Genomic DNA, 144,179 nt, shown 5'->3' with positions numbered 1-144,179 from the left:
TACTTAGCAGAAGCACCTTTGGCAGCAATTACAGCTGTGATTGATCTGTTGGGATGGGGCTCTACCAACTTTGCACACCCAGATTTGACAATATTTGACTATTATTCTTTACAAAACTGTTCAAGCTCTGTCAAGTTCCTTGGGGAGCGTTGATGGACAGCAATCTTCAAGTTATGTCACAAATTTTTGATTGGATTTACGTCGGGGCTCTGACTGGGCCTCTCAAGGACATTTACCTTTATGTTCCTTAGCCATTCCAGTTTAGCTTTGACTGTGTGCTTTGGGTTGTTGTCATGCTGAAAGGTGAAGTTCCATCCCAGTTTCAGCTTTCTTGCAGAGGACAGCAGGTTTTCCTCAAGGACTTCTCTGTACTTTGCTCCATTCATTTTCCTTTCTATCCTGACAAGTGCCCCAGTCCCTGCCGATGAGAAATATCCCTATAACATGATGCTGCCACCACCATGCTTCACAGTAGGGATGGTGTTCTTTGGGTGATGTGCTGTGTTGGGTTTGCGCCAAACATAACGCTTTGTATTTAGGCCAAAAAGTTCCATTTTAGTTTCGTCAGACCACAAAACTTTTCCACCTGAGTAAAGAATCTCCTGAGTTTTTTTTTTTTTTTTTTTTTCCCATATTTCAAACAGGATTCAAGGTGGGCTTTCTTGAGTAATGGTTTCCTTCTTGCCACCCTACCATACAGGCCAGATTTGTGGAGTGCTTGGGATATTGTTGTTACATGCACACTTTGACCAGTCTTGGCCATAAAAGCCTGTAGCTCTTGCAAAGTTGGTAGCCTCTCTGATCAGACTTCTTCTTGCTTGGTCATCCAATTTGGAGGGAGGGTCTGATCTAGGCAGGGTCTTGGTGGTGCCATACACCTTCCACTTCTTAATAATCATCTTGACTGTGCTCCAAGGGATATGCAATGCCTTTGATATTTTTTTTTATACCCATCCCCTGATCTGTGCCTTTCAACAACTTTGTCCTGGAATTCTTTTGAAAGCACCTTGGTGCTCATCGTTGAACTGCTTAATTTATCCTGAAATCATGTGAATCACTACAATGTAACACAGGTGGAGGCCACTTAACTTAGTGTGTAATTTTGAAGGTGATTGGTTAAACCTGAGCTAATTTAGGATTGCTATTACGAGGGGTGTGGACACTTATCCAACCAAGCTGCTTCTGTTTTTATTTTAATTTTTGACAAATTTCTAGAATATTTTTTTCACTTGGAAGTTGTGGGGTAGGATGTGTAGATCAATGAAAAAAAAAAGTTTTAATGCATTTTAATTTCAGGCTATAAGGCAACAAAAGGAGAAAATTTTGAAAGTGGGTGTAGACTTTATATAGGCACTGTATGTGTTTGTGCGTTGCTTTGAGCTCCCTATGAGATATTCGGATACAAATAAGCTCTGTATGAAGCTAATTTGATACAAATCCTCTCACTATATATGCTGATATACACACATATATATATATATATATATATATATATATATATATATATATATATATATATATATATATATATATATATATACATACACACATACACACACACATATACACACACACACTGTGTGCATCAGCAAAACTCTTGGAGCAGTATAGAGACTCACAGTAGTTTCAATCAAGGTTTTCTAACTTGTACGAGGAACTACTGTTCCTCTCAATATATGCGAAGAATAAAGATTTTACTACTTGCCAATGATGTCCTATTATTTGAGCCCCATTGTTCTCCCCAGGTTAGAATGTTCCTTTAGAAACAGCCATGGAGAACTGAAAGTTATCTTCCCACCAACATGACAATCACTTCTTTACAATCAGGAGTTCAGCTATGGCTGTAGACACCTGGACAGCAGAGATCTGCTCTTCAGGTGTCTGCTGGAGCTCCCCTCGTGCTTGACAAGTGTGAGAAGCAGTTGTACTGTCCTCCCTAAGGAAATACTACTGGCCCAATATCTATAACAAAGTCAGCAAGAGTGACAGACAACAAAAGCAGGGACATCAGAGGTGTCAATTTCACGAACAAACGGGTTATTATTGCAAACTATAATGTAATAAATTAAATATAAGGACAATAACTTATTGCAGAGAACATTTAGTGGAAGGTACAGGCGACTAAAAGTAACATGAACTAAACAAACATCCAAACTAACACTAAAGCAAAATGAATGTGGTGTCCAGTGGACCTCCAATAAACCCCCCCACACACACACACAAACACCACATCAATACAAAAAACAACACACTGACGGGCCAAAAAGATAAAGGTGAATGAATAAGTATACGGGGAAAACAATCACAAAGACAGTCTTGATGGCAATGGATGATAAATGAAATTTAGGCCTAACAAGTCCAATGAAGCAATGCACATGTAATCCAAAGTAACAAAAGAACAAAAAAAAATTACAGGAACCAAAGTATCAAAGTAAAGTAGAAAAAAAGCAGCAAACAGAAAAGGAATAATCTCACCAACAAATAATGAAATCCCAAACAGAGTCTTATACTGATGATGATGGATGAAGATTGATGAAAAAATAACGATCGTAGAAAACGGTGAGTCTGTTGAGTAGTACCGGGTTGAGTGGTGAACAGCCGTTTGGAAAATATCAGGAGAATCAGGAACAAAATGGAGACTGAACACGCTAACAAAAACAAACCCTAAACTGACCATGAACAGCAACTAAACTTAAACACGTAACAGTGTAAACAAAAAAGAAAGGTTTAGACAAAGTACAAGATTATCAAAAGAGCAAATAGATGCACCTGTATTTATCTAAAATAAAGTTAAAGTTACACTGTAATTAAGTAATATGCTGTTTGTAAAATGGATTCCTAAAGAGAAAAGGGAGTTTTCTCCTTGCCTAGCCAGCCAGCTTTAATACCAGTGATGGCTTCCAAGGAGCTCTGCGATTGGAGGAGTGGATATCTGAATGAGCCAATGGGAGAGGAGGATGAACAGAGGATGATAGAAAGGAACTATGGGAATTTGAGTTTTAACCTGGCCAGGCTACTGACCCTAATTAAAGGGACAGGTGGGTGAAACTTACACCCACTTTATGGAGCAAGTGAATTGCTACAAGATGAAGCAGTTTCTTGAAGATTGTTCCTCCCGAACCCGTAGGAGCCCCAGCACCAATGCAATGCTCCCTGCAGGATAGCATGCGCCCAACTACACATAACAGGGTTGTCATTTACCAGGTGAACCATTCAGGGATCCACACCATTAAAAACACCAGCCACAATGTATCCAGGTAATTGTTTATTTGAGTTGGATAATCCTGATGGGATCTTTTTCTGTTTGAAAGGCTTGGTTATTGCTCCTTTATGGTCTTGCACGCTCTCAGTAATGCCATCTATGGTGCCATCTAGCACAAGCTTCTGCTTTTTTCTTTGGCATGAATGCCATGTTTTGTTCTTACCACCACCAACTGCATAGAGGTCTCATACTGTAGGCTTTTGTTTTTATTCCTGAGACACCTTTTCCCTTTGTTTTTTTATAAAGATTGTTATTTTGTTCTTTTCACTGTTATTTGTTTTCTATATCCCTATCTGTTTAAAAACACAATGAATTAAATACAACGAATAATGATCAAAAGTGAAATCAGAGTTAGTGTTCCCTTTTTCTTGGATGTTGCTGTCAATTCTGTTTTCCTCTAGGTGGTGCTGTTGAGCTATCGGCATGAGTACAGGGCTCTCCGACCAAGCCATTTGCAGGCATTCATCGTTCATAAACTTAAGGGAACAGCAATAGTAAGATAAATCAATAAAAAGGGTCAATATTTATCCTCCCCTTTACATTAATAAACCCAAGAGCTTTTCCCAAAATATCAAATGATTTTCCCCTATTTAAAGACTGTTCTAGTAACCCGTCTATGTTAAACTAGGTTCTGAATCAGCTTGATCACCCTTATTAGTACAGGGATTTCTGGCTATTCTATATAGCTATAATATCTATAGCTTCAGGTTACTTTCTAGTGTACTTGGAGACAACAGTCTCAACTTTGTTTCAGATTTTATCCACTCGGTAGACTGTTTTTAACTTTCTAATACTTATTAATAATAATACATAATAAAAAAAACAAACTTGAACTGTAATTCAAAACAAAACAACCCTCACCATTGTGCATTTTATTACTAAAAATGGTCCCGATGTTGATTTTAAAAAACTAGAGTTAACTCCCATTAGGGTATTGAAGTCTACTATGCTTTAACAGATCCAGCCCTTAGAAAAAAAGTGAATAGTACATTTATTTCATTTTAGAATCTAAAATGATGAATAGATTAGTTTTTAGTTGTAAAAAGAAAAAAAAAGTGCTGTGTTCTTCTAGCGTAGTCTAGAAACCAATTTGTTTTGGATATACTTAAGAGTAAAACTCTGGAGTGGGTGGGCACTTTTAAGTACTCTGGGCATCTGGCTTTAGAGGTTGGGGATAAATGCAGTGTGTCCCGAGCATGAACGATGAAAGATATAATCCAGTTTTTATTAAAAGGAGTGGGGGATATCCTGTTCTGAGTGCAAAAGGTAGAGAAAGCTGCCCAACCTGTTGCATAAGAGGGGTGAGTGGATGGGGAGAGGGCTGCTAACATGTAGGATCTTGTTGATAGAAGGAGGTTGGCAATGGATGAGTTTAATTGAAGATGAGCTGCTGGAACGGTGGGACTTGAATAATGAAATTATGGGAAACTGCTATTTCTGGGAAATTATGGGAAACTGACTTTAAAAGCATCTGAAATATCTGCTTTTGTAAGCCAGGTGCCATGGCCTGCTGCTTTAATGAATTTAATAGTGTCGGAAACCTTAATGTAATGAAGGAAGAATTGGTCGTGGGGAATTAGGGCATTGAGGCTGGAAGTGGAACTACCTCTCAGGGCTGAGAGATATTTTGCGTGTCACTATTCCGAAGGGGCTGATCCTCCATCTCAGCTTGAATTAGAGACAGTGATCGGAGGAAGCAGAGCGAAGATATTTGCATATGAATGGGGCAGAGGGGAGATTAGAAAGGCCGGTGGAAAAGTCAAACCATAGGCCATCGATCAGATAAACCACAAATTGCTACTTGGGTGGTGTTGTAGTGTGTTGGCTAAGGATGGGAAATTGATGGGGGTATAAACTGAAAAAATGCTGATTGTCATTTAACTGGGCAGATGGCTTTGGAATGACTGTCCCTGCAAAATCTACAAACATGCAAAAACCTGCAGAATGAGGTGGAACATACTGAATTGCTGAAATTATTGCATACTTGTCTGGTTACAGAAAATTTTATAGGACAACCGTATTTATCTTTAGTTACGGATTGATAGGGGGGAAGGAAGACAGGAATTGGAGCTGAGATGTGATTGCTGACTCTGGGGGGGTTGCAGTTAATATGGATGGAGTTGCCATTGCCATTTTTGGGCACAGGTCGGATGAGTGCGCGGTTGATACGTATATCCTGCATGCGTTCGCCCTGACCCCGCTGAAAATGTGATTAAATAAATCTATATCAAGGGCTGACCAATCAACAATAGGATTATTGTTTGCTATAAGGTTTTGTGATATTCATAGAACATGGTGCTCCCGTATCTCACCGATAATTCTACAATGTAAAACATATATTGATCCATCTCTTGGCGGCGATGGGGGCATGCAGCACACAGGATGTCTCCATAGATAGAAAATGCAAAAATGCAACAGATTTTTAAAACAACAGGGGTCACAGGATTTCAGCATGATTGCTAAATCTCTGCAATTGACGACTTGATGATCAATAAATTCAGATGGAGTAGTAAGAATAGAAACCAGGTTAAAGTCTTTACCTTCTATTATTTGCTTTCGGGTCAACCGGGAAAGGGTGTGGTGCCAAATGGCGGCTGCTGATTGGGAGCCTGAAGCAGATGCTGTAACCAGGTTGTACTCTGGAGTGCTGATAGATGGTGGTGGAACCGGAGCTCCCTGGGCTGGGGCTAGCAATAGAGCCACTCAAACAAAAGATGTAATGAAGAAGGGGGCGAAGATTGGAACATGATGCTGAAGGAGGAACTGCAATGGTGCTGGAGCTATTGTCTGTGCCATCTAAACAAGTGTTTATTGGTGACAAGGTGTTTGCAAATAACTGCATAAAGTGGTTCAAGCCATCTATGATTTTTTAGTGCAACTCTGCCATAGTATCTTCAGAGGAAGGGGGCTATTGGTCTTCTGTTATACTTGCAGATGGCTCTGGGATGGTGACGTATGCTGTTGAAGCTAGTGTTGCTGAACGAGCGGGCGGAGGTTTGAGTGGAGAAAATTGGCTCTGGTGAAATGGACTTGCACAGAAGTTGGAATAATACGGTCCGATCTCTTCCGGATGGAATTTGGATCCCTTTGTTGAATAAGGATTTTAATAGCCTGGCAACTGGAGAGTCCTTGAAGAATAGCTGGGCAGGAGAGAAATCCTGCCTGCATTTCCTTTTGGAACGGCGTGGTTGGAATAGCTCTGGGTCCCGGGCTGCAGCAATGGAGGGAGATGCCACTGGATGTTCTGTGGATTTTCAGGATCGGAAGAAGAGGTACGAAAATCCATGTTCAGTGTCAGGTCCGGTCTTGGTATGATAATATATGGGGTAGCCATTCTGCAAGCTCAAAGCCAAATCGAGAAGTCATGGGAAAAAGGATCAAAGCCGGATCAGGTAGTCAAAAGTTCAAAGTGGAATCGGGGAGTCAGGCCGGCAAAGTTTCATTCAAGATAATCAATTTAATATCTCTCTTTTTCTTTCTCTTTCTCTATATGGGCAAAAAGCTAAACGCAAGAGAAAGAGTTAAGATGTGACTGGGTTTACATAGGGAGTTAACCCTTAGCGGTCCATTTATTCAACGCTTGTCAGGCAGGTCAGGTCCAATTTATTTTCACACGCACTGTTTATTTTACACGCGCTGTTTCAATTTTTTTTTTCAGAGTAAAACATAGAGTTAATGTAATTATTATGTTCCTGCTACTATTTGTTTGAAGTTTATTTAATTTTTTTTTTAACTATGTACGGTTAATATGTGTTTCATACGGTTATCCCTCGTCAGCAATGTCAGCATCAATAGCTTCACTGTAACTTATATGAATAAAACCTTGGTCACATTTTTACAGATTTAACCCTTAGCGGTCCAATTTATTTTCACACGCACTGTTTATTTTATATGCGCTGATTAAAAGTAATTTTTTTTCACAGTAAAACAGGTTTAAAAGGCACTGCAGAGCAAAAGGACATGCAGTACTGCATCTCCAGCCAAGCCCCAATTGCCTCAGATGTGTTGTAATGCATTATATCCAGTACAGATGTCTGGAATTCATTAAAAAAACATGTTATTTTTAAATGTATACAACACTGAATCACATACTTTATTCTCCATAAGTAGTTTTGTGTTAAGTGTACCGGTACCTTACAGTATATCCACTTCAGTGAAATGCTTTTAGAGTGTTTTCTTAGGTTTCCCATTGGGATATATATGCTTTCTTGCTGTTGTTTCAGGAGCACTCAGTTTAAAAGGGTGCTTAAAGGAAATTCCTCAAGTTGTTGAATGTAAATGGGCCCAGACGCTGTAGCAACATGAAGTTCTCAAGAAGCGTTCACCTGGGGAAAGGGGCAGACTGAGTGCAGATGTATAGAAGAAATATTGTTGTGCATGAACTCACACAGCCTTATTGTCACAGCTGCTGTATTTAGATTGTGGAAGCAAAAGACCTGTGCAATCTGACTGTAACATACAAAACCCAACTGTTAGTTTATTTATTGTAAACACATAAGCAAGTTACCAAAGGAGGTTAATATTGTAGACATTAAAACAACACATATCCTTGGGTAGATTCAAGTTAATATAAAATCAACAGCATTTTTAGTCAATATTCTTTATAACAGATTAAAACACTATCAGGATTTTGCTCATATTAAAACTTATACTGCTTGACAACTTGTTTCTTATGTATAGACTGTAGGCAAAAACCTGTAAACTTTTCAAAGGATTGCACCCTTTGTATATATCGATACATGGGTAGCGTGTCATCTTTTCAGAATACAACATAAATGATTTAAAAGAATGAACTGACATGGTTGTTTTAATTCCATATATATATTTAGTAATTCTGATTTTATGGAATGCATACCACTTGAAATTGCAGAATACTGTAATCATATATGAAATCTCATTGTTAAGAATACACTTTGAAGATGTTAAAACATGCATGCTTGCTGCAGAACTCCTAAATCAATCTTCTACAGTTGTCTAAGCAGACTTAAACTTAGCAGTGTACCTTGTAATTCCTTGATCCTGGTGTGGGTTCTGCTACTGTATGTTGAACAAAAAGAAAAGTTACTAAACCTGTCTTTACTGGTAGCATACGCCTGAGATTTCATACATGGCTGGTTCTCTTTCAGCACCCGTTTAGGAAACGTAATAGTCTTTGAATTTAGTGCCTGATAGGCTTTTAAAAAAACATTTGTAACTTCTTAATTTTACTACCAATGCATGTGGAAAAATTGTTCATTGGGGTTGGTATTTTGAAGAACAAAAATGTATTGCACTCTGATAAGGACTACAGAATAATGACCGCAGGTGCTGTGAGTTCTGGTTTAAAAGTATGTGCCCTGCTAAGCTAAATAAATAAGGTTAATGGGAAGCTGATTATTATAGCATTAGCTCCTTTGAGACAATATGTACTAAAGCTACTCTAGACCTGACAGTGCTTTAAACATACAATCATAAGATTTGAGTACTAAGAAGCAACGCATTATTGGGTTAGACAAACATTTAAAGGAGAGATCTTTACCAATGTCTTTGTCTGTTTTATGACAATGCCAATCCATGATGGAAAGGGTGTGCTTATTTGTAACATTTTCCCTTTGGTTTATGCAGTGTGCTAAGTTCAGTGTATTTTTCGTCTTTTGTTCCTTCATACTACCGCCTGGCAATGTTAAGTCAGAGTCTGCTGAGAATACAGATTGTATTAGTTTCTTTCATTTAGTAACAGTTTTTAAAGAAAATACGTACATTGTACAGTGTATTTGCACATTCTGTTGATGTTTAGCACATTTTCCTTAAATACAGTACTCGGATATTGTAATCTTATACAATAATGCGTATTTATCTGTATCGCAGTACAATGCAAATACAACTAAGAACATAAGAAAATAAGAACATAAGAAAGTTTACAAACAAGAGGAGGCCATTCGGCCCATCTTGCTCATTTGGTTGTTAGTAACTTATTGTCAGCTTCAAACAACATTACTGGGGAGTTGGTTCCAGACTCCCACAATTCTCTGTGTAAAAAAGTGCCTCCTATTTTCTGTTCTGAATGCCCCTTTAACTAATCTCCATTTGTGGCCCCTGTTCCTTTTTTCTTTTTTTCAGGTCAAAAAAGTCCCTTGGGTCGACATTGTCAATACCTTTTAGAATTTTAAATGTTTGAATCAGATTGCTTTGATCAAAACTGAATCAATTCAATTATTTTAGCCTGTCTGAATATGACATACTGTGACAGAAATATAATGAGTTCTGGTTGGAAATCTCCCTCCTGACCTGTGAGGGCACTGAGTAGCGAAAGGGGAAGTCTTTGGACTGGCTGACCTGACAGTTCATTTCCTGGGTCGGGAAGTCGGTCAGCCTGGAAGAAGGCGACACTCCGTTGCAGGAACGTATTGACCCGGAAGGTAAACAAAGTAGCAGCTGCAGGCAATAGAGTCAGCTGCAATTGCTTACCAAGGGGTCATGCGTGATAGCATAAAGGGGCTGGAGAATCGTAAATCTTTTCCTTTGCTTGGTTTATGTTGAGAAACTGGAAGGACCGTGTGAAACGCAGAGAAACCATTGTAAAAAATTTTAAGTGCTTGTTTGTTTTTCGTGTTGTTAGTAATTGTCTTGTTTCTTAAAGCACCAGACAGCTAAACACAAATCAGGATCTGTCGCCACGGGGCAGCACAAGACTAGATCAACACTGCTCTACAGTCATGGTTAACATTGTTTTCGCCACTTGTTCACAAATATAGCATGTATTATATTGTACTTCACCACAAGCACTGAGAGCGCTCAATTTGGACTTGTGTGTATAACTGTGTGTTTTTAGTACTGTGCTTATTGTTTACAGGACTGCAACCCTTTGTATTGCCAGCTCATTATTATTTGCTGGCTGGTCATCAGACCATTGGATTAATAACCATTAAACAAATGATTTCACCTGTACCACACTGCTATACACCTGCTACTAATTGCCACTTTGCCACACATGCCTTTTAAACCTTCAACATAGCTGATTTGGGTCAATTTACACATACCTAAATGACAGTTCTTTAAAAGCATGAATGTGCATGTGTTACTGTTCATCGTATAAAGTGTCAGTATGAATACAGATTGTGAATTACTTTACTGCCTTTTTTAAAATTGAGCTATAGTGCATAACTGTCAGCAAGTGACACTATGCTCATCTTCTCGAAAGAAAAGCAGTGTAAAATAAATCAATCCTTACACATACATCTTTATCATCAGTTTGTCAATTAATACATTCTCAAAAAACTGCATGGTGATGTCAAGCTGGTTGAAAGTAATGGCAATAAAGTGAACTAAACATGATTACATTTTGTAATCGGAACATTATTTAACACAAGTTACAACAGTAATGCAATGTAATATTTTACCAATGGGCTGATTGACAAACATGTCAAATGCAAATGAACACAGCAAGAGACTGTGACAGGATGACGTGTGGTGACGTCAGGCCAAATGCAAAACACACGCAAGTTACTGCAGGGCAAAAAGACGCGGTGTGCACCATTTATTAAAGACAAAAATAAATAAAAGGTTCAAACAAAAACACTGCTCACAGAGCAAATGAAACAGGTAAACAAAAACACTGCTCACAGAACAACACAAAACAATAAATATCATCCAGGTCAGGCTGGGCACATTGCCTTCACCTTCACCTAGATTACCTTGTATTTTAAATTTCTCTCTCACTCCTCGCTCGCTCTTGTTCCTCCTCTGAACACCATACCCAGAGCAGGGAGAATTGCAGGTTTATATACTGTGGCCGAGGGGTTTAACTAGCTCGTAATTATTCTATTACCCCTCGGCCACAATCTGCACTAGTTTATTAATTACACTGGCAGAGGACAAGCTGTCAATACACACACACAAATGGCTCTTGCTGTCTTTTAAATAAATACAATACAATAAATCATAATAAACAGACACAAAATAATTAAATAACTGTACAGGGCTCCTCGCTGTTACAGAGACATGTAACAAAAAACTGCAATCAATCATTTAACAGAGGAGCCAAAGTAAATTCTTCTAGTTTTTAATGTGCTCTCCTTACAAACCTTGATGTCTCCGCTATTTATGCAGATATGGTACATTTCTGAACTTTTCTAATGAATCATGAATGGTGTGGAGTAAGTGTGTTGTAACTTGAATTCCTGGGTGAGGCAGGTAAGAAGTGAGAGAACTGAGAAAACTAACGATTAGCTAGTGCTGATAGACACAGTCTCTGAAAGACTGCCCTGCTCTTTGTAAGCAAAGCTAGGGGGAGGAATCCTTTGCCTGAGGTCAAGACAGCACACGGATAAAATAACACTTGCTGTGTATCTGAGGGTAAACTGACAGCTAAAGTAGCAGCTATAAAGGACTGGAGGTTCCACAACATGAATGGAGAGTTTTTCTGCTGCTAACATAATTATTTTTGATTTAGTTGGGATTCATTTTTCTTTCGCTGATGTAGAGGATTGCTGATCAGGATGGTATGAAATAAAATAATTCCTTTGCTGTCAAATTAAAATGTGTATGACTTTTAGACTTCTATCTCTCTATCAACAATTGTCAACAAATACAGATTTGGACATGCACATTGTTAATAAGGAAAGCGTGTTTGTTTTTCGAAACTTCAGAAAAAAACAACTAATTATGCTGCCAAAGCATCATTAAAGGTTACCACAGGGTTGTCACCATGGTTACTAATTTACACATTCACTATCAGCTATCTGATAGTGAATGTCTAAATAGGACCTCCAAAAAGTTGTGCTTCATACTATAACCTGTAACGAAAAAATTACTCTGGCCCTTATACAACCCAGAGAGATAAAATGCACCGATCTATGCAGGCAAAGCGCTAGGTAACCCTGTCTGTGACGAAAGAAGTGGCATCAACACTTTGGTGGCAACTTGATAGAACTTGTATGCATAATGTGACATGCACAAAAAAAAAATAAACATCTATAATGAATAAACATACATAATGCAACAATGAAGTCGCCACTGTTTATTTAGACAAATTATAAATTACGATGTGCCTACTATACAGGATGATATAAAAAATAAAAATAAATGAGAAAAATGTGATCACAGTCTTTTACTGGAACACCTGTTTTATTTCATCCCTTTTGTTATTATATTCTCTTGTAGTTCTAGTTGTCTTAAATGTTTAACGTTATAAGCAATTCATCATCTAAAATTGTATTCAGACTGAGTAGAATTAAAAACAAAGCAAAAAGATTGTTCTAAAGTTTTCTAACAGAGCAGTATCGATATATATCATATGAGTTGGTCTTAATATAACCATATATATATATATATATATACGATATATATATATATATATATATATATTGGAATATATATATACTAATTTTTTGTGCAAGAAATGATTACTACTGAATAAAACTATGTTTTAAACTCAACAAAATACATTAAAACCCAGAGCTCACATTTCTAATTTGGACTGTTTTTTTAGCCGGGATTAATTAACTGATCATGGGCACCTGGATCAGTGGTTCACTAGCCCAACCTAAAGTGACAGAATACTAACAAAACACACATTCCTTACATATCTGGCAATATGGTTAACATACTTGTCACTGTAGAATAATTCAATGCATATGAAACACAATGCTGCCATTTCAAAACTAAAATGCTCTCTGCAGTCAAACAAAATGTTTCGCCTTCAAACTTAGAATAACCAGACTAAAGTGTTATTGTTCTGCATTAAACCCTATGTGGAGTATAAAAAGAACAGTCTTTACGACCCACTTGCCATTTCCTGCTTGTGATATTATGTTATGTAGCCAGTCCAACCAAATGGCACTGGAGATTACTATCTAAAGTTCACTGTCTTGGAAGAGGAGGAAAAAAAATATTCATATCACTGGAGATTCGAGGCCGTATGCATTTTAGAAGCAACTTAACATTCTGTACAAACTCATGTATCACCCTTTACAAATTATTATACTACAATGGAAAGATAAGCCTCAGGGCCCCATTACCCAAACAGTTCATAATACCTGGTAATGTCCCCTGTCAGTGTCAGGTCTTATTGTTTATGTATTCAATTGTATTATTATTATTATACAGAAATTACCAGTACTGTGTGTGTGTATATATATATATAAACTGTTTGTTTGTGGGTGCGTGCATTCACTGCTGAGTGATAGGCAGGAGATCAAGATAGAGGTTGAAGTTGACACGCTCTGAAGGCAAACAATATTTTTTTACACAAAAGCAAAAGTAAATAAAGGTGGTCATGTGACATCACAAGCCATGGTAACGCACAGAGGACTAATAGAGTAAGCTGTACAAAAACGCAAAATAAAACACTGTACAAAAACAATAAAATAAAAGGTGCCGTAAAAACGACGTGTGCTACTCCCTAATGCATCGCTATACTTTATGGGGATCTACCATCCCCGAACTAGTCTTTATGTATCAGTAAACTCCATCTGTCGGCAGTTTTGGTAGCTTCTTTTGGCTCCAATCCTGGTTCACTATCATGGCGTTTGGAAGAGTTCAGCAACATATTTCGGTCTCTGTGCTTGGGTAGTGTGGACAATCTTCAGCCTGTTGTACTAGACCCATTGCGAAACTATCATCATTTATGGTTGCTAAGGAATAATTTTTTTTTAAATTAAACATGTCTACTGACACCAGAATTTAATGTTGCTGGCACTATAAGAGGTACCCTTGCACTAGAATCTAGCACCATAGCGCCACATTTGCACCCCTGATACTGAATAAAGATAATACTAAATGCCTTTTTGAAATATGTCTAAGCCCAGTCTTGGGTAGTTCAATCTTTCTGATATCTAATCCTTGGCCTTCTCTAAAAAACAACCCCACCTAAAAAAGTTTTCCATGAAACCAATTGTAATGGTATTTGTTTGTGATGTGGACCTGTGTACTAGGAAATAAACTGAGACTACCAGACCTAATTTCATGAAGACCACCACATGAAGTTAAAGTAGTTTTATAGACTAGATTCAATCCACGGAACAGGAGCAAGGGCTATGAGGAGTAAGCCCTGGGACTGGAAATAGGAATTATGTGCTTGTGATTTAAGAAGATGACATGTTTTCCCCTTCGCTCACAGAGAGCCTCCATCACAGAACTGATCAGCTTGGGGAGCAAGCTTTGCTTTCCCCAAGAGGAAAATGAGGGATACATTTGAGAAGAGTAGAAGTCGCCCTGACTAACAAGGAACACTTACACTTCGAGAGATTGGCATGGCCAGATCTCTGAAACAGAGCCATGTGGGGCAACAGGAATTCTGAAAGAGAGAAGGAAATGAACATGCAAAGAGGCCAGAGAGGAACACTGGCATAGGTGAAAGCAAGTTGTTAGTAAAGAATATTGGGTTTCCCTTTGGCTCGAGGAGAACCGCCCTCTCAGAGGTGAAACAGAACAGATCAGCCTCCAAAGCTGGGGAGCATTGTTAAGATAAATTTGTCAGGTGTCCCCTCTGGCCCATGGAGAACCTTTCTCTCGGAGATTGAGGCCAGTTCGGCTAGGCCTAAGATTGGAAAGTGAACGTCACTTGCCCGAAAAAGAGGACCCCTGGCTCCCTGCATCCAGGTCACCAATGCAAAGCAGAAGGTTAATTAGAAAATATAGGTTCATTATTGACAATCAACATATTTAACATTTTATATAAGGACTAATCTCACCCACTCAGCAGAGAGGGAAAAAACCCTTTGATTGGGAGGAAACCTCCGGCGGTCCCAGAGGAGCGATGGCCCCACTAGCAATTTTCTGTTGGGCTGAATAAATATCAGGAAGTGAGGAACGAATGTATGATTCCACACTGGTGGAAGTCCAGCTCCCCATTTTTTTTATAACGAACTGGTTAACATTAATTTTAGATTTAGAGATTGCTGCACCAATACCAAAAGGAATGAGGGGAATAGAATTGAGGGGGAAGGCCAGCTTTAGAAATGAGAGAGTAAAGATGAATAGAAAACCAGTTTTGTGTCATGGTTAGTATTGATGAAGAGAGGCTCAGAAGGGTTAGAGGGGTTGAGGCAGGAAACATAGAGGGATAGGAAGGAATAAGGACAAAAAGGAGAGTTCAGTTTACAGAGGATCATTAATTGACCCTGGCAGAACTGGTCTGTTTTGGAAATACAAAGAAAGAGGAGAGTTTGAATTGGGACTAAAGAGAGGTTGCAGGAATGAAAACCCAGGGAAGGAAACTGAAAGGACAGGGGACAGCAAATTTTGAACAGTGGAGAAAACCAAAGAAGGCAGAAAGACAAAGAGATTCCATGACTATATCATCTAAAGGAGAAAAACAGCCTCAGATTGCTGAATGGAGGAACAGACAAGGGGAACGGAGGAGCCGAGTGAACCAGATGTCTGAAGATGGCATACCTGGAAGATGGCAGGCTTGCAAGACAATATTACTGGTAGCTGAAATCCAGACAGGGCAGTGCAGGAGTTGTATAATGAGGTGGAAAGAACGGCCTATATTAATGATGTCTACGGTAGATTGATTATTGATTTTTTTCCGCCATAGTGGGCCCCAAAGATAGGTTGTAATGATTATTGGGAATAGTTCGAGGAGGGCTGTGGATTTATTCTGAGGAGATAGAGATTAGATTTCTGGAAACCAAGCACTGGAGATCCATGGATTAAGAAAAACGCAGCCGAAACCGATAGAGGAAGCATCCCTGTGAAGCGAGAGTTTGTGGAGGGCAGAAATCGTCATTAAAGATGGAAAAGCCGTTCCAAGGGAGGACCACATCCTGATGTCTTTCCAAGCCTCTGATGATATTGTGAGTGTTAAGATTTTGTTTTGTCGTGGAGAGAGCAAGGAGACGAGATTATGAAGGTCCTGTCTTGAGGAATGATGCGTATGTTGAAATTAAAATGTCCCAAGAGTGAAAAAAGGTCCCGTTTTGAAATAGTGTGGTTGATTTGGAAGGATTCAGTGAGTGTGCAAAAACATTCCAGTTTGTCGGGGGGAAGACAGGCTTCCAAATTGAATGAATTGGTACAGGTCAGCGACGTGTCAGAAGGTAGAAATACAAAAAGACAGACGAATTTCTTTAAAAACTTTTTTCCTAGATTTTTTTATGAGGAATGACAAGTGGCAGGAGATATGCAGTCACTGCTGGAATCTGAAAAAAGAGAAAACTGCAGTGGGTGAGTATCCATTTTAAGCTTTAAATTGAAACTTTATATATAAACAATTCAGTATGAGTCTGCAGCGCTGCGTAGTAAATGCAAATGCAAAAAAAAGATGGAGAATGAATGTTTGATCCTGGGCTTAAAATAGGAGGTTAATTAATAGATTGACTTGTTAAATTAGGGAGGAGCCCCTGCACCTGCTCCCCGAACAACACCCAGTGGTTACAATACAATTAGCCTGCCAGAACCCAAGTTAGCTGTCTTTGAAATAATTTAGTGTATGGATGTAACTGACAATAATGATCGTCCTATAAATTCCATAGCAGTTTTTTTTTAGTTATTGCATTGTTACATAGGGTTGCTACAAGTTTCTTGGTTTGTGGGAATGGCGAATAACACAGAATGACACAGAAGTTACAGTGAAAGTAAAATGTATGTGGTACAGTAGGGCACAAAATTATGAACCTACCTGCCAGTAGGATTGCCACCTGTCTTGGAATTGGTGTTTGTGTCAGGGTGGCAGGAATTAACAAGCGCGGATGCCCTAATGTCCGATTTTACATGAAATGCATAAGAAACACCAACCTTCCTTTCAACAAATTGTCTGTCAAGGGGAGAGCGAGAATTTAAACCAAAGTCAAAAAGCAAACTTTTTCACAGTTTCATGATTTGAATGGAAAAAGTGACTAGATTCCAACACAGATTTATAAATAAAAAATAACTATTGTTTATTTACATGTCAAACAGATTCATTGTGGTAAAGCAAAGATTTACATAGACTCTGGAAGAAATTTAACAGGATGCATTATAGACTTTTGCTGTGTTTCCGTGTACCTTTCCAAATGTTCCGCTTTTAAATAGTACAGACCCGTGTAACGTATTTCCAAACAGGCATGGTAGACATGTGGTTGCAGTCTTGTTTTTAAAGACAACAATGTTTCCAAAGACTTTTGGCACCCAGAATGGAACATTCTTTTTCAAAAATGTTGACATCATCATACTTTCATCATACTATTTGTGACAAGGTGGAAGCCCTGTCGGTGAAAATCGGTTTAAGTTTGACAGGGATGGGGTTAAATCTGCCCCTGCCAACAATCACAGGTGTGGCCATTCCCTCATTAGACAATTGCATGCTAATTGGGGAATGGCCACATATATAAAAAGGGAGAGAAAAACCCTATGTTCGAAGGAGTTTGGGATGATTGTTTGACCTGTGTTTTTGACAACTTGTAGTGAAGGTGGAGGTGGAGGTGGATGTAAAGGTAAAGGTGGAGGTGGAGGTGGAGGTGGAGGTGGAGGTAAAGGTGGAGGTGGAGGTGGAGGTAAAGGTAAAGGTGGAGGTGGAGGTGGAGGTGGATGTAAAGGTAAAGGTAGAGGTGGAGGTGGATGTAAAGGTAAAGGTAAAGGTGGAGGTGGAGGTGGAGGTGGAGGTAAAGGTGATACTATTCTTTTGTAGAATTTGGAAATTCAAGTGTGATACGTCTGGAAGGGGGAGGACAGTGCCAATGTGGTACGATTAACATCATTCCATGGGTCAAAATGTATCAAATTCAATGGACAATGAAGCATCATTATCTTACTGAGACAGAAAAACACTTCCTTATCTCCTGTAATCCCATTGCAAGTCTTCTGTTAAGTAGTGCTTATTGCACAACTTCAAAACAAGTAACGCAGAGCCAATGAAACCAGGGAAAGGATACAGGGCTACATCAGTACTTCCCCAAGCACATTATTAGGAATTTTACAACAGACTTCTCTGAGTAATCTCAAAACAGTAATCTTTTTTTGCTGTGAATTCTTTATAAATTACAAATACAGTATAGTGGAGATATACACACCACCAGACTGTGACTTATAAAAAACCCCTGAAATGTCGCCACCAAGTAGAAGCTGTCAGTCAGTGAATCCTTAACTTGCAGTCCTGATGGTCATAGCATTACATCTCACTGTTAGAAAGTATCTTAATACAAAGGTACTATAATCTCTTTTACTAAAATAATAGTAGTTTTTTTTCCTTCATTTTAATTTTTTTTAAATTTAGTAATCACCAATTTTATTATTTCCTCCCAGTTTGGCATATCCAATTATTTTTAGGCTCAGCTCACCACTACCACCCCCACGCTGACTCGGGAGCTGCGAAGACGAACACACGCCGTCCCCCGAAATGTGTGCTGTCAGCTGACTGCTTCTTTTTACACTGCAGACTCACTGTGCAACCACCTCAGACCTACAGTGTCACAGAACAAAGAAGCTCTGGGCTGCTTACAGACAAGCTTGCAGGCGCCCGGCCTGTCTACAGGGGTCGCTGGTACGCGGTGAGCCGAGGACACCCTGGATGACCTAAGCCACCCCCCATCCCCTCATTCGGATGCGCTCGGCTAATTGTGCACCACCCCCTGGGAGCTGTCGTCTACGGTCATCAATAGAATAGTCTGGACTCGAACCAACCTTTCAATGGCCGAGTGAGACCGATAGGAGCCAAGAGAAGCTGAAAAAAAGGGGGCGTACATGAGCCCTTGCACCACAGAGAGAACACGGACATAAACAAAGATAGCTGCTTCCTCAACCAGTGCTTAAAGAATATCACTGACATATGCAGAACTTTTTGAGATGTTATAGTAATAAAATAATGACTTGGATCGCATTATTGAGGAGTTTAGTGATAAAACGAGTGACCAGAAGAGGATTTATCAGTAATCACGACTATGAAGAGGTATGTGAAAAATACAGTGAACAAGGGGTGGGGCTTGGCTGGAGATGCAGTACTGAGTATCCTTTTGATATGCAGTGCCTTTTAAACCTGTTTTACTGTGAAAAAAATTACTTTTAATCAGCACACATAAAATAAACAGTGCGTGTGAAAATAATTTGGACCGCTAAGGGTTAAATCTGTAAAAGTGTGACCAAGATTTTATTCATATAAGTTACAGTGATACTGACATGGCTGACGAGGGATAACCGTATGAAACACATATTAACAGTACATAGTTGAAAAAAATAATAATAATAAACTTAAAATAAATAGTAGCAGGAACATAATAATTACATTTAAACAGACAAATAGAACAATCCATTTACAGTCCATTTAAGTACAATGAGAGCATTTCAGTAGTATCATTTTAACATCTAACACAGCTGTTCTAAATACCCTTTTCAATACAATACTGTTTAATTAGTGTTACGATTGACACCAGTATAGCCCCGCCTTAATTACCGTAGAATGACGCCTGCTGGTGTGGTACTTAAAAGTTTGTTCTAAACCCATGTCATGGTAAAAAGGACTGGGTCAAGTGGATTTTTTTTTCCAGGAATAATAGCAATAGCGTGCTACCTCTATTTTCATTGTAAATGTAGTCAATGTTTACATGTTTTACATAATTTAGTAATCACACTTTGTAATATTTCCTGAAAAAGAACCACACAACTATATACATTTTGTGCAAGTCTGGTGTGGAAAGATGCAAGAGAATTTCAGGTTTTGCAAGTTTATTAACGGATGACCAATATTACTGCAGGATTACAGTGGTTTATTATTTGTCAGTGTACTAGAGCCTCACTTTGTGCTGGTTTTGGTTCAGTTTTGTTTACAGGGCACAGAACTGAACCAACAGAACCATAGAATACAATAAGTATCCCCAGCTAGTGTACAGTGGCTCTCAAAAGTATTCACCCCCCTTGGACTTTTCCACATTTTACAACATGGAATCAAAATGGATTTAATTGGGAGTTTTTGCCACTGATCAACACAAAAAAATCCATAATGTCAAAGTGAAAAATAAAATCTACAAATTGTTCTAAATTAATTACAAATATAAAACAGAAAATAATTGATTGCATAAGTATTCATCCCCTTTGGTATGACACATGTAAATAAGCTATGGTGCAAACAATTGTCTTTAGAAGTCACATAATTAGTTGAATGGAGTCCACCTGTGTGCAATTAAGGTGTTTCACATGATTTCAGGTTAAATACATCTGTCTCTGGGAGGTCCCACAGTTGGTTAGTACATTCCTAACAAAAACCACATCATGAAGACGAAGGAACATTCAAGGTAAATCCGGAATAAGCTTCTTCAAAAGCACGAATCAGGGGTAAGATATAAGAACATTTCCAAGGCATTGAATATCCCCCAAAGTACAGTAAGTCCATTATTAAGAAGTGGAGAGAATATGGCACAAATGTGAATCTGTCTAGAACAGGCCGTCCTCAAAAACTGAGTATCCGGGCGAGAAGGGCACTAGTCTCCAAGAAGCCTATGGCAAATCTAAAGGAGTTACAGTCTTCCATGGCTGAGCTGGGAGACACAATAGCCAAGGTGCTTCACAAAACTGGCCTTTATGGGAGAGTGGCAAAAAGAAAGACATTGTTGAAAAAAACTCACATCAGATCTTGGCTAGAGTTTGCCAGAAGACATGTGGGAGACTCTGAGACCAAGTGGAAGAAGATTCTATGGTCTGATGAGACCAAAATAGAGCTTTTTGGCCTCAACGCTAAGCACCATGTTTGCGCAAGCCTAACACCGCACATCATCCTGAGAACACCATCCCTACTGTGAAGCATGGTGGTGGCAACATCATGCTGTGGGGATGAATACTTTTGAGAGCCACTGTATAATGACATAAACCAATAGTTTTACTGCATTAGCTTTTTAGACAGTTATATTTAACTTGTGTGGCAAAGTATAAGCCTTGCACAATGAAATATGTAGTTTATTGTATGTTTTTGTGTTAATTGTTAATATTGATTTAATTGTTTAGCTGGGGATGATTACCCGTCTGTGTGGAGCAGCAGTTGAAAGCAATCGGCTGTTCCAGCAGGCGGGTGGGCGTGTCTCAACGGAGCGTCAGTATAAAACCATGGCGATCGCTGTGATCGGGGCTGCTGCAAGGCCTGCCGTTTTCACGGCACCTTTTGAGTTATAGTTTGGGGTATTGTGTTTTATTTTGCACTTTTTGTACAGTTTGCTGCATTTGTCCTCTGTGCGTTACCATCGCTGGTAACGTCACATGACCGCCTTTATTTTACTTTCGTTTTATGTTTTTGTTAATAAATCCTGCGCGCCTGTGCCGGCGTTTCAACACCACCTCTGTCTCTCTGTATGCTTGAACAGCGGCTACCCACACGCGTGACTTGAGGAAGACCCTGCCACACTTGCTTATTATTAGTATTATGAATTTAACTTCTACACAAATATTTGCTCTTTAAAATGTACTAGTTATGTATAAAATGTATATTAAAACTTTTAGAATTGCTCTCCAAGGAGTGTGTTGTGATAGTAGAGGAAAAACAGGCCTAATTCTTTATGCCAAAGAATACACGTTACAAAGGCTTTACAATATAACCAGCTCAAGCAGGCATTCTGTTATAGCACAGTACAATAATACAACCAGACTTCTGTGCAGCTTGCAGATGACATTCATTTTGTTTCATGCAGCAATTTATCTTTTATGATGCATGTGTCACAGGTAACTGCAGGAAATTTTCCTTAGTTACCAATAACAAACCATTCCATTGTTAAAGGCCTTAATTAATGGCTAAAAGGTTATGACTGGTTGAGTGTGCTTAGTAGTTTAAATAAACAGCAAGGGAAATTATCTTGAGGTGCTGAAAATAATTATTTTCTTATTGCTGTCTCCATTTTTCTTTGTCTGTTGACTTGTTGAAAGGCTTGTGCTGTTATGAATACCCCATAGCGCTATTAACCATTAGAAACTGTATGCCGACTACCCGCAGGTTGAGAAGGGCATGTGTGTGTTTTTAAGAACACTGGTTTTTAACTCTTTCAACACTGCATAGTCTAGGAGCCAGTTTCAAAAAGAGCCTTAGTTTCTGAGTTGGTTGCACCCCAATTACAGAAAAGGTTTATCAGCTGTCTTTGAAACTATGATGGGTGATGATCATTTTTAGCTTGGGTGTCACACTGTATTTAATATAATTGCCAAATGTTATTTTTAAGCAGGGGAACTTGTACATTTTTATAAATCAGCTGCTGTGACTTTCTTCAGCCGTTCATAAAAAATAAACAATTTGTGATGCCATCTTTATTTTTTTACTGTTATAATACTCACCTTGGAAAATCTAATGTACCTTTCACTTTGATTTCGTTATTAAGTGCATTTCTAGCACATTCAGAACTTCCACAGCAAACACTTGAAACTAAGTGTAATCTTATCACTTTCTAGTTGTTATTAAGAAATGCTCAGTATACTGTAGACAACATTGTCAGTAACACATTTTATCTGTTTATTTTAGTCCATCTTGTTTATTTAAAGTCCATCCTACTAAAGGTTTACATCATCTGTTTATTAAGAAAAAAATGCAATTGTTTCAGAGTAACATATGAATGATCTTTCAACTTCTATTGAAAGTTTGTTTTAGAATCTTTACCACCATCTGATGCTAAATAAATATGAATGGAAATACTATTTTATATATAGAAACCTTAATTTAGCTCAGCTATTCATTTGTAAATTGTCAAAGTATACCTTGAACTTATTTGACATGACATAGAAACATAATTAAAAATAAATATCTATAAATATAATTGTTACGGTGTGGCAGGCTGGTGTGTGTGGTGACATCACAGACCTGGAAGAAGACAGACACAGACAGCACTGTGGTATGAAATGCGCTGATGCGCGCATTTATTAAATAAAATAAAAGGTTTCAACACAAAACAAACGGCACATTGGCCAAATTAAATAGACAAACAAAACACTGACCCCAAATAAGTACTGTAGCTGGCTGGTGTAGACCCAGCACGCGTAGCAATTGTTATTGAGTATAATTATTGTTCTCCTCACTTTCCTCTGCCTCTTCACTGTACACCCAACACAGTGACTTATATATACAACTGTGATGAGATTCAATTACTTATTAATCATAAACTTGAATCCCAGCACGTGAACTAATTGTGCAATCCCTGTGCCCACATACAAATACACACCTTACTCTGCACATGAAGTGATTGTGCCATCCTTGTGTCTAAATACAAACATAAATTTTAACTCACTCATGCTGCATAACCCCATATTATTTCCCCTGCACCAATATATCCACATATAACAGACAACATAAAACACAAAATACGCACAGGGGTGGGTGCCCCCGCCACATATGGTTTATGATGTAATAAACAAGGATTGCAGATGTGTTGAAAGAAAAATGGATAATGTGTTGATAGTAAGTAAACTGTGCCAATTTAACCAACATTTCCCATAAGTCTTTGTTGCTGTAAACCATATTGAAAGGACAGCTGACCTCAATTGAACATTGTAAATTATAATTAGGCGTGCAATCAGGTCTGAACATTAACTTGGTGGTATTAATACAGTGGATCTATTAAAAGAGTAATTCATTTCAAATGTAATGTTCCTAGACTTTTTTTTTTTTTTTTTTTTACTGTCCTTTTACTTTATTGCCTGTCATATACCTGTGGCAAAGTGGTTTGTAGTGCACAGCAGTGGTGATGCAGTTCTCAGGAATGATAGATACAAGTTCAGGGTGAAAAGGCAGCTCTTTATTTGCTGACAAATAATATTACCTGGCTCTACACAATGATGTGTATCGCTCAGGCAAACCACGGGGTTCAGTCCCGAAATAATAATACACAAAACAAGACACACGCAAACACAACACGTCACAAGTCTAGAGTGCGTGCTTTTAGTGAAAGTGGTGGTTTACAGGTTTATTCGTGTACAATAGTGAAGTGTAGTCCGGGTTTAATTGCTGGTGGTCTAGCTACAGCTCACTGAGGTTAGCCTTTTATAATGACAAGCACAGACAATTAGCAACAAACAAAACACTCACGGTAATTAATTACTTATATTTCCGGGTCCTTTCAGTAACCACATCAAAGGATCAGATTACATCGTCACACTCCCTGTTATACCCTTAGTCACGCCCCCTATGATAGCTAGATCAATCACGTCTCCTCCAATCTATGACATCGCATGCTGCATAAGGACGATGACTTTGGGCATTGTGACCTCGCCCCCTTCCTGCACGTCTGACTTACGACTGACCCTGGAATGAACTGCTAGATCATCCAGTACGAGAAACACTGTTCCTGTTATACAGTGGCCTCACAGGTCGGGAGGGAGATTGTTGTCTAGGATTCATATGCTCTCTGTCACAATACCCCATACACTTGCTATTTTTTTAAACACCTCTAAATCTGTTTAGATCTTAGAATGTCTATTATTGGTAGTGTAAATGCAGTTCTCCAACCTTGTGTCATCCAGCAGTTTTTTTGTCCTGTCTGTTAGTTTCACTCAGGCACAGGATCCTGAACAATTATCTTGATGCTTTGGTGCTTTTTGTATGAAAGGCTCTTTATAATAAATCAAATTTGATTTTAATTTGATTTGAGAATTGCTAGTGAGGGGCTAAAAGTACTACTATGAAAACAGAGCACATTATGAAAAGAGGGTATTTAGGCATAAATCTGTTTCCAGTTTATGGAAAGCGGTCTTGCATTGTAGCACATTTCTTAACGTTCTGCTGAACAGCACTGTAGGTAATCTGTCAAGTGCTAAGTAACTGCATGTAACAGTTTGTAATTTGATGCAGCTGCCTGCATGCCCTGGCAAATGATCTGTTGCATCCCAAAGGGCTATTTCTTTGGAATTAAGAGACGTGAAGCTGTCATGCTCTAAATGTTCACTTCTAAAAGAATTGAAAAAAAAAAAAAAATCACCCAGCTGTAGTAAACTATTTGAAAATGACACTGCAACAGTTGGGTGGTCTCAGAAATGCAGCTCAAATGTTGATACAACACATTGCCTTATCTTTAACGGCCCTTATTCTATTTTCCTATATCTGTATGTATGAACAGAAATACCTATGCTCAGCCTGTGGCAGTCTAAAGACTACAGCTAGAATACGTACATACATTTTATCTTTATACCAGTTCAAGAAGAAAAAATAGCAAACAACACTAAATTATTAGACATTGATTTTTCATTCCTACTGGCAGTAAGAAGTGTGTTTATAATCTAGATTATGGCTACTGCATTGTCTGTACTGAATATTACAGAAGATGCTGACATGTGGCATAATTATCTTGTTAACTTTATATAATAGTAGCTTCAAATTAAATGTATTTATTTATTTATTTATTTATTTTTCTGTTCCCTTACATTGATTTTTGTAATCAGTATGAGGTTCTTGTGATATTTTTGTTTTTATTGCCAGCTTGTTTTGATGCTTTTACTTTTGCTATGCTTTCCCTTTTATAATGATTGTATCAGTTATTATAATCTAGAACACAGATGATGCAAAGTAGCACTTCAGTAGATTTTTTCCTCAAATCTGAGTTTGCAAAAGTCAAACAATATGTTTTCCGCAAATCACAGCGTGGACAAATCTGTTTCATGTGTTTGACTTTACTTACCTAATTCACAAACAAGCTAAAATACTATTTAAATACTATTTACTACCATCAAGAGGAAGCTTAGAGTTCACTAAGCTTTGTTTAAACCAAAAAATAAATAAAATATGTCTGCAGCTCTACCTGTCCCAACAGAGGATTTGGATGTTTCAGGTAAGTTCTCAGTTTCAGATCCTGGTACAGTAATAACAGATGTTGTTGGCACTGCTGGTTTAGCTGTGCTCAGGAATTGTTTGGGACACCCTTTCTCTGTTAAAGTGATCAACTTTGAGGCAGGTCCTCCACCATTGGATCTCACAGATTTCTTAATCTGAAAAGTATTTCTTTAACTGACACAAATGTACATGACTATATATATATATATATATAAAATATTATATCTATATATTATATATATATATATATATATATATATATATATATATATATATATATATATATATATTCAATCAATCGACTCTTGGAGACTGAATTCATTTTTCGTCCCTGCAATGGTAGTCTCTGTATTGTCACAGCCACGGTCTGTTAAATTTCTGTTTCAAGGTGAGTTATAGATTCATTAAAATCTGCCTTTTCCAAGTGCAAATTAACTCCTCATAAATTATGACAATTAACACAGATTTGCTTTTAAATTCAGAATCCCACCAACTGCATACAATGTCAGTCCCCTTTTTGTAGGTCTCAACACGATCTTCTGTTGAAATTTTTTGATTTGTCAGTTGTCTGAATTTTTAATGTTAATAATACACATGGCAGTGTATGAGGAATTCACCAATCATGAAGCCTATTTGTTTGACCTTATCGCCTTAGTAACCAAATGCACGGCATTGACGCCGAACCACGTGCAGCTACTGTAGCGCTGCTTCTACTTGGAAAAAAGTATCAAATGAACACGGGAGGTGAAGAGTAATGTAAAATACTCTAAGGAAAATAAAATGCATACTTTTCGCGATAGGCAGTCAAATACACAAATTCTGTGAAATTTGTGATATCATGAATTTTCCGGTGTACTATATGTAAAGAAGATATGATCTCTGTGCTCAATCTGTATCAAGTTATTACCTCCTCCTCACACAGCCCTAGTAATGTCTGCCTGGTCTGAAATACTCTCTCCCTGACCCTTCTTCTCGCTCTCCTGTGCAGCTCTTCTGGTTCTGTGACACCGCCTGGTTTCATTAAGTGGTACTTTTAACACACGCTGAGGCACCTAGTAAAGTGAGCACCCTTAAGGTTTGCTATCATATACCTCCCTTGCGGTATTTTGTGACATAAGTTGCATATATTCCCACATTAACGTCATTCACTATATTTAAATGACTCGAACGCTGTACTTTTTCAACGCTCTAGGTTGCCTGCCACTAGTTAGTGAATACAGCAGCTGTACAAAGCACGCAGTAAAGAGGCTTACATCGTGCAAAACATGTTACCGCTGTTTAGTGAATGAGGCATTGTATTTCCTTAACGTTTAGGCTGTTTCCTTCAGAAAAAACTTCTCTGCTTCTCTTAAAAGCACTTGTAGTAACCAAATGTGCAACAGGAACATGCTATAGAAAGTCAAATTCCTTTTTAAAATACACTGGAAGAATCTGAGTTGTTTACATTCTTTTTTTGACAAAACCCATGAGAGTCAATGTACTGTAACATGGGGATATGAAAAGATTGTATTTGGATCACGAGACGTTGCTTTGCAGTATGTGTATTAAATGCTACAGTCTATGAGATGTTACCACTCTCTATGTTGTCTTAGTCTTTTAATGGAGACATCTAAGAAGGCTTGATAAATGAGATTGCACATGCCCTGTAAAACAAGAAATACTGAAGAAACACTTGTCTTTCCATACAACATTCAAAAGTCCTATCTGGAAATCACAAACACCTGGGATTGGTTATATATAAAAATGGTCAATCCCATGGTAGATGGTGGCTTTCATATTTTTAAGACCTAGAGGGAAAAGAAAAAATGTGGTTTCAGATTTCTTGCTACATGTAAAAGAACAAGAACAAGAATATAAAAGAATATAAGAACATTTATATAACTATGTTTTTTCTGGTATGCTTTTAGATAATAATTTCTTTATTACAATGGGTGTGTATGTATATATGTGTTTATGTATTTCAATGAAATGATCACCCAAAGCTGGGGATTTCAGTCTGAAGCCCAAGTCAGTTAAAAGTCTGAAATGTGTATAACAAGGTGTTAGAACACTGGCCTAAGTATAAAAGTGTATTTGTTAGACATTCTCTGAGTTAACTAAAGCATGTTATCTAATTAACCTTTTCTCACCAATTATTGTTAACAGGTGAGGGTCCATGATTACTATAAATATAGGTAGCATAGGCACAAGTTTGTCATTCCTGAATGTAAGGGAGCAGAAAATGACAAAATACGCTCAGTTAAGCAAAGAAAAAAGACAGTTTGTAATTAGTTTAAGAAATGTAGGTCAATGTTTAAGACAAATCGCAAGAACTTTGCAAGTGTCTGTCACTACTGTGGCCAAGACCATCAATTTGAAGAAACTGGCACTCATGAGGACCGAACAAGGTCAGGCAAGCCAAGGGTGACCTCAGAATCGGAGAACAAATTCATTCGAGTCACAAGTCTGCGAAACTGGTGATTAACTGCCCCTGAAATACAAGCTCAACTAAATGCTACTAGAAGTACAGATGTTTCAACATCAACTGTTCAGAGGAGATTGCGTGAAGCTTGCCAAACTGGAAGAATTGCTGCAAAGAAACCATTGTTAAGAGTGCAGAATAAGAGGAAGAGACTTGCCTGGGCCAAAAAACACAGAAACTGGACGTTTGAGGAGTGGAAGTCGGTCTTATGAACCGAGGAGTCAAAATTTGACATATTTGAGTATTTGTAAGATGCAGAGAGGGTGAGTGCATGAGTTCTGCATGTGTGGTTCCCACTGTCAAGCATGGAGGAGACAGTGTCATGGTCTGGGGTTGCTTTACCAAGTCCATGGCAAGCTCAACCAGCATGGCTATCATAGCATACTTCAGAGGCATGCCATTTCATCAGGATTACAGCTAGTTGGGCAGTCCTTCATTCTTCTGCAATATAATGACCTGAAACACACCCCAAAGTTGTGCAAGAACTATCTGGAGAAGGAAAGTGAAGGACAACTCAATGTAATGACCTGGCCTGCCCAGTGTCCAGACCTCTATCCCATAGAACTTGTATGGGATGAACTGGACAGAAGAGTCAAAGCAAAGCTACCCACAAGTGCCCTACATCTCTGGGAATTGCTGCAGAAGAGCTGGGAAGACATGTTGGGTGATTTCCTGCTGAAACTTCTTAACCGAATGCCTCGTGTTTGTGAGGCTGTTATTAAGGCAAAGGGTGGCTATTTTGAGAAATCCAAGATTTAGAGACAATTTTCAATTTTCTTGAACATTGTTTTCATACGGCTTATGTTTTGTTTTGCATATTGTAACATGTGTTTTCATTTTCAAGTATTTACAGAAACATATACAACATAAAACATTGCCAACTATGAAAAAAAAAACTAGTTTCCAGCAAGTGTACTCAAACTTTTGACTGGTACTGAGTGTGTGTATGTATATATATATATATATATATATATATATATATATATATATATATATATATATATACACACACACACACACACACACACATACATAACAGTATAAACCACAATGGGACACGTGGTTCCATGAAATATATGACCAGGATGGGCCAAGTGCTTTATACCAGTTAAAAAATAGCTATTTCAAAATTAACACTTAAAAAAAAAAAAAAAAAAAAGAAACTAGGAACCTTTATTGTGTAAACATCTGCAGTGTTATATAGTCCCTAAGTACTTTAATTTGTAGAATTCAAGAATTTGTTTTAAGTTTTGCTTGTTAAAAATAAACTGCACATTTCCATTTATTATGACGTTCTTCAATGGAAGTCAAAAGTAGAGGGCAGAGCACAAGCGAATCTTGTGGATCGGCTAGGTGGAGTTGCAAGTAAAACTGAGGAAGGAGGTGGAACAGCACCTCCTCACTGGGCAAAAGGGGTAGCCTGGCCTGGCAGACATGAAATCCCATAGGCTTTCACTGGCAAGATCAGCCATTTAAAAAAAAAAAAAAAAGTCAGTTTTCTCGTTATATGCTAGGCACAAGTATTCAAGTCCATTTTCATCCTTTTGGATCTCAAAAGATGTGCTTGTCAGCTGTCGGACACCCTCGCACCCATGTCGTGCCTGGAGAGGTTACACTGAAGTTCAAACCTGACCTTGCATACAAATCCGACGTGGTGTCTGGTGAAAATTCTTCAGATTCTCACAAATGATTCAAATCCAGGCTGGAGGCTGAATTATACTGGTCTCCAGTTGAACTTCTTGCACTGCTATAAAATTCCCCCAGAATGCTGTTGAGGTTTTCTGGACTTATTTCCTTCTAATTAATATGCATATTTTTTCTTTAAGTCAGTCTTTAAATAAATTAACAACCCATGTTGTAGTTTATTTAGTGTTTTTTCACCTTTATTTTCTTCTATTTCATTTAGCTGTGCCTCATTTACTCTTTTTGTGTCTACTGTTGACAGTTGCTGTAAAAGAGGGGTGGGGATCCTAAGGCCCGTGGGCCGGATCCGGAGAATTTTACAAACTCTATGTCAAATTAACCATGCCCATTTTTACAAAACATGTTTTCACTATTTCAAAAATAGTTAAAACTTTTTTTTTTTTTTTTTTTAATTTGATTTCATAATGTTTTTGTTCGTTTTTGCTCCTTGATTTTCTGCCTTGACATACTCCTGCTGCCATGTGAAGTACTATACATTTTGTTTTCAGAGCAATCTCTGAAGCTAGCTATTTTGGAAACATGTGTGCTCTGATTATTTTTTTTTTTTTGTTGCAATTTCAGATTTTGTTTGTAAAACCTCACTCTTCCCTCCTGTAATCTAACTCTCCTTAATTGTGGAGAATAACAAATCAGTCTGGCCTCACTCCTAATTTTACAGCAGTGGCTCCTAGGTGCATGTTATCCAATAGGTGGTTAAGCCTTCCTGTTTACCAAAGCAGCAGTGCAGCTGAACAGCGACAGGGTCCTTCCTGCCACAATCCCCTACTGAATCAATTTCAGAAATATCTGAGTTTAGTTTAAAATGTAAATGAATGACTAAACATTTAGTACTACTAAACTAAACTTAAGCGTGTAGCAGGCTGACACACATTGATGGCAGAATTACAGATTAATCACTATTACAAATACATCATGTCTGTGTGAATCAGATGAGTGTATAAAATGGGGAAACACAGTTATCACTGATTTCAGTCTCTGATTTTACATCACTGGATTCAGTTTGTTAAACCATGCTTTCTTGCATTAGCCATAATCCACTCACTGGTTTGAGGGCCATTTGACCAAAAAAGTCAAAAGTTATGTTCCACTGTAGCTTTTCTGAAAATATCTTGTTTCCCACAGTCATTTCCTTTACAGTCATAAACAGCCGAACTTTGTGAGATTATGATTATATGTCGACAACTCCTGTCTTTAAGGAACAGCCTATTGTGTACGATAAACTTGGGTGGTGATGAAGTCTGAATGTTTGATGGTCTGCAATCATTAAGTAAGAACACGTGCTGTCTCCCAGGACTTAACATTCAACCAACTACACTTTACAGTGGGTGATGAATTTAAACTTAATCTACACCTTGATTCTGTTATTAAAAGGCTTGGGGAATTGGCTACCCTACAAAGGTTAAAAGTCGAAAGACCAATGATAAATTGAAGGAAATAAATAGCTTGTTATGCTCCCTCCTGGATTAATGGCATGAATTGTATACATTTGCAGACCTCTTGGTCATGGACAAGGTCAACTCACTGCAAAAAAGGGTCGGCCATGTCAACATGTGATATAAAGTAAATGTTGGGTTCCTTATTGAGAGAAATAAGTTGAGACTATACAGTTAAGACTAATTTGAATCCTTATGTCATCAGAAGCAAGATGAAGCAATGATGAAGACCATTTGTGAATTTCCATAAGACATCTGACAAGTTCTTAAGTGTCTGTTCATAGAAAAGAATATTGAGCATTGTATTGTGGTTTGTTTAGATTCACACCCCGGCTAGTTTTGGGTGGCTCAAATGAAGAAGTCCAGTAGTTCCCACATTTGAGTTTATGAATAGACTAGGACCAGTTAGTCCCAATTGTACTTTCACCATTACACTATATAACATTTTTATATGGCTGAATCTTTTTTCAACTTGGTTCTCTTTGTACACCCCTTACAGTTGGTGCTATAGTAGATCTGATCCCAGTCCCTAATACTGTAATACCCAGTAATAACTTCCTCTAAGCCATCAGAGAACCAACAAGATGGCTGTTATTTGCTTCAGAAGGAATATAATCAGGTGCAGAAAAAATATATGTATAATTAGTTTTCTACATAAAGGCCACTATATCTAAATTGCTACCAGAAACCAAAACAAAAAAAACACATTCAAGTGGCATTGAAGGCACAGACTGGAACTTTGCCACGGCACACGAGAAAACAAAAACTGAAAAGGTTAATGTGGAACTTGGGTGGATTGATCTTAACCAGCTCTGTACCTAAATAAGAACCAAGGAAGGCTGGGTCTTTTCTCTTACTGCTGTTGCTATGGTGCGTTCACAGCTGTTCACAACAAAAGCTGCCATTAATTAGCAATTGTTTAAAATAGTGTTATTTCCTGTTTATAATAGAAGTAATCCTTCTAAATAGGTCCTTTCCTGGTCATTAATGACTTTGTCTTGTGGAACGATGCTACACTGTAAAAGGAAATCCCAGAGTCACGGGCACCAACAAGAATTAAAAAAAAAAAAGGGGGGGATCACAAGGCCTTTCTTTCTTTTTTTCTTGCCTGCCTTTAGTGTTACAGAAAAAATAATGCGTAAACTCCACCTCAATTTAAGGTTTGGGATTGTCAGTTCCTCTATTATTTATAATATGATTTTAGTATGTGAAAGAAAACCTCAATAATTCTGATTATATAAGCCTTGGTTAGTAGTTCCATCAGGTTTGAAAAGCAAGCATCAAAACTTAATTTTTCAAAAGCCATTTATTAGAAACATAAGGTCATGCTTTTTTCAGTTGAAATCCAACATGCCAGAATAATTACCAAATACAGTGTTACAATAAACAATGCCCAAGTGATGTTGATATTGCATAGCTAACTTAGTATGCTAGTGGCTAACACATGTTTGACCTGACTACAACTGCTGTTCCCATGAAACTCTTAAGCACGAATGATTGTTCATTTGAATGTGGTAATACATTGGGGAAAGCATGTAAATGTTTTGTAACACAGCAACACCAGTACCTCATAGTTATATATTAGGACCACAGACTATTGTATTAATGTATTATGCCTGTATTTAATGTATTTGCATTGATTTACTGTTTGTATTTAATGTATTATGCCCTGTATTTCACTGTATTTAATGTATTATGCATTGTTACTCATTATCTTGTAAAGTGCTTTGTGATGGTGGTCCACTGTTAAAGGCACTATATAAAATAAGTATTGATTGACTGATTCATCTATTACATAAAATTACAAAAGTGCCAAATTACATACGGATGAATTAGGTGTGATTCATATATAAGATTTTAATATTGGTATATGTTGAGGTTAAGCGGTTGGACTACAGTGATAACAACATTAGGTTTGAACCCCATCTTAGTCTCTGTCTAGAGAACACCACTCGGGAAGCAAGCAAAGTGTTCTTTTAGCCGAATTGTTCTCAAGGTGGAGTTGACCACGGACACAATATGCCAATGCTAATCACAATATGAATTCATCCATTAATGATTTGAGTTTGGTGACGATGAGTTATCAGGTTACAAAACAGTATTGTATTCATTTTGAATCGGCAACTAAATCACTATTGGTGGCTGTCAGGATGTGAGTGAATGCCCAAACAAGAAGTACATCAGTTGAAGAAGACCCCCCCAAATAATAATTACTCTACAATTGCATGGAAATGTGAAGTCGAGTCGGCCCATTGCTGTGAAGGTGTACCACCAACCTTACTTAGCGCCCTTCCTGGTCAGGAGGGAGATTTACAGCTCAGATTCTTTCTCTCCCGTTCACAGTGCCAAAAAGGTTTTCTTTTAAGCTAAGTTCCTGTTCCTTTTGGTAGAGTATTTACAATGGGAAAATTCTGTTTCACTACAAGGTTCATTCCTAAGCCGAAGTGCTCTCTTAGGAGGTGTTCCTAAACTCGGAGACGACTGTACCCGTTTGTCACCATCATTTCAAAAAATGTTTACAGTACATCACTCACACAAGAGCAAAGCTCACGTTAGTTATTTTTTCTAAAATGAAAAAAAAAGTCATGAAACTTTAAATTCAAGACTCTGTGTTTATTTATAAGCTCATAATAGCATTTAGGATGTGTGCCTGTATGAGGCCGATGATGACTATGGTTTACTGCCAGCAAATTTAAATGAGTGATGTTTTATAATAGAAGAGATAGTCATCAATTTTATTTTTTTGTGGTCTATTCAACTGAAATACATTAAGTACTGGTATATTGCTGTTTTGTTAAAATATGTTCCTTTGAGTAAAACTATGTTCCTTTGTGCATGTGAGATTCTCTAGAAGAATGTAATAATTTCTGCAACCAAAACAAATTAGTTGAATGTGAGTAAGGAGCATAGCATGGAAAATTAACTACACAAGTTGTTCATCCCTGTGGGCTAACTGGGTGAAGATACAGTATGATTTTGTAAACTTTAAATTATGTGGAAAAGTGCATCTTATTACATAAATAATTCAAACAAAATAAATGATTGGAAAAATGGGCATTCAAATGTGTTTATATTCCCTTTTGGAACACTTTGGAACCAATATGACAGAATCCACGGTGATCAAAGATTAATCATTTTAATTAAAGATCACCAAATAAACTTCAAATTAAATACTTTTCAAATACAAGCCAGCTGTTTAAAAACGACTGCAGTAATAATGGCTATTATAATAATTACCATTTATTTCCATAATTACCATAATGTACCATATCATTTACATTTAGATGCTCAATTTACATCAGTTAGATAAACCAGAGCAGATTGCTTATTCTATAATCAGAGGAGTCCTCGGCTCAAGTAAACGATTTAAAAGGTAATTCAATATGGGCTTGGAATTTAGACAATTGATATCAGTGGGTTGAAACCAGAAAATCATGGCATTACAACCAGGGATTAAATCTTTATTCCAACTTCTCAGCAATTACTTTGTTTAACTCTGACAAGTGTGCTCTGTGAATAAGTTACAGAAGGAGTTCATATTTCATACTTGTAGTAGGAGTGTAAAAGTAATGCAAACAAAACCAAGAAGGGACCCACCCCCCCTCGTCCAATATCTGACATTCAGTTCATCCACACTAGGAGTGCCTCTTCCAGGACATGAAAAAACCCAGAAAGAATCTTACAGTTTAAAGATGATGTGCTTTTTTCTATCTTTGTATTCCCCTTGCATTTTTAATTTGTGTGTGTATATATTTATATTATATGTATTATATATATTATATGTGTTAGTCCTTGCACAGTGCAGTGATTAAGAGCAGGTTTCTTCTCCTTCCCTACTGTAAAAATGACATCATAGAGTGGCAGAGTACACCTGTACATTTACAATCTATATCCAAAAACTGGCAACGACCACGGACCTATTTCAAGAAAAAAAACTAACAAAAAATAAACAAACAAAAAAATAACTTGATGAAGTTAAACTTTTTTGTCATTCGTTTTAGAGCCCCTGCAGTTTTAAAAGTTTAAAATGGTGGCTTGTCCCATAGGGAAGAATGGCTCACTGAAAGACATTGGCTCCCTACTAGTAAACCATTTGAAATCTGACGTGGGGCTTGACAGCGGCCGAGTTCATGAGAAGGGAACTAAATTAGACGAACAAGTTGGGTTGGTCACATTTCAAATATCCACACAGGTTTTAGGAACAAAATAAAAACGTTGCAGCTGAGTTTTGTATAGGGCTTTACCGGTTTATATTGCACTGCAACAATTTTAGAACATAAAAAAGTTTACAAACGAGAGGAGGCCATTCGGCCCATCTTGCTCGTTTGGTTGTTAGTAGCTTATTGATCCCAGAATCTCATCAAGCAGCTTCTTGAAGGATCCCAGGGTGTCAGCTTCAACAACATTACTGGGGAGTTGATTCCAGACCCTCACAATTCTCTGTGTAAAAAAAGTGCCTCCTATTTTCTGTTCTGAATGCCCCTTTGTCTAATCTCCATTTGTGACCCCTGGTCCTTGTTTCTTTTTTCAGGCTGAAAAAGTCCCTTGGGTTGACACTGTCAATACCTTTTAGAATTTGGAATGCTTGAATTAGGTCGCCATGTAGTCTTCTTTGTTCAAGACTGAACAGATTCAATTCTTTTAGCCTGTCTGCATATGACATGCCTTTAAGCCTGGAATAATTCTGGTCGCTCTTCTTTGCACTCTTTCTAGAGCAGCAATATCTTTTTTATAGCGAGGTGACCAGAACTGCACACAATATTCAAGATGAGGTCTTACTAGTGCATTGTACAGTTTTAACATTACTTCCCTTGATTTAAATTCAACACTTTTCACAATATATCCGTCAACAAAAACTCCTAGGTCTTTTTCATAGATTCCTTCTCCAATTTCGGTATCTCCCATATGATATTTATAATGTACATTTTTATGTCCTGCGTGCAGTACCTCACGCTTTTCTCTATTAAATGTCATTTGCCATGTCTGCCCAGTTCGGAATCTTGTCTAGATCATTTTGAATGACCTTTGCTGCTGCAACAGTGTTTGCCACTCCTCCTACTTTTGTGTCATCTGCAAATTTAACAAGTTTGCTTACTATACCAGAATCTAAATCATTAATGTAGATTAGGAATAGCAGAGGACCTAATACTGATCCCTGTGGTACACCGCTGGTTACCACACTCCATTCTGAGGTTTTTCCTCTAATCAGTACTTTCTGTTTTCTACATGTTAACCACTCCCTAATCCATGTACATGTGTTTCCTTGAATCCCAACTGCGTTCAGTTTGAGAATTAATCTTTTGTGCAGGACTTTGTCAAAAGCTTTCTGGAAATCTAAATAAACCATGTCATATGCTTTGCAATTATTCATTATCGATGTTGCATCCTCAAAAAAATCAAGCAAGTTAGTTAGACACGATCTCCCTTTCCTAAAACCATGTTGACTGTCTCCCAGGACCCTGTTACCATATAGGTAATTTTCCATTTTGGATCTTATTATAGTTTCCCTAAGTTTGCATATAATAGAAGTCAGGCTTACTGGTCTGTAGTTACCTGGTTTAGTTTTGTTTCCCTTTTTGTGGATCGGTATTACATTTGCAATTTTCCAGTCTGTCAGTACCACCCCTGTGTCAAGAGACTGCTGCATGATCTTGGTTAGCGGTTTGTAAATTACTTCTTTCATTTCTTTGAGTACTACTGGGAGGATCTCATCCGGCCCAGGGGATTTGTTTATTTTAAGAGCTCCTAGTCCCTTTAACACTTCTGCCTTAGTTATGCTAAAGTTATTTAAAACTGGATAGGAACTGGATGACATGTGGGGCATGTTGTCGTATCTTCCTTTGTAAAAACTTGTGAAAAGTAATAATTTAATATATTTGCTATTTTTTTTTCTTCATCTACGATTTTGCCATTTGTATCTCTTAAACATTTAATCTCCTCTTTGAATGTTCTCTTGCTGTTGTAATATTGGAAAAACATTTTGGAATTGGTTTTAGCTCCCTTAGCAATGTTTATTTCTATTTCTCTCTTGGCCTTTCTAACTTCCTTTTTGACTTGCGTTTGCAGTTCCGTGTACTCTTTCTGCGTACTTTCTTTTTGGTCCTTTTTTAATGCTCTGTAAAGTGCCTTTTTTCGCTGAATATTTTTTTTAATTGATCTATTAAACCATTTTGGCAATTTAGTTTTACATTTAGATTGTTTTGCGCCTCTAGTACTACATTTTTGAAGAACAACCATCCTTCTTCTGTGGGTGTTTTCTCTATTTTACTCCAATCTACTTCTGTTAGTCTCTGTTTCATACCTTCATAGTTTGCTTTTCTAAAATTGTAAACCTTAGCTTTAGCCATTACTTTTGGGGTTTTAAAAAACACTTCAAATGAGACCATGTTGTGGTCTGAGTTTGCCAGTGGTTCTCTGACCTCTGTTTTAGTTATTCTATCTTTGTTATTTGAAAAGACTAAATCAAGGCATGCCTCCCCTCTAGTCGGTGCCTTGACAAATTGTGTTAGGAAGCAGTCATTTGTCATTTCCACCATTTCTATTTCATCCTTTGCGCTACCCACCGGGTTTTCCCATTTTATTTGGGGGAAGTTGAAATCCCCCATTAGTATGGCTTCTCCTTTGCTACACGCATTTCTAATGTCATTGTGTAACAGATTATTGTGCTCACCGTCTGAATCTGGTGGTCTATAGCATGATCCTATTATTATGCCTTTTGAATTTTTGTCCGTTATTCTGACCCATATTGATTCGGTACCTGCAGCACAACAGTCAAAATATGGCAACAACTAAAATGGGTATTGTAACCTAGCCGACACTTGCGGTCGTTCGTTTGCCCCTTTCAACTTAGACCCAGACACACAGACTTGAGGTTTTAAAACACTTACGCGCTATTTTTAAAACAGGAATTAAATAAAATAAACACCTAGCTCTTTTTGAGCAATAACTAAACACAAACTGGAACTCTAAAGTAATAACCGGACAGCTAGACTGTTTACCGGCTTAAAAAAAAAACACAGTTTTACAAATACACAACAAAAAGGCTTCACACAGTACCTTTGAGGACTACAACACACAGTCGGGCTCTTCACACAGCAACCCAGAACAGACTGGCTGCTTTCTTTAAAATACACTGCACCTGGCTCTAATTTACAATGATAGGCAGGTGCAGGGGATAATTAATAATAAAATAATTACATACACATTTTATGCAGGGAGGATATTAACCTGCTGTGTTACAGTTTGTTGTATATTTATAATGAATCTTTAAAAGCCCCTAGTTAAAAAATTTAACTGACTACTAATTCTTAAAACAGTGGATTTTTGAAGTCCCCAAGTTCTATAGATCAAAAAACAAACAAAAAAAAACAAACTGCCAAAATAAAAGAAAAAAAGAATCCAGCACTCACAACTAGCTAACCACAGAAATGAAGCTCCTTTTCTGTTTTTGTTAGAACACAATTGAAACTAATAAACTGTTCAGGTTTGTGGTGACTGGCACTCTGCTAATACCAAGCATTGTGACTAAGCTCTCCCTCCTAAGTACCACAAAAACACAACATTTGTTCAGCATTTTCTGCTTCAGGTTTATGCACAAAAGATATATTATACTGTTGCTCTGCTACAAAATATTATGGAGGAACAAACAATGGAAAATCAAAAGGGTTACTAAGCATATAAATATAGTATTAAGGTGGTAAGAAGAAGATTGAAGACACATATGAATAGAAATCAGGAAGTAGATGTAGTCAATGGAGAGAGTAAAATCTTGACCAGTGGTTTTCAAGTATCCCCAATAGTAAAGGTTTTTCTTTCTTTATAGTTTTACCCTGATTTCTCTCCAATTCAGAATTTCCCATTAGGGTTTCAGTACAGCACCATCCCACACCATGGACTTTTGACTTTTGACATTTTGACCATTGACATTATGGACTTTTTTTGTGTTGATCAGTGGCAAAAGCTCCTAAATAAATCAATTTTGATTCCATGCTGTAACAATAAAATGTGGAAAAATCCAAGGGGGTTGAATACTTTTGAGAGCCACTGTGTGTGTGTGTATATATATATATAGCAACAGAATGGCCACTCACTCTGGTTCATTGCCCCTTTAAAAGCAGACTTTACACCCTATTTATAATCAACAAACAAAAACAAATAAACAAAACAAACACCTAGCTCTATTTTCGAGCACTAACTAACACACAAACAGGAACCTAAACTATCTTGCAGGATGGCTAAGCTGTTTACCTGACAAATAAATAATCAAGCAAAACAAACCACACAGGTTTTACACTACCTTTTGTTTTCTTTGTATATGCTTGAGCACACTATCAAGCAGGCTTCTATACACTCCAGCAGCCCAAAACATACTGGATGCTTCCATTAAATACCCTGCATCTGGCTCTAATTTACAATGATCACCAGGTGTAGGGGATAATTAATAACAAAACAATTAAATTAAACCAGTGTGCATTTGCACATGTTTTTTTTTTCAGCAGAGAGGAATTTAATACACACACACACACACACACACACACACACACACACACACACACACACACACACACACACACACACACACAGTGGCTTGCAGAAGTATTCACCCCCCTGCAATGTTTTCAGTTTTTATTGGCACGTGAGCACATGCCACGACACTTTCAAATTAGACTTTACATGTAGAATCTACACAAACTACTCCACATTGATAAAGTTAAAAAATGCATATAGAATATAAATAAGTAACATTTACCAAGAAAACAGGTTAAATCTCAGTTGCATAAGTATTCAACCCCTTTGCTACTGCAGCCCTAAATCAGCTCAGGTGCAAATGATATGTTTGAAAGGTCACAAAAATTAGTGAAATGGTTTCAGCCTGTGTGTAGTCAAAGTGGTTTAATTTGTAGATAATTTCCCTCAGGTATATAAAGACTTTCAAGCTGCAACTCACACAGTGATCTAACAAAGCAACCATGAAGACAAAAGAGCTTTTGAAACAAGTCAGGGATAAAGTGGTAGCGAGGCATAGATCAGGAGAAGGGTACAAGAACATTTCCCAGGTGCTGATTATCCCTCTTATCACAGTGAAGTCCATCATTAAGAAGTTGAAGATGCATCTTACCACCCAGACACTACCCAGATCAGGTCGCCCTCCCAAACTGATCAGCTGGGCAAGCAGGAAACTGGTTTGGGATGTCACTCTGAAGCTAACAATGACCGTGAGAGATCTGCAAAGTTCTGTGTCTGAGATGGGAGTCAGTGTTCACACATGAACAATAAGCCGGTCCCTACACAAAGCTGGCCTGTATGGACAGGTGGCAAGAAAGAAGCCATTACTCAAAAAGCCTCATCTTAAAGGACCATGGAGTTTGCGAAAAAGCATTTAGATGATACTGTAGACATGTGGAAAAAGGTTTTGTGGTCAGACGAGACACAAATTTAACTTTTCAATCTAAATTCCAAGCATTAGGTTTGGCGCAAGCTCAACACTGCACATCACCCATTCAACACCATCCCAACTGTTAAGAATGGTGGTGGCAATGTGGGGATGCTTCTCTTCAGCAGGGACTGGAAAGCTTGTCAGGATAAAGGGGAGACTGGATGGTGCAAAGTACTGGCGAATCCTTGAGGAAAACCTATTTGAGTCAGCCAAGACTTGGGAACTGGGGAGGAAATTCACATTTCAGCAGGACAATGACCCGAAGCACAAAGCCAAAGCCACACTGGAGTGGTTGAGCAAGAAGAAAATTGAAGGCAAAGGGTGGTCACACCAAATATGGATTTGATTTCGATTTTTCTTCTGTTCACTCACTTTGCATTTTGTTAATTGATAAATATAATCTATTAACATGTCTATTTTTGAAAGCATTCTTACTTTACAGCATTTTTTCACACCTGCCTAAAACTTTTGCACAGTACTGTATATATAAATATAATAATAAAAGCTTATACTCAAAATCAAATTTCCTTACAATCAATAGTGGCAGTAAAAGCTACCTGTTCATCATTGGTTACATGTATTGTTGCTGTCATGGTGACTTTAATAAACATTAGGGCTGCCCAATAAGAGTTGACTGTTCTATTAAGGAAAGAGATGACAGCTCCACCATTGCATTCCTACTTGATGGAAACAAGTTATTTGTTTATTTATGAAAAGCACAGTTGAATTACAACATTAGGGAAGATTCTTTGTGAATAACCAAGAACAATATGAAAGATCTTACATAATGTGTTTGAGAAAAGGTGTTAAGTTTGCTTTGTGAGAAATACATACTTGACATATACCAGTAGTGCTGACTGAAATAAAGTGTGAGATAAATTATTAGGTAACAAGTACACACTTGATATATAGTGTTATAGCTGCTGTTTTTCAAGTTTAGCTTTCTTTGTTGCTTAATGTTCCACATCGTAGTCATTTTGTTTTCTGACAAGTCAAAACCCCTCCACTGGCCTCTGATCAAAGCCTCCCCACTCTCCTGAGTTTGTCATGGCTGAATGCCCTGTGTTGTGGGATACTCTCAGCTTGCAGGGAGTGAGTGCTCCTACTGCAACCTATTAATAGCCATGACAAAAAGGGACCAACAATCAAAGCAGTTTTATAAAAGACAATTATTTAATATCACATACATAATTGTCCATCACACAAGTCTAAAGAAAACTCAATACATGAATACATGCTGCATGTAGTATTACTGTGTTGTGTTATTAGTTCTATATATTATTATTAATTGGTAAGAGCTGTTTAAGGTCCAGTGTAAAGGGGTAGGGGTATCTCTAAGCAATCAGGCTAAAGTGACATTGATGTTGTCAAGCTCACCAAAAGTTACTAATTTGGATATCCCTTACAAAATCTATATATTTTTTCAATGAAACAATTTGGCTGTAAATCACTTTAACAAAGATTAGAATACTGCTATTTTAACCAAGGCACACAAGGAGAGATAGTGTTCTATTTACTGTGGCAACCCAAAGGTTAAGGATTCTGATTGAACCAAACTGGACAATTCATCATGCACATTTACAAACTCAACTAGGCCACGTACCGCATCTCCTTTCCCAGAGGAGTAAATTTGGTGATATGGCACTAGATTCTAATGCCAAGGTACCTCATATAGCGTCAGCAACATTAAATTACGGCACCATATGCATATATTTTTTATTCCTTAGCAACCGTAGATGACAATAGTTTCTCATTGGGTCGGGACTACTCACATGACCCACCCACACTCATCCGCATACACAGGGGAGAAGTTTTGTGTCATGTGGGAAGTTGTGAGGGGGGGCTTGACCAGAAACAGTAACCTCCGCTGTTGTACATCATGTATTCTGTCCTTACAGGACTGCAGGTTAAACATACAGTTCAGGTTACCTCATTGCCTCGAAAAGTAGCTTTTGTGGAATTATTTTTCAAAACAAAGAAATGCCGTTAATTCACATTATTGTAAAGATGATATCTATGCATTTCTTGCTGGATGTCTTTTGAGAAGAAGCACATGTATCTGTGCTTATGTGATATTAAACTGATAATGATACACAGCTGTGTTTTTTTTCCCCTTATTTGAGGAAATTAGTCATTAGGATTAATCGCTAATATTATCTTTTTTGGTAATTGAATGGCAAGCAGGAAATGATTTTGTTCTCTTTCACAAAGGGTAGCCACATATGGCACAGCTGGAATACTGTTTGATGTAATGTTTAAAACTGATATGTTTATTTTGTTCTAATATAAGCACAAATTGAAATGTTAACGCTTAGCTCACTGTATAATGAATGAGTAGACAACCTCTTTGCCACCATATTAGACTCCCATCTGAGGGTCAGACATTTTTGGAATAATAGTGCATAAGAAGGTTGTTTATGTACAATCTAAAAAAAAAAAAAAAAAAAAAGCTTTTGGAGCCTGATCAGCAGCTTTGACCCTAGCTATGAGTTAACTTGGCATTGTTACTCTTAAGTTTTCAAGCTATTAAAACCCTGCTGGAGCTCAATATTGTTCAGATTAATTCTGGTATTGTGCTTTCCAAAAACAAACATCACACAGTACAAATACATTTATAAATAGATATTAAAAATGTATGCAAAAAAAAAAAAAAAAAGAACAGTAAGATTGGTGAGACAATGGAAACCCTCATTTAAACCCATCCAACAAGCACTAAGGCAAAGATATATTCGGAAGGAATTAGACAGGTAGAAACTAGAAATAAACAACATAGGTATACGAAACAATTTTCAAACTACAGTGATTATAAGTTTCTTTCTAGTTTTTACATAAATAATATATATTTTATCTCAGAAAATGTAGCGTTGCTTCTAAATATGTCCGATTACATTTAATGTGTATGCAGATCATTTTGAAAGATATTACCGTATTTATATAGTACCGGTATATGATTTAATTGGGAATACTTTTCCCATTAATAATAATAATAATAATAATAATAATTTTAATGTATATTTAATTTTTCAAAGGATTGCTGAGCAATGTTTAAAATCATGTTTTACCTTGTATTAGCTTTATTAACATTAATTATCCCCCACCCCACCACTTCTTAACATTACCGATAAACTGCTGCATCCTGGTACCTTTGTGGTCGCATGGTCTGCTTGCAGCTCGGCCAATAGGAGTGAGTTTGAACTACAACACATGAAAGGATTAGGTACCAGGAAGCAGCAGCAACTTTTCAAAAATTGATATGTAGATATTCAAAATTGAAATATAAAAATACAACAAAAGAACAACAAGATCTTAAACAGGCTTAAAGGGAGCCCCATGAAATATTGGTAGTGTAAATAAGAGGAAATCGGTTTCGAAACCTTGATAAGGCACTTTAGACTGTGACAACACAGCTGGATGCTGCTGCTAAAGGTTTCACTTGCTGTTCACATAGCTTTAATCTTGTGTTCGGTCTTGGGTGACTGAGATTCCACATGATCAGATCCTGATGTTCACCCATAAGGTTCACTGCACCACATCATTTTGATCATTGAATCCTTTCACACATTCAGCTGTTTTCAGATGCTTAGCCTGCAAAAGTGCAGCGTGAGATACCAACCACAAAAACCTCATACAGCAGACACATTTTACCACTCTGTGATATACGTCTGGTTTTGTCAGATTTTGTATTCTAGCCCAAGGCAACATAATTGTGGATTCTTAAAGAGGTTTAGAAATAAAATAACAAACACAATTAAACTATAACTTGGGAGCTGTTGCAGACATTGTAAACATCCTTGCTCTGGTTCATAGACTATGTGGAGTTTGTTTTTGAAAAGAAAAAAAAGAACATATTTAAAATTCTTATTTTTCTTCCATACATGTATAGTATAAAACCATTTTCTAATTCACAAATATGGTATTTAAAATGACATATTGATTAATGTGCTATTTCCTAGTTTAGTTTTGTTAATTATGCAAGTGTTTTCCAAATGTTTATTCTCTGTCTAGATGGTCCTAAGGTATATGGTCCTAATAGACTGGGGACATCAGATTACTTTGGGCTTATTGTTTGCATGGAAAAATGTGTCCCCTTGTGTAGCTGTAATGAATCTCCTGGTATGACTAAGAAGGGCAAATCCAATCAGACACCTATCCCATATACTGAACCTTACGTGTCCTCTACTAGGTCGAGCTCTTACTTCTTTCATGTACCTATAATGAGACCATAACTTTCAGGAAAGAAGATGCTTTGCCAGTTACAAAAAAGGTAACAACGTCTGATTTATAGGAGTGTGCAAATTTAACTATGGAAGATAACAGAGAACAGTCACCAAGGAATTGCTATGACTGATGAATACTGCAGCTTTCAATGTTACCAGAATATTACCTAGGCAAATTTCCCTGGATTTTGTTGACCAGTATAAATGAAGTTCCATTATCGTTTTATATGTCTTTCAATGAATATAAATGTGCACCTCAACTCGTAAACGTAACTTCAAAGTTTTGGTAACCTTTTTACTGGTTGTCACAACCTCTAGCAGATTAAATAGCTGTAGTCTTGGTTCTTCTATCTCTAGTCTTGTTACAATTCTAAATGGCAGGCACACAATGATACAGTCTTACCAAACAATAAGTCTCCATTGGAAGTTATGCAAACATAAAGCTCTTCCACCTTGTGACAGGGTCTTCCTCGGGTCACACGCGTGGGTAGCCGCTGTTCAAGCATACAGAGAGACTGGGGTTGGTGTTGAAACGCCGGCACAGGCGCGCAGGATTTATTAACAAAAACAGAAAGTGAAAGTAAAATAAAGGCGGTCATGTGACGTTACCAGCGATGGTAACGCACAGAGGACAAATACAGAAAACCGTACAAAAAGTGCAAAATAAAACACAATACCCCAAACTATAACTCAAAAGGTGCCGTGAAAACGGCAGGCCTTGCAGTAGCCCCGATCACAGCGATCGCCATGCTTTTATCTTGACGCTCTGTTGAGACACGCCCACCTGCCTGCGGGAACAGCTGATTGCTTTCAGCTGCTGCTCCACGCAGACCGGTAATCGTCCCCAGCGGAGCGCCACAGCAGCTAAACAATTAAATCAATTGTAACAATTAACACAAAAACATACAATAAACTACATATTTCACTGTGCAAGGCTTACGCTTTGCCACATATCCTCCCGCTCAGAATGGAACCCATAGGGGTCCATTCGACAAAACAAAAAAAACACAAGGGTGGGTGGGAGGGAACATTAGAGCCAGGCGCAACCTCCATACCATCATACCAGACACCAGGCTCCAACGTTAGCATCGCTAAACAATAAACATGCACACACATACAACCACTATCCACATACCAATAATTAACAACAATACACCCACAATTATTACCCCCTAAACCCAGTGTCCCTTCACGGGGCTCCTCTCCAGAGGATTGACCCGCCTCCTTCTGTGACGATCCCCCACAAACGACAGGTCCTCCTTCGCTGACGCTCGGCAGGCAGTTCCTCCCGCTGGCGTCCGGGCAGGCAGTCTCTCCTCCTCCCTCGCCAGCTTCCAGGACCGGAACTCCTCCTTCTGCAGCTCTCGGGGACGGACCCTCCTCGGCCTCTCTGGCGTTCGGGCGGGATGTCTCGGCTCCTTCGCAGTGCCTTTAAAGGACAGCGGCTCCATCCCTCTCCTTCAGCAGCCCCTCAGGGTTACCTGCGGTCTGCCCTTGTCCCCCCCAAAAAATTTCAGGGGTTTGCTCCTCCTGTCTCTCTGTAGCCATCTAGCCTTGCTTCGGCAGGATGTAGCGGAATCCACTTCCGACACCATATGTGACAGGGTCTTCCTCGGGTCACACGCGTGGGTAGCCGCTGTTCAAGCATACAGAGAGACTGAGGTTGGTGTTGAAACGCCGGCACAGGCGTGCAGGATTTATTAACAACAAACAGAAAGTGAAAGTAAAATAAAGGCGGTCATGTGACGTTACCAGCGATGGTAACGCACAGAGGACAAATACAGAAAACCGTACAAAAAGTGCAAAATAAAACACAATACCCCAAACTATAACTCAAAAGGTGCCGTGAAAACGGCAGGCCTTGCAGCAGCCCCGATCACAGCGATCGCCATGCTTTTATCTTGACGCTCTGTTGAGACATGCCCACCTGCCTGCGGGAACAGCTGATTGCTTTCAGCTGCTGCTCCACGCAGACCGGTAATCGTCCCCAGCGGAGCGCCACAGCAGCTAAACAATTAAATCAATTGTAACAATTAACACAAAAACATACAATAAACTACATATTTCACTGTGCAAGGCTTACGCTTTGCCACACACCTTTTGTTAGTAAGTTTATGTTTTTGTCATAAATTGTTTTTCAGATGAATATGGTGAACTGTAAGGGCATGTGAATAACTTCAGATTTACCTTTAACTGTATTTCTTCACAAAACAAAGCTTTTGAAGTTTGAACCATAGCACTGGGATAGCATTAAAATAACAGTGTAATACCTTGAAGGGGTACACTGTTCTCTGAATGTTGTTTGTAAGGCACTGTACAGTATAGTCTCTCAGTCAGCGTTGTTAGTGCAATACACTATTAAAGCTAAGGTTGTAAAAATGACTTTGATCAGTAAAGTTGCTTCATCTCCACCATAACCTAATCAGGTGCAATTGCTAAGAGCAGTGGTAAGAGGCACGAGAAGGTAGAAGAAAAACTAACTAAATATCAGCTCGTAAATCTTGTAAAAAAAGGGTGCCAGATAATGTCAGACAAAATAATACTTAACCTTTTCAGGTCTTGTCATTTCACTCTCTCTCCTTTGTACCAATGATGTCTTGTCCTAAATTTGTTATGCTGTTAATGTTTTATTAATGCACAGAATGTGTGGATTTGATAAGTGTTGTACATGAACAGGTGGGTCAAGACCATCCTTAACTTTGGTACAAAATCTAAAATAGTTCATTCGCATCAAAATAGTGCTTCTCAATCACTTTGTTAATACATGGATGGATTTCTATTTTCAAAAAACATAATTTTGCCAGTTTCATTTTAGAATTAAAAAAAACAATAAATAATGGGAAATAACTTATGAAACAATTAGTGCAATTTTAAAATATGAATTTAAAATAAAAAAAAAAAAACTTAAAAGGTACTCCCTCATAGTATTTGTTATTCCATGGCAGTGTACTGCTCTAGCAAAATAATAAGTACATAACATGTTCGACAATGCAACTGACAGATGTCACAGATAACACATTATTTTGGAATAACAATATGATCATTTCAAAACATGATCTGTGGCAAGGCAGGAAAGATTAACCACACAAATACAGTGAAGCTAGACTTTTTTTTCTACCAGTGGTATATCTGAGAGGGCATTGAAATTGATAAATGCCGTTTCCTTTTTAATAGTCTCACTTAAAGTGTATAGGTATCTGTGGAAGGGGTGTGGGTAATTCACTGACTAGGAGACAGACAGGTGTAATTGAAAACACCACACAGGTGCTCAGTTTTATTTTTAGACTAGTTCTTACTTTTTCCGGCAGAGGGCACTGTTGACCGTGGGCTGCATATCAACGATGATAGACAGCACCACGGAAATACCACAGCTGGTAAGCGAACAGCAAGTGCACTTGCAGGTGCTCAAAGAAATAATAACGAAAACAGAAGGCGAAAAGAACAAGGGAAAATAAAACAGTAATAAAACTACAAATAAAAGGTGCTGCACTCGACAGCGTTATCCTGGTCACCGCTACCCGCACGACCCAGATCATCGTCCTATTCTGTCGGCTCCCTGCCTGCTCTACACAATAGTTCGGGGTCTGCCCAAGGGTTCCCCGCTGTCACTCTCTGACTTGTTCGCTGTTCTCAGCTGGTCTCTCCGTCCTTGACCAGCGCTTCCGCACACACACAGCGCGTCTACAAAGCAGACCCGAGGAAACAGCAGAGCATTTTTTATATAGGGCTAGCAATCTGCCAAGACTCGCCTCTCAGCCATTCAGAGAGGGGGAAAGTCCACACACCTACCTTCCCACCTCCCCGTGTCACTGCCATGACTCACAGGCGGTTGTTGGAAGGCTGCCGCCCTCTTCCTGCAGTACTGTGAACACGCCAGCAGAGTCAGCACAGATCACTCCCTGCTGCAGTATCTGTGACGGGGAACTCCCCGTCTATATGAACAAGTTTGGAACTGGCAGGGAGGGGGCTAAATTTCTCCCTGCCAGGAAAACATGTGAGAATGTGGCTGGAGCCCTAATTGAATAATTATTGATTAATTGGGCTCCAGCCACAGGGGATAAAAGCCAGGGGAGAGACCCTGGCTGGCAGGGTAGAAAGTGATGAGTAAGATAGAGTAGCAGTAGTGTATAGAGTAGTAGTGTGTTTTTCTATTTCGGTGTGGTCTTTTTGTTTCAGTTTGCTTTTGTATTGGAAAGTTTTGTATTTTTAAAAAGAAAGGAATATTTTGTTTAAACTTGGAACCTGACTGTTTTTGTGAGTTCATTTTTGATTATTTATTTTTGAACTTCTTTTCTGTTGGCCCTTGTGCCTGTTTATTTGAATATTTTTGTTTAATAAAAGAACTTTATTCTGTCTCTGAGCCTCAATCCACTCGCCAGCCTGCCACAGTATCTAAAAAAAAAAACATATAACACTTTATCTATATAAATTGATAAGAAGTTATAACCCTATGCTAACAGTTTCTGAACACACCTAAAGGAATAAAGACGTTATCAACCACGATTTGTATTACTTAATTGATACAGGACCATACTGTAACTTGTTTTATTAATTTCCCATATATTGAATTACGGGATAAAGCAAATTCTATCCCAGATTTCAGACCCTATACATGTAAAGAAAGGTATAATTCTGCAAAATAACTAAAAACAAAAGATGCCTACTACCTTTTTGTTGTGACCTAGGAGACATTTTGTTTTTGACTTTATTGAAACAAAATATACCAAGCTTCACAATAATCTGGCTGTTCATATTTTGGTCCTCTAGTGTGTAGCCATATTAAATAAAAAGTTTATATTACATCCCAGACCTTGGAATCCATAAACAGGTTAATGAATCTTTGGGGTCACAGCCGCAGTCCCAAAAGGATTAAGGAGACATAATGGTACCAATTTAGCTTTTTATGTAATCCGTAGTAAATGCCTTGTCATAATGAATCATCAAAAGACTAAAATAGCTTCCATTTTCACAAAGTGGCACACCAGAGAGCACTCAAGATTGAACCACAATAGTCTTCTAATAATCTGGTTTGATAGGATATTTCCTGAGGGAGGGTCAGTCTAGTACTGAAATCCAAAGCCCTGGCTAAGCCTTGCAGTTATTTGCTAAACGCAAGACATAGTCAAGGACTTGATCTGACCACTTTTTGCCCAGCAGGCAGCCGCTGTTATTCCCGCTAGCTACTGCTCGCTCAAAGTAATGGAAGATATTCAAGTTATCGTAAAACAGTCCACAAAATAACATTCAAATAGTTTTCAACATTCGTATAATTCAAAATGAAAGACACACAAGTGGAAGACTGACTGTCTTCCCACATATGAGTATTAAATCAAAGAAGACAAGAAAAATCGTCTTTGGTGTAGGTTTCACCACACCCACAGACTAAGACTTGTATTTGTTTTATATTGATTAGGTATAACATAACTCAGGCTATGTACTATGTTTTTCAGGTGGTTTTTTTTAAACATCTACTGTTGATTGTCAGTCTAGGTTTCTTTGAAATTATTCTCTGTTGAATTGTTTAAGTATGTTCCACAGGAAGATGTGGAAATTACTGAATCATTTTGTAGAAAGCCATGGCTCATTATTCTCTTCTTTTTCAAACATATATCCATGAAGGACATTTTGGAAGCTGTGTGGTGAGTTGGTTACCAGGTAGTCATAATGCCTGTGATACCTAGGTAGGGTCCCTTTTATATATTACAGTGTTAGTGATCTAAAAAAGATTTTAAATTATTAACCTGGATCTGTTTGAAATTGCTGCGGTCAGCACCAAAATGTCGACCGCATTCTTATCAATCTTCTCGTCCAATTATTTTATTTTTTTTTGTCAAACAAAGCAAACCTTCCATGGTTTTGCATACCTGGTGCTTTTGATACCTATTTATTTTGGGGATGATAGCCACAGGGAAACTATCAGGGTTGCACACATAGAAACAATCTGGTTTCAATATAGAACAGAACAGTCTATTCCCATCAATAGGCATTACTGTGATACTGCATTCTAACAGATGCAAAGAATTATATACATATAAGATCTGTTTTGGTTGCTGTGTTAAAATAGATATCAGCAACCAAAATGGTTAGACATTGTTTCTGTTCACAAAAGCATGTGTCTAGTTCTAAGCTGTATATAACGGCACATACTGTATACTTCATTAATTCCTGTAAATAAGAGTTTTGTAACACTTACAAGGATTGTAATTAGTGACCTTCAAATGGGAGTTGGACTTCACTGAGATGTTTAAAAGTGACAGCTATTTTGATATTTGGCATTGTTCAAGAAATCCCAAGTAAATAATTTCAGAGTAATTAGTTTTGGTTTTCACAGACTATATTAAAAAATATATATATAAATAAATAAATAACAAACTTTAGGCCGATAACATCTGCACTTTATTTAGTAGGAAATTAAATAATGAATTAATTGTATTACTGGTTGTGTAATGGACTCTTTACTGCAGTATTTGCTACACTTTACTATAGTATTTAGTACAACCTTTAGTACAATATCCCTCACAGAAAAATCTTATTTGAAACCTGTTCTATCAGATCTCACAAAACATCATTTTACTTCTTTAGTTTTAATAATTTCATTTCTGAACATATATTTAGCAAAGTTAGCTTTATCCCTTGCTAGTTGTGTAAGGGTGAAGTCTGTGGTCACCCTCCAGCTGCCTTTCTCACCTTTTAATTTTTTTAAATGGTATTATTCTAAATATACAATATGTTAAATGTGCTCAATTTTATTTTGTAAGAACTGAATATTATTTAAAGCTTATCTGACAAAAAACAAATGTACAAAAAATAAAAAAGGCATCAGCTGTTTGAAGATATAAGTGACACACCTTGCTGTCATTGAGAAACATAATCCTCCAGCAGCAGGACGTACTTGAGTGAAGGAACTACTCTTGATTTCATTCCACACCTATGAAACATATTGTACTTGAAATGATAAAGATAAGTTCATATTTAACAGTTGCCAAAATAACATATATTAACATATCTGGTTTCAAAGAACCTGATTAGCACAAATCTTAGACTACCTTACTTGGGGCAGAAAATAAGACTGATCGTTTGATTTGGTACTCCCTTTGTATATCCTATTCAAAAGTAAAGTATTTGTCTTCAAAGAGATCCAAATGGCAGCGTAAGCCAATATATGAAGTGAAAGACCACTGCCATGGTGTTTAGAAATAAACTCCATATTCACTGAGAGATTTTGCCACAATGGTGTTCCACCACTTCATCTACCTCAAAGTGATAGCACATCCAAATCTCCAAGCTGCAAGCATTACCAGCAAAGAAAGCTGTCAACTTTGAGAGGAACAAGGAAAACACAAAAGGCAGTTTTCTTAAATCACTTACTGTTCCCAGAAAAGGAGAAAGTGTAAGCAGATGTACGCTTCAACTTAACCTGTGTTACTTTGACCTACCTGTTGTTTTTTCTGCTGGTTATAACTTCTGTGATGGGGCTACCATGCTATGGTTTCTTATTCAATCACGCAGCATTAAAATGCATTCCCGTGCCCTGTTGGAAGAATGGCCATTTTGTTACTTCTTTTGGTGGTCATTTGGATTACATCTTTCATTTTCACAAGATGCTACGAAGGCAATCTGAAAGATATTCCACTTGAGATCCCTATAAAGAGAAGGGAAAAAAAAAGAGAATGACAAATTACTTTAATTCAACAGGGGAAGGTAAAGATATTTGCTTTAGTACTTAATCATGGACAACTATTTCACAGTTATGTGGCCCAAAATGAATATATATATATATATATATATATATATATATATATATATATATATATATATATATATATATATATATATATATATCTGTACACTTACAGCAGCTTTCTATTGTGTTTGCCATTATTCAGTGGTTATTATTGCAACTTTAAAAACAGGCTTAATTTCCACACAGCGCTACATTTACCTTATTATACAAGGTACAATGGACGAAAAAACACAATTTAGACAATTATCATTGCAGAGCTTTACAACATAGACAACATGATTATTGTCACAAAAACAGATTAAAGAGTTTTTCTAGATTAAATTTGGTGGGTTTGAGGAGGGTGGGAGTATGAGAAGGCTACTCTATTCTATGTGTCTTAAAGTAAACCCTCAACACAACATCTTTCTGTCTATCTCATCGGCAGTGACGGCAGGATGGAGAGTGGAAACAGCAGCACTTTGCGTTGCTTAAAGTAAAGCAAAACAATATAAGCATTACCTTAAAAATCGATATATTGGTATTTATTTTGAGAAATGTGTTCCTGGAAATGTGTAATTCCGGAAGGTGCCAGGATTCATGGAGCACAGACAGAAAGTCAAACATTTATTTTATGGGTTTATCAGTAGTCTAAAGTTGTTTCTTATTAATTTTAGAATAGCACTTTATGGGTTTTTGTTCTCCTTTCAGACAATAATCACTTTCATGACAATTTGGTGTAAATTGCTTTGGAAATAATAACACGTTTGTGGAAGGGGTGTGGGTAATTCACTGACCAGGAGACAGACAGGTGTATTTGGGAAACACCACACAGGTGCCCAGTTTTATTTTAGACCGGCTCTTTTTTTTTCCTTGTATTTTTCTCTCCGGTAGAGGGCACTGTTGACCGTGGGCTGCCTATCAACGATGATAGACAGCACCACGGAAATACCACAGCTGGTACACGAACTGCAAATGCACTCGCAGGTGCTCAAAGAAATAATAATGAAAACAGAAGGCGAAAAGAATAAGGGAAAATAAAACAGTAATAAAACTACAAATAAAAGGTGCTGCACTCGGCAGCGTTATCCCGGTCGCCGCTACCCGCACGACCCGGATCACCGTCCTACTCTCTCGGCTATCTCGCCTGCTCTTTCACAATACGCCGGGGTCTGCCCAAGGGTTCCCCGCTCTCTCTCTGTCTCGCTGATTCCCGGTCCCGAATCAAAGTGTCCGCACCCTTAGCGCGTCTAAGTGGGCAGACCTGAGGAAACAACAGAGCGTTATTTTATAGGACCGACAATCACCCAAGACCCGCCTCTCGGCCATTCAGAGAGGGGGAAAGTCCACACACACACTTTCCCACCTCCCCGTGTCACTGCCATGACTCACAGGCGGTTGTTGGGCGACTGCCGCCCTCTTCCTGCAGCCCTGTGAACACGCCAGCAGAGTCAGCACAGATCTCTTCCTGTTACATATCCTTCCCCTCAGAATGACACCACCGGTTCATTCGAAAATCTTACACCCCCATGCCTTCCCGAGAGAAAAAGTCTGCGTTTTGATGCAGCTTTCCTGCTCGGTGGACTACCCTGAAGGCATAGGGCTGCAAGGCCAAGTACCACCGTGTGATTCTGGCATTGCTATCTTTCATCCGGTGAAGCCATGCTAAGGGGGCATGATCTGTAACCAGGGTGAAGTGTCGCCCCAGGAGGTAGTACCGGAGTGACTCGACTGCCCATTTTACCGCGAGACACTCCTTCTCGATGGTGCTATAATTTTTCTCGCGGGGAAGGAGCTTCCTGCTGATATACAGGACTGGGTGCTCGCTTCCCCGAACCTCCTGCGACAACACTGCCCCGAGACCTGTCTCTGACGCATCCGTCTGCAGGGTGAACCTCTTACCAAAATCCGGGCTGCATAGTACTGGCTTACTACACAGCCTCCGCTTCAAGGCGAGAAAGGCCCTCTGGCACGACTCCGTCCACTGAACCGTATTTGGGGCAGCCTTCCGGGTGAGGTCTGTCAAGGGAGCAGCGAGCGTAGCGAAACTCGGGATGAACTTTCTATAATAGCCCGCTAGTCCCAAGAAAGAGCGCACCTGGGTTTTGGTTGTAGGAACCGGCCAGTCAGCCAAGGCTTTCACCTTAGCAACTAGCGGTCTGATCTGGCCGCCCCCTACTCGATACCCCAAATACTCCGACTCACTCTTCCCAATGGCACACTTCTTTGGGTTAGCAGTGAGCCCCGCCTCCCGCAAGGATTGCAGCACCGCCGCTACCTTACACAGATGACTCGGCCAATCCTCACTGTGGATAACCACGTCATCTATGTAAGCAGCGGCGTACTGCTGATGGGGCCGCAAGATGCGATCCATCATCCGCTGGAAAGTGGCGGGGGCTCCGTGCAACCCAAAGGGCATGGTCCTGAATTGGTACAACCCGAAGGGAGTCGAAAACGCCGTCCTCTCTCTAGATTCCGGAGTCAGGGGTATCTGCCAGTACCCCTTCGTTAAATCCAGTGTCGTCATAAAATGAGCCGTGCCTAGACGCTCCAGCAACTCATCTACTCGGGGCATCGGATAAGCGTCAAATTTCGATTTCTCATTGATTCGTCTGAAATCAATGCAAAATCGAGTTGACCCGTCTGGCTTATCGACTAAAACGATCGGACTGTTCCAGTCACTTTGGGACTCTTCTATTACCCCCAGTCTCAGCATTTCGTCAATTTCCGCTTTTATTACCTGTCTTTTACGCTCAGGTATACGGTACGGCCTCTGGCGAACTAGCGCCCCCGGCTCAATATCAATGTGATGATGGGCTACTCGAGTCTGCCCCGGGACTGAAGAGAACACGTCAGGAAACTCCGCCACCAGACCGCGAGCCTGACATTTCTGCGTTGGTGTCAGATTCTCAGCAATCTGTACCGATCCTTTTCTTGCCAACACAGAAAGATCAGGTCCCAGGTCCGTGACGTCATCTGCATGCGCCACTAACAACGCCTCTGGCTGTAACCAAGGCTTTAAAAGATTGATATGGTAAATGTGTTTCTCTGTCCGTCGCTCCGGCTGGCAGATCTCATAGTCCACCTTCCCAACCTGGCGTGTAACCTCAAAGGGTCCTTGCCACTTAGCCAAGAGTTTCGACTCAGAACTGGGTAATAACAGAAGTACCTTATCCCCCGGCTGAAATGTGCGCAACCGGGCTCCTCGGTTATATTGTGTCTCCTGTCTGTGCTGCGCCTGCTGCAAATTGTCATGCGCCCATTTCCCAACAGACTCAAGACGTTTGCGCAGGTCCAACACATACCGGACTGTATTGGTCGAATTGTCCTGCTGCTCCTCCCACATCTCTCTGACCAGATCGAGCACGCCCCGGGGTCTCCGCCCATACAGCAGCTCGAATGGTGAAAACCCCGTGGAAGCCTGGGGAACCTCTCTGATCGCAAAGAGAAGGGGAGGAATCAGCTGGTCCCAGTAACGCACATCACTACGAATAAATCTGCGCAACATGTTCTTAAGGGTCTTATTAAAGCGTTCCACCAAACCGTCTGTCTGAGGATGAAACACCGAGGTCCTAATGGTCTTAATTCCCAAAAGCTTACATGTTCCGCGGATTAGCCGGGACATAAAATTGGTGCCTTGATCGGTTAGTATCTCTTTGGGAATCCCCACCCGGGAGAAAACCTTCACAAGCTCGTTGGCAACAGACTTAGCGGACATAGATCGGAGGGGAATTGCCTCTGGATAACGCGTAGCGTAATCCAGAATGACAAGTAGGTGGGTGTATCCTGCCGCACTCCTTTCTAGTGGCCCAACTATGTCCATCCCAATACGCTCAAACGGAGCTTCCACTAGGGGCAAAGGCACCAGAGGGGCTCGTGGAACGGCTCTAGGGCTGGCCTTCTGACATTCCCCACAACGCTCACAAAACCGCTTAACATCGCCATCCAGCCCCAGCCAGAAGAACCGTGACACAAGCCTTGCTTTAGTTTTATCCCTTCCCAAATGACCAGACAGGGGAATAGCGTGAGCCAGCTGCAACAAATCCTCCTTAAAGGGCTGAGGAATGAGCAACTGATGACGCACTTCACCGGTCTGGGGTAATTTATCAACACGGTACAGTAGGTCTCGATCAATTTCAAAGTGGGGGTACGTGGCGGCGCGTCTGGGCTCGACCACCCGACCATTAACCACCGCTGCTTGGTCAAAGAGCCTGCCCAGCACGTCGTCACGCCCTTGCTCGAGTCGGAAGTCACGGGAGCGAGCTAAGAAATCAGCTCCCATGGCTTCCAACTCGGGGTCAGGTCGGTCCCGAGCAGAGGCAGCCGAGCCAGACGCCTGCGCTGGCTCCGCGACCTCCCCCCCAGACTCTTCACCAACCGCCCCCACCTGGAACTTCTCCGACTCCCTCCATTGCCAGCCCTCATTCTTAGCGATCCGACGCTCCCTTTTAGTTTTACGGGGTTTAAATCTATGGCAAAACAATTCTGGATCGCGAAAGGGAAAAATCTCTCCAATTACTTCCTCTTTCTTAGCCAATAAAGAAGACGGGGCTGTCAGAGCAGCCAACCAATCTTTAAACTGCTCACAGTCCCGTCCCAGAACTACTGGTACCGGCAATCGAGGACATAATCCTACCTGCACCTGCGTCACCTGCTGGCCAATAGTCATACACACATTTATCTTGGGATAGGAGCGGACATCCCCATGAATACATTTAATATGCACCCGTCCCAATATACGTTTATGCCCCGGTGAGATTAGGCTCTCCTGTACCAGAGACTGACTACACCCTGAGTCCAGGAGAGCCTGAGTTTTTGTACCATCCACTGTCACAGGAATAACAAAACCCGTGTGCTGAAGTGACTGAGGTAATTGAACGTGCCTACCTGGTCGGCTGAGGTCACACTCCATCACGGGGCAGTCCCGGGAGAGGTGGCCCACCTCCCTGCACGTCCAACACCTCGGTGGGCTGGTTTCTCTCCCCGAAGTTTTGAAAAGAGGGGGAAACACTGGAGCCATAAAAGGGGCTCGCCGATAAGGCGTCCGCGCGAGACCCCGGTCCGACACTGCAGCAGCCCGTGGGTATCCCCACCCTGCCCCAGTACCCGGGCCGGGAGCTCCCGCCGACACCCCCCGACCAAATCCTGGACTACCCCTTCCCCCCAGTCCCTTCGCCCTTTCTGGGGCCAGTTGAGGGGGCGATCCAGTAGCCGCACTCCTCCCGGGCAGTTTCGCGGGCGTTGGTTCCGCTGCCTGGTACCGCTCGGCAAGTTCGACCGCCCGGTCCAGCGTGTCTGGTGCCTGCCGCTGGACCCACAGCCGAGGTTCCGGGGCTAGACATTCCAGGAAGCGCTCCACCACGATCATCTCCACCACCCTGGCTTTGGTGTTCAGCTCCGGGTTCAACCAACCCAGTGCGTAATCCTTCAGACGGTGGGCGATGGCTCGTGGGTGCTCCCCTACCGCAAACTGCTCCTCTCGGAATTTCTTCCGATACCCCTCCGGTGTGGCCCCCACGCGATTAAGGATGACGGTTTTCAGCGTGGGGTAATCCATCATCCGTTCCGGGGACAGCGTTCTCGCTGCTGCTTGCGCCTCCCCCGTGAGCTGAGGAAGCAGGTAACTAGCCCACCGGGCTGGATCCCACCCGGCCGAGGTCGCCATAGCTTCAAACACCTCCAAATAGGCGTCAGGTCGATCCTCGGCCGTCATTTTTGTGGGGCGTTGCAACTGGGGGTCTGGAGCTGCGGGTCTTGCCGCCCCCTGCACTGCTGCGGTGAGCGTCTGGCGCAGGAGGTCCATCATCGCCGCAAACTGCGTAGCATCCATGGCTCGTCTGCTCCTTCTATAGCTGCACTGCTTGGGGCAGTGCCAGTGAATCCCACTTCTGACACCACGTGTGGAAGGGGTGTGGGTAATTCACTGACCAGGAGACAGACAGGTGTATTTGGGAAACACCACACAGGTGCCCAGTTTTATTTTAGACCGGCTCTTTTTTTTTCCTTGTATTTTTCTCTCCGGTAGAGGGCACTGTTGACCGTGGGCTGCCTATCAACGATGATAGACAGCACCACGGAAATACCACAGCTGGTACACGAACTGCAAATGCACTCGCAGGTGCTCAAAGAAATAATAATGAAAACAGAAGGCGAAAAGAACAAGGGAAAATAAAACAGTAATAAAACTACAAATAAAAGGTGCTGCACTCGGCAGCGTTATCCCGGTCGCCGCTACCCGCACGACCCGGATCACCGTCCTACTCTCTCGGCTATCTCGCCTGCTCTTTCACAATACGCCGGGGTCTGCCCAAGGGTTCCCCGCTCTCTCTCTGTCTCGCTGATTCCCGGTCCCGAATCAAAGTGTCCGCACCCTTAGCGCGTCTAAGTGGGCAGACCTGAGGAAACAACAGAGCGTTATTTTATAGGACCGACAATCACCCAAGACCCGCCTCTCGGCCATTCAGAGAGGGGGAAAGTCCACACTCACACTTTCCCACCTCCCCGTGTCACTGCCATGACTCACAGGCGGTTGTTGGGCGACTGCCGCCCTCTTCCTGCAGCCCGTGAACACGCCAGCAGAGTCAGCACAGATCTCTCCCTGTTACAACGTTCTTAATGTTTTAAAAGTTGTTTTTAATATAGAGAAACTAATAATAGTGACATAAACAAAGTGCTGATTCTCGAAAGTCAAAGAAAGACGAAATACATTTTTCCTGAATTTTTATTTTATTCACCAGCCAAATAATAGTGTAGGTTTAATAATATTGGCTGTTGTATTTTGTTATTTTTGGTATAAACTAGGGTTTCTATGTGATTAATAACGTTGGGCTTGTTACCTTATTTTGCTCCATCCCTTCTGGTCATTTTGAAACCCTAGGGGTTAGTAGCAAGTTGGGAATTCTAATCCTTTCATACTGTTACCACGTTAATAGCTTGTGTTTTAAATGTGATATATATACATACTGTTAAAGCAGGTGTTATGTCTACAGTGTCACTGCCAAATAGTGTCACCTGGCAAAATGTGACATCTATAGATGCCAAAAAGTGTCACATCGTTATTTTAACAGAGACGGTATTTGGCAGTGACACTATTGGGCACCTAGAAATGACAAATGGGGTCACATCGTTATAAATGGAGACACTATTTGGCAGTGACACTATCAATAAAAATCAACCCACAGATTAAATGCCCACAATATACTCTGAAAAAACGTAGTGCATTATAATGTAATGTACTAACGTACATGCACATCATATATATATATATATATATATATATATATATATATATATATATATATATATATATATATATATATATATATATATATATAATTGTGTGGTTATGGGCGATCTAATGGCTCTCGTTACAGTACTATTTATACCAAGTAAATAGTGTACTCCATAAACCTGCTTTTTATGCGAAAAAAAACTATTCCGTTTGGTTGCATCTTTAATTAATAAGAAAGTTCATGAACTATATTAGCCTATACGAGTTAGAAGACGTATGTAGAACAACATGTAATTAAGTATGGCAGGTTACAATAACTTCTGCTTTACTTATTTAAAACATGACCATACAGTCTTAAAACGTCAAAATACACAGCTGAATTAAGTAAAACATCCCTAAGTTAAAGTTGACGGCAAATTTCCAAACATCTCTAAGTTACTCAGTTTCGCGGCAGATTTCCAAACTTCTCTACTCAGTTATGTAAGTATGTTTTATTAAGTTTACGTTCTAAAGTGAAGTTTTTCGAGTACCGCCATATACTTATTTGCAAGTTCTGAAGAATTCACCCTCAGATAAAAAAATAAAATAAATTAAAACATTTTCTAATGCAACACGTTCTTTCATTTTTAAAGACTTTCACTATTTGGCAATGAAAATGACAACTTTACAGTAGGCATGCGCAGATGAATTCGCATGCGCACAAACTACAGAAATGACACCTGCTGATGTCAGTTTTTGGCATAACACCTGTTCGTATTGTAGCAATATGTAAAATTCCCATTAATGACCCAACAGCAAAATTAAATCAAAATGTTACCCATGCACAGAACTGCGTATAACCTAAAAGGCAATGCAGTTTAGCAAAACATTAAAAAAAAAACAAGTTTCCAGAATTCCAAAAATAGTATCCAAAGTCAGTATTCAAAATTGCAGACTATAGTGCTCGATATGGGCCTAATGTCACAGTTCACTTGTAAACGAAAATGCACCAAAGTACAGTATCTAAAGCTGTTTAATGGTTAACTGCCTTACATTACCGTCGCTTGTCCCGTTCGCTGTGTTTTTGCTGCATTTTCGTCACTGGAGGAAGCGCTGCACAATAAAGATTTGGCATGCACAAACAAAACAAAACAAAAATGTAGCCTGTGACGGATAAACAAGTACATTATAACACTGTATATATATATAATATATATATATAATATATATATAATATATATATATTATATATATCTATATATATAATTACCTTGATATTTTTAATTAATGTTCCTCCGTAATGTGTGCCTGCTGTTTCTAAGTGTGGTATATAGAGTGCTGACAGAATTAAAAAAGTTTACTTTAACCAGCCATTCTTTGACACCGTTTAAATGCAAAGTACACTTGGACTCAAGAGTCAACTTGGAGAGTCAATTTGGAGACTTTAAGTGTGATGTACAAATCTATAGGTGAACTGAAAAGAGGAGGGATACCAACACCCCCACCCACACCCTTAACTGTACACATCAACACAAACATTCAAAACGACCCACCCCTTCTTTTTAATCCTGCTTCCTGAAACCAAATTATAGATATTTTTACAAGTTCAAAAGGCTACAGATTATTTTAATAATTAATCAAAACACCTAAACAAGCACTTCTTTGAGAAACAAATGTTTGCTGGAGCTATAACAGCATGACATTTTAGCTTACAATTTATTAGCTATGTTTTTTAACATTTATGAGTGTGCCCTGATGCTTAATAATTCATCACTTGCCACTAGGTGTCAGTGAAACACGTTAACGGCAGTTGTAATGCTTCTCATTTGATTGTAATGCAGATCTTTCTTTTAACAAACAAACGGATTTCATAAAGTACATACATGTTTTTTACATTTTGATTTTGTTATATCTGTTGTTGAGAAACGATCAGCAATCTGGCTTATTTTTGGTGAATAAAATCCCTGAAATAATTCCCCTTTCTTGATGATGACTAAAAGCAAGATGCCCTAAGATGTGTTTATACTTGTATTCAGTTAGCTTTAGCAGGATGCTGCTTTACATAACTGTTTACAGTTTACAGTGAGCACTTGCTTCAAAATAGACAGTAAGGAGCATTTTAGCTCAAATACTCCATACACTGTATTCTTTGTGCATGACTTTGACTGCTTCCTTAGGTTTTTTTTTTCTACTATTATAACAACCTTGACTTGAATAAAGAAAGAAAAAAACATTGAGTGAAATAGCTCACATCACTTGATTTTCAAAGTGTGGTGTCCAAAGCATAATCAAAAAATTACAGAGAAACATCATCTGTAATTGACAAACCCAGGACTGGAAGACCCCAAAAAGCTGTCTAACAAGAATGAGCAATACTTGAAGATAATATCCTTAAGGACTAGAAAGACAAGTGTTGAATTGACAGCGGAACTGGCAGAAGGCACAGGTGTGGTGAACAGTCCAATGCACCTTTTGACCATTGTTCCATAGTCCAATTTCTATGTTCTTGTAAATATTTTAACCTCTTAGTCTTGTTCCACTTTCTTAATAGAGATATTCTTACTGCAATACATCCTTTAAGTCCTGATTTCAAGATTGACCTTCGTACAAAAACACCTGTGTAAAACATTTTAAACAAATGAAGAAAAGCTAAATCACTTTCTTAAAGTATGGACTCTTAAATCATATGTATTGTGTAAATTCACGTAAACATTTTACAATCATTTCACAGTTAGTGTTAGACAATTCTAAACTCATGATTTTGAAGCGCATGTTTTGTCACTATAAATTCCAAACATATTTTTTTTCTGCATATTGATTTTTCAAGCTTTATAATACTAGCACTGTTATTTGTTAGCCTTGGCTTTTTAAAGACTTAATTTACTATTGTTCTGTACACAATTTTGTCTGTCTAAAATTAATTTTCTCATGAAGGGACCTCTGTCAATTTCATCTCTCTGATAACATCTTTAAAAATTCTACCATATTTACTGGGGGATATTTTGGACAATTCATTTATTTGATTTCAACAGGATGTATAAGAACCACTGTAAGTTCCAAATGCTTGGGGGTTTCAATGAATTGCACAGTGGTGTATGGCTGTTTTTGTTTGCATGCTTGTGGGAACATTCTAGTGTAGAGTTTTGTTCTGTACCATATAGCTTCCTTCTTTCAGGTGCACTCTGCATAGAAAACCATTTAGAATGCTAATGCAATTTTGAGCTTTAATTACATACTAGTGCAGTTAATTAAAAAGCTGGACAATACATTTTAGTATTATTATTAACCCTAACCCTAACCAGCTAATTGTAATGTGTGTGTGTGTGTGTGTGTGTGTGTGTGTGTGTGTGTGTGTGTGTGTGAGTGTGTGTGTGTGTGTGTGTGTGTGTATATATATATATATATATATATATATATATATATAGAGAGAGAGAGAGAGAGAGAGAGAGAGAGAGAGAGAGAGAGAGAGAGAGAGAAAATTTTATACATTTTCATACTCCTTCACAGTCTCTGTTAGTCAGTTAGGTTGCTCTTTCTATTCACAGAAATTCAGCAGAAAGCTCCAGTATTTATAATTTGTGATATGCCCCCTGGTGTAAGTGAATTCGGACTCGTTGCTTCACAGGGTTTTCCCAGTTTTCCCCATTACTATGCAAATCGAACGTGGTTCACAGCACATTAGCAGGACATAATGCTGACAACAGGAATCCAGGAAATCCAACACCTCTTACAAGCGAGTCTATTACAGCTTCATTAATTAGCCAACACAAGCTTTCAAATTATATGCGCAACGCAATAAACAACACGGGACTGAGAATGAGCTAAATATATAACTGAGACTATGTTCATGTGAACATATATATTCAGTCAAATCAGTTCAATACTTATCCTTCCCATTCTGTAACATCATCAGCCATCTACCGTAGTGCTATCTTATTTAGTTATTTATTTATAAATACAATTATGTTTATTTTGGTTTTGTTGAAAACAAAAGTAGTTTATTTATTTGCCTTATGGTATGTTTGAAATATGCCACTGTTGATTAAATGAAATAAACAATAAACGTTTCATTATTATTATTATTATTATTATTATTATTATTATTATTATTACATTTGTTAATAACTAAACTGGATTTATTTCCCTTAACTTTTAAGTAAAAGTATAAGCTTGCGCATTTGTATCTTTTCTTCTTGGACTAGAATGTATCTCTTTTAATCAATTCGTTAGTAAGACCCGACAGCATCTTTTGAGTTGATTAAACACAACAACACTTACCATTTTTTACAGCTGTTTTGGATTGGGCGTTCTTCAAATGCAAATGACTTCATTGTACTTTTGCTTTCTTACCAATTACCAATAACGATTGGTAGGCAGAACAACAAGTTCATGACGGCTCATCTTACTTATGTTTTCCTTTTTGGAAGTTCAGTGGTAACAGTTTCTGTTTTTTTAAACTATCAATGAGGTACTACTAGTGCTCCTCCCCTAAAACCCAAGAGGGGGGAGAGAAGCTTTAATCAGATAAGTGAAAAGAAGGCGATTGCAGGAAGGTTTAGGGTTATGTAGACTGCTGCCATGGTCTGAGCGAGACGCATAAGCAGCGTCTGGAACCCCCAGTCAGCCAGGAACAGAACCAGGAATTACAGACAAACATCGGAGTTATGTGGGCTCAAGACTTTTTTTTTTCCTGCTGTATACGCTTTGACATCGGTATCAAGGAGAACTGGAACCAGCTGCACGGATCACGGAAAACTATCTTTATGAAAAGCAGTACAGATTAAGTAGACAAAAAGTCACATAGACGTGCACACACTAAGAGAGAGAGAGAGAGAGAGAGAGAGAGAGAAGAGAGAGAGAGAGAGAGAGAGAGAGAGAGAGAGAGAGAGAGAGAGAGAGAGAGAGAGTGTTTAGGGTTAGGCAACTTTCATTCACAAACGGCTTGTACTTCATCCAAGGGGTTCCATATATATATATATATATCTATATATATATATATATATATATATATATATATATATATATATATATCAGCCCTTGAACACTTTAGGTCAGAAACCACTTAGTAGTCAGGCTACTCTCACCGATCTGTTAAGACAGAAGTCTGAAAGATCTAAACGCTTCTAATTCAATTTTGACTCAGACTGAAGCTCATGTATGACCTGTATACTGTTTTACTCCAAGCTTTTACAACCGTGAATTATCAGATACTGGGATCACAACAGCGGTTTCACTGGGATACAGAGCGATCGGACGTTATTGAAAACGAAGTAGAGTGAAAGTAGTGAATAACAATTATGAGCAAAGTTTAGTATTAGTATGAAACCATATGCTCTCATCGTGTTCAATTTATAACTTGGTTAAGAAGCAGGTCTGTGACATTAAAAACACGCTGTGGAAGGGAGAAAACAAATTCACACGCTGAGGACGACAGAAAACATTTTCACTGAACGGAGCATGTGAGCGACAGCCGTCCCCATCACCGGTCAAAATTTAACAAAACCTCAGACAGATAGTTCTACATTATCATCTGCTAACTCCGTCAGCATGGCGAACACAAACCCTAGAAGGTTTAGATTATTATGCCTCAAACCTTAAAAAAGGCATACAAATACACTGTATTTTTTCTCCTGGAGGACTGTCAGTCAGTTACTGAAAACTAGGCTATTGATATTTTACCCGGACTTACCATGCTGTTCACTTGGGGTGCATTTATCCAAGCATTCCTAATTTTGCTGGTCAGGGCAAATAGGAAAAGCCTAAGAGGCGCTACAAACTGTGAACTTAACAAGAAAGTAAGTACAGATTATTATTATTATTATTATTATTATTATTATTATTATTATTATTATTATTATTATTTTTATTTAAAAAATTAAATTTCGTTTACTGTTGTTAAAATTTTAGATGAAAGCTATGTACTTTGTTTACAATCTCCACTGTTACTTCTTGCACCATCTTGTTTAATGTTAACGTTTTTTCCGGCAAGTTTACATTCAGATGCCCTGTGTTTGACGTTTTGGTTGAGTGAACATTTCAACTTGTCTGTTCTTTTAATAGCTTCACTGAAATTCCGAGGTTTAACATATACAGGCTAATTTGTTTTTAAATGCTCCTGCGGCTTCTTGTGTTTTTATTACTTTTATTATCCCTTCTTGAAAGCAGTACTTTGAACTGTTGTCCTTCAGCGTGAAATCTAGGAATTCAGTAGCAATGCATACGATAAGGGCCAGTTATATAGTCAAACTTTCTTTTTTTTTTTTTTAAACAATAACAAACAACTCACATGTTTAATTATGATGACTCAAATGTGTCCCCAAACTGTTACTACAGTACTAGTTATGGTTTTACTTTATCTAGGGATATTTGCTGTTGTTGCTTTTGTTAGAAACTTGGGGGGACGAAGGGAGGTCGGGGGGGGGGGGGGGGGGGGGGGGGTGGGGACCAAACAAGTAATGTAATCTAATTGTTCGGCGCAGGTAAATAGTTCATTAATTTAATCACGTCAGCAGTTTCATATTGAACTGTTATCATTTGACGACGTGAATAGCGTTTGATTTTGCACTGGTATATAAATGTATCTTTTGTAAAACTTGATGGTATAAACCTATGAATGCCGGTTAATTGTCCAGAACATACAGACGAAGTACAGTGCCCTACCAACTATAACTGAAACAAAACACGCTCTTGTACATCAGGACATACTTGCAATACTTTAAACAACGATTACTTAGAACAAACGTTTTTTTCTTGGAAACTGTCATATCAAACGCGGTATCTGTTTGCCTTCGCTAGTTCCTGAGCCGCCAGGTTTTCTGGCATGCAGAAAGTTGATGGGTTTTTGAATGTTAGCAAATGACACCCTGTTAAAATTAGTAAACAGACCGGAGTGCGCAGGGTCTGCCGTTTTTTTTTCCTTTTCTTCTCTGTTTACCTTTCTTCTGCTCTCACCCCATTGCCAATCACATACATCACTTCTTACACACCCCTCACAAATCTGCCTCTTGAGCGTTGATCGATTAAATTCTGGCATTCACTAAATTTTGACTGCCTAGAAATCCAGAATGAAGGTCATCTGCTCATTTATATTTAACCATGCACACAATGAATTACAATAAAGCAAAACTAAACAAAAAAAAAAATCTCAGGGAAGTTCTGAAACATTTGTACGCAGCAGTTAAAATCCAAAATGTATTTTGCAATGTTTGTTTTTCCCACTATTTCCAAAGGAAGAAATGTCCTTTTTCTGGTGACTGTCTCCTATAGTCACATAATTTATTTTGAATAAAGCTATAGAAAGGGTTTTTATTCTATTTTAAATGGATGTAAAGATACTGTCAGGATGTAAAGATCCTCTCAGCCCTTCTTAATTTATGCCTAAGCAGAAGAACAGAGATTCCCACTATGTTATTATGAGTCTTATCTTTACAAATAAGGCAATAAAGAATACTAGTGTATTATTAAACCATTTGTCTTCTAAATTGGGAACATATAACATGTTTCTGCATTTTTATGGATTCAAAAACAAAAAACACATTCATAGTATGAGCTTGGATGAAGTAAGGTAGCTGAGGAAACACATTTTATTGCACAAAAGCTTTGTTTTTAGGAAATGCACAATGTTACTCATATAGAACTAAATGCAACATGATCTCACTGAGATCCTCACCCCTGTTGTTAAATGAAACTAATAGTTTTCTCTTTTCTCCTCTGCTAGCAAACTGAATTAAACTCATTCTTGTGGACCATCAAGAGAGACCCTCCATCCTACTTCTTTGGCACTATCCATGTCCCCTACACTCGCGTTTGGGACTTTATCCCTGATAACTCCAAGAAAGCCTTTCAGGAGAGCAACATTGTGTACTTTGAGCTGGACTTGACAGATCCCTACACCATCTCAGCCCTGACCAGCTGCCAGATGCTGCCACACGGCGAGAACCTACAGGACGTATTGCCCAGGGACATTTACAGAAGGCTCAAGCGCCACCTGGAGTATGTCAAGCTCATGATGCCTTCCTGGATGACCCCTGACCAACGGGGTAAGGGGCTGTATGCAGACTACTTATTCAATGCCATTGCTGGGAACTGGGAAAGAAAGAGACCGGTTTGGGTCATGCTAATGGTGAACTCTCTGACAGAGGCGGATATTAAGACCAGGGGAGTGCCTGTTCTGGACCTTTACTTGGCCCAGGAGGCCGAGCGCATGAGAAAGAAAACTGGCGCTGTCGAGAAAGTGGAGGAGCAGTGCCATCCACTGAACGGACTCAACTTCTCTCAGGTAAGTACAGCCTTTTGCAGCAAAGGTTGGTTAGGTAGACATAATGACAGATTGTAAAAAAAAAAAAAAAATTCCCCCCCCCCCCCCCCCCCCCCTTCATTTATAACATTTAATTAGAGGTCCAAAGCTGTAGTGTGTAAGATATACCAAACTCAGGATTACAGCATGTAAGTTCATTAACTTGAATGTTTAGTTTAAAGCTGTGCACCAAGAAGAGGCCTGAGGCCAAATCAATTGCTTATTTCAGGGAGTAGACATTCAGTAGCTCATAGCAAACAATTGGATTTGATGGGCTCTTATGACTAGTTTAAGTCAATTAGGCCCACTCACCTTTAGCTAAGTTATGTGGATGTTTGTGTTAATTTACATGTAGTTTACCAGTATGGCATACTTGACTAGTTATTGTTTGAAAGGTTGTCACATACGGCATGCATATGATTTCGTTGCTCAGCTATATTTAAGTCTAGTGTACCTTATTGTAACGAAGTAACAGACCTAAGAAACGTATACTGAGTTTGTTTGCACGGCATAGTCTTTTGAAGTTCTAGCTAAATCTAGATAAACCATCACTCATTGCAGAATGGAATGTGGAGTGTATTGGTAACTATAATAACAAAAGAGTCTATAACTTAAGATCATTTTTTAAAACCTCAAGGCTTGTTTACAAAAACATTTTTGAGATGGCATCTTTGGAACCAGCAGTAGTAGGAATGTATCTTTTCATAATGAACAAGAGCAGATGTGGAGTGAGTCAGCTGAACAAGTGGTTTTGTGACTTTCTTGTTAATTCTTGGAATAAATGTCAATTATTAAATTTTCAAAAAAGTTTACTAAATTCCCTCTTCTTCTTTTTTACATGAAAACTAGGAGATTATCTACGTAAAAGTCTGGCAATTATGTCTTTCAGAGCTGATGTTTTCACTAAGAACCTGTTGAGTTTTAGGAATTTGCACTAACACCTTGTCGGAACTAAAGGGATTATACAGAAATTACATGTAACAGTCGAAAACAGACAACCGTTTGTTTCATAAACATAAATTGTGCATTTCCAAATATAAACTAAATTCACCTACCAGTTATTGTTAACTTTTTATCTTTGACGTGTAAAAGCACCACAATTATGCATTATCATTGTCAGCAATAGCTATTTCAATTCTTTTAAACTGTCTCCTTTAGGTGTTTCAGAAACGTAAACAGTAACCCCTGATTTCCGGTATGTTAGGTGTTTAGACTTCAAAGATTGAAACCTTTCTTAAAAATGACATCGTCAAATGTCTGTAAGCACTAAGAAACTAAGGGCTGTTGGTAGGGATTTCTAAAGATATTTGTTTATCTCATGAGTAAATTAAATAATGTTTTCTTTCATAAATGTGTTTTTACAAATTAGTTTGGCATTCATGAAACATGCCCTAACTATTGCTAAGTAAGTCAACAGTCTAGAAATCATATAATACAATATCAAACCGAATTAAATTAATTAAAAAAAAAAAAAAAAAACAAAAAAAAAATGAATAGGACCCATAGTGGTTAAAATTAGTAATTTCTGTAACTGCCTCATACTGTCTTCTATGTGATTGTAAGAAGGGGTAATATAAGGGTTAATTGTAACAAACTAGTACATTTCTCATACTTTTTCTTAAGCTGCTGCTATATTTTGATTTGTATGCCTGGGCTTCCTGTTCTTACCAGAGAGACAGCTGGGGCTTGTCCAGTGACACAGTCTGACAAAAGATAAAACTTCTTGTACCATGAGTTTACACTAAGTTAAAAGTAACCACAGATATAAACAACATGGTAGCCATGTTTTTAGATTATTTTGGTTTGATGCCTTGGATGTTTAAGTAATCACTATGATATGTGGTCTCTCTTGGTCGTGAGTGGATTTCCTTTCTTGCACTGTGTGTGTTTAACATGAATTGATTGTATCTCTTGTTTTAGTTGAATAGACAGCTTCCCCCACCCTCTTTTTCTCACTGTGATTCCATCAGTATGGCGTTCTGCACCAGCTATAGCGAGCATGCTGATCAAGAAAACAATTGATTGATCTGGCAATCACTTCTGCCTACATTGGATTACAACACTGCACCCTGGTTATATAGCCATTAGCGAGGTGCAAATGTATTCATTTATACACCTGCCCCCTGTGTCTTAAAGGTATTTTAATTTATATTTCCCATTTGGTCTCCTGTCAGATTACATAGATATTTCCAATTTAGCTGAAGGGATTACTACAGAAATAGGGTGTATCATGTAAACAGTTTATGCTTAAACACCCATCAGTAAAGTTGTTTCAGCAATGCGTGTTTCAGGAATGCATGCCACTTCCTATTATTTCAAATTTTTTTATTAGAAAAATTAGTCCTAAATGGTTTCATCTAAGTCTGTGGTTTCTGTTTTTTCTGGGTCTATGAGCAAATCTGACTTGGTTTTCTATCAGCTTCCATTCTACTGTTGTGAAAGTGTGCACTGTGCAATACAGAAATTGTATGGCAAACAGTAGCATGAGCTTTATCGGGTTTTGTCACTTGCACCCCCTGATATGAATCTTTTATATGCAAAAATATTTTTTCACAAACTGACCAGAATTCTAAAAATCTCAAATGGTTAAAACCAAAGCATGTAAAAGTCGGCACTAGATGTATATTCACTGATAAGCAAGAAGTTTTGAAGCCTCCTTGATTTCCCTCTCATTATTATATATATATATATATATATATATATATATAATCTCTATCTCTCTCTCTCTCTCTCTCTCTCTCTCTCTCTCTCTCTCTCTCTCTCTCTATATATATATATATATATATATATATATATATATATATATATATATATATATATATATATATATATCTATATATAGTTATTTATTTATTTTTATTGCATAAAGCCATGATAATGATAACTGGTCGAGTTTACTGTACTCTTGCTCACATCATTGCCGGTGGATAGAGGAACCCTTTGAGATATTCTAAAATGACCCGCATCACTTGAAGTTTTGACCGACACTGATCTAAATCATAAGGCAAAGACATGTACCCCCACAAAAAAAAAAAAAAACAGAAACGAAGCCATTCTTCCAACAATCATATTTCAGTGGCTCTGTGTTAATACAATAATAAACATAATCTAGAAATATAATATCTAGTTTCATCACAGGGCCAAATCTACAAAGCAAAGTTTACACCAGCTTTGGCTTAGAGGGCACAGCTTAGCCGACCTAGACTACATGGGAACCCTTGAAATATGAATCACAACTACAAAAAACAAGCAGGCGGTTGCATATACAGGTGAGGAATCGGCACCACTCATTATATTTAAACAATCTGGGAAAATTTAAGTCTATTACTAAAACTCATTTCATTGGTTCAAATATTTCATTCTCAAAAAATGAGTCAATGTTTGGCTTTTTATTGAAAACCACAGCAAATTATAGATTGAATGCAGTGCCAAAAGTACTTACAGTAGTGACAATATGCCAGTCAAGGAAGATCACAGAGATCAGTTATTGCATGGAAAACATCTTTAATGACTGTCTTAAGATGTTAAATGTATGGAGTTCATCTGTGTTAGATATTATTATTATTATTATTATTATTATTATTATTATGTAAAAAAATATGATATATGTAATTACAAAACTGTTAACTACAGACAGTAATGTAGTCAGTGTAATAGCCCAGCACTGTGTTAAAAGGATTATTATGGGTACAAATCAGATAAGGTGACACTGCTTCGGTAAACTGAACAAGCGTTTGCTGTGTTTCTGAGAGTACAGCAGTAGTGAATTTTCCTTCCCCACTAGCAGTGACTGCACGGATGTTCTCAGCCTGAGAGGCGTCCAGCTTTTTCTGCCACATTTAGATAGCTGACCACATTAAAACAGCTTTCCCACCCTTTGCTTTTGTTTTGGGATGTAGTTTCTGTATTAAAAAGTGTCCATGAAGGTTTCAACTTTAAAAGCCCAGGTTGTTGTCTGTCAGCTTCAAATATGTTGTGTTTCACATTTCACATGTTCAAAAACATCATCGCAAAAATAAATACATAAATAAATAAATTATAGGCTGTGTGAAGATTTGATCATTCCACTATCTGGAAAAGCTGCTAGTTGGTCATGTATATAGACTTACGTTAATTTTTCTCACCCATTCGTTTTAATAACAGTCCCGACCCAGGGGACTTTTTCGACCTGAAAAAGAAACAAGGACCAGGGGTCACAAATTGAGATTAGACAAAGAGGCATTCAGAATAGAAACTACGAGGCACTTTTTTACACAGAGAATTGTGAGGGTCTGGAACCAACTCCCCAATAATGTTGTTGAAGCTGACACTCTGGGATCCTTCAAGAAGCTGCTTGATGAGATTCTGGGATCAATAAGCTAGTAACAACCAAAGGAGCAAGATGGGCCAAATGGACTCCTCTCATTTGTAAATATTCTTATGTTCTAATATTTCTGTTCAGCTTATACAGACTCAGAAATAGTATTAGGAGCAAACCTTGTTAACTCAGAGTGTGGCAAACAGGTTTCAATAAGGGAAAGCAAATGTCTCTAATTTCCAACAACCTTTGGGGGATGTAAACAAACTTACCCTACTTTTGTATGAGCAGGGTCTTGCACAGAAAGACGTAAGAATGTACAATGCATTTTAATGTTAACATGAACATGATTGTGGGAACTGAAGCTTTAAGACGGTATAAAAACTAAGAAATGTAATTAAAAAAATGCATATTGGAAAGCTGTCAAGAAGAATGATGGTAAACAGATGTACAGTTCAGAAATGGGCAATAGGTATTTAGATACAAAAAAAAAAAATTGCTTAGCACTACATGTTGGCAGCCATGTAAATGTAGTTTTCATAAAACACACATAACGTAGTTCTCACATATGTTATATCTTGATAAAATCCATGTTTTGGTAGCAAAAAAACTTAATATAATTCACACTTACCACAGCCAACATTTATGTGATTTCAGAAAAAAACATTTATGTGATTTGATTTGCACTTGAATGATAACCAATTATACCCCAAACAAACAAAGAGTGCAGAATGTCTCAAGTATAAGTCAAGGTGGAGCGTTGACTCAGGCAGGGGCGAAATTACAGCCATTATTAACATTAGGAAGATAGATTATATTTAAAATTAGGCAATGCAATAAGCACACAGGCACACTAAAGAATCAGTAAGTCATTGCTTGGCGTATTTATATTTATTTATATTGATTTACCGACTGGTGAAATACAATTCAAAGTTGCTGCAGTATGTCCATTGTTTTGTCATTTCAAATATTTTCACAAAACAAACATTAAACTTTAAAGCTACTGTACAGTGTGCAGTGCAAAGGCACATCATGAAAAAACACATTTGTAGGTGACAAACGCAAGAGTACAAGTCGCTGGATTTAAAATATATATATATATATATATAAACACGTGACATTTTTAGTCCACTAAAATAAATGCTTTACATAATACCTCTAAGTAAAAAACTGGAGTGTCCAGTGTGACAACACAATATGAAATAATAAATTAACGTAGCATCCAAAATAGCACTATAGCATTAAATTGTTCAATACAAAAAAAATTAAAAATCCAAAGTATAGATTGTAGCATAACAATAGGAAAGGGTAATCAGTCAGACTGCAGTCTGTATCATCTGAGCTTAAACCTCCAAACTCTTTATCATCTGAACTTTCCTCATTGATGATGCAAGCAATTGTCTCAATCATTAATGCACAGAGCAACAAACTTCTATTCAGTGTTTTCTATTCAAGTATTATTTGTGCATGGTTATTAAAAACTGGAGATGAATGGTGAACATTTTACTTTCAGCTAAAAGTTGGGGTGGGCGATTGTTCAAACCGGGGCGTTGACTTGGCAGAATCTGGTTATTGTTGTACAAAAATGAGAAAGTGGCAGGTTAGGAGAGGGATCTGGATTAATGTGCATATTATAATTGGTGGCACTTTTTTTGCACAGAACGAACACACTGTCTCTTTAAACTGTGTTAATTACATTTCACAGAGATGAAAGCACGTTCACTTCAACCCTATCATGGACAAGGGAAGAGCTGCAGCAGCTAAAAATTGCTTTATTACTGCCATTAGCACATGTGCGAATCAAACAAACTGAACTAGTAGGCAGTCATATTTCACTGTGGGCTACAGCAGAACTATTGAGAAAAAAAGTCCTAAACAATAATGAAATGTATTATATGTTGTGTACCGGTACCTCACATCGATGATCAAAACAGAACATACCTTTTTCACTTCAGTGGATCTGCAAATCGGTATCACAGCGTTGATATGAACATAAAGTTTAGAACTTAAAAGATCAACTCAGTTCTTTAGTTTGACTTGAGTTTGTTGTTTGTGGTAAACTGCCATCAAATGGTTAAACAAATGGTTTACAATTCTTCAGACACTTAGCGCAATTGAACCGCAAAGCAATAAATCTCAGTTTGCCTGCACACATCCATTATACCACGCCCTGGCCTTGACATAACATGATCCATGTGAGTAAAGCTCTTTTCATTAATACGCTGCAATAAGAAACTCTGGGTACTTTCACTGCCCAATGTAAAAATCTGGAGCTTCGATCAACTGACCCTATATCAAAGATAATGCCTCAACTTGAGAAACTTCAACCCTGGGCTGGAGATCAGCATTTTATCCAAATTACTATATTGAGCACCATGTGCTCCATGTGGATTGCATTATGTGGAAACCTGTGGCTTATTTATTAATGCCCAATGGGGAAAATATAGGTCCCTTCCCAAATAGTAATATGATGCAGCAGGTAGAATGTTTCATCAGGGCTAGTAATTCAAGATCCTCTTTCATTACTGATGCCATCTAGAGCATAGCCTGTGGGGATGAAATAAGACACAGACACATTTCGAAGGGTTACAGATCCCGTTGCAATAATATTTAGTTATTATAATGCAATTTGTTTGACTGTGTTTATATTTTAGTTGAATGCAGTCTTAATATATTGTACTTATTTAAATATACTGGAGTAATCCTACATACATACAGTACAGTGGCGGTTTTAAAACAACTCCAGCATGCTGGCCATCACTAGTAAACCCATGAAACAGTCTTTTAAAAGTATTCAATTGCCAATAATTAACATGAGTAAGTTAGATTTTTTCAATTAACATTTATTTATTTATTGATTTATTTATTTGTTTATGTATTGGCCAAAAGCCTTGTTTTTAATAGGCATTAAAGTTAGTTACTTATCTTTAGTGGGAATATTTTACTCAATTGAATCATAATATAAGGAACTATGGATATTGACATTTACAGTACCTCTAAATAATGTATTGGTGCCACTGCATATCAGATACATTTCAGAGTAGGAGAAGATTCAACCTGATGTTTCTAGATGTATAGGAGTCGTGACCAAACTCCCTGACCCTACATAAATTCACATACCACAGATATTGTCTTTCAGACTCTGTCTGTGTGACTGGCGTGATGTCTCTGGAGTCAGTGGACTCTTTACATTCTATGAGTTTCATTGGGTGTTATTTGTTAACAATGTGCTCCGACAAACAACACTTGTAGAAATAACTAAGGAGGTCATAGCTTGGTACTGTAACATTCATTTAGTTAATCACAGCTAATAAAACTTTGGGGTTCAAAAAGCTAATTATTTTACTCACATTTACTTAAACTACATAATTGAGCACATGTGTACATTTACTCAGAATTCACTTATCACAAATACTTATCCACGATGCTATTAACAATTATAGCATGTGATTATAAATTACAAGACTACAGTGCTACCTCATTATAATGCAACCAATTACAGTGCGAAATCGGTTAGAACCCGGTAAGGTCGTGGCTCCCACTTCCTCCATAATAGAATCTGACTCACAATTGGGTTTTATTGTTGTTTTACATTACTGTATTTAAACCCATTTAAGTTGAAACTGGGACACATAATACTTCTAAAGCTTCCGTGCTTGCACTGTATTTTGTTTCTAAAAGTAAAAACAAATTGTCGTTAATGTTACAAAACAAGTATGAAACAGTACAAGTGTGTATAAACGTCCTTGGATTCTGTGTTATTTATTTACAGTTTACAACATTTATTATAAAAAAAATGTTCAATTTAAATAAAACTGGTGTAAACTTTAAACTGGTGGAATAGCAGTTTCTATTATACTGTATATATTGTAATGACCCGGAATTTACATACTGTTACAAGACTGGTCTATGGACCGTGTGTGTGTGTGTGTGTGTGTGTGTGTGTGTGTGTGTGTGTGTGTGTGTGTGGGGAAGTGGTAAGCTTGCCTCAGCCGAGATTGATTGACATCCGGGTAGGCGGGGACATGAAAGCCCACATCAACGCGGACAGAGCTGACATCTCAGACAAGCTGCTGTGTGAATGTGCAAGACTCTTTCTTTGTTTTTGGTGTGGCCCAGGCTGACAGGGGCCAGGAATTAACGCCCAATAAACTGTGGATTCGAGTACATGTAAACTGTCTCCTTCCTTCATTTTCCATCGTTCACTACAATATTAATTTTGCCATGTAAATCATTTCGGGAACAAAAATGCCAATATTCAATATAAGGTGATACACAAATAATGCGGTCTCCAATTATGGACCCCGACAACTGCGTTATAACAGGGTAGCACGGTATTATTACACTTTTACCATTGTCTTTTGCTGTTGCTGCTGTTTATTATCAGTTATAATGGATATAGTCTGTCTGCCTGTCTTTTCAGGTCTGTTTGTCTTTCTGTCTTACTTTTATGTCTGTCTCACCAGTTGTATGTGGTGGTTTCACTTTTGCCATTTATTTGCTGCTATTGTTTATAGTCACTTATAATAAATACCTAAACTAAAGGGTTACCACCGTCTTTACCTGTGAGTGTAATGATTTTAAAAACAAACAATACATTTATTTAAATACACTTAGTTACTTTATTGTTACTGAAAATATTAAGATTGAGTTTTTGAAGTTGTGGAATAAATAACTAACTCATTGAGAGTTGTAATTTCCAGGTTTTAAATGTCATGCCGGATTGAAGGAATAATTGAGTTTCGTCTTTTTTTGAAAGCCAGGTCATAAAAACAGTAGTAGAACTTAAGGACTGAAGTGTAGTTTACAGAATAATAAATATCAGTTTTACATCAACATTTGCACAGAAGGATTTACTCATATGCTAACAGGCTTGTAAAGTTAATCAGCAAGTTCACTCAGCAGACCAGCCAACAAGAATGGGTATGTCTACTGAAAATTGTCCCATAATGTTTCCATGCAAGAACCGTTATTATTATTTATTTATTTATTTATTTATTTATTAGCAGACACTCTTATCCGGGGCAACTTACAGTTATCACAAAATATCACAGTACAGAATATAACATTACAGTTAAGAGAAGTTATAAAGTACAATAAAATCAGTAGAAAATAAGATCAAATTAAAATAAGAGCAAAGTAAAGAATACAGTAAATAATTATATTTAAGAGTGAATTCAACTAAGCAGTTGACTTAAAGTAAAATTATTTGCTTATACGTGCAAAGTCCATTAAGCGCACATAAAGTATGATAAGCCAGAACAATTTCAAACAAGAGCAGTTATATTTTTTATGTTTTGTGAACACGGCATTTGTTTGTGGAATCCTTGCACAAGCAACCTGGTAGCAACTATCCTAATTATAGTTTGTTTTTAATCTGTTGTGAGCCTTTCATTTGGCCATTTTTTTTGACGGATTGTGCAGCTTAGGAAATGCAACTCATGCTGTGAGATTTCTTTACACCGATCAGCACTCCCCCCACAATTAACATGCATTTGTAACAGTTATCAGCAATTACAAGGTCATTGTGTCTTTATTGGCAGATACACATCTTGTCTTGATGTGCTAATACACGATTAACAGAAAAGTGCTAAATGCTGTCTGTCTCTTTCCTATCAATGGACACACACTGGAGGGGATTTTGTCTTGTACTGTGTGGTGGTAAAACAATTTGAATCTTCTCAGGCGAAGACAAACACACATTTTTTCAGAGAGGAATACAACTATAGTAATGATGTATAATTAGGAAGATATAACTAAGTTACATTAAAGAGCAGATAAATTATTATGGTTGTTAAGCATACTTGTGAGGGGAGTTTGTGTTCTGTTACTGCCTCTACTCCAACTGCTTATATAAACCATTTGAGATTCCAGATATATATTTTCAATGTTATGTAACACCGCAATCAAATGGGGCTCATTTTGACCTTTGACCGTTTAGGGTTGCCACCTGGCTCCGTAATCTCGGGACTATGGACTATAAGACAGGCCGGGTTTTTCAACTCACCTCTCTAAATGCAAATTAATTAATTTTATTCAACATGTAAAGTGAGTGTGAATTGTGTGAACTATTGCTAAATACCAAAAGCACACGCCTGCCTGGAGACGGGAATTACATCCTGCGAGGATCGTTTCCATCCGTCAGACCTATACAGCTTGCTGATTTGCTTTTTTGTCTGATTGCGGGACTGTGTGAAGCAGGAACACTTTGATTAAATATAAACTTAACCACAAGATTAAACAATAAAAGAGCGTGGGTGAGTGCAAAGCACTCTATAACGGTGGAATAGCACTATTTTATTTATTTAATTTAGTAGTTTCCAATTATTTTTATTGTTTTCTCCCCAATTTGGTAATGTCCAATTATTTTTAGGCTCAGCTCACCGCTACCACCCCTGCGCTGACTTAGGAGGGGCGAAGACGAACACACGCTGTCCTCCGAAGTGTGTTACCCGCTCGCTTTTTTTTACACACTGCAGACTCGCCATGCAGCCACCCAGAGCTACAGAGTTGGAGGACAATGCAGCTTACAGACAAGCCTGCAAGTGCCTGGCCAGACCACAGGGGTCTCTGGTGCGTGGTGAGCCGAGGACACCCTAACCCTCCCTCCCCCTGGGCGGCGCTCGGCCAATTGTGCGCCGCCCCCTGGGAGCTCCTGTCCTCGGTCAGTAAAAGAATAACCGGAACTCGAACCGGCCATGTCCAGGCTATAGGCTGCATCCTGTGCTCCACACGGAGCAACTTCTTACTGGATGTGCCACGGGAGCCGCGGAATTGCACTATTTTGATAAGGATTTCAAGCAATATAAATGTAATTGTTATGATGCTCTCAAGATAGAATCGCCACCACAGTTAAACAATTAAATACAGTTATTGAAGTCGCTCACACAATTCACACCCACTTTAGCTGTTGATTGAAATTGGTTCATTTGTGGTTTAGAGGTGAGTTAAGACACCTGGCCTTAAAGTGTCTTAAAGTGTCCAAGATTATTGAGCCAGATGGCAACCCTAGTGATATCATATTTTCAAGGTTACATAAATATTGTTCCATCAGAGGTAACATTCCCTTTAAATCCCTTTTTGTTCATAATTAAAACCTTTTTTGTTCTACCTTTTGATCGTATCATAACATATGTACAAAATAAAACACATCCCCTGTATGCTTATCCCCTGTAAAATGACTAGCCTGAAGACTGTTTGACAGGATAGATATTTAACTTTGTCACCTATTCATGATAAATGACTCCAGTGTGAAAGTATAATGTTGCAATGATGAATGGGGAGAAAAACAGGAGCCCCCCCAGACCTGCACTGTCTATCTCAAGTTGTAATTACCTTGTTGATGTGGGACCTCCTCCGCAGCACCATATCAACATCAAGCACTGACACTCAGGCTACAGATGCTTCCCTTGGAAGACATTCTTTTGAGTTAAGCCCATGCCTCTCCTTCACATAACTTTCAGGCCATTTCCACCAACAGAAAGACCTTCTTGGTTAAACACAAAACTATTTTATGTATTAAAGGACCTTGTAGTCCTTTTATTTTACTTCACATATTTGTCAATAAAAACACATGCATATGAGAAAAGCTTATGGTACAGCTGTTTAAAAATGGTCCATTCTTAATGTTTTTTTTTAATTTTTTTTTATGAATTATAGATTGTCTCAGCCAGTTAGTTTCTGAGTAGAACTGCCATTATCCCACCAGTATATGCCTAAAGTAAACTAAAGTAAACATAAGTAAAAAGAAAATGACACCTACAATGAAACCAGCTTTACGATCCAGTACTAATATAATCACAGTTCAATTTTTTTTTTTTTTTTTTTTTTTTTTTTTTTTTTTCAGCTTGGAACTGTAGCCTCGGTCAATATCTTTTAAAAATCAGTCTGGAAGCAAGTCAAAATATTCTCTAAACCAGTAACAGAAAGTCAAATTGTGCTACAGAAATACAATTCAAATACTGATTATTCATGTTTTTGTATTGCATTATTTAAATATTAGTAAAACATGTTGCCTGTGTTTAATCTTTACATAAAAAGGCTCATATTGTAGTAGAATTAAACTCCACAGCTTGTTGGATTGAATTGCTAAGCCTTCCCCTCCATAGTTATATACAGACATTAGAGTCAGAAATGCAGGCTTTTAAATAAGTTCTATGTAATTTGGAGCTGCTAGTCAAAATATTTGAATAATTCTCACCACAAATCTTGCCCCATTATTCAACACTAATCCAAGAAATGTACTCCCGGAGGTTCAAATCAACTTGGCATTCATAAATTAAAAAGAAATTTAAGCCGGGTATTTTGTATTGCATTTACAAGGGCTGTTTTCCATTTGTTTAATGTCACCCATGCCGCTGACATGGGGAAGTGCAGTCATTGAGACTGTAGCCACGGCTGTCACTTTATCTAATGAGTAACAGCCTGTGCGCAAAATAAAAATAGAACTGTTATCAAGTTCATTAATGTTGCTTTGATCAGATTACTTTCCCTTGAACCTCTGTAATGTACCTTTCAGGACTGTGTCAATCCAATAAGAGATCTTGATTCAGCGCTGCAGTGAACCTTGCACAGCCTGATGCCTGCTATTCTTGTGCCCTAGTTTACGTATCCACACATCATTTTTAATCTGTACAGTTATAATTAAAATCTTTCTTTTAAAGTTATTATAATTAAGAATACTATGTATAACCCTTAAAAGTGTACATACCTGTATGCAATAAAACAGTTTTCTGAAAGGAATTAATCTCTTTTATTAAAACTAGGAGGGAGCTGCTTTAGAACAGTAAGTTAATGACTCCTAGTTTCTTTACTGGTATTATACTGTCTAAATTGTTAATTCATTTTAGGAAAAAAAACAAGCCTTTGAACTTTAAAATAGGGTCGGAAAACATAAAAGCTGTGCTTTTTTTTTTTTTTTTAGAAAAACGCTATTCAATTTGAGGGAGTTAAGGTGGTACTATAAATGTTTTTTTTTTTTTTTTTTTTTTTTTTTGTAAAGATAAAAGCAGCGTTCTTCATCGTACCTGGCTGGCAGACTTTTGAGTCTCCAGATGTGATGGTCTGTTGCCTTGAGTGTCAGCCAACCAACTTCTGCCATGCCCCCCAGAGAATGGAGATAAACCAGATACAAATTAAAATAATAATAATACAAAAATAAATAAATAAATAAGCAGGGGTGGCATGTTTAGGTACACCTCTTTGTTATCATTTTCTGTTTTAAAATTTTACAAATTCGTGCAAAGACATCTAGCTTTTGAAGTGTCTTTGTCTGCTGCTGATCAGGATATGCAATCTGATGACCCAGATGTTGATTGAGGCACTTTGGCTTTTTACTTCTTGGCTGACATAAAGTTGGACTTGAATTGTGAATTCAAAGGAGATCGGAAGAGTTTTGTGACAGAACCTTGCATTTCTGTCTGTACAAAAAATAAAAGCTCCACAACATTCAGGGGCCTTGACAATTATCTAAATAATTCTAGCGATTGTCTGACAAAGGTTATGAAAAACAATTAGCTACATTCTGTCATTAGCACAATATTTTTCTGAATGGAAAAAAAAAACCCACCAGTCTAAAACGCATGAGAAACATCTTAATACTTTATTCAAGCCCCTGAATTAAAAGTCTTGGTTGGTAACTTTATTGGGTGCGTTTCTCCTTTCTGAAAAAAAAAAATAAAATACTATAATGATGAATTGGGGTAAATAGCTTTGACTTAACGTGTATGTGGGTTTTTAAAGTGTATTTTTTGATTTTCAAAGTATGTTTTTGAAGTTCTTCTACAATGTTCTCTTGTCTTTTGTAAAACACTTTGAGCCATCCTTGTTTCTAAAAACATATCAGATCAATAAATGTCCCTGTATTGTTAATTTTTTTTTTTTTTTTGCAATGAATTCCACACAATTTTGTGAAACTGCCCCTGTTTTCTGGGTCAGTTAGTGTTTGTCTTTGGAAGACGGTTGGGTGTGGGAGTTGATCCCACAGAAACATTGTCTACCTGACAAGAAGCTCACTGTTCTACATGAAGTTCAAAGCAAATGCATTTCATTTTTTGTGGTTATCAATAGAGTTCGTAAATGGACAACAAGGCATTATATCTTAGTGTGCTCTTAAAAAATAGATCATGCAGATTGTATGTTAAATAGCCACATTCATAGAAGTATGGGGTTCACTTGTAGCTGCATGTGCTGTGTATTGGCTGGCACTGTATAATGCATTTTGAAAATTAGTTATTAGGTGACTATCAGCAGCTACAGGTGCTATGGGACATGAGGTTTACATATAATAGGTTGTCCAGGTTTTTGCCTTTTGAAGAGTTAGTGTGGAGATGTGTTTGGAAATTAATTATATGGATTGTTTGAAATCACCCCTTAACAGCATTATTCTCTTGAAAAAATTAATGAAACGTTAACTAAAATAATAAACCACAGTCAGTTTCAAGTTACTTAAGAGTAACACCAGTAAAGAAATATAACAATAAATAAATGATGATTTAGTGATGAATACTGTAGGCAATGCAGGGTTTCTGTGTTGAGTGTCATACAAAAGCTTTCTTTCTAAAGTATTTTTCCTGTGCTCCATTAAGTGAGAGGATGTGTGCCTTTGCTGGTGTCATTTGCAAGAAAGTTAAAATCTGAAACAGTTGCTGATTAAAATGACATCTGTCGAAACACAAACAAACTTAACAGAAATGGTTTTCCTACAGATTTTTCTCTTCAACTAAATTTTGTTGACCAAACTCCAAATGCTTGAGACCAGAATGTAGCATGTTACTTTCCAGTACTATCAAATGTGGTTCTTTAGTGATAGCAAAAAGCATACCAGAACCACAGAAAAATAATCACAATGCGAGCATTAAATATATTAATAAACACAATTCAGTTGGATACCTAAGGCTTATGTATATGGCTGCAGTGTTAAAAGTAATACCATTTTCAGATAACTGCTTCCAGATAACCCAGCAATGAATGGCTATGTGGTTTTAAGTTTGGAGGAAAGTCGACTGGGTGTGTCAGTTGCCCTTCTCTCGCTATGTTCTGAGGCCAGGAGGCAAACATGTCTCTTGATAACTTGGCCTGTGTTGTTGCTGTACAGACATAAGCTTTAAAAAAACAGCTGGCTCCTTGTTTATTGAAAATAATGTTGCTCAGTTAACTAGTACACAAGCCTTTGTGTATATGAGCAAGATCTGAAACCAGCCTGCATTCCAAAGGTGTAAGTGTCTGCATTCAATATTTCCTCCAAAACGATCATACATTAATTAGACAGGAAAAGTGTTACACAAACTGTGGGCTCAGGTTAAACAATTTAAACAATGTGTTAAATATTGTTGCTACCTGTGATTCGTGGCAGTGAGACATTTATTTAACCTGCACACGCCTGTAGATAAAATAGGAAACATTTTTGGCTACTTGGGTGCTTACTTTAAGTTTTAGTGTAGGAACGCAAGTGTGCCATTTTCAAAATGTACTTACATTAACAGCTTTGTTCCGAGCAGCTGACTATCAACAGCTCTCGAGTCTATAAATCTTTGACCTCACCGCGCTGCTTTAAAATAGGTAGGTCTGTTGCAAATGAATCGGTTTCTAGGTCTGGATAGTAAATCACCATCATGTTAATATACCCTGTCTGTATAGCAGGTATTTCAGATACTCTGGGAAAATAACACACTGAATGATTATAATGTATAATGGCAATGAAGGATCTGCTCTGGTGTCTTAGCTGTTGCCTGAGGTCCTGAACACAAGGCATAGCATTTTACAGAACTTGATGAATGATTTTGTTCCATCAAATTATAGATTTCCTTTTTTAGTTTTGCAAAGATGACAGTGCACAGCGTCAGAAAGTGTGTGGCTGTGTAGTTCCTCATGAAGACATTGAAGCAGATGCGCAGGAATTTGAAACATGTCAGCTGTTACAATAGGTGAAAAATAGGAAATTGCAAGATTTTGCAGTATTCATTTGTTTACCAGGTTTCATGTGCTTGTAAAAATCCTTTGCTAACTTAACAGGAGCAATTTTGCTGTTGAATAGTTGAAAAAGCAACCCAGTGACTTGCAGCCACACTAAGGTGAATGAACCTTCTAGTGAAATTGAATGAAGAGAGTATTGTAGCTAAGGGTTGAGGCTTTAACTGCATTTACACAGTTCAAATACTTCCAGTATGTTTGGTCAGATATGGCAAAATGAATAGTGAGGAGAACGTGAATAGGAAATGTCATATACAATTATTCTGAACAGGCAACATCAAGTATAATAGGTAAGTAAAAATCAAACAAGTGTAGGCAAATGTTTCAGACAGTGCATTCCTCATAAGTTTTACCTGGAAAGTGACACTTCTTGTGAAATGTTGTAATAACTTCAGATCCAAAGGTTGAATTTTGTTTAAAAAAACAAGAAGACATTCCAGACGTAGAAACAATTTTGTTTGTTTTTCCCAACTTGTAAACCATTCTTTGTTCGTTTTTTTTTTTTTTTCACATTTGTTGGACGCAACCTTCTCGCTGGGTGAATTGCACAACTCATCAGGCTTAAAGAAGCTGTCAGTTTAAATGCTCCTGCCCTTTTTTGATGCTGATTTATCCCGACATACTAAATATTTCATGGGGGCTGGAGGCCAAGGTAAACTCAGCCCTCAGGAGTGTTTGTGCAGAGAGTAGGAAGAGATGTGAACTTGATATAATGTTAGGCAGCTCCTCCAAGGCTGATCGGAAGCAGCTGAGGTTAGCTGGTAAGTGGTGAAACCGGAGCAGGAACAAGACATAAACCTTCTGAGCTGCAAGTCCATAACAACCTTTATTTAGCACTTGCCCTCGCCAGAGAACAAACACATTCCTTCTTATTTAAACAAGTGTGTATTCAACCACAGCGCATCTTAACAGACGCCCAGACTACTAGAATGTTTATTTAGCTTCAAGATACTGTGAAAGAAGCTCATTTTACTTTAGTAACATAACAGAACAAATGTCCCTCTTAGTGTGTGGTAGTCTTGACTGATTACTGTTTGAACAGGTCACTTTGGCATGTAGTTTCATTGCATGATACTGCCTGTGAAATATGTGTAATATTCAAACCTCTGTAACTTAGTGTTACCTATCAATAGGAGGATGACCTGCATATGCTATAAAAAGCATTCATATAAAATAGCAAATACTTTTTTCATTACTTTTTTTCTATATTAATTTCCGTAGTGCTTGCTTGGAATTGGTAAAATGGCTTTTGTCTCATTTAGCCACTTTGTGAGGTCACTGCTGTGTAATAATCCTAAATCAGATTTACATCAGTTTTAATACATTGTAGAATATAATTCTGGGAGTTTGAACACCAGGGCTAGGCAATCTAAAACAATGTATAAACTGAATAGTTGAGAAACCTTGTCTGTCGTAAGAGGCTGGATGTTTAACTCTTTGTACCCTACATCTTTATCCCTCAATGACTCAATTAACGACAACCTTCATGGCATATGCACTAACCCACAGTGAATGCTTATTTCTCCTATGCAACTGTTAACTGCTGTTGATTCTCCATAGTTGCATCTTCAATCAGGCGTTTGTAGTCTCCAGGGGAAAAGGGTTAAAATGTCCATAAATCGAGAGTCCTAATCTGCACAAACAGAACATGTTATAGTGTAGGTGGTATTGCTTTGTTTTGTTTTGTAAATCCTTTTGTAAAATCCTTTACAAGAAAAATGTATCAAATCACTCCTACTGTGGTTTCCAACTAAAGGCTTTTTATTAATTGAAATGAACAAATCACAATTCCTTTAAAATTGCATTAAGGAAAATGTTAAGCTTCACAAAGATTGTGATGAGTGCTATTGGGAAATGCGTTAGGGGGTCTATAGAGACCAGACCCAGGAGTGGTTTGAGGTAAGGAAGTCAGTCAGTTAGCTACAGCACAAACGAATAGGGCAGGTCTCCACAGAGCACAACCCCCTCCCTGCACCTCTTCCAGACAGAAGGAAGGTATCTTTCACCACCAAGTGCTGGGTAATTATATCAATAAAAACACAACTCAGTCTTAAATGCTTTAGCCCAAGCAGTGAACGGGGTCCATATTTCCTGCCTGGAGAAGTGCCCTGGCAGATATAATCAGTCAGTTTTTCTATTGTCTCTCAGGCATTTCTTTGTTGATATCTGGCTGTCCTAGGAAATAATTGAAATGAAAGGATGAAGGCCTATATAAGGGCTCAGCCAGTATTACAAATGCACAGTACAAATATGTTATGAGTTAAAATGATAAAAAAACAAATACAGATTTCTATCATTTGAAAGCAATGCATTTACTAAATTTCAATCTGTATAAACACTAGATTGAGTATGATAGCTGTGGAAACCTTGCACAATGATGGCTCATTTTTAAAATGGTTAACTGAAAGCTATGTCTATTTACAAGGTAAGATTCCACAGAAACCCTGACCACTTAAAGTCTTTTGCCTAAAACCCTAATTCAGTACAGTAGTTCAAATATCTGCCACATGTTGGTAATTAAAAGAGAACTTGCAAACATAAAAGTTCTGTTGTGTTTTGTCTTGAGGACTTACTTAAAGTAAGTATGTTTTATTTCAGTTACGATAGCAATATCTTAATTTTTTTTAAACAAAAAACAAAAAACAAACACAAAAAAAAAAACAGTGTTGCTAAAATGTAGTTCAAGACACTGAGGGTTGGGTCTTATTTCAAAGCTAATGGAATGCAAAGGGAATTTCTTTAGAGAGGAATAAACTCGATTTAACTGTACTCAAAACAATATATTCAATAGCTCCTGAAAGTTATTGCTGGTTTTGAAAAGTTATTGCTGGTTTTGCTAACAATTGTTTTATTCCTCTCAGAAAATCTGCCATGCTTCAAAATAGGGCCCACTAATGTTTATGGACTTTTATGAAAAAACTTAGCTTTAAAATTGAATAATATTCAATAAAACAGACATCTTTTTAATCTGTAAATTATGCCAGCTGGCATAATATACCCCATGGTGTGGTCAAAATAGCTCTCTTCCAAACCTAATGACAATAAAATCCTTTTGTCTAACAATGGCCCTGGTGCTGTACCTCTGGAACTCCAGCCTCCTGTTCAGAGTAGATGAGCAAAGTAACTTAATCTCCAAGATTTCGTGTTCTTAGTCCTGACAGATATACCATCAGACTGCCCCTCTATCTCCTGAAAGCAAGAGCAGAGTAGAGCAGAACAGTCTCAGAAGACTACTTGAGCCAAAGTGTGAACCAAAACCTGTTTTACATACACACATAAACATCAAACTCCTGAAATAATAAAGGCATCCGTCTTTCTGCATTTGACTACACACACATATGTATCACAGGATAGGACAAAGATGTCATGGCAGGGTGTGCTGTCATTCTGGGGCATATCCAGTACTCTCCTTGTGACCTTTAAAGGTCTGGTTTTGTGGCAACATCTATAAAAAAGAAACTACACATATTTAAGCAATACTATAAGCCCTTTTAAAGCAAGTTAATGACCAGTTAGTGGGAATCGTTAACTGGTCATTAATCTGCTTTGGTCCAATAAAAAGGTATATAAATACACACCAGCTACATTATAGGTGTTAGCAAGAGGGTGCCATTTATTTGGTACTATGAGCAGAACACATGGTTTACAAAGAGTTTTGTTTACAGTAATATGGTGTTTCCTATTACATTTAAGGTACCTAAGATACATCATTTAGAGGTTTTTAACAAACTGATAAAAGTCTGGTTAAAAAGCGTTGGCCTGCTTTGTGCCTTAGATTTTATATTTTACACAGGGACAAAAAAAACAAAATTAACATTAGAAACATTTTTTGTGTTTTTTTCAGAAAACGCAAACCATGGGTAATATATTATTTTAGGGTTCCTTAACCCTTAGCAATCAATTTATTCAACGCCTGTCAGGCATGTCAGGTCCAATTTTTATTTTCACACTTGCTGTTTATTTTACACGCACTGTTTAAAAGTTTTTTTTTCACAGTAAAACAGGTTTACAAGGCACTGCATATCAAAAGGACACTCAATACTGCATCCAGCCAAGCACCACTCCTAGTTCGTTGTATGTTTCACATACCTCTTCATAGTCATGAATACTGATAAATTCTCTCCTAATCACTTGTTTTATCACCAAACTCCTCAATAATGCGATCCAAGTCATTATTTTATTGCTATAACATCTCAAATAGCTCTGTAAATGTCATCGATATTTTTTGAGCACTGGATCTGGAAGCAGCTATCTTGTTTGCTTATGTCCGTGTTATCTCAGCTCCTATCGGTTTTTCTCAGCTTTTTCTAGAGAAAAAATGACTAGAGACCTGTGCTTGAAGTCTTTTTGTTGATGTTGGACAGGGTCCGACATCGGACTGGAAAGGGAAAATTGTAATGTCGGATCTGGTCCGATACAGGTCTGCAAAGGGTTAAAGTGTTTATGATATGGGTACCAGTTGTGAAAAGAAGCAATACCAAAAAATGAAGCAGCATCGTTTTTATTTATTTATTTATTTATTTATATTAGAAAGTATGCATTTTCAAAGAAATGGTAAAACCAAACCTGTATGGTTTCGGTATCCCTTGGGATGTTGAATCAATCAGAATCTGTCAATCACTGTGCCTCTTTAAAAGCCATACTTTTGCATTTCGGAAGGTCAACTGCCTGTAAATTGCTGGCAGGCATGTAGCAGTCAAACTGTCTAGTACTGTCTTTACAAAGCCTTTGCTGTATGAGTACGGAGAAGCATTAGCTGTTGCAGCTGAAAGAGTAGCTGTACTAGTGGCATCCATTTACCAAGCTGCTAAGTCCGAGGATTTTCTACAGGCAAGTGGGAGTTTTTGGGAGAGGTTGCTGTTTGACGAGAGTAATAATACCTCAGAAAGCTATACTACAAAGACCCAATCAGGTAGGAATTAGGCAGCTTTATAGAAGCCAGCAGTAATTCATATAGCAGTCACTTTCATTTAACCACCACTTGACAATGGATAACTGAGTCCAGGATATATTTAAATGAGTCCACTCTTCAGATTAATGTGCATGTTTACATTTACCTGCTGAATTTCTCCAGCAACTAACATTACACTAGGCTTACCTTTTTGAACTTTAAGAATAAGACTGTGTTGTGAAACTACTGAAGTACGAATTAATATGATGGAGTTAATACTGCTATGATTTAAATTTACACTGTGGTAAATGTAACTGTAAAAAAAATGTGCACATTTTCAATTAGATGATACACTCACAGGCAAAACACCTTAAGTAGAGATATCTTTTCTCTTGTCTCAGTGCAAAGATAGCATCAGGGCAAAGTTTAAGCTGGGAGTTTCCGAGACTGTCAACACAGGTGATGCTGCTCAACTGTCATAATGTATGTACTGACAGGAGCTTGCACACATCCTGACAGGATGGTTGTGACACACACATAGTAGTTGCTATATTTAGAAGCTTTCAGACATGAAGCCTAGATTTTGTATGATAAAACAGTCTGCTTGCTACAAAACTGTTCTGCTGTACCAGGATTATCATTTCATATAAGGGTTCTGCTGTAGCTCATGACTATGTGTGAATGCAGTTCTCAGTACCATGAGCCTCACTGCAGATGTAGAATATCACAGTGACAGGCAAAACAGGCTTACAAAGACTAAACATTCAAATATGCTTGTCATTGTGCCTGTTTTGTATATATATATATAAGAACCAAGCTATGTGAGGTTGAAATACAAAAACATCACCCTCCCTACCCTCCCCCTTCTCCCCTTCAAAAAAAGAGAGTGCTGAATCCAAATGTGTAATCATTGAGCTTATGATCTTCCACTTCACAAACTTCAGTGGAGTTGTGGACATAAACTTCTGAAGGCGTAGGCTCATCTCTGAGAGAAAGTCCAGCTTTTCTCCTTGCCGAAATACCCCCCCCTTCTCAGTTGTATTAACATTACAAAGGGGAATGATTGACTTTCATAGGCAATGAAGCTTTAATTTGAGCCAACTTTGATTTGGGGTTCATGTGCAGGCAAACAGAGGGGACAGTTTACCAATCGTGAAAAGGAGCTCAGGGACTGGGAAAACACATCCAGTGACTCGCAGGATGAAAACAAGAAGGGGGGGAGCAGAGGCAGAAATGTATTTCGTTCGGCTCACTCTCTCTCTCTCTCTCTCTCTCTCTCTCTCTCTCTCTCTCTCTCTCTCTCTCTCTCTCTCTCTCTCTCTCTCTCTCTCTCTCTCTCACTATCTCTCTTTCTTTTTTTCTGTACGAGTGATCCATAAACCCCCCATCATTTAAGGGGCTGAAAGGCCCTGTAAGCAATGGGCTGAGAAAAACCCAGAAGATGAGGCTTGGATTGAACAGATGTGAGGGTTTTTGTTGTTGGGTTTGGAGGCTGGCGGGGTGGCGATAGGCTAATTTGAGTCACATAATGCCGGCCCCCTTTCATATGCAGAGTGGCGCTTTGATCAGAGGTGGATGAAAGTGCTGAGAGTGGAGAGGACGGCAGGGGGTCTTTTGTCCCAAACAAAAAGGCATCTGCTGGGCTCTGCCCCCTTATCCTATGAGGCTGCTCCAACAATGACAGCAAAAGTAAAAGTGTCACCTGACAGCTGAAGAAATCTCAAGGATGAGAAAGGGGCCTGCAGCAATATATATATATATATATATATATATATATATATATATATATATATATATATATATATATACTACTGGAGAGGGGGTTAAAATCGAAAGAGGTCAGTGCGGAAGAGAGAATTTTTATTATTTAAAGACTTTTGATAAGTTACTTTTGTTCTGAAAATACACTTTTGCGGAGGCTTTGATTTAAAAAAAAAAAAAAAAAAAAGCAGTGAGAAGGGGAGGGAGGTGGGGGGTGTAAAGAAAGGCAGGCACAGCTTCGGCAAAAGAATAAACACAGGATGCTTTCATGATGGGACAATACATGCCCAGGAGAAAAAAAAGGAATAATAAAATACATCACTGGCCTTGATCAGAAGAAGCCCATTCAGGTTTACATGCAGTTGTTTACTTTGAAAACAAAACTGTGCACACTCTTTGCTTAACTTGGAAGCCCCAAAGGGACTGATGCATTGACAGTCTTCGGTGTGGCTTAACCCCAAGACTTATTTTCTGGCTTGGTTCTACCCACTGGGTTCAAAACAACACCACCAAAGAGGATAGTTTTGTTTATTCTCTTTAGTTTTACAATTAGAGTTTAAAAAACTAACCACAACTTTCAAATAAAAATTCCACTTCTCGTACTTGTTCAACAAGAAAAATTGATTGCTGGTGTTTGGCTTCCTTTCCCCTGTTTAATGGAACCATGCTTTAACCTGTCGTTACTATAGTGTGAATTGGACATATTAAAGCTAGTTACAGGGCACCATATCTAATACGCTTCTCTGATACATTTTGCGGCGAGTTCTGTAGCACATAGTATTCGTCAGATTCAGCTATTTTCCATTGCAAGTCTCCTAAATGTGGATTGCACAAAGCAGAAGATAGTAACCTACCTCTCACACTGAAATACACTTAAATTAAGAGGTTAGAGAAGATCTTATTCTATCTTCATGGAATTTTTGTAAGTGGTGTTTGGTATTAGAGCTTGATTATTCAAGATTTGAATGAAACCGCCAAAATATAAGCATAACTGTATTTTTAAGCAGCTGCTTATCCAGTGTGGGTAAAACATAATCATGAGTTAATTCCTGGTGTGGAACAAGGCACAATTACTTAGAGACTCGTCTGTGACATAGCTATTATGATTTACTATGCTTGCCTTTTCTTTACCATGCTTAACTACACTTTGCTATGCTTTATCATGGTGTAGGAAAATTGGACATAATTCCAGTCTCCTTTACTATATTAGTTAATTTCTGTCTCTTTCAATTGAAACACCATTGTGAGTTTTGGGCTAAAAATAATTATGTTGGAAATTTGAGATTATACAACATACAATAGAAACTAGTAGCTTCTACAACTTTTAATTAGAAAAGCAAATTGGAAAATATGAAATGGTCCATTAAAATACTATGTAAATTGGCTCATTAGCAGCAGTTTACAAGAAGCTTAACTGTAGAGCCACGCAGCAGTTACTCAGTTATTACAGTATAAGTATTCAGAAACTTATAACATTCAGTTCAAAGTCTTTTTTGCTTACATCATTACATCTAGTGCCTTTTAAATGAGAGGGTATAATTAACTGTGCAGGAGCACTTGCTGTAATGTTTGGTTAAAATAAAGAGGTTCTGCCTGAAGTTCTGTCAGGTGGTCCAGCCTGGGACTGAATATCTGATAATATTTGTGACCCTGGAGTGAATGTAATTGAAGTGAAAGCTTACTTTGTGAAATGTGTATTTGTGAATTAAGAATCAGTAGGAGAAAAAAAAAAAAATTCTGGAAACAAGACATATCTTATATATGTGTCTTACCATCTATATAATTTGTTTTAGGGCTATTCTATGTGTTGTTTTAAAGTGATGTCCTGTTTGCCCATACACCTTTTAGTCATTTTTAAATAAAATAACTTGACAGGGGTCTAATTTCTGCTAAAATTGTTGTTTCTTTAACACGCTTTCATGCCGGTGGTTTGCTTATGCGTAGTCATTGTGATCTCAAGAGCCTCCTGTCATGTTGTCTAGTCAAGTACTCACCACTTCTCTAAGAGTGAGTATTGACAGTCTCATGGTCACTCATTGGCAGTAATGTGCAGAGAGCCTTCCAGTTGGGATTCTTCATGGTAACTGAACATTTCATTTAAATGGTCTTTATCTCTCTGCCAGGTGATATTTGCCCTGAACCAGACACTGCTTCAGCAGGAGAGTTTGCGAGCTGGCAGCCTTCAGGTGCCATATACCGCAGATGACCTCATCAAGCACTACAACTGTGGAGACCTCAATTCCATCATATTCAGCCATGACTCGTCCCAAGTAAGAGCCTGCCTTGTTTTGCCATAGTTATGTTTTAAACTTGTATAACCACCATTCAAGTTTACAATGTAAAAGAAATACAGAAATACATTTTATCCAATCACAGTAAGAAAAAAGACACAGACAGCCATGAACAACAAATCTAGATACCCAGTTACAATTCCTGGTCCAGTCATTAAACACATAGCTGATCTGATTCTGTTTTTCCAGGTCCCCAACTTTAACAATGTCACTATGCCCCCCAGTGAGCAAAACACTGCCCAGGAGATTGATAGCTACTTCAGACAAGAGTTAATTTACAAACGCAATGAGAGGATGGGGAAGAGGGTAAAAACACTGCTTGAAGAACATCCAGACAAGAACTTCTTCTTTGCATTTGGAGCTGGTAAGACACCAAACAAATATATTGATATACAAGAATGAAAACAAAGCTGACATCTCTGTGCCTTCTGAGAGTAAAAAAAAAAAAAAAAACTTAAATCTTTCATCAAAATTGCTTATTTATTCAATTTTTTAGTAACTTGGAACATTATCTCTGCACTTACATTGGAGTCCGGGTTAATCAATTACTCTGGAAGCCCCAGGCTGCAGATGCAGCTTGATAAATACTGATCATCCATCCCTGAGAAAGAGTAATAAGGAATACAATAAAATGTAGCTAACACATCAAATGCTAAAGAAATGCATAGTCATTTTAGAAGACTCAATATAGTGGATTTTGCAAGTTTTCTTGAGATGAGCAAAACTTTCGAGAGTTTCCTTTCATGAGATAATGAGCTCAAAACTGTAATTTGGGTAAACTTTGAAACGTTTAAGCATGAAGCTGTGGGAATCTGAACAGACCTAAATGTGGTATTTTTATCTTAGCGATTCCATCACCTTTTTTTGTTGGATAATCAACTGTTTGTTTCAGCTGAAGCCTCTAGCGCTCTCAACAGCATGTAGACAAAGAGCCACTTTCCTCCCGTTTACAGCTGCTTAAAAAACATAGCTTGCAATATGGGATCTACTTCCCAGAGGTGTTAAAATCTAGTCCTTTAAGAGATTTCATCACTTTTCCAGTTAATGGCAGCTAAATCGCATGAACATTTTATCCGAAAAACAGTTCCTATCCAAAGGACTACAATCCTTGTGGACAGATGGTCTTTTTACCCAGGTTGCTTTAATTGCCAGGAAATAATTCAGGCATTTGAAAGGCATCAGCTAAAGACAGGTGGTCTTTATTGAGGTGGATCTTCATAAAGTTTATTAATACAGTCAGATCTTGTGGATCACCTTTCAGGTAGAGCGAAAGTCATGATTCAGGCCTCCCCTGTGTCTTTATCAATGCATCTGGGTGTACGTAGATTTGGACAATGCTTTGTGTAACTCCCTTTTAATGAAAACTATGATAAGATAAGCTTACTGTCAGCAAGAGCGTACATTTAATTATCTGTGGGTGGATAAGGTAAACTAAGAGAAGGTCTGTTTGGCTGTGTACTAATTAGAATTCTTCTGTGCTGTGAAGCTTATGTAGATTAGTGAAAAATGTTAAACTTAGTGGAAGACAATCACAGAAAAGAAGAATATAATTGTTCCAATCTGCTGGTTCTTTCCAATAATAAAGGAAAGGAAGTACCAGTCAAAACATACTGCAATATATATATATATATATATATATATATATATATATATATATATATATATATATATATATTACAGTTTTGCTATGGCTAGAATAAGGGAATTTCTTCAAGTATACTAGATTATTGACCCCTGGGAATACAGGGATCATTAATTATTACCCTAAGTTTGTTAACTGTTATCCAGGGCTGTCACAGAAAAAATGATAAAATACTTTGTTTAGGATTCAGATTCTCAGGTAGAAATCAAACAGCAAGCTGGCACCGAGTTTAAATGAGTCTGACAATGAGCCTGACAGTTAGGCAAAAGAGTGCCGATGGACTGAATTGCAAACAGGCCCTTAAGATTACAAGAAAAGAAAACAATGAAAATGTAATTGTAACCTGGTAGAGCAAGTTAGTTTAAAGAGCATACCAGCATGTGATTTTTTTTTTTTTTTATGCCTCCAGATAAACTGAAATTAAGAACTTTCAGTTACACAAGTCAGGGTTTACCAGAGTGATTCTGCTATGCAGTAAAAAAATAAAAAATAAATAAAACATTATGCAGTTTACAAACAATGAATGTTAAAATCTGAGGTAAAAAGAGACTAAATCAGGTAGAAAGAGTATCAGCTAATGCAGCTAATGCCTTCATCATCACCCTAAACCTTTGTCTACTTGACTATACAGCAGTTTAACAGTCTGTACTGTTGATTCATGCATTGTAAGTGGAAGATGCTTGTTAATGTGTGTGCTTCTAATATGCATGAGGATATAGCCTGTGTCAAATATTTGTAATATGTTTCCCAAGTTATTATTTCACTTATGATAAAGTGGCACAAACTTTTCGCTGGTGCAGAAGTTTAATAATTATGACACAAACAAACAGCTATTGGTCTCAAATTAAGTTGCAAACTTGTGAAACTTTACTTCATCCTCCAGCGCGTGCGCGCACACACACACACACACACACACACACTCTCTCTAATGTTCAGATGTTCTATTGCCTACATGATGTGAGCTGAGGTGCCACACATTGGGACAGATTTATAGTATGGTTAGCGGCACACTAGCATTAGGACATTGGACTAATTTACTATTATTAATGGATCTGAACCACTATACTAAGTGACTATAACAGGGTACACTAATGTCCCATAACTTCATCAAAAAAGTCACAGTCAACATTTGAAATAACCTGTTGAGGCTAAATCTGGATTAAACACAATCTTTGAACCTTTATTCTCCAGGTTAATTGCATTGTACAGCTATTAGTCAGAGGCTGGCAAGAAAATAGTAGTTTCTAGTCCGTTCAGACCATTGTGTACAGGTCTCATATTGCCCAAGTAGAAAGTATAACTCCTGTAAATGTCTGTCACCACTGTAGCCCCAGGTGCAATACAAGTGTTTTCCATCCATGCAAACATACTTTTTGAGGATTAACTGAAATGTAAGCTAGAGGTGTTAAAAAGATAGGCGTTGCAATGACAATCTTAAACCCAAGCAGGCATGGGTGTGCCTGACAGAGACAGCATGGAGCGAATTGGGCTTGCAAAGGGAGAGATAAGTACACATTGGAACGGCTTAAAGATGTCTTGGTTATCCATTACTCCGGCTGTCTCATGTCAAACCACTACTCTGTGTTATGGATACTGCAAGTGCTTCAGAAATTGTGAGCCATCGAGTGGATGGCTTGGTGGACTTTTTATTTATTAGGCTGGTAATTAGACCACAACAAAAAAGTCAAATAAATAAATAAGCCAGAAAAAGCCAGCTAGAAAAAGCCATGTAAACAACCCTCACTAAGATTGCTATGCATACACATGAAACCAATAAAAGCATGAAGTTTTGTATTGCTGAACTATTAAGAATCACCTCTTTTGCAGAATTTCATTGAACTATGCGCAAAGCTAAAGTAAGTTGTATTGTTGGCAGCTCCCATCAAGTAAGAGAAATATAATATTTGGCAATTAATTATTTTTATAGTAGGGTTTCTCCCAAGTCTTGACCAGCCAGGCAAACTATCTGCTCGAGAATTTTTAGATTTGTCCATATGGTTCCAAACTGGAGCCAAAACATGTGTTCTGTGATGTACCCTGCTTCTATTTTGAGCTACCTATTTTCATATTGTTTTTGACAGTGTGTCACTCCAAGGGTTGGATAGCATCAAATAAACTGTATTGGGCTGATTCATATTTAACCCATTTACTTTTTTGTAATCTCAGACCCTGAACTTAAATGACACACCTCCATTATTCTGGTTACTTGAAGTTGTACTGTACTATTAAATAGATAAAATTACATTACAATGAAAAATGGAAAAACTGAATGATTGTGCATGTATGATAAGTGTAAAAGACAGGGAGCCTGTAGCGGAAAATTATCTTTCTTGTTTTACAGATAACCACCCAAGTTACTTTACATTCTTATCAAGTCACCCTTAACTAGAAATTAATTAGATTCCCGAGATTAAGAATCTTCAGTCCGACAAATATTCCAGAAGCCAGATTCACTGTAAAGGACAAAAACAGGAAATCTCAACATATTGCTCACATTTCTTTGATGCTGGGAAGCTCTTAGGATGAGCAGTTTTATTTGCATAAGGCCTTGCTTAGTTTTTGTTTTACAGCCAGGCGAAAATCAAAAGAAAAGACTAGATCTGATCTAAAAGGCTTAAAAAGCAAGGTGTAGACTCTAAACTTCACAGTCAAGCGAGCGCTGCGATTACAGGAAGTCTAGAGTGAAAACAGAGACAGACTAATAGGTCTATTGAACCCCAGGCACTAGTAATCTAACTAGGAATACATTCCATTACACGTCCCTGTAGGGTTTTACAAGGGGCTGGGAGCAGCAAGGTGAGTGAAACCGATATCCCATTCACCCTTGAGTCCAGCCCCAAGATGCTAGTGAGGTTAGACAGTGCGGCAAGGCCTCTGCCCTTGCCATGGAAGTGAAATGTGTGTTAATTATTCCCAGAGGGGTGGGGGGTGAAGTAAGTGCAAATCTACAATGGACTCCTTTATGGCAGCAATGTTCCTGACTTTGTAACATCAGCAAAAGGACAGAGTTATCAGCCCATGTCTCCTATTCCTTTGTAGCTTCCTGGGATGAAATCAAGGTAAAGCACTCAAACTTAACCCCCCTTGAAAGATGCAGTATACTGTAAACTTACCTTGTATGCCAACCCCTTCCTTCAACTGCAAGTCAACTGGGACAGCTTTTGATTAGATGTGTGAAGATCACTGACCAGCCAAAAAACAAAGTGTAGCATTATTCAAATTTAACCAAGGTCGGCATCTAAGGAAACTTGTAAAGTAAAAGTGCTGAGGTTGAACTGATGTTGGAAATAGTTGAAAACTGCCCTTTCTTCCCTGCATAAATGTTTTACACAGTTTTTTGTTTCTGCATTTTGTCTGCACATTTTTGTTCTGTAAACTAAAATCTTATCCTAATACTAAAATCTTACACTAAACTCTTTTCCTAGCCACCAGTTAACATTTTAAATCATCCCAGATTTGACTTCTGGGCACTCAACAGTTTGTCTAATTGTGAAAAAGATGTGCGTAAGCAAAACCATTGAGTTTACAAACAGGAATGCCCCTGTTGATGAGATGCACATACACTGGTGGTGGGTGTCCCTGCAAAAGTATTAACTGGAAGTTTTCTTGTATTTGCCTCGGTCTCTCTCTTGAGACAGCACAACAATGAACAGCACAACAGTGACATTCATTTTTCTGAGACAGGCCAGTAGCAAGAAGCAAATGAAGCATAGAAAGTTTGACTTATGTTATATTGATTTTGGTTTTATGGAATTTAGGAATGGCCAACCACAATGTGTTGTATGCTTACAAATCCTATCTAACGAAGCAATGAAACCTGCAAAGCTGAAGTGAAACGTCACAAGACACCCCAAGTATAACGATAAATCCAGAGACTACATTCAACAGAAAACTCACATGACAAACATAACGTTGATTCTGGAAATGGCTCTGAAAGCATCTTTCGTAAGCTCTTCGGATTGCAAAAAGTTAAAAATCCCATATTATTGGAGAAGAACTGATTCTTCCAGCTGCTGTAGAAATGTGTGAAGTGATGATAAGCTAAGATGCAGCGAAGAAACTGATGGCCATACCACTTTCTAACAACACAGTTAGTAGGAGAATTGAAGAGCTTTCAAATGATATAAAATGCCAGCAAACTGAAAGGCTACATATATGTGAGCAGTTTTCAATTCATCTTGATGAGACAACTGATGTGGGTAATGCAGCGCAATTATTTAGTATATGTTCTTATGTTTGACTGAGGGAAATTTTGGAAGATTTTCTATTTTGTCAGGAATTACTAGAACTGACAACTGGTGAGGAAATCATCAAATTATGAGATGATTTCATGAAAGTTGAATCGCTGAATTGGGAGAAGTGTGTTGCTGTTTGCACAGATGGTGCTGCCACTATGACAGGCAATAGGAGTGGTGCTGTAGCAAGAATAGGAGCCATAAACCCACAGGTAATCATAACGCACTGTATGTTGCATTGCCAGGCCCTTGCATCAAAGAGAATGGAACCCAAATTACATGCTGTACTAAATGCAACTGTGACAGTTGTGAATTTTGTTAAGTCCAGACCGTTGAATTAACACCTGTTTGCAAAGCTGTGTTCAAAAATGGGTGCAGAACATGACCAATGATTGTTTCATATGGAAGTGCGTTGGTTATCTCGCGGCAGAGTCTTGGAAAGAGTTTTTGAGCTTCACAAAGATCTGCTGGGTTTTCTTTCTGTGCACAATCCCATTCTTGCTGCAAACTTTTCTGACACGATATGGATCACAAAGCTTGGATACCTCTGTAGTGAATTAGGTATACAATTTATTTAAATATAAATTAGATATGCCATAGTTAAGTTCAGGATCATATAGAGCTCGGACTGTCTTGACAATAATTGACATTCACACAAAGTGTCAGAAATATAAAATAATATTTTATTTAAGAATAAAAAGGGTGCACAACTAACCTAATATTACAGAAAGGAAAGTCGATTGGTTAGAGATATGTGTGAATAATAATAATAATAATAATAATAATTAATTAATTGTTCATTGATTTCATAGTCAAATGATTACAACTACCACAACATTATTAGCATACCTGGTTAATATACTAATATTAAATATGGCTGATCACACAAAGTGTCTACTTTGCATTAGTATTTTCAATACCCATTTCTCACTGTAATGCATATCAATACTCAAGAGAATTCTTCCCATTCAGAACGGAATCCAACATTCCAGTAACTAATTTAGCAAATTAGTATTACTGTGTTAATTTAGTTTAGACGCGGTGTAACTAATAACAAACTAATAATATGTTATCAACCTCAATTGATTATATATTAACTCAGAAATGGGCCAATGATCAAATTCTCTGCATTTGAGGCAACTCCTTTGAGTTGCACATTTTCAAAATACAACATATATTTCTTACATTCTCTAAAACAGGAAGTTAAATTCTATTCCTAGAACAGTTTATCCACTAACTTTATAGCATTAGCTACAGTTCATTTTTCGAATCACAACATATTTAATATTCTATATGTTGAATTCTTATTGATTTTCAACAAAGAAGTCAATCTTCAGCTTCTCTCTGGATCTGAAGTTGCAATGAAAAAGACGGTACTTTGTTTGAAGTATGCATTGTATTGCGTCGGCACCCAATAAACAAACAGTTTCAAATGGAGATCAGCTTGTTGAGAGTAGCGTTGATCAAATGTAACTCAGTTCAGAGAGTGAGTTGCAATTGAAAAGTTATGTAGTTCGTAGAGGTGTTCTCATTCCAGTTCTTCTGTATGGCTAGTACATGACCTTATGCCCAGCTGCTGGTTATGCTTCAGTTCATTTTCACAGAAACCAAGACCAGTTTTCAGATCAAGGCACTGGTTCAGTCTCTCGTAGGGCAAATCTAATTTCAGCCTTCTGAGAAAATGATTTTAGCCAGTCTTCAAACCATATATTCTCCCATTAATTTTCTTCAGAGCAGTTCAGCTTCCATTTTGTTTCTCCGAGCTACTTCCTCTCAGCACTCCTTTCTTTCCTCTTGCCTCAGGAGCACTGTTTGTCCTGTGGGAAGCTCTGTTTCTAGTGTGGGGAGCACTGTTTGAATTCGTGCTGGTTCTTTTTGTTATCCTCTCTTCACCCATGTGATTGGATAGTTTGCTTGTTTTGGGCCATGCCCGAGTCCATGTGGAGTGTTCCCCATTGGTTGTTCTCGTTCCGAGACGGCCCACTGTTCTCAATTGGTCCACGGTTTCTCCTCGTCAGCTGGATTTATGAGATATATATTTTAGAAGATGTCTGATTTTTATTTGACTTGAGTTGATTTTATTAACACATATATTTGCCCTGTCCTGCTTGGTTTGTGCTCTTGTGTCCTGCCACCTTTCCGCTGCGGGCTAAAGTTGCTGGGGAGAGTACATTGCCGCCTTCCTGTTCCCCACTGGTTGCCTGCTCTTTCCCCGGCACTTATTGTAAAAAAAATTACTGTTTTACTGTTAGCCTTATCATTGAAAATGTGGGAGTTTTGTTCGATTCTGAATTACGCTTTGATGCACATATCAATTTTATCTGTAATTCTTATTTTTTCCATCTTAGAAGTATTGCACACACCCTCTCTTAATGGAATGGTCTGCAGCAGAGCCTTTGATCCTTCATTACTTCTAGGATTGATTATTGCAACGCCCTTCTGGCTGGACTTCCACAATGTGCTATTTCCAGGCTTCAACTAGTCCAAAACTCGTCAGCTAGAGTGTTGACTCGTGTAAAGTCCTGTCTTCATTGGTTACCAGTCACTCAGAGAATAAATTACAAAATGTTATTACTTACATTTAAAGCATTACATGACCTGGCACCCTCCTGTCTTTCTGATTTCACACTCCTTTATGTTCCTAGGCGGGTGCTGTGGTCTGCGGAGGCTGATCTACTTAATGTACTGTCTGTTCCAACTGCCACGTATGGATCACGTTCTTTTAGCCATCTAGCACCCACACTATGGAACTCCCTACCTAGGGACATTAGGAGCACCCACTCTCTTCACATTTTTGTTTGATCAGGTTTTTAGTTAAAATTCTTATTGTAGTATATTGTTTTTTCTTTGTTTTTGTTATTTTTTTTTTTTTTTTTTTTTTTGCAGATTTTGTAAAGTGTTTGTTTTTTGCTTTTTCCTTTGCTGACTGTTTGAAATGCCCTGAGATACTCTCCGTGTATATGGGGCACTACATTAAATGTAAATTTGATTGATTAAAGGATTCATTCAGCGATGGTGAAGATAAACCACTTGTCCAGTATTTAGTTAGACTGTAAAAGCATTATTTGTCAATGGGGGAGTTTATGAAAAGAAATCAAGTGGACACAGAGAATGGCTTAGGACCCCATTCTTTATATTCCATTTCTGTTAATTTCATACACAGAATGATATTATGACCCAATCTGACGCTACGCCTCGCAGAAGTTTTTTACTTGTTGAATGTGCTGAATCTGTCCACACAAGGGGGTAATACAGCCACACTTGAGGTGAGTGACGACATTGCAGCATTTCGGAAGAAAGTAGAGGTTTGGAAAACTAGGCTGAGCAGTGGAATCTCAGCTATGTTTCCGCTCCTGACAGATTTTCTGGATACTAACAGCATGACAATTGACTGTGTGAGAGACACTATTGTTGCTCACCTTTCAACTTTGGCAGAGTACTTCTGCGTTTACATTAAAAATATAAACATGGAGGAATATGACTGGGTTCGGTATCCGTTCTCATGTTTTGCTGCGTCATTGTGTCGCTTGAGTGGAAAAGCAGAACAGGAGCTGCTCGAACTGTCCTGTGACTGCATGCTGAAAATTAAGTTTCAGGAACAGGCACCTTATCAGTTTTGGCCAAATGTTGCTCCGGAGTGCCCAGTCTTAGTAACAGAATCCATGAAAGTGTTGCTACCTTTCCCAACAACATATATATGTGAGGTATCAGACTCTGCTATGGCTTCTATGAAGACAGAGCAGATTTACGAATTTGCTGTCAACCAAGGGTAGACAGACTGAGTAATAAACAGGCACACCCATCTGACTGACTGTAAGTACTGTATAATCTTTTTCTTAAAGCATCACTAACAGTATGTGTTTATATAACGTAGATTTATATGCTTCTGTCAATCAGTTTCTCAGTTGGGGGTCTGTGATTAATGTTGCATTTGAAAAAGGGTCTGTCAACAAAGCAAGTTTGAGAACCCCTGTTGTAGTACTTGAGTTTAGGACCATTGTCTGCAGCCAGAAAATCAAGTCCTGTTTTCTACACACACAGGCTTCAGAGGGAGCCAAAACCAATCATATAATTCCTTTATAAAATCTACAATTTGAAAAGATGTATTTCCATTCTGGAGGTAGTGTGGAGTAGTGGTTACAGATGAGGAATAGGAGCCAGGAAAGCATGGTTTTGAATCCCAGCTTAGGCACTGGCATATTGTATGACCTAGGGCCAAGTAATTTCATTTGCACATGTCTCCGTCATAGCCTGCTGTATACGAGACTGCTACATTCGACAGCTCAACCGGACAGATTTTAAAAAAATCCATGCAGGTTTTAAAAGCAACTGGGGGGGGGGGGGGGGGGGTGATTCGTCAACTGGAACTATTATTTAATGTTATAATGGTACTAATTTAATGTAAATTACACCATGTAACATTGTAACAAATTTTTTTTTTTTTTTTTGTTCCTGGGTAGTAAGTGTTATTTCCTAATTGCTTATGCCTCAAAAGTATAGAAAATGGCTATTATTCCCCACAAACTTGCTTTTGTGACCAGGACAGTGATATTTTGAAATTTACTAGTTTCCAGTGAGAAAACGAGCGAATTTGTGTCTTTTCATTCACATAAAGTAAAAAAACAAAACGTATGAATCCAAATTAACATCTATTTACACTAAAGTAATACAAAAATGACCACAAAAGATTTAGAAGTGAGTAGTTTTTCGAGATTTACGATTATACTGTAAGTTTACAGTATAATCGTAAATCTCGAAAAGTATAATCGTAAATCTCGAAAATCTTGTAAATTGTAAATCTCTAATTAAAATTACCATCTTAATAACTTCTATCCCCCATTTTGATTTTTGCAAAAATGGGCTGCAAATCTAAAGAAACCATTTTCTTAAAGTAATTTTTTATAGTGATACTCAGATATGTAATAACACCCTTAGGCAAAATACAACTATATTTACTATACACTGAAGCATTCACTGAAAATGCTTCTGCTTTAACCCAGTTGACGTAACCAGTTAACCCAAGAATTTATTATAACTGTCAATTTTTTCCATAACAAGTGGAAGGGATATTGAAGGGGTTTTAAGTGTGAGCATCATGTCATCTGCACAGAGTAGGACTATGAGATGTTGCTCCCTGACCAATTCCTTGGACATTTTCAGATTATCTCATTTTGTAGCCAGAAATTCCAGAGCTAATATGAACATAATAGTATAATATTAATAGTAATAAATATATGAACAGAATAGCCAATAGGAAAATAATCTATCTGTACAAACATAAATCATGAAACCTTAAATTAATAACAAATATTAGTATTCTAATAAATCAAGGAGTGTAGTATATTAAGTATTTAGATTCATTTTAGGAATTAATTGCAAAATATTAACAAAACCTGAATATATACACATCAAGTTAGCACTCTAAAAACAAACTAACTATACTATTGATAATTAGATTGCATAACCTATGCTAAATCATGTTCGTTAGAGTGCTAAACTCTTCTGTCAGTCAATATTTTAACCTATGCTCCACACTCTCTGATGAAAATGTGTCCCGAATAAACTTTTCAGCCTCCAGAACCGTTTTGAATCGTTAACCCTTGCTCAGGTAGGTTGTCCTTGTATCAAAATAATTTTGCAATTATTGTTCTTGGGGACTTGAAGCTTTGCAGTTTGCCAGTTTCAATTCTGTGCACTCGTTCCACTTCGAATGAAAAAATGTCTGTCAGAAGTCATTGAATAAATTCTGTACAATTAGTACCATCGCTTCCCTCAGCAAGACCAACAATTTGTATATTTTTCCATCAAACTCTATTCTCAAATTCTTCAAGTTTCTCTTTTAATTGCCCTACCTGTTGGGTTAGGTTTACGGTCCAGTTTCCTTATTGAGTCTTCTGCAGATGATATTCAATATTCAGCTTCTCCCATTAGTGTAGTCATATTCTGGAGAGTGTTTTTAATTTCTGTATTATTAATTAAGTTCTCCAACACCATTCGACAAAAATTGCTTTGTTGCTAATTTTTTTCTGTCCCGGTTATTAATGTCCTCGTTTTACTTTGATGGTGAGGTATGTGGTGATGAGTGAAGTTTGTCGCTTTTTGCCAACACTTGTTTTTTTTTTGTTTTGATATTGTGACATGTTATTCTTTCCACTCTTATCCATAGATAAGTACTGTTTTCTGACAGCATTTTCTAAAATGTCCCACTACGAAGAGCTCCCTGTCCTTGCTTCTGTCCTCCTCATAGCATCACATGTGCCTCTGGGTATACATTATTATTATTATTATTATTATTATTATTATTATTATTATTATTATTATTATTGTAGGTAGGGACCAGAATGAGAGCTGTATTAAATCAGGTCAAAGACCTCACTGCTTATTCAGTTCTAGCTTCCCTCAAAATCCTATTTTATATTTATCCAAACACCCTCTAATTGCATTGTACAAAATTGCTACAATGTCAATTGAGAAACCGATAAAAATAATTAAATGGCCCTGAACCTTGTAAAAAAAAGAAAGAATATTTTATGACTTATTTGCAGTGGTTTCTCATACACAGCTTAAACAGCATACAGATGGGAAAAGCAAAAGTTTTGGTCTTTACTGATATCTACATGCATATGACTTGTTTTGGCCAGGAGTTGAGAAGTATGACCAGATCCACTTTGTAACTCCTTTTTGTGCACAACAGCTTTCATTTAATGAAGGGAATAGTGGTATGTGTTGTGGATTTATTACCATGTGCTTGGTGGTTAGGATGTTTATTAGCTGGACTTCAGATAGGATTACTTAGTAATTGTCAGACAGATGCAGTTTGTGAAGCTAGGGGATCAGTTTCCTGTTATTTTACCCAATGTACTACTAGGAGTGTAGTACTAATGTACTCAAATTTGAAATTGTTATGTGTTAATCTGATAGTGTTCTTTAATATAGAACCTGTTGTGATCAAACTAACTAAAACTTATTTAGATTTTATAAGAGATTATTTGTCTTACCTTTTCTTTATCCTATTAATATGAAAACATTTTTTTCACTTTCCTTAGAAATGTGTCACCTCTGCAGTGAACTGTGGGGATTGTAGTCCTGGGAAAGGTATTATCTTTGATTATACCCATTGGTAGCATTTGTTAGGGTGTTTTTTTTTTTTTTTAATAAATTTAGTTGTTGACAATTTTTGACCCCTATTTTCTTCCCAATTTAGTATGCCCAATTATTATCTGTATCCTTGGCTTACCACTTGCAACCCCACCACTGACCTAAGCCCTCCCTATCCGGGCAGTGCACGACCAATTGTGCTCTGCCCCTTAGGAACTCCTGGTCACGGCTGGTTGTGACATAGTCTGGGTTTGAACTTGTGATCTCCAGGCTATAGGGCACATCCTGCACTCCATGGGGAGTGCCTTTACTGGATGCTCCACTCAGGTTTAAGGAAAGGTCATGTTTAAAGGAGAGGGAAGTCAACACATTAATAGATACAATGCTACCCCGTTATAATGCAGTTGTTGGTTCCATAATTAGGAGACCGCGCTATTTGTGTTTCACCTTGTAACAAATATTGGCATTTTTGTTCCCAAAATGATTTACAATGCCCACAAGCCAAGTTAATATTGTAGCATACGATGGAAAATGAAGGAAGGAGACACAGACAATTTGCAGCTACTCGAATCCATGGTTTATTGGGACGATTATTCCCTGGGCCACAACAAAAACAACAGTCTTGTTTCAATTGGCTCTGCCCACGCTGATGTGGGCACCCCACCTATATGCTTTCATGGCACCCACCAATCCCAGCTGAGGCAAGCTTACAGCTTCCCTGTTAACACACACACACACACACACACACACAAACAACAGGGTCTGTAGATCAGTCCTGCGCGGTATAAATCTCAGGTTGTTACAATATATATACAGTATAATAGAAACTGCTATTCCACCAGTTTAAAGTTTACACCAGTCTTATTTAAACTGTATATTTTTTTTATAATCCATTTTATAAAATGTAAATAAATTACACAGAATCCAAGGACGTTTGTACACACTTTTATTGTTTTGTGCTTGTTTTGTAACATTAACAGACAGTTTGTTTTTACTTTAAAAAAATAAAAATAAAAAATACAGTGCAAGCACGAGAGTTTTATAAGTACTAATGTCCCAGTTTCAACTTAAATAAGTTTAAATACGGTTATGTAAAACAACAGTAAAACAAAATTCCAGTGTTGTAGGTTTTCTTTTCTTTTCTTTTCTTTTTTTTTTGTCTCTATTCCAATTTATCCTAGCATAATTCACGACAACATCACCAGGATCACTTAAAGTATCTGAAATGTTCACCCAAAGTTTTTAAAGGAAATATGAGTTTCAGCAACTGGTTAAAGACAGACGCATTTTCATTATGATATTATATTTAAATTAATGGAGATGAATTAAATAAGATAACACAAAAGACAAGTTATTCACTTGAACACAGGTTATACAAAATAAGTAAAGAGCTAGTGAGTAGTAATAAAATAATACTGTCAATAAAAAGGTTAGTAAAAGTGTATGGTGAACAAAAAACTTTTGAACAACATTCTAGCCAATATGTTAATTTGCAGGGGTATGCAATTACATTCTCCGGGCCAGATTAGACAATGTCCAAACCTTGGGGGGCCACAGGGAGCTCAAGATGTGAGTGCTGGTGGGTGGTTGTTTAAATGGTCATGAAAAGCTGACTATCGAATCATACTTTACATACAGTTACAGAACTTTGAAATACTACACTTGCACCAATCAACAAATACATGGCAGAAATAACTACTTACAATGATCGTCATTTAATAATAAAAATAGAAAGCAAATATATTTTTTCTATTATTTTTCTGACAATATTCAAACGACGTCTTGCAAACAAATCCCACTGTAATGCTATTAAAACAGCATGTTATTCATTTTAATGTGATTAAAACTAGAAAATGTTCTGATAATGACTGTGCAGCCAGCATTCAAGGTAACGAATGCAAGCACATTAATTAGTGATCGCTTTATTTATGTTGTATAAGCATCTTCTTAAGCGCCTGATTAAAAGTGTGTTTAAATGTAAATTAAGTATTTCTAAGTTAAATACATAGCATCACAGTAAACAGAGGGAAAATAAACTTAAGTGCATATCCAATGTGCCATCTTTGAGAGGTGTGCCGTAGGTACATTTCTTACTGTTGCCAAACAGATTTTTTAAAGCCCAACTAAAAGATCTTTGACAGGCTTGGTTTCTTCTGCCAATTTCCTGTGCCTGAACACTTACTGGTGGCCACATTGCTATGTTTTCTTAAAAATAGCATAATGAAAAATAAAGAATATATAGACATATGCACTTAAGTTTGTCATGTATTTCTATAATAAAGCCAAACTGTTTCTCATTTTAAAACATACAGCAGCCCCTCTCAACTTCCCAAGCCTTTCTGTAATAAACTGGACACAAAAATCTGGTGTTTTACAAGATTAAAAAAATACACTCTGACACCAGGTCAAAACGTGATAGGTTAGTCAATCATATAATATAATGTAATACAATACCTAAGCTAAAGTACATTGCTAGTGTATTTAAATTTAAATGAATACAAAAACTACTTTCACTTTCATGTTCCAATCACATGCTGCACAATTCCCAGCTAAATCTAGTGAAATTAAAGCGATTTCCAATACTATTTGTCCTAAAACTGTATGTAAAACTGTTATATCCCAGAATAGGTTGTGAAGGTGTTATTTTGTTCCACTGAATTAACTATAAAGCAGAGGATGTTAAATCTTAAATTGATACGCTTTTCATGTGTATATTTCAGGCAGAAACAGTACAAAAGTAGACCACGCTTGTTTTCTTTTTTTTTTAATCCCTGCAATTATTTCTTCTCAATAAACAAAGTGGCAAATGACACATTTTCCTTTTTTTAAGCTGTGCACACAAGTGAAAACTGTCACATTTAACTTCAAGAAATAAATGTGGAAAAGGAGGTGTTGCACAAAGAAAAAAAAAACACCATTTTGTTTTTCGTTTCTTACTCTCCTCATAACAGAAAATAGGATCAGAACAAAGCAAAACGTTGATCACTGTACATAACATTTCCCTTGCTAGTTTGGCCAGTGTCTGGAAAGTGTGCAGCATTTTTGAGTGATGTGCATTACCTGCACCTGTATACCCCGATTCAGACTCACTCGCCAAATCTGAAGCATCAGTTTGTTGATGTTCATTCACTTGCCGTTTTAGACACAGATGTGGATTTTTGTCTTCGAGTTAATGTGCAGAAATGTTTGTAAGAATATTCAGGTAGTTTCTCCGCACTAAAGAAAATAATATTACTCCACACTACTGTTTTTATATTGCACTAACAATTAGCTAAATGGGCAGGGATTTGTGACGCGTGCCAAAATGAAATCTCATCAGAATGAAAGCTGGCCAACCAGCTGATTTGTTCCTGATTATCTTGCCAAAAAATAAATAAACGCTTGTTAGGAGACACAAATACCCTGTAGATAGCAACAACATTACAAGCTTGCATATCAGCAGTTTCAGCTTTTATAATGAAGGACAGCTGACGCTCGATGGGCCAAAAGAAAGGGACGCCAGTTGAGGAACCCTGCACTATGCCTATCCCGGGGCATATTTGTGAAGCAAGAACCAAGGAATATTTATTTTTAAATACATTTTCTCTCATCAAGTCAATTGCAGTGGAGCAATTCCAGTTATTCAAAAGCATGACATCATTAACCAATGATTTTTTGTTAGAAAAAATCTGTAAGTTAAACTGTAATGTTAGTAATGCAATATAGAGTTTGTCAGAAGTGGGATTTGTCATCAGTTGTTTTTTGTTGTCCACATTTGGTCCTTGTTCAAGAGAGCAGGGAAGTAACAGAAGCAAAGGCATGTTTCCTTTTGACAATGACAGTGACAAATTAGCATTCACATAACTGAATAACATTTACTGTTTTCCTCTGTTTGAGCAACATATCCCTGAATCTTCCCTGCTCTTTTTTGGTATCCACCCATGTAAACATATTTTTTTTATTTTCTTATTTATTTTGTTTTATTCTTAAACAGCAGCTTGACATTCTTTCCCAACCAAGGGATGCGCTGAGTGAACGGGTCACATGTCCGTGTGAGCGTGAGTCCCTCTGTCTGGGAATACCCCTAAATGCCACGTTAAATCACAGAAGAGAAAAGCAAATAGAAATGTTCAAGCTCTAGGCTGCTGTTTATTTTCAGATAGTCTTCACTCACGCTGTTTAAATACATCTTTCAGATAAAACACTGAATAAAACTAGGGATTAGGCTGCCCCCAGTGACACCCCTTTTAAATCCTCTTGTCAAAGATCCACACACAATGAACCATGGTGTGCTTGAAATTATGACAGACGGTATCTACCTGATACCCCATTAACACTTACTCACCAAAGCTGAAAGGCTTTTAGCAGAAGTCGGTTGTGAGGAAGATGTTATCAGTTTGCTCACCTGTCAGTTATCCTTGCAGTCTTCACAGCCAAAGAGGGAGGGTTACATCATCTACACCACACATCAAGCCTGTTCTGAGCACTTTTTTTTGTCTAGAAACATACCTTTGTACCTATGTTGATCTTAGTAGAAAGCAGTCTTTGTACTCCAGTGCTGATGTCTGAAGTAGTGCTTTGTCTTAATATAACATCTTGACAAATACTTCTTTACAATCCACCTACTGTTGCTGCCTCAGCTCATTACTTATTGATAAACGTTCTGCAATACAGGGCACAAAAGGAATTGACTGGAATGTTTCACATGTTGTCTAAAAAGCAGCATATCTAAATACTGCCATCCTTCAAGTGTTTATTAATCCTATTGGTGTGATTTATTGACCCTCTTAAAAAAACGCAAACAAATACAATGATGAGGGTGGATGGGTTTATCGTTTCATGGTGGCATTACGAGATCTGCTGCTGTTAGAAACAAAATGCACTTTAGTTATAGCTGTTGTCCCTAGTTTCTGTTTTTAGATCATCATTCTGGGTGGAACAGTGCTGAGAAGGCTATGTGGATATCAGCAGCGCTCCAGATAAGCGCGTACTGGGGTGTGAATTGCACATGATATTTAAATGTGATGCGTAGCAATTTTGCTGCACAGCTTGAGCTTGAACGTTGTGGTAGCTAGAGAATACCAGGGCAGCTAACTGTAGCATGCTTGGGAATTGCCAAAAACACATGACCGATAAGTCCGGGTTTTTAATAAAAAAAATAATAATAATCCAGTTCAATCACTTGCAGTGCATGTTTGTGACTGGTAAATAAGCACCTGGATTCTTGATCTTCAGAATTTCTCTGCGCCACCTTACTCTCCCTCAACTGAACCTACTAATTTACCGAATTTAGGGAAGATTCATATGAATGAAGATTCATTCATATTTAATGCATACAATATTCTGTGTTTGGAGATAGTCGGGATGTTTTATATTGCTATAACAAGGCAATCAAAAAGGAATACAATATTATCATCTCTTTATTTGCATTAGTGCAGTATCGGTACAGTGTTTAAATTGGAGAGTAAATTACTCAATGACCTTACTGTGTCTGGAGTGCTGGATATGAGTACATACTGGGAATTATTAATGGAGACTAATGTTATTCATTTTGCATATGACTTAACCCTCCTATTATGTTCAGAATTTAAGTACATGTGTTATGTTTTGGGTCATATTGAACTGATGCAATTTCAAACTAATTTAAGCCTTAAACTGATTAAATGTTTTTATTTGCAAAGGTTTTACTCTTTTATGCTTTTTAGTTTGTTTTATTCCTGCACGCAAATCTACATAGATAAATGCCAAGGGTCACAGTGACCCGAAACATCTTATTTGTATACATGACAAATTTTCTAAAAAAAATAAACATCTCAAAAGTTCTGTTTTCTGTGTATAAGTTCATGACCCCAACTTAGGAAAAGTCATAAAATATTATACAGAAAACCAAAAGAAAAATAGCATTGAAGCTAATTGGAAACTAGAGCGGGTCAAATAGACTCGAAACCTAATAGGAGGGTTAACTTCAGTGTACAGTATACCTCTTTTCATCTGTTATTTTTTCTTTAATGACTCATATTTTTGTTGCAAGCTTAAACCATAAGTTATAACTGTAACTATATTAAGCACTGCAACTAAGATATAAAATTATCAAATGCACTTCATAGCCAGCCTTTCAAGCCAAACATTGTTCTTATAAGAAAAGCCAAGTTTGGCTCAAAATGTTGGCCAATAAATAAACTGCATATTTGAATTTTATATCCCTGCGCAGGCTTTATGCTTAATACTTATTTGAAACTCCATTTTAGTGTAGCTGATCTAAAAAACATAAAAGTACCTAACAGTTAAACAAACTATATCTGCTTTTTATTATGAATCAGTGTAATTTGTACTTAAACAGAATGTAACCTTAAATTGGCCAGTGAAGGGTGAGTGTGTGTTTACAATATAAGACTCCAAAAATTCTGTTTACGCTTGCCTCCCTTTAATTATCTCTTAAAAAAATTTTGCTTACTGAAACATATTCATGAAAGACACAAGCATACATATTTAGGAACATAAAAAGATTTGTAGGATTCATGAATTTGTACAATGGGGGATTCATGGACTCTATGGTGTCCATTCAATTGATCTAAACAGTGACAGGTTTAAAATAAATAAACATCTCTGTTTACATCCGTCAAATGAGACCAAGAATTTGAAAATCAGGTATTTAACATTGCATATCAGTCTCCTTAATGTATTTCTGTTCGTAGAAATGTCGAAAAATGCTAGGAAGCGTCACGTTTTTTATGCTTTAACTAACAAAAATATGTCGATCCACCACTGTTAGTCTGCCAAAAAACCCTTAAAAAATATAAAATGAAGATAAAGGGACATATTTTGGAAGAAAGCCCTTCATAGTTTTAAATGATTTGAAAGAATCATTAAACTAAACAAGTGAACCTATATGCAGGCGTGTGTTGCTTTTCATGAATTCATGAAGTCAGCATATATGAGTAAGATTTGATTTGATTTGAAAAACACTGCACCATACAAAAAAAAATAATGCAGAACATAGAATTAAGAAAGAATTATGCACCACCTGCTAATTCTTATGTTCTAGTTATTCCGCAATGGAATGATGACTGTAATGTACTATCATGGAAATTGTCAGTGTTCCTGGGTTTTTCAGTGTACCTATGGGACTTTGTTTGTGAATCACGCTGTATTGCAAAGCATTGTTCAACATGACTTTGACCATTCTTTTCTCTAAAGCTGTGTTTTGTGAGCTAAGTTTTAGAGGCTGACAATCTGGCCTTTCAGATCGAGCGGGACAGTACAATGTTCAGCACTGAGAGACAGCCTTTAGCTTGAAGGCATGAGGGTCTTGCAATGTCTGTTGTTAAATCCAACTCCTTTTGTTGCAGCATTTTTCAAATTCCCTCACAATCTTTGATATGCACCTTAACCTCAAGCTTGCAAAATACCTCTACTGTCTGACCCCCCATCCCCCCATCCCCCCATCTATTGAATTGAAGTGAATTAAATTGAAATCAAGAGTAGAAGCTTTTGCATGACCTTTACTGAGATGCACATGATTGAACCAAGTATTAAAACTGGCACATTCTCCATTTCTGCACTTTCATCTTTTAATGATTAATGAGCCGACAGCAGTGCAGAAACCAAAATAATATCAAAAGATACTTAAATGAGGTATTTGGCATATAAGGTATACCGAGTATGGAACAGAATACTGCTTCTTGGGTGAAAATAAAAATGCCTTAAGAATTCCTGTGCATTAGTCATGCGACACCTAATACTGTTAGTGCCATGATATAGATTTAATTGTACTTAGAAATAAGCAAATCCACTGTTTATAGACAGACAAAAAAAAAAATAGATAACTGAAAAGTAATGAGATGTGCCAGCAACCGTTATCCAAACATAGGGCTTAAAGAGTATGTAGCGGGGTTCTGACAAATATAGCGTTATAAATCCCCACGTGTTGCTACAACTGTTTAAATAAAGTACCTGTAATTTTTACACTTACAACTTTAAAGTCTGTTTCAAAATGCTTTTCAAAAGATTATTAAAGATAGGACCCTATGCATATGTTTAAACTACAACAATACTGGCATTTTTAGACCCCGGACCCGCCTCCATATGCCGTCTCTGTCAGTCGCATTTGGTAAACGACAAGCCAAGTAAAAACACTTTAAACGGCCAACCACCGGCAGATATTTCTCAGTGATTTTAACTGACTCAGGGTGCTGCTACTGGTTACTAGGGCGACCACCTCTTCCCAGCTTCTGCTAACATTTTATTGGTTGGCCTCTTATTGTGTAACTGTACCTTCACATCACACCGAAAGAAAATTTCCCTGAAGCACGTTGCATTTATGGGGTCCAGTTACTGCTGATAGCAGCAGATAATACTGCGGATATTTATACAGTTCACTAAAATGCTAAGATTTTGCCAAGTAGTAAATTGTTTTTTTTTTTCATGTACTGTACCATGTAGCTGCAAGATTTTATAAAATATGGTTACAGTTATAGTTTCAGTGATTGTTTCCAAAATTACAATTTCAGAATAGGGGACATACACCGATCAGACTTTTATAATGATGTACATGTGATATTGATTGACAGGGTTTTTGAGATTTCATGGGTTGATGCACCTATTTTCAGATTGATTTAAAAAAAAAAAAAGATTATAAAAATGTCACACAGTCCATCTCTTCTGCTGCGGAAGAATGATCCCATGTGTCATTTTCTTCATAATGTAATTGTGTCCACTTCAGGTTATACCCCTCCTGGGAAACAATGGGCTTGAGACAACACAATGAATCCATGGATTGTTTATGTTGTATATAATGACAGGTTTTAGCCCAATAGTCGCACCTTTGATGTGGTGCCATGAGCTGCAGCCACCCACAAACTTTAATCCCCCCCCCCCCCCCCCCACACACACACACCACACACACACACACACACACACACACACAGGAATTTACTCTGGCAAACTTCTTACAAGTTGAGAAAAGCTGAACGTCACACAGCAGTTCAAGTGAAAGTTTTATACACAATAACATTCCATTATTGGCCTGCCGGTTGTCTTTTTTTTTTTGTCTCTCCTCGCCAAGTCTTTTATATTTAATACAAGAGAGGGTTATTTTTGATACTGGAACAGACCTTTTCACTGCTCACATACTTTATAAAGTAGCCACAGATTAAGTAAGTCCATTGTCCTGTCCATTTATTAATGCATTGCAAATGTGTATCTCGTTTGATTATATAAATATATTGAACCACCCATCTGGTGCACTATTTCACACATTTAATTAATTTATCTTCGTGTCTGTCAGTCTGTATGCTGTCTGGCTTTGTAGTCTCACATGATGTGTGTATACATCTGTATTATAACATTATGCTAAACTAGAACCTGGGGTGATGGAACTATCAAATGGCATTGTGATTCTAGTTGCTCTGTGGACGCTGTTAAATGTTTCCATGCGTCTGACTGTCCAAGAGTTGAAAAGGGTAGTCCAGCTGAGGAGTGACTGCAACAGGTTGGACTGAGTGGGAAGCCTGTAGCAGAAAGAATGTGAGGGACAGGAGACAGCAAGAGGAATTAAACACTAGCGGTTCCTGTGGAGTTCCCAGTGCAGGCTGTATTAGAATCAGACATGAGTGTAGTCACACTGTCTCACTGTCTAACCTCTGAGCTGACCTGTAGCACCAGGCTCCTAATAAAAGAAGACCCATGGCAGTGGGACCTACCAATTGCCATCACTTCCAAGCTTCCAACTACCTTCCCCTGTGTCTGTCAGTTAACATGACAGATTTCCTCCAGGTAATATGGTTTCAGCTCTTTCGTTGGAGATACATTTTTAGTGCAAGTTCCTGAATCAAAAATTACTGTTGCATGCTGGTGTGGGAATGGACGTCATAAGTAATGCTGCATGACGTGCTATAGAGTCCACATAAGAGCTAGTCACTGGGTGACTTATATTTCATTTTCTGCCTGGTGTTATTTTGGTAAAGAGAAGGTTAGGGGTTAAAAATGTGTATAAAGTAGAGGTGCAATCGGCACCCGTATTCGATTATTGTATAGACATTTATCAACAATAATCGTAGGATTGATGTTTTATTTTTCAAAATAAACAAACATTACTTATTTTTGTTAACAGCTCTCATTACTAAAAACACTGTTGTGCATAATAGTTCAACAAAAAAGGCATGACTTGCATTCAAATTAGAACACTTCCAATTGTAAAAAAAGAAATATAAAGGATTTACGTTTAATAACTGAAAAGAATGTGCCTATGTCTGCATCAGATTAACATTGTAATAATAAAAATAATACAATATTTTAACAGAAATAATTTCTGAACTATGGTTGTTCAATACTGTTTACATTTTATGTCCAAAAGCAAAGCATTTGAATTAATCTCACAAACCCTGACTAATGTAAGCTAACTATCATCCTAAATTCAACTTCTTTTTATATAATATTGCCATATAATCCAAACACTGCATGCTTTGAAACAAAAGGTAATTAGTAGACTTAATAGATAAAAAAAAAGTATTGTCTTAATTTTTAAATAAAAAAAAAAAAAACGTGAATACTTGGCCTACTTATGATTTGTCTTATCCAACGCATAATGTAGGTTTGAAGAGTATATCCTAGCAACATGCTAATCTACTGTACTAGCACTAGAAGCAAGCACACTCACACTCAAGGTTTTAATGCAAACTGGCAACAGGAGACTTTAAACTGGGTACTAATTTGATGCATCGATTCACCAAAATGTAATCGAAGCTCGGAAAAATGTAACAATTAATTGTTGCACCCCTAGTTAAAAGATTCATTACAAAATGACAATTCACTAAGACAACCCACAATAACCCATAAAAGAAATGTACATCATACCGATGATATTTCTGATTTAGTATAATTCCTTAGTATAATTGTGTGCTAATCTCCAAAAAACCATGCAATAGGGACTCAACCCAGGTACTGTATATTGAAAATAACAGCAACACAGACAGTCCTGCAGTGACTTCTGTGCATTAGGACACCCCTGGCAATTCTATCTGACATCTCGGAATGATTTCCTGGCTGTATGCTTTAAATGATTTAAATACAATGGCTTGTGGTTTCTTCAGCCTACGTTGGATTTTAATCCAGTTTCCAGAGTTACAGTTGCATGCAACCTTATTAATTCCAAGCAAACTTTTATGTGTCGAGTCCCCCCACAAAGGGCTTACAGACAGGATATCAAAGATCCCTGGTTAACATGAAAACAAGTGCAATTCTGTTTTGCTTCAAAGTGTGGTTGTCTGTACCAATCATTTGAAAAAATGAGGACTTGCTGATATTGGATCTATTTATAGTCAGCATTACAATAAGGAGCACATCTTGCCTTGGTTTTGTCACAAAATGCATTATCTAATACTAATCATCTGTGGAGAATGATTGCAGACACTTTGCACTCCTGAAGCAGTGTAGTTCATAGGAGGGTTTTAAACACTACATTATTACTGACATTTTTTTTAAATAGCTTGGTACTTTAGGAAACATAACTCAATGGCCTGTTTACGCTAGTTTGGCATGATAAAGTAAACTATAGCAACAGATAAGGAAGAAATGGCTAATGTGAGGTCTGACAGTGGGAGGCCACCACCAGTAAGTTGACTGTGAGTTGGTGCATAACTTAAATACAGTTGAATTTTTGTTAAGCAGTGTAAAGGTTCCTGGTTTATTTTCATGCTGTATTGCATCCCTAACTTGTGAGGTACTTGAAAAGTCAAGAAACACACAGCCAAGTATTACAGAGCAGTGGCTGTTGTTGAATGTCAGCTGTTGTCTGGAAAGTATTATAAAGTACTCTTATTCTGACACTGCTAAACAGAAAAGATTAAAAAGCTATTAAGTCCCTTTACCTTGTGAAAAGGAAACGACAGCCTAAATATAATAGGCGTGAAAAGTAAACAAAACATTCATTATTTTTAATTGAGCCCATTAGGCTTTGCCTCCTAAACCGCTTTTAATGATGTGATTAGGATGAGATTTATGGATGCCACGGTCTAGTTCTTTAAAACTCAAACTGCCTGCTTTATTGAGAAGTGCCTTGGTTCTTGTTTTTTGAGCCTTACAAGGTCTTGTATACTTTTTGAATCAATACCACAATGTACCTTGTCACCCTAGTGTATATGGACAGGGCTGTTTTATTTATTTATTGTTTTTTTACAGCTGACTACTCATACATTTTCATTAATTGCAATTGAATCTTTTAAGTTTACATTAAAGTGATGGTACAAAAATGTGCTATTTTTTGTTTCATTAAATTGTGCCCCTAGACAAAACTGATGACTGTCTTTCATTGGTATCCTTTAACAACATAAACCATCTTACTGTTTTTTAAATACACCTATATCTGAAGAATTAAATGTTTTTTAACTGTGTGAAAACTGTATCTTAATTTATTATTATTATTATTATTATTATTATTATTATTATTATTATTATTAATAATAATAATAATAATAATAATAATAATAATAATAATAATAAATAATAATAATAATAATAATAATAAGCAAGTTATCCTAGTGGTAACACTTCACAAAATGCGTCAAATGAAAGTGTGGAAATTAATGGGAACTCTTAAGGAAACCCAATTTTTTAGTATTTTTAGTCATTACAAGCTTGATAAAATGAGTCAAACACTAGTAGGCTGCATCTGCCCCATCAACACTACCTTTTCACCAAGGCAAGCAGCACTGGCTTCTGTGCTAACAAGCTATTGCTGCTGTTGGGTGGTTGAACTGATAGAAGTCGTGTATTTACACAGTTGGCAAGGGCCCTTGGCTCAGGGCAGTTGTTGACATTTTGACCTGACACTATCCCCAGGACCCCAAGCCAGCAGGCGACTCAGCGCTGTTTACTTTGTCATAAGCACAGTGCACTGGGTGTGCATTGCGTGATCTTTAATTGCCGTATCATTATGTGAACCTCAGCTATAGGTGATAAAATCTGTTTACTTCATGTAATACCCAGCCTGCAATGAGGCTACCAATACACAACTGTATTGCAATATGGGGCACAATGTTTGCTTGAAAGGTGACTTAACTAACTATTGCAATGCACTGTACTGAAGCCAAGTTTAATTGCAGCAAGCTTGATTATGGGCTGTCAAAAAGTATAAATTCAGACACAGCTGCCTACACTCCTGATGGTTTATATGGTCTTGTTTTAATTAACTATTTGTAGCACCCTGTTTTAGTAAGTAATGTATCTAGTTTAGGTCAGCTGTCATAAGTCAGGGCTGTGTTATCAACAGGTTACCAGATATATTGGGCAAGATTTTCAACAAAGTCTTCAACCTAGTGTCATTGTTTACACGTTTCTAAAATTTGTGGATTTTGTGCAACATCGATAGGATTCTGCAATTCATTCTCTGGGTGTATGATTGCTCTTTTCATAATTCACTTCCAGACAGGAATTACAATACATTCTGAGTAAGAATTTCTATTTGTGACAGTGAGATTGCTTATGACGAAAAGAATATTATAAAGAGATTGGAATCAATCGTTTTGTGTTTGTTTACACAGCTGTGCTATGACAACAGATGGTACAGATATTTGCTTTGATAGCACATCTAGATCAATCAGAAAAAATCTATTTACAGTAGGTGGAAAACATGCATGTATGGCCTTCAATGACTGGATGACTGTTGTTAGCAAGGTCAGTGGTACCTGCACAGAACACCTTCACTGTATTTGCACTGTGCAAGAAGAGACAGTGGTACTGAGCATTTGAGTACTGCTTTGATATTATGTATGTATGCACATACAACATGTTAACTTATGCATATCCAAACAGAACTAGATTTAATTTAACTGTAATGCTGATTGTAGTAGAGAGTAGATGAAAAAGCAAGCTGAAACCACACGTGATATAAAATGACATCTTCAGGTCTGCTTTTGAGAGATAAAGACGCCTTTGGGCAGCCCTGTCTCAGTTCTCTGTTTTTTTTCGTTAATGGATTCCAGTAACTATAGAGGTAATTTAAAGAGGTGCAGTAAATACCTATCAAAGGGACCTCAATGAACATTCCTTCTGGTATCAAGAAAATCCAGCAGTCAGATGAGCTCACATTGTTGCTGTCTGGCTCCTGCATATTCAGCTGTGGGGATATTGGGAGCACAGGTGACTAGCATGAGTTATGTGGATAATTGCTCAGATTTGCAGTTAATCATGTTTAAAGCTCAGTAAGGCTGGCAGGCAGTGTTGCCCCCCCCCCCCCCTCCCCCAGATCATGTCAGGATGGAACTGGGTGTCACCCTACATGCCGGTTGCAGTTAACTCGGTGAGTGGGGATGTGGAGTTTGGCACTAGTTCAGACAAGTGAAAGACTTGACTTGTGAAAACAGGCAGCTCAACCTCTGAGTTAATCAGTAGTAAGTAGTCACCTATTGTATTCAGCAGGCAAGCTCCTGGCTAAAACCGGTTGATTACGTTTTAATTTGATACCATTTTCATTCTAGATCAACAGAGCAACTGAGTGAAAACTGCTTGGCTTGTTTACTAATACTAATTCATTCTTTTATATCATACTGTAAAGTTGACTCTTTGTAAACACCAACCCATCCTTTAACACTTTCTTTTTAATCTATTTTCACACATATTATGGATTGAAAAAGAAGTGAAGATGCTTGCGCGGAAGTCACCACAGTGGTTCTTCAAGGCATCCCTATACTTGAGACCTGAATAAAAAACGTTGAAATTAATTATTACTATCCTGGGGATCCCTGCAACTTGTCCTTTACAAGCGGTTGATTGAAGTATTTGAAACAATTTTCTAAAATTGGAAGATGTATTTTGCTGTAAACTGAGTTCAAAAGAAGTAATGTAGAAAAAAGCTAGCATTTCAGGAAGTCAAGAGCAACTTCACTTTTGTTCTGTGTTTATATTCTGGATAGGCACAAGAGCCACGTGTATTATTCCAAATGAAAAGTGTCACTAGTCTGCATTCCAAAAGGATTTGGATTTTGCATTTTTAAAAGTCAACTTGTACTGCTTTTCACAACAGAGCAAAGACCCTGGAGTATATTTTAAAAGTGTTTACTATAGTTTTTAATCGACTCCCTGTTTTTTGGGGAAAAACATAAGTGATACAATTCAAGGTCTTTTAAGCATTTAAGTTATTTAATTAATGGAGTAAACAATTACATCATATGGTCCTAAAAAGAATAGGGAATACTGATGGCATTTCAAAAAGGAAAGATGATGCAATGTATGATTCTGTACTACATAGCTGGGCATATAGCACATATTCTTGGTCAAATAAGCATAGTTAAAGTGTTGAAAAGATTATTTTATTTTGACTTTTTTGGGGGATTTTAGTGTTTATCTTGGTGGGAATTCATTTTGTAGCTTCATTTTGCACTGCCTTCACACTTCATTAGATGACTCAACAAAAAAAAGGTAACTATTTAGCTAAACTTAGCTAGCAAACGGAAACCCTTCTCTGAGCTCCCATTTCAGTGATAATTAGTTGACTCTTTGCTCTGCCTCTGGGCAGGCTCCCCACTGAAGGAAAAAAAAAAAACACTGGGCTATTTTCTGGCTCCAGAAAGACCTTACGGTATTTTCACCGGGTCAACAGAGCAAATTAGTTAAGCAGACTACTGTTTCCATTCCCAGTTGTCACAAGCAGTCTGCACTATCTCAGGCTCACGAGAAAAAGGTATGCCAAAAAGCGACATTTCCAAACTCTTGATTCAAAATGAAATGTTCAATAATGTTACCAAATCACTTTTTAGAGAAGCCAAACAATATCAAAATGAATTAGCAAGGAGAGAAGACCTTAATTAATATCTGTCTTTTTGGGCTGTTTGGCTTTATTTACTCATATCTCTTCTAGCAATCATGAATGTGAATAAATAGAATTCAATGTGCTCTGGATATATGTGGGTACAGCCTGCGTATCTCCTAAAACAGACAATCTTGTATGTAAAACTGAAGACATTTCTCAAGTTAAACTGTACACTTATCATATTAGACTTCTTGAAAAATATACATTTACAGAGTGTTAAAGACCGATAGTTGTTAAGATTCTTTTTTGGTATATACCACATGTTTATTTTAAATAGCTGTTTCCTCCATTATAAGGTGAATAAATGAGCTTGGAATGAATTCTTTTCAGAAGCAATGAAAAAACATATATATATATATATATATATATATATATATATATATATATATATATATATATATATATAATTTTATTACCTGTGTTATCATTTTAATCAGTTAAAAGCTAACCAAATTGGATAATAGGGAGATGTGAAATTCAAGGCAGTTTATTCAGAGTATGGCTGTGTAACTCAGTGATTAAGTCTACCATGACAAAGATGATCTGTGGAGTCTCCTGTACATAAATTAATCCACTGCCGGGGGAAGCTTGGCATGCATGTTAGATTGTGACTTTAACCCAAAACCCGCCAGGGCCTATTAATTTCAATGGTGCTTGACAAGTTCTAGACGTTGAACAAGGTGTTTGTGTAAATTCTCAATCATGTTGGCCTTGATTTACATTTTGTTTGACATTCAAAAAATCTCAGTCCAAGATTGAGACTCAACATAACTTTTCATGTAAACAATGTTTGGTAATGGATTATTGTGTAATTGCATGGTTCCAATAATAGTAAACACATACATTCACTGTTTTTTTTTTTCCATTTTGAGAATACAAATACAATAATACCACTATAGCACAACTTCAGTATAACCCTTCTAAGTCTGTAATTTTTCCTGATCACCCCGTGACTTCACCCCTTGACTTCAGCGACAGTATATTACAGATTTCTAATCTTCATTTCCAATACCTGTGCTAACATGATACATTAAAAAAGGGTGTGACTGTAAAAAGAAACTACATTTCTATGGCTTCATTTGGTGGGGTTCCTTCGTCGGGAGGCATAGCGTGTTAGAGGGGAGGGTTTAAGCCTTGAGCGTTTGGTAACTCCTGCCATAGTCATTCTTATTCTCTTTTGTTCTTCTTTCATTAATTTGATATATTTTTTACCTCCATTCATGTGGAGAACAGCTTGATTCCATCTAAGCATCTCTCCAACTTTGGTTTCTCCATGAACCACATCCCGACCACAAACCCCTTTGGGGAATGCCTTCCATATTTCCATATATCTCTTTGTTTCTATACAATAGTGGGTTTTTCCTGAAGGAGTTGTGTTTTTCTTGCCAAACATACCCTGAAAATCTCTGTTGAACGTTCTGTTGTTGTGGCGATGTTGCTGTGTAGTAATACCCACTATGGATAGCATTTAAAAGGTCCAACCCTACATTAAGCTTTTGCAAAGTGAATAATGTACTCCCCCCCCCCCCCCCCCCCAACACACACACACACATACATGTGTTAATACATTGCCATCAATTTCAACTAAGAATTTAAATAATTTTCATTGTTTCTTGTTGTAAACACCCTGCAATAAGACTGGCAACTCCTTCATAAGTGCAGGCCAGAAAAATTAGTTTATGTTCTCTACAAGGATCCCTGAATGCTGTTTACTTTTAATGAAAATAGCTTTTCTACCATTCTTTATTGTAACCCGAGTTGAACTAAACAGAAGATTAAGGGAGGTTGCCTGGTTTTACTTAATTACAGAATTCTCTTAAATACACCAAGCTAATGATATATTTAGTGGTTTCTGTGTCTATAAGCACTTACTCTATACATTGGTATCTTCCTCTGTCTATTGTGCTGGGGGAGGCTTCAAACGTTTTGCTACAAACTTTGTTTAGTATATTCCTTAATGTGCCCTTTGGCATAAACGTCAAGTTGGTGTGTTTTGGCTGTGCACAACATTTTATGTTGTGTGTTTCCTCAAGGGTCTAAGTGTGAATAAAGTAAGAATAATTGCAATTTAAATTGTATTAGTTGCAAAGTGAAGTGGCACAGTCATAGCAAGGAACCTAGGATGCTGAAATACAGGGTCCCCCACTGCAAAAGTGTTTGTCAGCTGCCCAAGCATCATGCAAAGTAACAGCTTGGGTTACAAACTGTGCTTCGTACTATTTCAAAGCTTCAGTTATCTAAACAATATTGGGCCAGACGAGGTCTTAGATATAAAAATGAATCAATAAATTTAACTACTCAGTCATAAAATATTTATTAAAAAATCAAGAAACTACTTTGTAGACAAATTCTTTGTATTCCTGCCTTTATCGGCGTAGTGTGAATTGTGTCTTTCTCACGTTCTGTCATAATATTAACAGTGTGTCTTTATTTTTCATTATCTGACAAAAAAGACCCAGGAGTGTTTATTTTAAATTTATATTATATACAGTGTCTTTCTTTTCTGTCAGTGGAAGGGTTTTCTTAAAGCCTGTTTACAGTTCAGCAATTGCATCGTCAGACAGGTCCTATTCTTTAATTTGGCTTCTCCACTTCACCCGGTCCTGCCCTCAGTGGCTAGGTTTGATAAGACCAGTTTTGGACCTTCCTTTGATGTCATCTTCCCAGCATTTTTTCATTCATCCTCTTCTTAGTGTGCCTTCTGTCTGTCCTTCCTAAGTCCTCTCATTAAGACTGCTCCCATAAATCACCAGCTTTGCTGCTTTGTCAATCCACTGTTTTCTTCAGGCTCATTCTCTTTAGGGTGAAATTGGTCAGACTAGCTGTTTTCTGTCCAAGGAATGCTGTGAAAGTTTCAGTAGGTACAGCTTTCAAAAACTATCCATTAGTGTGTGAATAGATCATGCTAACTAGTTTTAGCAGCTGTAAGTTTTATTTTTATTCTCCACCTATTCTACGTAATTTTCTTCCCTGTTTGCCTTTTGTGAAAAAGAACAGGTCACAATATGTATGATATATTTGCTAACACCACTGTTTGATACCTGACTTGTACAGTTAGTAATATAATTTAAGGGCCAGTCTTAATATATGTTTAAAATTTAGATAATGTAGGGGCCATATGGTTAAAAAAATAAATAGAGGAATTAAAAACTTTAAATTGTAGACATAAAAGGCCATTCACAATCCCAGTCCGGTTCTACTAAAGAAAATATTGCTGTTAAAAGCCCAGCACATGCTCAGAAAACTTAATTGGTAAGCCAGTGTTAGAAAGCTGCTCTATCAGTACATTATCAAGACTAAGTGAAGCTGACACCCTGGGATCTTTCAAGAAGCTCCTTGATGAGATTCTGGGATCAATATGCTACTAACAACCAAACAAGCAAGATGGGACGAATGGCCTCCTCTCGTTTGTAAACTTTCTTATGTTCTCTTTCCATTAAGGATAGATTAAAGGCCTTGTTCTTATTTACACACCAATATGGTACATGGCTGAGCTGCTGCACACAATGGCCTCCCATTTCCTTTGTGAATGAGTGGAGGAGAATAGAGACCCCTGACATGGTAAACTGACCCCTCAATGCATCATTTCACCTAGCTGTGTGGGGATAATAGAGAATTGTGTGGCAAAGCCGAGTCTTCTATGGCCTGAGAGTGCAGGCTTTTCTTCCAGGGTCACTGGGGTGTATGTAGGCCCAAAAGAGAAACAGGTGACAGAGGCCTACTCCCTGTTATGCTCTTTTGGATCCGTTTTCACCTCCTGCAGGGTTGTTTGATCTGGGACTCAGGGTGAAGCCTCTCACTCAATGGTATTTATGGGTCACCCATTGTCTGGGCTGCTGATGTGCTTCTCAGGGACAGCTTGCCCTTCATTACTCAAGAAGATGGATTGCAGATTTATTAAGTCTGGGCTTAACTCTACTGACCTTGTAGGACCATATTGATTTATTGATACCAGTGGTCAGAAGAATTGTTCCCAAGTACTCCTCCATACTAGCCTTTGTTTTCAAAACCAGCATTCATTATGTAAAGTTTCTAAATGTACAACTCGTTATACATAGTAGAATCAGTTGAAATAGGGAAATAACTTTTTTATATGTATTTAGGATCTTTTAATTTCGCTTGGATACCTTAATATTCACTGAGATCTGCTGATGATTCAGCGAATAGGGCTTTGTATTATTTGTTATGTCTTCTGAAAAATCAGCATAAATATGTATATATATATATATATATATATATATATATATATATATATATATATATATATATATATATATATATATATATATATACACACACACACACACACACACACACACACACACACACACATACATTTTGGTCTGGTTCCAGCATCTAAATTACAACTCTACTTTTAGAAACAGTAACAAGGGCTCCCGAGTGGCACATCCAGTAAAGGCACTCTGCATGCGCCCTACAGCCTGGACGTCACCTGTTTGAGTCCAGGCTATTCCACTGCCGACCGTGGACGGGAGTTCCCAGGGGCCTGCGCACAATTGGCCGAGCACTGCCCGGGGCAGGGGGGTTGGGGGAGGTTAGGTCGGCCAGGGTGTCCTCAGCTCACCGCACACCAGCGACCCCTATAGTCTGGCTGGGTGCCTGCAGGCTTGCCTGTAAGCTGCCCTGAGCTGCTTTGTCCTCCGACACTGTCGCTCTGAGATGGCTACATGGTGAGTCTGCAGTGTGAAAAGAAGATGTTGGCTGATGGCACACGCTTCGGAGGACAGCGCGTGTTCGTCTTCGCTGCTCCTGAGTCAGCGCAGGGTGGTAGTGGTGAGCTGAGCCTAAAAATAATTGGATATTCTAGATTGGAAGAAAATACAAAAAATAATTGCCGACTGCTAAAAAAAAAAAAAAAAGAAACAGTAACAAAGGTTTTACATTTTAAATGCTGCAGTCTTATTTCATCTCATTACTTACCAGTCAAACATAAATAGATTGTGTTTGACCGATTCTCGAATTGGTAAAACAGATTTGACATTGATCTGATTTCATTGTTCCATTTATTCTAGTATATTAACCTCACAGGACACTCTTGAAAACACAAATTTGCATCTCAAAGGTGAAAACTAGTACAATATTGCAAGACAAATATTTTATAAAGCTTCCCTTTCTTTATGGTTACATTAGAATAAGAAACTGCAAATTTGTCCAAACTGAGTTCCCCTAGTATGAAGGTCTTCATTACCGATAAATACAACAATACTATCAAAAGCAACCTTGTTTTTTATTGTTGTTATTGTTATGTCCTTTAAAGATAAAGACTAATATGCTTTAAAAGCCAAATAACAAGTAATCAACAATATAATTGTATTTTGCTGGTAAGTAGAAGCACAGCTGCTGTAGAGAAGCTAGCAGAAGTCTATGCTGATTCACGCTGGTATGTATGCCTTGATACATATGGGGGTTGAAAGTCGAACTGTTTATATTGCAGGTCACTTCCTGGGCAACAACACAGTGATTGATGTGTTACGGAGAGAGGGATATGAAGTAGAGCATACCCCCGCAGGGCAACCCATTAACAGGTAATATAAACACGTCTCTTACTCTGCTTTCTTTCTGTTTGAGAAAATACACTGGAGCCCCAATAGTTTCATATCTGTTTTGCTAATGACATCATTGGCCAATGATTCTTCTTGCCAATCGTCTGGAATGGTCAACCAAGCCTGCTCAGTTATCCTAGTCTCTGCTGTTTTAAACAGGAAACTGGTTTATTTGTTTTAATAAGTGCAAACATTGTATTTACAAGTGGAGGTCATGCTTAACATAACTTGGGACTACTTGTTCTCCATGCTGACTTGTTTTAAAGATGACTTTCTCAATGTCTTCTTTGGGCAGGCTGCAGAGCTCAGAGTCTTAGTGGACAGGGTCATAGATAATAGAAACCAATTGTATATATCAATGCAGTAATTTTCTACAATAAATGTGGCTTTACGTCCTTATCAACACATTTTGCTTGACTGGAGAGGTACTTCTGTTGAAACCTTTTGATTGTCTAGGAAACTAGATAAGCATCTAATTATCACTCAGTGACCATCATAGTCATTGAATAAGCGTCTACGCATCTCTCAGTGACCATCATAGTAGTTTTTTACTTAATTTACTGCAACTTTGCATGGTGACGGTTGTTACAGGCTGCCTTTTCGACCTCTTGTACCACAGATTAGTTACTTATTACATTTTGCTCTGTAAAATTGGCAGACCATATTTTATCACTTAAACTGGCATAAGGCTTTACACATGCTTTTCAGACAATAACCGGCTTCATCCCAAGGTCTGCATGGTATTTTTTTCTTAATTTTCCAACTGTATTTCAAATGGAATTTTTTTTTTCCAAATAAGCGCAACCATAGTTTGTGTAATTTTACCACAGACCCAAAACAGATGTTAAGTTATGCTCAGATTGTTGTGAAAAATGGATTTCCTGCAAATAATATAACATTTCCCAACACCTTTTTAACACAGTGAAACCTGTCATTCCTTTTAATAATAATTAAAAAAAACCTAAAATAAGAATCAATCAAATTAGTACATCAACTACGGTACTTATTCTTGATTTATTATAAATGCATCCTCTTTATATTTGTTGCCCCAGTAACAGTCGTGGCACTCAAACAGTAATTGCGTTTTATTTTCTTGAAATAGCTGGTGATCCACGAATCACGTAATGCTTATTTTTTAAAACCAAGAAGAAAATAAACAGAGAATGTACCAGGATGCAAACTATGTTATTTGTAAAGTGAGGTCAGTGTTTTAGAGACAGTATGTTGTACAGCACCTCTTTAAACATTGAAGAGTGAGAACAGAGAATGCTTTTTAAAACAGCCAGTATGATGAATGTAAGTGTTTTTCTGGCATTAACATGGCTTTCATAAATATACAATTGTGAGTTTATTGCAGAGCATTGTTTGCATTGCATATGTTTATTTCAATTAAACTACCATTTTTTTGTAAAGTCCTTTTTGAATTGGAATTTCAACAACAGTATATTTTAAATGCTTTTAGTTTTTATTCTCCTTATATATATAATATATATTATATATATATATATATATATATATATATATATATATATATATATATATTTCATAGTAGATAGTGTAGCTACTAAGCTCTATCTTTTTGGTTGATTTTCTTAGGTAGGTCCACTTTAATAAAAGAACTTTTGAAAGGAGCTTTTATTGAAAACTACTGTTTGTCTAAAGTGTTAAAGCTGGTGACAACCTTAAAAAATTTTTGTTACAAAGACAAATGTTTTTACAGCAAAGAATCAAAAGTCTAGTTTCTTGATTTTTGTTCATACCCCTATGTGTCTATAGCAATTCAGTGTTTATGCAGGTAAAAAAAAGAAAAGAAAAAAAAAACAAACCTCCAACGTCACCCTTTCCTTTGCATTCTATCTTTCTGCTATGTAGCTTTTGTCAATCACTCTCTTGTCTGCCTCCGGTTGATAACAATCTGCATCTACCCTCAGCCTAGTATTAAGTTTGGTCACGTCTTCTTGTCTCCAGTATGACCCTTGTTTCCGGTGTGGGTAGATAGAGATTGATAGGGACGCATGGCAATAGCATTGAGACTGAAAGAAGTTGATAGTCTCTCTCCTGGTATCATTAAAATCTTACTGCCGCTAAGGAAACCACATGCAAGTGTGTGTGTGTGTGTGTGTGTGTGTCTGTGTGTGTGTGTGTGTGTGTGTGTGTGTGTGTCTGTGTCTGTGTGTGTGTGTGTGTGTGTGTGTGTGTGTGTGTGTGTGTGTGTGTGTGTGTGTGTCTGTGTCTGTGTGTGTGTGTGTGTGTGTGTGTGTGTGTGTGTGTGTGTGTGTGTGTGTGTGTGTGTGTGTGTGTGTGTGTGTGTGTGTGTGTGTGTGTGTGTGTGTGTGTGTGTGTGTGTGTGTGTGTGTGTGTGTGTGTGTGTGTGTGTGTGTGTGTGTGTGTGTGTGTGTGTGTGTGTGTGTGTGTGTGTGTGTGTGTGTGTGTGTGTGTGTGTGTGTGTGTGTGTGTGTCTGTGTGTGTGTGTGTGTGTGTGTGTGTGTGTGTGTGTGTGTGTGTGTCTGTATCTGTGTGTGTGTCTGTGTCTGTGTGTGTGTTTTATGACCAGGCTGTATAAAAAGCTATATAAATGTAACCCCTGGTTGAAAGAGACACTGGGGGGCTTAAGGATATGCTGTTTCCCAGTAAAAACATATATCAAGATTTGGTCTTTTGGCTGTACAAAACTGCCTACATTTCTACAGCAGTAATTTTACATTCTTGGAATGTTATTGATATTAAAACAACATTCAAAGTGCAATTTGCAGAAAGATAAAAGCTAAGTGTATTGCATTAGAAGAAGCTGCCATACTTATTCAAGAGAACATGTGCGTGGTATTGCTTGCTGCTATTTTATCTGTAATTCAGAGAGAGGACCATTAACCAGGCAATGCTTAAGATACAGAAAAACATATTGGTTGATCCTGGGTAAAAACCAAAGCATAGGGCCATGAAAGTTAAACTTTTGCTATTGCCCTGTTTGGAAACATTCACAGAAGATGCATATAGGTGTACACTTGTATGTTTGATGGCTGTTGAACCAATTGTTTCATGGTAGTTCCTATTTCAACTGATATACTTTTTAATGAAAAAGTCGTTATGGGCAAATACAGAAACAAAACACACATGGAGTAGAAGACTTAAATATGTAGCTGTTCACTCAACCACGGATAACTTTTATATTAAAATATTTCCTAATACATGATACATACAGGTAGCGTATCTTCATCAGTGAAGTATGACATCTATAGTCTTTACTGCATAGGACCTCACAGACTTATCTGTTTGTTTTGCTCAGTGAGAAGAGCCAGAAGTCGCCCTCCTCTCCGCTCTTTACCCCCTACTCCACCGCCCAGGAGCTGGAGCAGGAGCCTCACTTGGAACCGTTCCGTCAAGAGCAGGACCAGGAGGACGAGCTGCTGCCCCACATGCTGCTCCCGGACAGCCTAGACCTGCTCGAGAAGGTGGACCGCAAGTACAAGAAGAAACGCAGGAAGCAAAATAAGAAGAGGCTTCGCCAGTTCAATGACTTGTGGGTCCGGATCGAAGAAAGGTAATCATCAGATAGATGCTTATGTGATATGAAAATGAAGGCAACAGGGTTTAAAATACAATAAGGTAAGTAGGTCTGGTCACTGGCTTCACTAACACAATAAAGCACATGCTGGTAACGCGAGTGATGTACCACCAAATACATGCATTGCACTAGTGTTTCTTTTTCAGTCAAAACTAATCTGATGTTTACTCTTTTACCTGCTTTCCGCTACACATGCACACTCAAAACAAACATCCAGTGTTTGTGTTAGCAAGGCTTGAGCTGTGCAATCTGAGAGGTAATGGTAAAAGGTAAAACAGATATCAAGTCTAACAAGCCAGTTCCTAGGCCTCCCATGGGAGGTTTTGCAAAAACCGTTCTGGTTGAGTTTACCAGGAAAGCTTTTCTAGCCATAAATCTCAGCCATCCCTATGAAAGTGAATAAGATTTTTTGTGATTGTGCCAGTCAGCAGCTGAGTTGTCATCTGTGTCACCTCTACAGTAAATGGTCCTCAAAAGAATAAACCATTTATACTGCTTGAAGAAAACATTTTAACAGAAAATTTTTTTCCATTAAGAAGCAGTTTGCATAACTGCACAGTGTAATGTGTATTTATATTTTACATGGATGTGACCTACAGTGAGTGATTCATGTTAGAATTCAGGTTAAAATAAACACACCTTTTGCACATCAGTCTGTCATGGATATCTACATTTCAGCTTTGCTCTTTTCCACAAATATCCTGTAAGACAGTGGGATATCTCACTGTGCAAATATATTTCACTACCTCCTTCAGGCTCTGTACAGAAACAAACAAGAGTAGGCTGTCTCTAGAATGAGAACCCTACTGATAACAGAAAGCAAATTTAGCTGTACCTTTTTTTATTGTACTGTATATAATGGTGAGAGTAATGAAAGTCTTACTTATGACGGCCTTCAGAAGCCATTGAAAACATATTTAAGCTAATGTTCTGGTTTTATTTATTTATTTATTTTTATACACAAATACACATGGCCCTATTTGGAAGTGAGTACAGATTTCCACCATTTTTAAAATGATAACTATACAGTTAACCATGGGCTTGATGCAAAGTGGGAGCATTTCTATATCTTCATGTTCAGGTGTGTACTACAAGTGAATACAAACGCATGCACACACAAAAGGTACAACAATCCTAGAAGAGAAGAAGATGTACAGCCATGTACAGCCAAGACACATTTTCCTTTCCAGCAAATATACAGTACCTTTCACCTTTTTTTATTTTTATTTTTTTATTTGGTGCTGCATGCTGTGTTCTTTGGGGTCCATTACAGGCTATCTGCTTGATTTGGCTCTAGTACAGCAGGGCCTCCTGATGCAGGTTAAAAGAAAGAAACAAAGAAAAACATGCCTGCTGTTTTGGAAAATGATATCACCAGGCCTAAAAAGAATTACTACTTTGAATTTAACCTTAAAAATCTATCCAAATAACAAAACCAAGACCAATCAGGTATGAATACATATCATTAATGAAAAACATATGCCAGTGCTAAAAGTGACTCATAAATAAAGCCACAGATTCTGAAATGAGAATTTCAATTTCATGCTGCTTAAATGCTCAAGTTAAATTTCAAGTTTGGGTCAGCCTACCTAACTGCCTACCTAGTTGTCCTTAAAAAGCTGGCCTCCACATCAAATTCCTTGAACCACACGTAGTGCCATTTCCATTGGACATTAATGTCTCCTTATCTGAAACGAGCATTTCTACACCTTTGTCATCGACCAGTCACAACCAAACCTGTCAGTTTGTTATGAATGGCTCTGTTCCAATCATAACTGTATGGACATGAAAAGCAAAGTTGACATTATTTAATGTGAATTCTCAGCAGGTTTGACTCACTGACTAAAGACTATACTCCTGTATTCGCTCCCAACTCTTTCCCAGGTCTCTGCACCACTGGCTGCTGGCTGCTCTCCAGCACCCATCTCCTGCTACACTGCTGCAGGTCTCAGTAAAACTAATTTAATTGGTCATGGATCCCTTAAAGGTATCCTTGTGCTGGAGGCACAGACTGGCTTCTAGATTTCTTCTTTTTAAACAAAAAATATATATTCCCCTGTTTTTTCAGACAACAGTAGTGGTTTAGAAGAAGAATCAGGTTTCACAGACCCGACCTACCCTGTAACATCCAAAATGCTGCATTGTTTACATCTTTATAAGAATGCTTATGTCTGGTGATTTTGGCAGATGCAGTATGATTAAAACTGATGATTTCCAGGAACTTTAAGAAAGAGTAGTCTGAGTCACTGACAACATTTTGCAAATATATTAAGATAAAATAATTTAGCAGAATATATTTCATTGGCCTCAGAAACGCACATTTGTGATAGTAATTGCAGTAGCAGTAATAGTCTGTGGATAAGCAGTGGTTTAATTCAACTGAGCTAGTTTTGACAGAACGCCTGTGAGATGTATATCATTGTATCGCCGCCTTCAAATATTTCAAAATGTTAATACTACTATTGCATTTTTCTGACAAAAACTGTATATGCAAGACCCCACATGAAGTGCAAGATGAGGCCTTGTTCATAAAACTTTAATGGGGTATTAACCAAGCCCATGATCGGCTCTCAGTAGCACAACAGCATTAAGTCTTATTCTATTATTGTATCACATTCATTCGGATTAAACTAATTTACCAAACTCTAAATTCATGTCATGTGAACACGTCTTTAAACCTCACCTGACCCTAAATAGAGTGTGAGGATTCTGCTGCAGAGTAAGTGAATTTATGGTGTGGTGGCTTTTTCTGAGGCTATAAAACTAGATTAATTAAACCTTTGTCACTCTACCTCTAATTTATAGTTAACTGTTTTTTTAATTTTTTTATTCATTGGGTGTTTGAAACTTTCTCAACTGTTTGAGCATTTTTTAAAACACATGAACAGTCCCCATTTTCACAAATCATTTTTGCGATGCCCAAGTTTTCCTCCTTGTCAAATTACTTGTGTAGACTTGGCCACAACCCAGTTCTGTTGTTATGCACTTATATGAACTCAGATGTTTATTAGTCTTTGCTTTCTTGTCTTTCAGCACCACAGTTGCACCACCCCGTCCGCTGGTACGCATCATAAATGGATATATAACAGTGGAGCCCTTTGTCCACGGGCATGGAAGATCCGAACACATCAGGACGTATGTGGACTCCGCCTCACTACCTTCAACGTCTCTGCTTCTTTTTATATTGACTTCGGTGGCTCAGATATTGACGTTGCATCTGTACTAAACTGTAAGTTATGCTGTGAATGCTCAGGCCCACCGTGTACAAAGCTGCCTCTTATAAAATGGATGGAAAGACTTTTGACACAAGACCATCGGAACATGACTGAACTGCGCAAGTGGCAAAGAAAACAAATACTTTACCTGATTAAATTAAATTGTTATCAGCAGGTTAGACTAATTAAGGAAAATTATTCCTTTAGCCATTATTTTATTCTTCTCTTCAAGAAGAATTTCTATATCCCGTAATGCTATGGGAGTTGTATATTGCTTCTGTAACATAGGTGTAATTTAGAATTATCAAAAAAAAAAAAAAAAAGATAAATTTGTTTTTTGTTTTTGTAAAAAAACATTATATTTTTCTGGATATTACAGGCACTAAACACCACTAAATTTGAGTATCATACAACTGATAACCATATATTTTATAATATTCTAAATACTAAAAGAAACTTAGGAAAGTCGATGACAAGCGTTTCAAAGTTTTTCTGAATGTCTTCAATTTTGACTCAGTCATTTATTAAGTTTCTTTTACTATTTCTAAATGTAGAACTGTTGAGCGTTTAATAGTTATGGAAGATATTTTATCATTTGTAATACCTTGTGAGTGTTAAAAGTATCTTAACATGAATTGTCTCACAGCAAAAATGTATTTTTTTTTTTTGCTGAAATGTTTTGAATTGGAGGTTATTCAGCTAATTTATTAAAGTATATAGTACTAGGTAACATTAAATGTTTTTGACAGCTGATTGTGATGTGTAAGATTCTTCATCGCTGTCCTACAGGGAGATATGCTTTATGTAGCGTGTCTGCAATCTCAGTGATAAGTGACTCCTGTATATTTATATTTGAGATGAACTACAGCAAGATGTAAAGGAACTCAGAACTCACAGGCTCCAGCATGACAGAAATGTAATATTCAACCACACTGTAATAAATTAAACCACAAATATCCACCCAAATATCAACTGCGAAAAAAGTCTTACTGAACCAATGCATGGAAATCATGTGATAAGTTTCACATTAACCACTTCACAGGCATTATGTGCATATTGCTATATTGTAACTGTCCTAGTTCTAATAGGGCAGGGCTGTCCAACAGATGGCTCTTGAGTCATATATAGCTCATCGTGGTCCACAATATAACTCCTTTGCAGTATAGCTCTGACAGTATATTTGAAAATAAATTCAAATAATAACAGCACGACCCAGTAAGTGGTAAGGTTTTATCAGAAAGCATATTTCGTGGAGGAGTAGTTTAAATCTTTTTTTTTTTTTTTAATCCAACAAATGATTTTGAATTTGTATTACTAAGTCCATACTCTGTTTTCAAATATATAAATATGTAATCTATATGGGAATTGACCCCAAACAGCCTCTGTACAGTAGCCTGTGTGATTGACACACAGAGCGGCCAATAGAAATACACTGTTTCCATGATTCACCCTGGGTAAGGGCATCTGCTAAGAAATACGTAATAATAATAATAATAATAATAATAATAATAATAATAATAATAATAATAATAATAATACAGCCTCAGTGATCAAAATTTACCAAATATACCCATTATTATCCTCAGAAGCAAAGACAAAACAAATTTTAAAAAATAGCATATTGTAGTCATAGTGTGTGTTTTTAAAACAGTTGCATTTGGACATTTAAAAAAAAAAAAAACAGTTGTTGTGAGTTGTGCTTGAATTATTGTATATGAATTGTATGAAAATACTTTTTGTGCAAAACATATCAAGAACAAAACACTTGCTGCTTTCTTTAACCTAAATGTTAATTATTTTTAAACTGTTAGTGCTTTAGTTTCACTTCTTTACAATCAAACTAACCCTGGACTGTTTATTAAATTTACGCCCCTAGACTACTTCAATTTAATTATCCATTTATTAAAATCAAACTGAAACTGAGCTCACTGGCACCCACTGGTGGTAAACCCATTGTGATTTGCCATGACTGTGTTCCAAGAACCTCTTTCCAAATAAACATTGCACACTTACCTTAAGGAAAGTTATCAAGAGGTATTTAATGTATTTGTCCAATGGAGTTTATTAAAGTTGGGGGAAAGACATCAATTACAACATCAACAAATGCTGGTCCAGTTGGCCAACATAACTACACAACAAAGTTTAGGTTAACACAACACAAATATAGCGTTTTATAACACAACTTGGAAAAACAACAGGGTCTGATTGGTTAAACGGCATCACATGACCGTGCATATATATATATATACACACACACACACACACACACACACACACACACACACACACACACACACACACACTACCGGTCCAAAGTTTTAGAACACCTCCATTTTTCCAGTTTTTATTGAAATTTACAATGTAATGCAAGTTGAAACTGAGACTTGCTTACTTCGACCAGTGTTAAGCTGTGCTTGAAGCTATTGTCCTGTGAGCCGTCTATCTCGCAAGCTGTTGACTCTCAGAAACTTGTCTTCTGATTCTGTTGTGGCTTTGGGTCTGCCAGACCTCTTCCTGTCGGAGTTTCCTCCAGTTTCCAAGTGCCTTTTGATGGTGTAGGAAACTGTACTCACTGACACCTTGGCTTTCTTTGCAATTTCTCTAAAGTAAAGACCTACACTTTTAAGGATATCATGGTCTGTCTGTCTTCCTTTGTTAATTGCCTTTTTCTCTCCATTATGATAGCAATATACTACTTCCTGCAGTACAATACTGTCCAAATAATGCTTAAGAGGGTGTAGTAACACAGTCTGTTCCAACACTGCTTTTATACAGACAGATGGTTTGTAAGTAATCAACAAAAGTTGGGACACCTGTAGGAATTGTTAGCATCAACTTTCAAGGCTTAATTTACTTCCATTGCTGCAGAACAGCTGTAAGTTGTTAACCCATTACTTGTTCCCTGAAAAAGGCCTTTTTGTATAACTCTGAAATGTACATTATTTTTCAGTTTTTGGTAACCTAAACTTTTTTTTTTTTAACCTCTGGCAGTTTACCGCTTACCTTTGTACCATTTCAGGTTATTCACTGGACTTGAACTGCTTAAATTTCTGTTCTAAAACTTTTGACTGGTAGTGTATATATATATATATATATATATATATATATATATATATATATATATATATATATATATATGACAAACTTCCATTTTATTTGTTGTTAGTTACAGTACAAAACCACTGCGAAAAATGAGTGACATTCCACCTATTTTCTTGAATATATTTGTGGATAAAACTCCAGATAACTGGTAGAACACTGACTTTCTGAGAGAAGACAGCAGTCCACCTGAAAAAAAAATGTAAATAAAATTAGTGCACCAGCATCTGTCAAGAGTAGACACATAACAGTAGATGAGGAACAGCTCAATGAAACAGAAGAAAACAAAGACTGAAAAAACACATACACACACACACACACACACACACACAAAAAAAAACTACAGCATGGTCTGTTAATGTACTTAGAGAAAAAAATATGGACATTCATTTTAAGGAAGTAAGTTTAAAAAAATCAACATAAGGGAATTTTATGCCAGTCAACTAGGGAAACAGTACTCAGTCTCCAGTTTTATAACGCTGAGCTGGACTAAACAGATATTTTAACAGTAGAAGTTTTAACATCTCTGCTGACAGCAAGTTTAAAATCAGCAAGAACGCATTCCTGTCAGTCATGAAAACTTTTAGAAAAGCAGGTTAAGACAAGGCCAGACATCACCCCCAGCATTACCAGCCTGGATTTGAAGCATCTTCAGGAAACTAACACTGCGGCTGGATTGGTGCGTAAAGTCTGGTTTGAACTTTAACTTAATCTGGCACAACTCGGACGAGAGGGTACACAAACTCACCTCAAGATACAGCTTCAGCGTCCATGGCAGCTTTTCCCCTTACTTCCTCGGTGTCATTTTAAACTCCGCCCATCATCAGCGTGTGTTCAGTCCTCTAGTTTCTAGTGAGGTGCCACTTTCGATGCAGAAATTTGACATGTGCAATTTATTTTTAATAAGCAAACAATAAATTAAATTAAATTAAATTTGGGACTATATTACACTGCGGATGCATACACAATAAAAGTTTCTCGTTTTGTCTTAATTTAAAATGTGTTTTAATTCTTTTTTTTTTATTTGAAAAAAACAGCAACAACGATGGAATGCAAAATCAAACAAGCACATAAAAATCAAAAACCAAAAACTAAATAAAACAAGCAGAATAAAATACCAAATAACACATATTCGTTATAGAAAAGAAAGGAAACGATAAAAAGAGAAGAGGTAGAAGAGAAATTGACTAAATAAGAGAAGGTTGTTGAAGGTTTCCTAACAGATCATAGCTAAGGTGTTAAATTGGGTACTGATCATTATAGCAGAAAGTAGTTGAAAATATGTAAATGTGTAAATTTTTTTTTTTTTTTTTTTTAATCTAGGAATGTGAAGAAGGGGTCCCAGACCAGTGAAATTAGGTGTTTTTTTCCTTAATTCTCACAGTGAGTCTTTCAAGTGATGCATGTTCAGTCATTAAAATAAGCCAGAGTGTAAATGTTGTGTAAACAAGTTGGTCCTATTTTTCCAGTTTTGTAATATAACCTTTTTTGCTATCATAAGGGAAAGAAGCAGAAACTTTGACGGCAGAGACGTCTCCAATTAAACACACAGCTGGAGAAAAAGGAACACTCAGGCCCATAATGTCTGATATATCCTTCAGAATCTTACATCAAAATTGCTGAATGGGTGGACATGACCAAAGTGCACATAGATAATTGTCTGGAATCCCTTCTTCTCAGTATTAGAGAGTACCATCTGGAGCAACCTCCTGTCAGTGTAATGAGTCCTGTGAAGCACCTTGTACTGAATTAGTTCAATTTTGGGGTTGTATAAAAGTGAGAAAATCTGGACGCAAATTCCTTTCCCGAAATCTTCACTGCCATTTATATTGAGATCTCTGTTCTACTTATCTGTTGGAATACAGATATCACCATCCATTGCACTTAACAGTTTATAAATTATAAAATTGTAATGCATGTCTTATTTGAGAGTATTGAAGAAAGCAGTGCTCTGGAAGGGAAAACCTCTCTCCCAGCTGACTGAATGAAAGAAGGCCATCATCTTCATAGAGCTGCTTGAGATGGGTAATGCCCCTTTCTTTCCATGGATGAAATAAGAATAGTTTCTCTGCAATTACAAAGTCTGGGTTGCGCCAAATAGGGGAAAGGAGAGATGGGGAAAGTTTACATTGTAGTCTTTTTATGGGGTTTCCATCATGTTTCTAAGGTGGTAGATATGTAAGAATTCTGAAAACAGGGTCATTTTTCAAAACTGTATCCTATATGTCCAAGTTCTATTAAAGGAATTTAAGTGCAATGTTGCTCAATCTTGATCCATGCTGGTTTATTGTCATTGTTACAATTAAACCATTGCCAAAGATATTGAAGCTGCAATGCATGAAAATATTGCAAAAAATCGGGTGCTGACAGACCACCATATTTTACTCCTTTGGAGAGTGCTTAATTTAATTCGAAGTACTTTATTTTTCCATTAGAATTTATTAACTAATCTATCAAGTTTAGTAAAGTAGCTATTCTTGGGAAGGACTGGGGTCATGCAGAATAAATAGCTGAGCCTTGGCAGGATGTTCATTCTAACAGCTACCACTCGTCCCATTAGAGACAGAAGGAGCTCGTTCCATCTTGCAAGATCTTCAGCAATGTTTTTTAGAACTTGTACAAGATTGAGGTCATACGGTTCTTTCAAATTTGGTGATATCTGTATTCCAAGATATTTAAAACCTTTTATGGACCATCTGAAGGGAGGTTTTGGGCGAGAGAGCCCCAGTTAAGCTTATTCAGAGGCAGAACTTCAGACTTCGTCCAGTGGATGTTATAACCTGATATTTTACCAAAGTGGTTTATAAGTTTGAGAGGTGTCAGTCGGGATATTTCAGGATTTTGAAGAAATATAGAATGTCATCTGCATGGAGTCTAATTTTATTTATTATTATTATTATTATTATTATTATTATTATTATTATTATTATTATTATTAATATATTTGATAAAGAGAGAAAACAGCAGAGGGGATAATGGTGATCCCTATCAAGTGCCTCTAAGTAGAGTGAAAGACTTGGATATCAGGCTATTTGTGATGACAGATGCTGCTGGGGAGGAATATAGAATTTTAATCCAATTAATAAAGTCATTCCCGATGCCAAATTGATGTAAGACTTTGAATAAAAAGGGCCAGTTCACTCTATCGAATGCTTTCTCTGCAACCAAGGAAATGACAATAGAAGGTGTTAATGATTCTTTTGTTACATGAATCATATTAAATAACCATCTCTTATCAGAGGAGTTTGTACCTTTGATAAAGCCAGTTTGGTCAAGGTGTATTAGATACTGAGTTACTAACTCTAGTTGGGATGCAAGACACTTGCAGATTATTTTTAGGTTGACATTCAAGAACGATATCGAACGATTGCTAGAGCAGAGTTCTCTCCAGGCCTTTTCAGCCGGACAGGGATGCCCAGTAAAGTGGATGTCGCCGTCCAACTTGAAAAACCCAATCCGCCAGTCTTGCTGATGCTATTGTGCCTTTAACAATCAGGATTGATTGTGCTTCTAGCAGACAAGATCATTTGCAAGTTGCTGGGTGAAAAAAATATCTTGGAACCACATGACAGCTGTCTTACGTCTTGACACAACATTTAACCAATCAGAGAGTTGAAGGGGCGGGTATTGCTTAAAGTAGATTGGTGTCAAAACACAGAAAAGATGCCTGACTTAGGTCTGCAAATGCAAAAAGCACTTTAAAAATATGCAGCAGGCTGTTTAAATCGAGGTGGCTTTAACTGATTGTACTTGTAGCACTGATTTAATTTTGCTGCAATTGACAGGAACATTTGTTGGCAACCTGAAAGTTGTTGCGATGCCATATCCTCGACCCAGCTTATCAGATCAATCACTTTGTTGTATGCTTGGTGGATAGAAACCTTCCGACTTTTAAACCAAGTCAGAAGCTGCATGAAACTGCTTGCATTTTCAGCCACAAATTTCACTTGGTCAGCAATGTCACTCTGTTTTAAAAGATCGCAGAGTTTAAGCAAAGACTGTGTGCCTATTGTGATTTCAAGCACGTCAGAAACAAATTGCTGGTAGTACTGTATATTGTTTGCATGGTAACTCACTACATTAAAACTAAATTCCACCTCATAATCACTGGTTCTGGTGGAAGCGACACTGCTGTAGGTACTTTGTCACTGATTGCCAATTGACTCCTGGTATCGTAATTTACGACTTGGACAATGCTTAAATGTTTTTTTTTAAAAGAAGAAACCAGGATATCTACATCAGGGAAACCTGTGCTCCAGACATCACTAGCCAAGGAAAAAGTATGCGCATTGCATGTAAGGTGAATTGCATTCGGCATCATTCCATGCAACACATCAGAAAGTGTTTTATTCATGTACATCGCATTGTCAGAGATAAATGCCGAGACCTTGTTGAATTCTAAGACATAGTTTACAACAGCCATTACGTGGCTTGCGCTACAGTTGAGAAATTTACAGACTCAAGCTGAACAGGCTCTGTTAGAAACACGGTCAGGTTGTTGTCGCTCCAGCTGCCAGGTACAAATAAAATGTGGAGTATATAGTTATCCTGTGCATCTGTTGCTTCTTTGGCTACAATTGAAACTGAATTGCATTCCGCCAGTGCAGATTTAACAGACTCAACATGCAAAGCAATTAATTCTGGTAAATAATCCTGGCGAAGTTGGTTTGCACACAAAAAACTTCCAACGTTTGCTACGTGTTTCTTGAAGTACTCCCTTAGTTTCGGATTATCCATTTTTTCCAAAAAGGTATGCTGACAGCAGTAAAGGCCTCCACTAGCGCGAACGTTGCTTCTCTTCTTGCTGAACTGCTGTCAGTTAATCTTTTAAACATCAAAGTCACCGTCGCTTGCTTTTTATTTTGGACAGTAGGTTCTGCAGTTTTAAGTTTAATATGCAATTCTGAAGGAATATGTCGATCGATCGTGCTTTTTCTTGAAAAATCTATATTCACATTGCAAGACGAACAGAACAATTTACCGCCATCTGCATGCAAGCTTCCTGTAAGGAACTGCTTCACATGCTCCTGACCTGAAATGTATTTAGATTTTTTCGGATTTGTCCATCATATTCCGATTATTTTAAGTAATGCCGCCTTCAATGTTTTAAAGTTCAACCAAACTGATGTTGCATGTACTGTAACGTTACGACATACACAAAGTAGACGGACACTCATTCAGGAAGCCAGTGATTGGATTTAATTATCACCTGGCCATATAAAGAAGGAAGTAAAGTGTTTTTGCATCACACTGACCTGCTTTTGCATCGCAGTGACCTTGAAGAAGTTTTAAAACAAACTATTTTATTAGCAATTCACATTTTATTTTGAACAATACTTTGAACGTTAATTTCGCGGACAATCCTGTATTTCACAATATTCACCATTATTTAAAAACAACTGGTAACAGCAAACTGGCACTTAATTTACCACAAAAGTCTTTAAATGACAGTTAGGTCAGTCAATGTATAACCAGGGAGTAATATTTCGGTCTCTATAGGGATGGCCTTCAATGTACAATTTGTCAACAACGAGCCTAGGTACAGGCTACTGGGTACAGTTTTCTGTGTCTTTCCAGAATTTTTTGAGGGAATTGGTCTCTGTGGCAAAGTGGTGAGTGGATACAGGTGAGTGCAGTGCAGTGCAGGTACAAAATACACAGACAATTATTTTCAGGTTCAGGGGTGTTTATTGACAATGTCCAGAGCATTAAGGCAAACACCTGTAAATAATAAATGCTGGAGTGATACAGTGACGTGTATCACTCATCACTAATCCCCGGGTTTGACCCGCAACCAAAAGTCAAGATTTTATACACACCCACACCCACACTAAACACGAAACACAAAGACAGTGAATGCATTTTAGTGCTAGTGGGGATAACAGTACTGCGTGAAATGTTGGGGTGAAAAGTGATGTCCGGGTTAATGCTGGCTTGTACTCCAGCTCCTGATTGTGTTACTGATGGTCTAAAAAGACAAACAACAGTTACAGCCGACACTTTACAAACACAAAACAAACACGTTTTTCAGCAATAAGTTTACTCCTTTTAGGTTAACTCCAACTATTTACAAAGGAGCAGATTACTTTGCTACGGCCCTATTTTATACCCTCGCTCATGACCCCTTGGTTAACGAGCGGATCCGCTTCTACAATCCGCGGATGTCACGCCGTTTCCCATTCGGTTCATTGAGTTCGGGTACCGTTGCTCAGTCCCTTTTCTAGCCGCCCGACTTTCACCTACCCACGGGAATAAAGTGTCATGCCTTTTATGCCCTCTCAGGTCGGGAGGGAGATCTAACACCAATCGTCATTTGATTTCTGTCACAGTCGCTCATGCCAAAATTAGTA

General features: G+C 37.6%; 1 protein-coding gene across 1 annotated transcript; it reads left to right on the top strand.

The window, feature by feature from the left end:
- The first annotated feature begins 65,270 nt into the window (after positions 1-65,270).
- Positions 65,271-135,481, top strand: LOC121303635 (metalloprotease TIKI1-like). The gene is made up of 7 exons (XM_041234441.1): positions 65,271-65,919; positions 67,842-68,402; positions 93,463-93,609; positions 93,820-93,994; positions 127,845-127,935; positions 131,237-131,491; positions 134,549-135,481. The coding sequence occupies exons 1-7, from the start codon at positions 65,815-65,817 to the stop codon at positions 134,739-134,741; spliced, it is 1,527 nt and encodes a 508-aa protein (XP_041090375.1). The 5' UTR covers positions 65,271-65,814; the 3' UTR covers positions 134,742-135,481.
- The last annotated feature ends 8,698 nt before the right edge of the window (positions 135,482-144,179 follow it).

The sequence above is a fragment of the Polyodon spathula genome, chromosome 2, assembly GCF_017654505.1.
Source record: "Polyodon spathula isolate WHYD16114869_AA chromosome 2, ASM1765450v1, whole genome shotgun sequence".
NCBI lineage: Eukaryota > Metazoa > Chordata > Actinopteri > Acipenseriformes > Polyodontidae > Polyodon > Polyodon spathula.
This window is presented reverse-complemented; position numbering and strand designations above follow the sequence as displayed.

What these genes read in the sequence shown, in the direction of transcription:
- LOC121303635 (XM_041234441.1), top strand. Translation starts at nt 65,815, where the DNA reads ATGCTGTTCACTTGGGGTGCATTTATCCAAGCATTCCTAATTTTGCTG. An exon ending in ACTGTGAACTTAACAAGAAA is followed by an intron (nt 65,920 to 67,841) that starts GTAAGTACAGAT and finishes CTCCTCTGCTAG; the next exon opens with CAAACTGAATTAAACTCATT. An exon ending in GCAGGGCAACCCATTAACAG is followed by an intron (nt 127,936 to 131,236) that starts GTAATATAAACA and finishes TGTTTTGCTCAG; the next exon opens with TGAGAAGAGCCAGAAGTCGC.